Source organism: Hyperoodon ampullatus (assembly GCF_949752795.1).
Source record: "Hyperoodon ampullatus genome assembly, chromosome: 4".
NCBI classification, from domain to species: domain Eukaryota; kingdom Metazoa; phylum Chordata; class Mammalia; order Artiodactyla; family Ziphiidae; genus Hyperoodon; species Hyperoodon ampullatus.
Window position 1 is genome coordinate 66,577,115 of NC_136917.1, and position 144,179 is coordinate 66,721,293.

General features: G+C 40.1%; 2 protein-coding genes and 2 pseudogenes across 4 annotated transcripts; 3 read left to right on the forward strand and 1 right to left on the reverse strand.

Moving 5' to 3' along the window:
* Positions 1 to 23,658: 23,658 nt before the first annotated feature.
* LYRM7 (LYR motif containing 7) lies at positions 23,659 to 68,389 on the reverse strand (the record flags this gene model as incomplete). Its single annotated transcript, XM_079703517.1, has 5 exons — positions 68,338 to 68,389; positions 59,907 to 59,979; positions 58,538 to 58,608; positions 53,446 to 53,527; positions 23,659 to 23,729 (listed from the first exon to the last, which is right to left on the reverse strand). Exons 1-5 carry the CDS (start codon positions 68,353 to 68,355, stop codon positions 23,659 to 23,661), a joined length of 315 nt encoding a protein of 104 aa, XP_079559643.1. The 5' UTR covers positions 68,356 to 68,389.
* Positions 40,483 to 42,208, forward strand: LOC307052202 (tubulin polymerization-promoting protein-like; annotated as a pseudogene). The gene is made up of 2 exons: positions 40,483 to 40,525; positions 41,509 to 42,208. The product of its transcript is annotated as a tubulin polymerization-promoting protein-like (transcript).
* Positions 68,390 to 73,167: 4,778 nt separating the features above from the next.
* HINT1 (histidine triad nucleotide binding protein 1) lies at positions 73,168 to 78,182 on the forward strand. Its single transcript, XM_079704062.1, has 3 exons — positions 73,168 to 73,293; positions 75,765 to 75,869; positions 77,866 to 78,182. Exons 1-3 carry the CDS (start codon positions 73,183 to 73,185, stop codon positions 78,028 to 78,030), a joined length of 381 nt encoding a protein of 126 aa, XP_079560188.1. The 5' UTR covers positions 73,168 to 73,182; the 3' UTR covers positions 78,031 to 78,182.
* Positions 78,183 to 88,835: 10,653 nt separating this feature from the next.
* Positions 88,836 to 89,656, forward strand: LOC307052827 (phosphatidylinositol transfer protein alpha isoform-like; annotated as a pseudogene). Its single transcript has one exon. The product of its transcript is annotated as a phosphatidylinositol transfer protein alpha isoform-like (transcript).
* The last annotated feature ends 54,523 nt before the right edge of the window (positions 89,657 to 144,179 follow it).

Here is a 144,179-nt window from a genome sequence, read left to right on the forward strand (position 1 = left end):
GTCACCTTAATATTGAAGACTGAATTCCACTAGTTTGAAAGCTCTCACGTACATAACTGTAAAACCTTGGGCCTCTTTTGAGGTTTCTCTCTTACAGACCTATCTCTGGTGTTTTTGGAGGTTGTCGCATAGTGTCACAAAGCATGCATGGCCACTGTGCGTGGCACTGCTTTCACTTGGCTCTGGGCCACCACTCCATACTCCCAGCAGACTGCTGCTGGAGCTGGCACCACAGCCCTACTCTGAATTGCCACTCTGTGCTCCACCTAAGCCACTGTTGACTCAGGGGCTGCTACTTTACACTCTATGCCTGCCATCCCTGTCATAGCTGCTTCACCTGGACCCCCATTCCCTCTCCCTCAGGCTGCTGTTTATGCTGGCGCTGCTGCCCAAGGTAACTCTCTTGGCCTTTCCACATGGGCTGCTGCTGGCCCAGCTGCTGTCACTCTACCTGGATGCTACTTCTGGGTGCCTTGCTGCTCTGTCCTACTCCATTGCCAGACCTTCCGCTTTGCCTCCTGCTTCTGCTGTGGTCACCCTATCCTTTGCAGCCAGTCAACATCCTTCACTGTCATCACCAATCTGCCTTAGGCTGCTAGCATTCACCTTTTATAAAATGGGTAGAGAAACAGTTTCCTCTTCTCTGTGTTCTGTTCTCTTATAGAATTCCACCTCAGAGCTGCTTGGGGCCTGAGGTGTTACATAGTTTAAGGAGTCTTCAGTATTATCCACACATGCTCCTGTCCTCATAGGTTCATGTTGGCGATTAGGACAGCAGTAGAGCTTGTGGGGAAGTTGAGTCAGAGGCACTGCACTACACCCAGAAATCCTCTTGAAATCTCGGGTCTTATTACTGAGTTTAGTTTATTGTTCTAGGCTTCTTTCCTTGAGATTGTGCCAGGTTTCTTACAGGAGCTGCATAATCTACTTCTCTTTTACCCAGTTTTCTACTCAGTTTGAATTCCTATCATGAACACAGTTCAAATGCTTGTCTTAGAAGATGCCAGTGAATACAAACAGATCCAGTGGTGTGTGAGGGCCTCACTCCACACTAGAATATAAAGGATAGTCACTCTACTGTAGGATTTTAAAACTCTCATTTGGCTTTATCAGAGGGAAATAACTTCATTTCATACATGTATACGTGTGTATGTTTGTATGTACATGTATCAACAATTATTTGCAGATACATATATTGTGACAAATGCTCCAAGTATATCTATGAGCAAAACAAAGATCTTTGTCTTCAAAGCGCTTACATTTAGTGGGAAGACAGGAAAAAAATAACAAATACAATAAACAAATATAATATGTATTAGTAGCTGATAACTGCAGAAAAAAAACAGTAGAACAGGGTAAGGATAATCTGAAGTGTCAGTGGTCTGTGTGTGCACATGTGTGAGTGTGTGCCTGCATGCATGGGCACAGTTGTAGTAGTAAACCAGATGGTTAGGGCAAGTCTCATTGAGAAGGTTCCCTCACTGAGGGAAGACAAGAAGGAAGAGAGAAAGTTAGCTAAGGAGAAGAACATTTCAGGGAGAGGGCACAGCCAGGGCAAAGTCCTAACCCAAGAGTGTGCATGGTGTAATGGAGTAACAGCAAGGAAGCTGTTGAAGGGGAGTGAAGCTGAGTGAAAGGGAGAGTAGAAAGAGACAAGGTCAGAGAGATAATGGGATGCCAGGTTAAGTTGGACCTTGAACCTGTTGTAAAGGTTTTCACTTTTACTGACTAAAATGGGAAGTTTTTGGAGGACTTTGAGCAGACAAATGATACGACCTGTCTTACATTTTTTAAAGCTCTGGCTTCTAACTATGAGGTTTAGGTTAGAGGAAGAGGGATAGTGAAGAGGTTATGAGGTTAGTCCAAATGAGAGAGGATGGTGGCTCAGACCAAGGTAGTAACTGAAGGGGTGGTGAGTACTCAGATTCTGGTAATACTTGAAGGGAGAGTCACATAGGATTTCCCAAGAAATTGGATGTGAGAGAGAGAGAGGAGTCAAAGCTAACTCTAATATTTTTTACCTGAGCAGATGGAAGGAAGGAGCTGTTACGAACTTTCAAGATGCCAAGATAGGGAATGCTGCAGGTGGGCCAAGTTTAAAGAGTAAGGTCCGGAGTTCTGCTGGAGACCTGTAGAGTATGAGATGCCTATTAGACATTCAAGGAGATGTTGAATAGGCAGTTGGATATTCAACTCAGGACTCAAGAGGGAGAACTGGGCTGAAGAGAGACATTTGGGAGTTGTCAGATAAGAGGTTTACATTTACAGCCCAGAGACCAGATGAGATCATCCAAGGTAGTGAGTTTGGATAGAGAAGAAAGGGCCCAAGGCTGAGCCTGGGGCACTCCAACACTAAAAGGTTAGAGAGAAGACACCAAGTCAGTCAAACACTGAGAAGAAATAGCCAGGGAGGCAAGAGGAAAACTAAAAGAGTGTGGTATCCTGGAAGTCAAAAGAAAGTACATCAAAGAGGAGGGAGTGATCAGTGTCATAAAATGCTGCTGGTCAGGCAAGATGAGGACTGAAAATTGACCAATGGAATGATCACTGATGGCCTTGACAAGAACAATTTTGGTAGAGTAGTGTAGGCAAAAGCTTCACTGAATTTGGTTCAATAGAGGTGGAAAGGGAAAAATTAGAATCTACAAATGGCTATTAAGGAGTTTAACTGTAAAGAAATTGGACAGTAGGGGGAGGGAAAAGTAGGTCAAAAGGAGTTTTTTGTTCATTTTATTAAAGACAGTAAAAATAATAGCGCCCTTGTAGGAAATGATTTAGTGGAGAGTGAAAAGTTGATAACAGGGCCTAGGGAGCAGGAACTACTGGAGCAATGTCTTTTATTGGGTGAGAGGGAATAGGACCTCAGTGTCTAAGTTGAGGGACTGGCTTTAAACAGAGCACGAATAGCTCATCTATGGTAACAAGCCACTATGGGGGAGATTTTGCTTCATGTAGAAAATGGCAATTTTTAATCTGGTTTCTAATATTGGTCATAAGAGAGCAGAGGGTTTGTCAGATCAATGGAAAGTCAGCTTTCCAAGTTGGCAGCTGTGCCCCTACACATCCTCCCCCAGTACTCATCTGGCACACACATGCCCAATCCCAAGGGGTGGTCCAGGCCCCAGGCATATTTAGGCAAGGCCAAAGAAAGGGGTCTTTACGGTGGTCACTGACATTCAATTCTGGTTTGAAGACGCTCCTGATTTGATTAAAACATCAGGTGGGAATAGAGGAAAGAAACACTTATGTTTTACTGTCAATTGAGTTCCATTTAGGACTAGAAAGGAAGAAAAAAAAACCAGTTTTCTATTTTAAGTAAATAGATAGGGTGATGATGAGTCAATAAATTAGCTAAGAAACAGTGCTAGGAAGGAGAGAAAATAATCTGCTATTTTAAGAAAATGGATGGGGTGACAATGATTTCATTACATTAGCTAAGAAACCAGTCAGCGCTTATTGTACGTTTCAGGGGGAGAGGCCTGAAGACTTGAATCTTGGACAAATCTAGAAGCTTGGCAGCAAACAGAGTAAGAAGCCAAGACTGGATAAGCAGTAGGATGAAGGTAGAAAATGACATTGCAATATGGATTTGTCTTTCTGAGGGAACTGCTGAGAATGGTATGGAGAAGTTAACGGTACCATGTCCCACACTCATGTCCTCATCTGCGTCCACGCCAGTCACCTGTCACTCTGTTAAAGAAGCCTGCTGAAGTACAAGATCTGGACAAGAAGCAGAGTGTATCATCTGAGACCAAAACAGAATTGCAGGGTACTAGTCTACAACAAATAGTAGAAATGCAAATACAAGTGCAGTGATGTGTGAGTCTTCACCTGCATTCGTTTTGTTTAAAATTTCATTTAGCAGTAGCTCTGTTTTGATTCACTGTCGCTATCAAATAATGCCAATAATAGCTAACATATTAAGAACTTACAATGTGCCAGGCACTGTTCTAAGTAGTTAAAATGTATTTATTTAGGGACTCCCCTGGTGGTCCAGTGGCTAAGACTCCTCGCTCCCAATGCAGAGGGCCTGGGTTCAATCCCTGGTCAGGGAACTAGATCCCACATGCCACAACTAAGAGTTTGCATGTCGCAACTAAAGATCCCGCATGCTGCAACTAAGACCTGGTGCAGCCAAATAAATAAATAAATAAATATTTTTTAAAAACGTATTTAATTAATTTCAAGCAGGGACCATTATTCTCCCTTTACGGATGAGGAAGCTGACGCACAGAGAGGTTAGATAACCTGACTCTGCACACAAAGCTAGTGGCTAAGTTGGGAGACAATCCAGGCAGTCTAGTGACAAAAGCCAATGTTCCTACCTACTTTGGAATAGTCCCATCTCAGGACTTGGGGACTTCTGGATTGCTAAGAACTTCTTACTGACTTTGGGTGTTTGTGAAAAAATCTGTTTTATCTTTGCATTATGAGATTCTATTTCAATATTAAAATTTGATTGAGTGGAAATTTCTTGTCTTCACAGAGATTTTAAAGTAGAAAAACTTAGCTACTCTTTCTTATGAATCCAAACAATTTCTGGGAGCACTCATCCATGTGAGCATTATGTAATGGTGAGTCAGAGCTGTTTGAAAGGTTTGGGAAGTGATACATTATTTATACTGCTAATTATCACACTAAAATTATAAATTTGCACAATGTTTATTGTGAATATTCTTCAGGTGCAGTTTAGTTATTCAAATTAGTTCTGACTTTATGTATACATATGAATCAATGCTAACTTGCCATGTTCTTTTCAATACCCGTATTTACCAATTAATAAAATATTAAAATTTACACAATTCACCTATGGAAAACAGCTGATGGCAAGTGGGAAAAAAGAGGGCTTATAGAGAAAAAAATGAGAAAGAACAGTTCATTTTTGCAAGTAAGTAAAAACATTTTCCTCTTTATTTTATAAATTGTAGAAGTGGAAAAATGAAACAAAGAAGTATGTTAGGCATGAAGCTCTTCCACCCTGTAACAGAAGTAGCTCATGAAAGCTTCATCCTCTGGAGAAAGAGTGGGTATTCTGGGATTGCTTTTTGTTGTTGTTTTTCCCACAGATAGTGTGCTCACACAACAGAGTATTACATTGTAAATTCTGAAGGTATGGTCACATTTCTCACTTCCTGTATATTTTGCATAGTATCTGGTGCTTTGCATAGGAGAGGGTGTTATTAATAAATATTGTTTTGGCTGGGTATGATGATTAATTATATGTGTCAACCTGATTGGCTAAAGGATGCCCAGGGCTTCCCTGGTGGTGCAGTGGCTGAGAACCTGCCTGCCAATGCAGAGAACATGGGTTTGAGCCCTGGTCCGGGAAGATCCCACATGCCACGGAGCAACTAAGCCTGTGCGCCACAACTACTGAGCCTGTGCTCTAGAGCCCGCATGCCACAACTACTGAAGCCCGTGTGCCTAGAGCCCATGCTCCACAACAAGAGAAGCCTCTGCAATGAGAAACCCACGCACCGCAAAGAAAAGTAGCCCCCGCTCTCCACAACTAGAGAAAAGCCCGCACGCAGCAACGAAGACCCAACGCAGCCAAATATAAATAAATTAATAAATTAATTTTTTAAAAAACGATGCCCAGATGGTTGGTAAGACCTTATTTCTGGGTGTTTCTGTGAGGGTGTCTCCAGAAGAGGTTAGCATTTGAATCAGTAAAGAAGATCTTCCTTACCAATGTTGTGGGCATGAACAGAACAAAAAGTGGAGGAATGATGAATTTGCTCTGTTTGAGCTGAAACATCCATCTTCTCCTGCTCTCAGACATGGGCGCTTCTGGTCCTCAGGCTGTCAGACTCAGATCAGGACTGACACCACATGGCTCTGCCACTCCCACTCCTATTCTTAGGACTTTGGACTGGGACTGACTCCATATCACCAGCTTTCCTGGTTCTCCGGCTTGGAGATGGCAGATCGTGGGACTTGGCCTCCATAACTGGCATGAGCCAATTCCTATAAGTATAAAGATTTACAGATATTGGTCTGTTTCTCCAGAAAACCCTAACTAATTTACACAGAATAGATAAGCAAAACATTTAGTCTCAGGTGAGGTACTCCTGGAAACATTTCAACCTTGGAGACACACAAACAAGTGTGTATAACTTGGAGATTAAAGTCAAGTACACATAGGCACTGATAATGTAGAACTGTGCTCTAGCAATCAGGCGTAGCACACGTTTCACAAAATACCACTTCGAGAATGGCTTGTCCTGAGCAAAATATCAATAACAGTTCTGTCCTGATTTACTGCGTGATCTTAAATAATTTATTATCTTCTGTCATTCTACCTCATTTTCTACATGTATAATAAGATGTCCTATCAAGGTGCCATAAAGTCACATTACCTAATTGTGCTAAATGTGCAGATGAAGTGTTACATGCTGCTTGCTTGGAAATATTTTCTGAGAAAAAAGTCAAAAGTATTTTTTAAACAGGTTATTCCTAAAACAAATGACATAATTAAGTGCAAGTGTGTGCTCAGAGCATTATGTGCTGACAGACAACATTTATAGGAATTCAGTACTTTAAAGTAATTCCTGTACCAACCATTACTCAGCCACATTAATATAAAATGCAAAGAAATTAGAGTGATCATAAACAGAATTAATCAAGACCTTATTCCAATAGACACCTACAACACATTTGCTGTGGCCACCCACAACTTTTCTTTTCTGCATTGTGTGTGTATCAAAGCCACAACACGATGTGTTTGCAAATGACATTTATAGCAGCTCAAGTTCTGTATATAATAGTTAATGACCCATCTCCAAGAATTCTATTTTTCAGCCTTATTGGTTCACTATTGTAGAGGGAAGTAATAAAGCTCTACAGTTCCTGAAAAAAATGGTCAGACTTTTTATTTTTAGTGTAAAGGGTCAGAATTTCATTCTTCAGAAAGGGATACTGAGGTACATTCAGAATTAGCAACAAATATAAGCTGCTATCAATCAGGGAGCTTCCTGGTACCAGAACGAATTAAATGGTAATTGGATTATTTTAAAATCTTGAAGTATAACAGAATTATGAGCTTACCACTTACTGGTATAATGTATACCATTATTAATATCAACAATTTCTTTTATTTTTCAAATATATTGTGTTCAAGTCACTATGCCAAGATCACAGGGGCTAACAATGTAACATATATTGTATTTTTTTTTTAAATAAAAACTTTCATTGGCCAAGATGGTGGAGGAGGAAGACCCTGAGCTCACCTCCTCTCATGGGCACACCAAAATTACAACTATTCACAGAGCAACTATTGATGAGAAAGACTGGAATCTAGCAGAAAAGACCTTCTACATCTAAAGTTATAAAGAAGGAACCACAACAAGGTGGGGGGGTGGGGGTGGCGGGCAGAGATGCAGTATAGTCAAGACCCATTCCCTGAGTGGGCAACCAACAAATAGGAGGATAATTACAATTGCAGAGGTTTCCCTCAAGGATTGAGTGGTCCAAGAAACATAGGGCTCCCCAGCCCAGAGGTCCTGCACCAGGAAGACAGATCCCCAGAACGTTTGGCTTTGAAGGTCAGTGGGGCTTACATTCAGGACACCCAAGGGGCTGCAGGGATTAGAGACTGCACTCTTAAAGGATGCACACAAAATCTCACAAGCTCTGGGAGCCAGGGCAGAAGCAGTAATTCGAAAGGAGACTGGGTCAGGTTCACCTGCTGATCTTGGAGAGTCTCCTGGAGAGACAAGGAGGCAACTGGAGCTCACCCTGAGGTCACAGACACTGGTGGCAGCCCTTCTGGGGAGCTTGTTCTACCACGTGGACACTGGTGCTGGTGAGTGCCATTTTAGAATCTTTCCTCTAGCTTATTAGCTTCAGGACCTGGCCCTGCCCACCAGCCTCTGGAAACCATATGGGAACACCTCAGGCCAAGCAACTAGACACAGGCCCACCCACCATCAGGCAGGTTGCTTTAAGACTCCCTGAGCCCACAACAAGCCTGGGACACAGCCCTGTCCATCAGAGGGCCCATGACCTGGCCTTACACACCAGTGGACAGGCACAAGCCCCAGGAACCCCAGGGCCCTGAAGCCAGAGACCTTGGGGCCCAGCTCTGCCTACCAGTGAGGTGGCATTAGCCCTGGGACCCCTGGGCCTCGGCTCCAACCACCAGTGGGCCCTGAAGTCAGACAGCCTTGGACCCAGCTCCACCCACTACTGGCAGGCACCAGCCCCAGGATTTCCTGGACTCAGGCCCCATCCACCAGCAGGCAGATGCTAGCCCCAGGAACGCCACAGCCCCACAGCTTTCTGTGGCAGGACCCAGCCCACCCTCAAGGGGCCAACATCAGATCTGAGACACCTTGGGCCCCTCACCCAGCTGCCCCAAGATCTGGTCTCACTCACCAGCAGGTGACACAAACTTCAGGACAGGACACCCTGGACCCTGCAGCCAACTGTGTCAGGAACTTGCCCAGCCCACCAGTGGGCCAAAACCAGCTCCAGGACTCCCAGGACCCTGAAGCCAGAGATCCAGGGGCCTGGGTCCACCCACCACTAAGCCAGCACTAGCCCCAGAGCTCCATGGACCTTTTAGTGTCTCATGCATTTCTACCTGTTTATGTTTTGTGCAGTTCTAAAAGGGAAGTTTATAGTGACACAAGCCTACCTCAGGAAACAAGAAAAATCTCAAATAAACAACCTAACCTTATACCTAAAGGAACTAGAAGAAGAACAAACAAAACCCAAAGTTAGAGAAGGAAAAAGATAATAAAGATCAGAGCAGAAATAAATGAAAGAGACTAAAAAAAGAGACATAGAAAAGATCAATGAAACTAAAAGTTGGTTCTTTGAAAAGATAAAATTGATAAACTTTTAGCCAACCTCATCAGGAAAAAAAGAGGGCCCAAATCAACAGAATAAGAAATGTAAAAGGAAAAGTTACATTGATACCACAGAAATACAAAGGATCGTGAGAGATTAGTAAATAAATAAAATGGACAACCTAGGACAAATTCCTAGAAATGTACAATCTTGTAAGACTGAACCAGGAAGATATAGAAAATATGAACAGACCAATTACCAGTAATGATATTGAATCAGTAACTGCAAAATTCCCAACCAACAAAAGTTCAGAACCAGAAGCCTTCACAGGTGAATTCTACCAAACATTTAGTATTAACACCTATTCTTCTCAAACTATTCCAAAAAATTGCAGAGGAAGGAACAGTTCCAAACTCATTCTACAAGGCCAGCATCACCCTGATACCAAAACTAGACAAAGATATCACAAAAAGAAAATTACAAGCCATTGACTTCAGTCTATACTACAAAGCTACAGTAATCACAACAGTGTGGCACTGACTCAAAAACAGACACATAGATCAATGGTCAGAGTAGAGAGCTCAGAAATAAACCCATGTACTTATCGTCAATTAATCTACAGCAAAGGAGATAAGAATATACAATGAAGAAAATACAGTCACTTTAATAAGAAGTGCCGGGAAAACTGGACAGCTACATGTAGTATAATGAAATTAGGACATTTTCTCACACCATATACAAAAATAAACTCAAAATGGATTAAACACTTATATGTAAGACCAAAACCCATAAAACTCCTAGAAGAAAACATAGGTGGAACACTGACATAAATTGTAGCAATATGTTTTTGGATCTGTCTCCTAAGGAAAAAGAAATAAAAGCAAAAATAAACCAATGGGACCTAATTAAATTTAAAAGTTTTTGCAAAGGAAACCATCAACAAAACGAAAAGGCAACCTACTGAATGGGAGAAAATATTTGCAAATGATATGACCTATAAGGGATTAATATCCAAAATATAGAAACGGTTCATATAACTCAACAACAAAAAAACAACTGGAATAAAAAATGGGCAGAAGATCTGAATAGATTTTTTTCAAAGAAGACGTACAAATGGCCAACCGGCACATAAAAAGATGCTTGACATAATTAATCATCAGAGAAATGCAAATCAAAACCACATTGAGATATCACTTCACACCTGTCAGAATGTCTATCTTCAAGGGACTTCCCCGGTGGTCCAGCAGCTAACACTCCACACTCGCAATGCAGGGGGCCAGGGTTTGATCCCTGGTCAGGGAACTAGATCCCATGTGCCGCAACTAAAGATCCTGCATGCTGCAACTAAAGATCCAGCATGCCACAACTAAAACATCCCGTATGCCACAACTAAAGATCCCACATGCTGCAACAAAGATCCTGCAGGCAGCAACGGAGGTCCCGTGTGCCACAACTAAGAATCGGCACAGCCAAATAAATTTTTTTTAAAAAAAGAAAAAAATGGCTATCATCAAAAAGATGACAAATAACAAATGTTGAAATGGATGTAGAGAAAAGGGAACCCTTATACACTGTTGGTAGGATGTAAATTGGTGCAGCATCTATGAAAAATAGTATGGAGATTCCTCAAAAAACTAAAATCCAGGGATGATAAATGATTTGCTCAAAGACCCAATTTTCACTGACAGAGCTATGACTAGAACCCAGAACCCTGTTCCCTCTTTGGTAGGCTTATCTCCAGGTGACGTTAGACATTTATTGAATGAATAATGACCCCACACATTAACTCACTTTGAATTTCAACTCATAATTAGCTCTTTTCTAATGGACTTGCCATCTTGTTTTGGTCTGAATAGGTAACAAACTGTCCCTGGGGTACTTACTTCCCAGAAGAGAAACAACCAGTTTTACAATTCTGCCTCTCCTGCTCAAGCAGTTTGAGCTAATTACAGAAGAGCCTTATTTGGTGTAGTGGGTTCTGTGCAACTACCGAGACGTCCCCTTCAGAAGGAGGCATTAATTTCCTTAGCTCCTGGGACTGTGCACAGCTACTGTTCTTTCTAGGAGTTGTCACACTGAAGGAAGCTGCCTCACTAAGGTTTTATCTCTTCCCTGGGGTTGCCCCACCTTCAATGACTGTTGATACCAACGAACAAAAGCCCAGTCCCCTTCCCACAGTTCAGAATAATTCTGATAGCCAGTTCAGCTCCAGGCCTCCTCTGCAGCTGCATCACAGTTCAACAACTTCCTCTGCCCAATCTCACTTCTCACTCCCTCACAGAGGTTACTCCTGACTGCACTCCTGCATCCGTATCTCTGTCTCAAGGTCCATTTCTCTGGAAATCTTACCTAAAACAGTAGCCCTTACACTCTGTTGCCAGAGTAAAAGATAACAGGAGAGAAAAATGCTACAAAAGAAGTTTGTGGCAGAAAGCTTAAGGTTTCCCCAAACTTCTCCTGCCTCACAAAATCCCATTTTTTTATTCCAATTTATATATTTTAAATGATGTTAGGTATGAGTTATTTTATATGTTTACTTCTTTCAAGAGATTAAAAGCACATTACCTTATATATTTATATTTTACAAACCACTTTCTAATAAATTACTTTATATTCTTAAAACTCTAATTCCTGTGTAGCAGTAATTACACTATAATTGCCTACTTTCTGAGAGTCTTTCCTGCTAGACTGTCTTGTCTTTGATTCTCTAGCACCTATATCACAATCCACAACTCCATATGGGATCCTCAGTGAATTAACAATTGCCCTTCAAGATATACTTACAGTAAAAAACTACAGAACAGGGCTTCCCTGGTAGCTCAGTGGTTGAGAGTCCGCCTGCTGATGCAGGGGACACGGGTTAGTGCCCCGGTCCAGGAAGATCCCACGTGCCGCGGAGCAGCTGGGCCCGTGAGCCACGGCTGCTGAGCCTGCGCGTCCGGAGCCTGTGCTCTGCAACGGGAGAGGCCACAACAGTGAGAGGCCCGTGTACCGCAAAAAAGAAAACCAAAAACAAAAAACAAAAATTACAGAACATATGAGGAAAGACTATGTCATGAACAAATAGAATATTCTGAAAGAGTATAAAATTATCTTTAAATGATGAAAGATATAAAAGATATAAAGAACACATAACTGTGAAAAAGGAACAGAGAAAGAGAGAAAGAGAGAAAGAGAGAGAGAGACAGAGACAGAGAGAGAAAGAGAGAGAGAGAGAGAGGGAGAATATGGGTCTACCCCTCTACCCCTGAGCTCTCTCTGGTCAGTTGCTAACCATCCTTCAGTTCTTTCACCAATACTACACTTTAAAAAAATCATTATGGCTTTGTAGTATTTTTTAAACAGCTTTATTGAGTTATGATTGAACTATAGTAAACTATACACATTAAATATGTACATACACCCATGAAACCATCACCACAATCAGGATAATGAAAATATCCATCACCCTTTAAAATTTCCTCATGCACCTTTTCAGTCCCTCCCTCCACCCATCTCCCTGCTCTCATCCCCTGGCAACCACTGATCTGCTTTCAGTAACTATGAATTAATTTGTGTTTTCTAGAACTTTATAGAAAAGGAATCATAAAATATGTACTTGTTTTTGTATGGTTTCTTTCACTCAGGATAAGTACCTTGAGATGTATCTACGTTGTTGTTTGCAGCAATAGTTCATTTCTTTTTATTCATGAGAAGTATTCCATTGTACAGACATACCGATTTGGTTATTCCTTCATCTGCTGATGGATATTTGGGTTGTTTCCAGTTTGGGGCCATTACAAATAAGGCTGCTATAACTAAGTCTTTTTTTTTAAATTGAGATGTAACTGACATTCAATATTATACCAGTATCACGCACACAACATAATGATTTGATGTTTGTATATATTGCCAAATGATCACCACATTAAGTCTACACACAGCTGCAAATCTTTTTTTCTTGTGATGAGAACTTTTAAGATATATTCTCTTAGCAACTTTCAAATATATAATACAATATTATTAACTATAGTCACCATGCTGTACATTACAAACCCATGGTTTATTTATTTTACAACTGGAAGTTTGTACCTTTTGATTCCCTTCACCCATTTCTCCCACCCCTCAAACCCTGCCTTCAGCAAACACCCATTACTATGAGTTTGGGTTTTTTGTTTGTTTTGTTTTCTTCTTAGATTCCACATCTAAGTGAGAGCATCCATTATTTGTCTTTCTCTGTTTGACTTAGAAGACAAGGTCCACCTATGTTGTCATAAACGGCAAGATTTCCTTCTTTTTTTATGGCTGAATGATATTGCACTGTATTATATGCATACACACACATATACATATATACAGACACACACAACATTTTCCTTATCCAGTCATTCATTAAAAGACACTTAGGTTGCTTCCATGTCTTGGCTATGGTAAATAATGCTGCAACGAACATAGGGGTGCATATATTTTTTCCAGTTAGCATTTTCATTTCCTTCATATAAACACCCAGAAGGAGAATTGCTGGATGACATGTTAGGCCTATTTTTTTTAAATTATATACATTTCAACATTATACAGCATTATACTTCAATGCTGTATCTGTATACACTACAAAGTGAGCACTACCACAAATTTTGTTACTATCCATCACCATACAGTTGGCCTGTTCACCATTTCACCCACTGGCAACTCCTCACCCTCTGGCAACTACTAATCTAATCTCTGTATCTATGAGTTTGTTTTTGTTTTATTTTATTTTTTTAAGGTTCCACATGAATGAAATCGTGTTTTGTCTTTCTCCATCTGACTTAGTTCAATTAGCATAATACCTTCAAGGTCCATCCATGTTGTTCAAATGGCAGGATTTCATTCTTTTCAATGGCTAAGTAGTATTCCATTGTGTATATATGTCACATCTTTATCCATTTACCCACTGATAGACACTTAGGTTGTTTCCATATCTTGGCTATTATAAATAATGATGCAGTGAACATAGGGGTGCATATACCTTTTCAAATTAGTGTTCTCATGTTCTTCAGATAAATACCCAGAAGTGGAGTAGTTGGGTCACACAGTTGTACGATTTTTAATTTTTTGAGGATCCTCCATACTGTTTTCCATAGTGGCTCCACCAATTTACATTCCCACTAACAGTGAACAAGAGCTCCCTTTTCTCCATATGCTTGCCAACACTTGCTATTTCTTGTCTTTTTGCTAATAGCCATTCTAACAGGTGTGAGATGATAGCTCACTGTGGTTTTGATTTGCATTTCCCTGATGATTAGTGATGCTGAACGTCTTTTCGGTAATTCCCTGGCGGTCCAATGGTTAGGACCCCGTGCTTTCACAGCTGAGGGCTCGGGTTTGATCCCTGGTTGGGGAACTATGATCCCACAAGCTGTGTGGCGTGGCCAAAAAAAAAAAACCATCTTTTCATGTACCTGTTGGCCATCTGGATGTCTTCTTTGGGAAAATGTCTATTCAGATCCTCTGCCCATTTTAAAATTAGATTTTTTTTGCTATTCAGTTATATGAGTTCTTTATATAATTTGGATATTAGCTCCTTATCAGATATATTATTTGCAAATATTTTCTGTCTGGAAGTTGCCTTTTCATTTTGTTGATGATTTCTTTTGCTGTGTAATATAAACATGTAAGTCTTTGTGCTTTCACTTCCCTTAGGTAAATACCTAGGAGCGGGAAGTCAGGATTATAAAGGAAGTATATGTTTAACTTTGCAAGAAACGGCTGAATAGTTTTCCAAAGTTGTTGTGCCATTTTACATTTCTCTCAGTAATGAATGAGGATTTCAGTTCCTTTACATCCTTGCCAAGACTTGGTATGTTCAGTCATTCTAATTTTAGCTATCATAATAGGTATGTAGTAGTATCTCATTATGATTTTAATTTGTAATGACTAATGATGTTGAGATCTTTTTACATGCTTATTTTCCATTTGTACATATATAGTTTTTCCATTTATATATTTTTTGAAAAAGTATCTACTCAAATATTAAAAAATTGTTTTTTGTTTTCTTATGATTAAAAGTTCTTTATATTTTCTGGATAACAAGTTTTTTTTTTAATCAGTTTATGATTTTTATTATTTTCTCCCCATCTGTGGCTTATCTTCTCATTCTCTTAACAATTATCTTTTATAGAGCAAGGTTTTTAATTTTGACAAAGTCCAGTTTATTAATTTTTTCTTGTATGTATTGTGCTTTTGGTGTCATATCTTAGAAATCTTTGTCTAACCCAAAGTCACAAAGATTTTCTCCTGTTACTTCAAGAAGTTTTACAGTTTGAGGCTTTGTATTTAGATCTATGATTGATTTTGAGATAATTTTTGTATATGTGTCAAGCATGGACCAAAGTTCCATTTTTTTGCATATAGATATCTAATTTTATTCTTTTGTCATAGCTGATTTAGCTATTTAAGGACCTTTATTATTCCTCATAAATTTTTGAGTAAGTTTTATCAGTTCCTTATAAAAATCCTACTGCAATTTTAACTGTGATTACAACAAATTTAAAGATCCGGGAATAATCAACAAGAGTATGTTTCTCCAATTATTTCACTGAAACTGTCTTGCCAAAGTCACCAAAGTCAGCTCCATGTTGCCCTTCCTAGTGGAATTTTTAATTATGATCACAATGCAGTCACTCCCTCACAAAAAAACACTTTTTTTACCTGGGTTCTAAGACTCTACACACCAGGGGTCAACAAGCTTTTCCTGCAAGGGGGCCAGATAGCAATTTTGGGCTTTGTGGATCATACAGTTTGTTGAAATTACTCAACTATGCCACTGTAGTATGAAAGCAGCCATAGAGAATATGTAAATGAATAAGTGTGGTAGTGTTCCAATAAAAGTTTATTTACAAAAAAAGACAGTGGGTCAGATTTGGCCCCCGTGAGCCATAGTTTGCCAGCTTCTGTTCTACATTCTCCTTGTTTTCAGAAACTTCTTTGTCTCTTGTGCTTGTTGTTTCTTAACTCTTTAACCTTTAACATTGGAGTGCCACAAAAGACTCAATCATGGACTTTTCTTCTCTATGTCAATTTCTTAGTGATTTCATCCAATGTCATGACTGTAAGTATTTTATCTATATTAATGGCTCCCAAATTTATATCTCCAGCCCAGACCACTTCCTGAACTTCAGATCTTAGTCCAGTGTCTTATTAACATCTCCACTTGGATACCTTCTAGATATTTCAATTAATACATGCCCAAAACGAAATGCCTGATCTTTTTTCACAAATCTAGTCTGTTTTCACCATTACAATTGATGACAACAATATCCTTCCACCTGCACAGGCCAAAACCCTTGGGAATCATCCCTGACTCTTTTCTTTTCCTCTTACCTCAGATTCAATCCATCAGGAAACCCAGGAGCTGTATCAAAATATAGCCATAATTTTGCCACTTCTCACCACCATCACTGCTGCCACTCTGGTATAAGCCACTATCATCTCTTACCTAGAATAACGCAAGAAACTTCTAATTAGTATCCCTGAATTCATCCTTGCCACCATGGTCTATTCTCAACACAACAGCCAGAATGATGTCTTTAAAACTTAAAATCAGATCATATCACTCCTCTTCCCAAAACCATCTAATGGCTCTGCATTTTATTAAGAGTAAAAACCACAGTCCTTATAATAGCCTACGTAACCTGGCATCTACTCTCTGCCTCCTTCTACCATATCATTTCCATTACTTTTTAAAAATATATATTTATTTATTTGGTTGCACCAGGTCTTAGTTGCAGCAGGCGGGCTCCTTAGTTGCGGCATGCATGTGGGATCTAGTTCCCTGATCAGGGATCAAATCCAGGCCCCCTGCTTTGGGAGCGCAGAGCCTTATCCACTAAGCCACCAGGGAAATCCCTCATTTCTATGACTCCGTCTCCTACTACTATCCCCCTAAAATCACTTTGCTCCTGTCACTTGGTTCTCCTCAAACATAGCAGACAAGAACCTGTCTCAGGAACACTGCATTAGCAGTTTGCTCTGCTTGGAAAGCTCTTCCCTTAGATATGTGCATGGCTAGATCCCTCAGATCCTTCGTCTTTGCTCAACTATCACTTCCTTAGTGAGAGCTTCCCTAATCGCAGGACTTCAAATTGCAACATCCCGTTCTTCCTAGCTTTCCTATTTCCCTTTTCTACCTTATCTTTCTCTACATTACTTATCACCTTCTTATTTACTTTTTAATTTTGTTTATTATCTGTCTCTTACCTACAGAAAGTTAAGTTCCCCCAAGGCAGTGAATTAGTGAGAGTCTTAAAAGGAAATAGATGATGTACTTAAAATACATGTTTGAGGAAGATTTATTTATAAAGAGTCTATTTACAAAACTGTGCATGTAAAGGAACTCACATGCATAGTAGCAGATGAGATGTTGCTGTCCCAGATCTGAAGATGGGAGGGAAGCTCTTATCCAAACTGGAAGGAAAGAACTGTACAGAGGTCACCGTGAGAGATACTTTGAGGGGCAATGCCAGCATGAGGCAATCTCTCGGGGAAAGAGCCAGGAAAAAAAATACCTGCCTTCACTCTCTTCCCTCCTTCTGATCTCCGGCCAGGGTCCTCTGAACCAACCAAAAGTCAGAGGGTACAAGAGCCACTTGAGCTGATTCATATAGGTTAGTCTTCCCACAGAAGGCTGAGAGCAACATCAAGAAGGGCTGAGAGTGTATCTAAAGTCACAAGCAGAAGATGAGGCAGGCATTTTTGTTACTTTGGTTCATGGCTGTATCCTACTTGTAGTAGGTCTATAATAAACATGTGTCTAGGTCTTTGTTCAAAAAAGAGGGAATGACCAATTATGCAATTGCTACTGATAGGGTGAATAAAGTAAGAAATGAGAATTGACCTCTGGACTTACCAAGTAAAGGTCAATAGTAACTGGGACAAGAAGGGTTTTAGTGGAGTGGTTGGGATTAAATTCTGATTGGGGTCTGTATAAGAGAGAATGGGGACAGAAGTGGAGACAGTAAATATAGAAACCTCTTAGAACAAAGAAGAGCAGAAAAATGGTGCTGAAGCTCGAGAGGGGGAGCTGGGGTTCAAGAAAGGGTTTTTTTGTTTTTTTGCGGTACGCGGACCTCTCACTGTTGTGGCCTCTCCCGTTGTGGAGCACAGGCTCCGGACGTGCAGGCTCAGCGGCCATGGCTCATGGGCCCAGCCGTTCCACAGCATGTGGGATCTTCCCGGACCTGGGCACGAACCCACGTCCCCTGCATCGGCAGGCGGACTCTCAACCACTGCGCCACCAGGGAAGCCCGAAAGTTTTTTTTTTTGATGGGAGATATTTCAGAATGTTGAATGCTGTTGAGAACAATCCAGTGGAGAGAGGGAAAAAGGTATTTGGCAGAGGAGGGGGACAACTGTAGGAGCAAAGTCTTTGAATAGCTAAGAGGGTTAGACTGATTCCAATATATAGTAACTTGGGATATGATCAAAGTAGTTTTACATGTTATCAGGAAAAGGACGGACCATTCAATAAATGATGGTGAAGCAAACTGTTAACTCATTAAAAAAAATAAAATTAGATCCCTCTCTCATGTCATAAATAAAATAAATTCTAGATGACGTAAAGGCCCAAACATAAAAAGCAAAACTTCAACATTCAGAGGAAAATGTACTAGAATATCTTTATGATTTGGAGTAGAAAGAATTTCTTAAAAAGCTATAAAGGCAAAATTAATAAAGGAAAAGTTTTTTTAATGAATATGATAAAAATAAAGTCCCAAACTACAGGTTTATCATAAACAGAATTGAAAGACAAATCACATATTGGAAAAAAGGCAATTGTACCACATATAACCAACACAGGATTAATATCAAGAGTATATAAAGGATCAGTAAGAAAAAGCCAGACAACCCAATAGAGAAAAGTGAACAAAGTATATGAATACACATTCATAATGGAAAACTGTAATGACCATAAGCATGACAAGATGATCTACCTCAACAGTAATCCAGAAATGCAAATTAAAGCAATGTGATACCTTTTCATATCCATGAGTTTGAGAAGAGTTATACATAACAATAACAGTGAGGATATGGTGAAAAGGGACCTCTCACACAGGATTGATTGAGGTATAAATTGGTACAGTTACTTTAAAGAACAAGTAAAAAATTCCTGGAAAACTGGAATATGTACATACCCTATGCCTCAACAGTTCTGCTTCTTGGTATATACCTAGATAAACTTTTACATGGGTGCAAGAATCCATGTGCTAGTGTTTTCAGTAAATTCATTTGCAATATCAAAAAAATGAAACAGGGCTTCCCTGGTGGCGCAGTGGTTGGGAGTCCGCCTGCTAATGCAGGGGTCAAGGGTTCGATCCCCGGTCCGGGAAGATCCCACATGCCATGAAGCCTAGAAAAAAGCCCGCACGCAGCAATGAAGACCCAATGCAAGCGTAAAAAAAAAAAAAAAAAAAAAAAAAGAAACAATACTATTGTTTATCAAGAGACATGGATAAATAAACTAGCTTATTCTTACAATGGAACAAGACATAAAAGAGAAAGACCTAGATATTTATCCAACAGTATAGATAAACCTCAGAACCTCATGTGTGATGAAAAGTAAGTTGCAGAATATATGGAGCGTAACACCATTCACTTGCATTTTAAAGCCACAGAACAATACAATATATTGTTTTGAACACATACACGTTTGATAAAAGTATAAAAACAAGTACGGGAGTGATATCCACTGACTATAAAATAGTGATTATCCCTGAAATGAGACAAGAAAATAAAAAGGGAGGTAGGACTTCAGCTTTACAGGATTTTATGACTTAAAAGGAAGGAGATTTTTGTTAAACAAATATGGCAAAATGTAACATCTGTCAAATGTGGGAATTAGGTTTACGAGTGTCAGATATACCAGTTGCTGATATTTGAAACATTTTATAATTTAAAATTTTACATAAAAATCACTAGTAGCTTAGGTATTATTGTCCTTTAAAAATTATAAAACATTTAAACATTCAGGAGTTATCAGAATAAAAGTCCTCAAGTTACTAGTCCCCTTCCCCAAATCTCATTTTTCTCCCAGACTAATTATTAACATTTAGCATGCATTACTTCTATGTATTTATATACACATATGCATATATGTGTACAAAAATAGTTGTTTTGTATCTAAGTGGATTCAAAGAGAATATATATTCTGTGACGTGCTTCTTTCACTTGACATGTATATATATATACATATATATATATTCTACATCATACTTTTCAACTTCTGCATAATATCCCAGAGTATGAATAAGCCATATCTTATTTCATTGTTCCCCTAAATTTGGAAATTTAGGCTGTTTAAACAATGCTGTAGAAATTTCTGTACATATACCTGAGGTGTACATTTATTAGTATTCTTGTGAGCCACTGGGATACAGACTGAATAGTATGTTTATTTTAAATTTTGATGTCAATTTCCCTTTCAAAAAGGCCCTATAGGGCTTCCCTGGTGGCACAGTGGTTGAGAGTACGCCTGCCGATGCAGGGGACATGGGTTTGTGCCCCGGTCTGGGAAGATCCCACATGCCGCGGAGCGGCTAGGCCCGTGAGCCATGGCCGCTGAGCCTGCGCGTCCGGAGCCTGTGCTCCGCAATGGGAGAGGCCACAACAGTGAGAGGCCCGCGTACCGCAAAAAAAAAAAAAAAAAAAAAAGGCCCTATAACTTACATTCCTTCCTGAAATATATGAGAGTGCCCATTTTCTCACATGCGTATCACCTTTACATATACTGGATATGACCAGTTTCTTTAACTTTTGCAACTTTAATGAAGAAAAATGTTTCCTTTGTTTTAACCTACATTTCTTTGACCACTAAATGGGTTAGTATTTCTTGTTTTATGAATTTCTTATTTATATCATTTGCTCATTTTTCCATTGAGTTATCTTTTGCTGAGTCATAGGAACATCTTATATCTTAACTATTTTAATTATTACATTGGTGGCAAATTTCTCTAAACTTGATTTATAGTAGCTTTCACAGAATACAGAAGTTTTATATTTTTATGTACACATATCTGTGAATCTGTTGGGATCTTGATAGATTACATTTTAAAGAACTGTCATCTCTACAATTTTCAACTGTCACATCTAGGAACACAGTATGTCTTTCATTTTTAAGTTTTACAGTTTTTTTAAAAAGTCGCTTCCTATTTTACAGTTTTGTTTGCTATTAAACACAGGATCTTTTTTCCATTTCATTTCTGATAGGTTACTCCTGATATATAGTAAAGTTACATTAATTTTGTATTTATCTACTTTCACTTTAGAAAATTCTCCTTAAGAACTGGAATTTTCACTTCTTTGTTGACCTATGGCTTTGTGTTTACAGTGAAATGATTGGTTTTGTCAATGAGTGTAGAAATTCTACCTATTCTTATTATTGTGTGCTTTTTGGACATTGTACTGATGTTAAAATATGCAACTGAAGGCAAAATGAGGACCAACTTAAACACAGTTATACTTGAATCTTAATTTCAATGTTCTGAATTAGATGTTATGCAAACTATCTCTCATATTTCCTTTAGCTTCAAATCTTTAGTGAAGGATTCTTCCCCACATATGCTTGCCAAATCTAAGTCTCCTGGCATATACCCTTTCTGACTTCTGCCAAAAGACTGTTTTACAAAGTCCTGCTGGGCCTCTGAGCCTAGATATCTGCAATTAGAATTTGCACCCACCCACTTTCACTGGGTTTCAATAGTCAAAGTGAAATGTTAGATGTGGGTAATTCCCTCTGGGAACATGGGAAGCTTTTTTTTAACTAACTAAAAAAGATTTAATTAAATCTGACATTGTACCACAGAGAAGTCAGGCACTTAGATAATCATCATTCTCAAAATTTACTCTCTAGAATACTGACAATTTTTGTTTCACAACAGGCCAAGAACTCATAAATTGTTTTAACTGATCTAATAAAACTATTAAATAATGTTAAAATTAATTTGAAATATAAATACATGCTCTTCAAGGACAGGGTGCCAAATCTCTCAAAATTTTATGACAGTGAAACCTATTGTTGATATCCTGGTGTATTACATAGGAACTGTACTGCATAGTCTTAAGGCACAAAATCGCTATATATATATTTTTATATATACACATATATAATACATATACATATATAGTATATATCTTAAAATGTCTAACATACTAGCTTCAATAAAATAAACATCTGAATGATTATTTTTTTATTTTATGTAACATGTTAGTTATTAATCTCTGTTGCTCCTAATGATAACTAGATTGTAAAAAGAAAAGAACTATTTTTTGATGAGATATTTAAATTAACATCAGTGAAGAATGGAACAAGGGAATTCAGGTTAAAGAAAAAAAACTAGAAACTTCTAAAAATGTTAAATAATATTAAAACAATTAAAATATATATTAAATTTAAACTATTTTAGCCAACCTTCCTCAAAAGACATAATATAGACACTTACTGAAATAATAGTAAGTCAGAGAATTTACCAGTGATTGTGTCATGACGACCTTTAGCATTTTCTTATAAGGGCAAATTTCAAATCTGAAACAACGTTTATGTAGGTATAATTTCCATACACACAATAAGAAAGAGGCGTGAGAGATAAAAAAAATTATGTAGCAAATCTTTTGACCTAAATAATCCATTTCACAGACTACTAATCTCCAAAGTATTAGGAGGCATTAAGGGTAGTCTCTGGTTTACTGTTAAGTGTAGTATGTCTAGGCAATTTTGATAATTTTTTTATCTACTAAAATTAAATTATTTTAAAACATGACATTTTATATTGAGCATAGCAATACCAAAATGTTTGCCAACAAACAAAGCTTGCATTGAGAATCTTGTAAAAAATTAAAAACCCTGTGTCATCATCAAATGGGAGAACTGACCAGTGAATAGAAGAGAACACACTGCTCACTGAGAAAACAGAATGGTAAAGACGCATAGATAAAAGAGAAACAAGGAGAATATTAAACACAGTTTTATGGTTCCTACAATTAGATGGTAGAATGCCAAGCTGTTCTGTGATACTGTCAATCTTGTCAGGGATGAAAAATGTTGGAGAAAAAAAAAAGCCATTTATACCTTATTGATTAAAATGTAGAGGATGCAGCCATATATTACATTTTCACAATAAGGTCTAGCTGTGGTCTAAGTACAGCTAATTCTACTAAGCCTATATTATATAGTTGGATCAAGGGACACTATTTCCTTAAAAAACTAGAATTTCTTTATTCCACAGTTATCTTATGTGATTTTGACATTTTATTCATCTATCTTCAGAAGACTGATTAAAAAGTTCTTTTAGGAACAGAGATACACTCTATCTCTAAAAGGAAACTGTATAATTATTTGTTAGCTACAGGAATAATTTCAGTGCTTTAGGAACAAAGGCTGCCTTCTGTGGAAAGTTGGCACACACTGTGATTTTTAGACCAATTCTTTTCAGGACTAAACATTAACTTAATCTAATAATTTAAATCTAATAGTTTCATTTCACATGGGAAGAAAACCCACCAACCTGTCAAAACACTTCATTCTCAAATAGCTGTGATAAAACCAAAATACTCATTAAGGTCAAACAGAAGTGAATATGATATACCTCCCTAAGCATTTATTTCACTTTATACAGTTTGATTTTGTGAAAATGAAATGTCTTCTTACCTAATGTTCTTTAGAAATACTTAACTATGTTCTGCAGTTTTCAGCAATGTTCTTTCAACGTGAAACTTCATTATGAAACTATACTTTAATGCACTCAATTTCAATATGCCATTTCAGAGAAAAATATTTGCATTTCTAGGAGTTTAGCCAGAGTTATATACTTTAAAATTAAAAATGATAAAGACTTAATTTTATTCGAGAAAAATTCATTGCTTCTGAGTTGGTGCATCACAATACGGCACATTTTCTATAAGAAGGTCTTTCCTAGGGACCAATTCTGAAAGAAAAACAAGAAGAATACTTAACATCATTAAAATTAAAATAAAATGCAAATACACTCATTTCCTCCTAAAATTTGTAACAGTAAATTATCTAGTTTTAAAATAAATCTTCCCAGTGATATTTTATTTCAGTTAACTTCTAAGGTGGCGTTCCTGATTTTAAATGGAGATAGTTAATAGGACTCTCATTTCAGATTACACAAAAACATACATGACCAACTTAACCATTTACCATGGATTTATTAAATATAACTAAATAACTGACTAGAATTCAGCTAAAGCATGCTGTCAGTAGCAGATTACAGATTAATGATAATTAAAACCATCAACTGGGGACTTCCCTGGTGGTGCAGTGGTTAAGAATCTGCCTGCCAATGCAGGGGACACGGGTTTGAGCCCTGGTCCAGGAAGATCCCACATGCCGCGGAGCAACTAAACCCGTGCACCGCAACTACTGAGCTTGTGCCCGCTCTAGAGCCCATGAGCCACAACTACTGAGCCCACACGCCTAGAGCCCGTGCTCTGCAACAAGAAAAGCCACTGCAGTGAGAAGCCTGTGCACTGCAACGAAGGGCAGCCCCCTTTCTCCGCAACTAGAGAAAGCCTGAGCACAGCAATGAAGACCCAACACAGCCAAAAATAAATAATTAATTAAAACCACCAACTGGAAAATTAATTCATGCTACCAACTATGTAAAAAGCAAGACGACTTTCCTAATTTAAAGATTTCAGTGACTTCCCTGGCGGTCCAGTGGTTAGGACTCCGCGCTTCCACTGCAGGGCGCCTGGGTTCGATCCCTGGTTGGGGAACTAAGATCCTGCATGCGATTTCAAATTTTACAGAACAGTGGTTCTCAACTGGAGGTGTTCTGGGTGGTCACACCAACTGAAGAATGCTACTGGAATTTAGAGAAGAGGAGCCAGGGATGTGTGGGATAGTCTGTGTAATGCAGAACTATCTGTTCAAAATGACAATAGGGCCCCACTGAGAAACACTGTTCAACAACAAGAAAAACAACAACAAATGCTGAGTCCTAGGGAAGACATCCTGCTGGAGTCAACTGAGGTAAAGCTCTTAAGATAGAAAGTTTTTAGAAGAGCTGAATCCAGGTGAACTGTCATGATCAAAAAATGCTCACACCAAATTCTATGAAATAACTTGCCTATATTCTTCAAAAAGAACAAGGTCATGAAAGACAAAGAAAGACTAAGGAACTGCTCCAGATTAAGGAAGACTAAAAACATACACATACTACTACATGTAATGGTAGATGGCTCATAGGGACCTGCTGTGTAGCTCAGGGAGCTCTTCTCAATACTCTATAATGACATGTATGGGAGGGGAATGTAAAGAAGAGTGGATATATGTGTATGTGTGGCCAATTCACTTTGCTGTACAGTAGAAACTAACACAACATTGTAGATGAACTATACTTCAATAAAAAGAAAAAAAAGAAGCCTGACTAATACAATGGCATATATAATCATCAATTCTAGAACTTGGAATTTCAGATCATTCTGATCTGAACCCAGTGTCTTTCCAAACTGAATATTGGCTGAGACTGGGCCATACTAATGAATAACACTTTCTCCTTATCTAGAAGTGAGTTGTAAGAACCACTGCAATTGTGCTGTTCCATTCACATGCATGCTTATCCCACAGTTCCTGCACAGTATTTTTTTTTCAAAAGACACGGAGAATGTTCGCATATTTATTCTTCTAACAGAAGAAATAAATAGAACATTCTCAAGTGACTGGTTTATTCATTTTAGGAGACAGTATGTATAATGAAATGCATTTTTGCTCAGAAATGAAAAGGGTCCTCTCTGCTACTGTCAAACTTGTTTTTATAAACTCCTATTTTATATTTTATTTTGGTATATCAATCTTGAGTGCTTTATTGTCAGGTCATCATTGGTAAACCCCTTCCCTATGACAGTACACTGTGTACTCAATTTTGGAGTGTGGAAAATACATGTACTTGTTTTGTACCTGTAGTTTGGATATATAGTTGACATCTTTTTTTTTTTTTTTAAAGAAGGTGCTGGGGGTAGGAGTTTTATTAATTAATTTATTTATTTTTGCTGTGTTGGGTCTTCACCTCTGTGCGAGGGCTTTTTCTACTTGTGGCAAGCGGGGGCCACTCTTCATCGCGGTGCGCGGGCCTCTCACTATGGCAGCCTCTCTTGTTGCAGAGCACAGGCTCCAGACGCGTGGGCTCAGTAGTTGTGGCTCACGGGCCTAGTTGCTCCGTGGCATATGGGATCCTCCCAGACCAGGGCTCGAACCCGTGTCCCCTGCATTAGCAGGCAGATTCTCAACCACTGCGCCACCAGGGAAGCCCCTATAGTTGACATCTTTGTGCTTTGGTGTTTCAAAAATTTTAAGGCTGTAATGAGGAGTCACATTTACAACCATCAGTATATTCTCTACAATGAATATGCTCCCTTAATTAAATCACGATGCTGGAAACACACACACACACACACACACACACACACAAACATGATGATTAAATGCGATCTGTGTGACCTTCAACTGGACCCTAGACCAGAAATCCAATCCATTTTTTTTTTCTTCTGCTATAAAGGGCACTCTTAGGACAAATGGAAAATTTGAATAACAGAACTGAATCAATGTTAATATACTGATTTTGATAATTATACTGTCGTTATATAAGAGAATGTCTTTGCAAATTTAGGAAATACACAATGTAGTATTTTTAAGAAATACACACTGAAGTATTTCTCCAGATCTAAACCCAAGGGGGCTGTTATGATCTGAAAAATGCTCGTTTAGGGGAAAAAGTACATTATGCCTGCATTTACCTTCAGAAAGGTCAAGAAAAAAATGAGGGAGAGATGATAAAGCAAATGTGGTAAAATGTTAGCATTTGTAGAATCTGGATAAAGGAAATTCGCATATTCTTCAACTTTCCTTGCACCTTTTCTGTAAATTTGAATCATTAAAAAATGTTTTAGAGATATTACTAAAATGAATTCAAGGGCTTCGCTGGTGGCGTAGTGGTTGAGAGTCCGCCTGCCGATGCAGGGGACGCGGGTTCGTGCCCTGGTCCGGGAAGATCCCACATGCCGCGGAGCGGCTGGGCGCGTGAGCCACGGCTGCTGAGCCTGCGCGTCCGGAGCCTGTGCTCTGCAACGGGAGAGGCCACAACAGTGAGAGGCCCGCGTACCGCAAAAAAAAAAAAACCAAACCCATAACAATTAAGAAAATAGTAATAGGAACATACATATCGATAATTACCTTAAATGTGAATGGATTAAATGCTCCAACCAAAAGACACAGGCTCACTGAATGGATACAAAAACAAGACCCATATATATGCTGTCTACAAGAAACCCACTTCACACCTAGGGACACATACACACTGAAAGTGAGTGGATGGAAAAAGATATTCCATGCAAATAGAAATCAAAAGAAAGCTGGAGTAGCAATACTCATATCAGATAAAATAGACTTTAAAATAAAGAATGTTACAAGAGACAAGGAAGGACACTACGTAGTGATAAAGGGAACAATCCAAGAAGATATAACCATTATAAATATATATGCACCCAACATGGGAGCACCTCAATACATAAGGCAACTGTTAACAGCTATAAAAGTGGAAATCAACAGTGACACAGTAATAGTGGGGGACTTTAACACTTCACACCAATGGACAGATCATCCTAGCAGAAAATTAGTAAGGAAACACAAGCTTTAAATGACACAATAGACCAGATAGATTTGATATTTATAGGACATTCCATCCAAAAACAGATTACACTTTCTTCTCAAGTGCACATGGAACATTCTCCAGGATAGATCACATCTTGGGTCACAAATCAAGCCTCAGTAAATTTAAGAAAATTGAAATCATACCGAGCATCTTTTCTGACCACAACACTATATCAGAAATCAATTACAGGGAAAAAAAATGTTAAAAACACAAACACATGGAGGCTAAACAATACGTTACTAAATAACCAAAAGCTCACTGAAGAAATCAAAGAGGAAATCAAAAAATACCTAGAGACAAATAACAATGAAAACACGAAAATCCAAAACCTATGGGATGCAGCAAAAGCAGTTCTAAGAGGGAAGTTTATAGCTACACAAGCCTACCTCAAGAAACAAGAAAAGGGGAGCCGGAGGAAGATGGCGGAAGAGTAAGACGCGGAGATCACCTTCCTCCCCACAGATACATCAGAAATTCATCTACACGTGGAACAACTCCAACAGAACACCTACTGAACGCTGACAGAAGACCTCAGACCCCCCAAAAGGCAAGAAACTCCCCACATACCTGGGTAGGTCAAAAGAAAAAAAGAATAAACAGAGACAATAGGATATGGACGGGACCTGCACCAGTGGGAGGGAGCCGTGAAGGAGGGAAGGTTTCTACACACTACAAGCCCCTTCGAGGGCGGAGACTGCAGGTGGCGGAGGGGGAAAGCTTCGGAGTAGCGGAGGAGAGCACAGCAACAGGGGTGTGGAGGGCAAAGCAGAGAGATTTTGGCACAGAGGATCGGTGCCCTCAGGCACACACCAGCCCGAGAGACTTGTCTGCTCGGCCGCCAGGGCGGGCGGGGCTGGGAGCTGAGGCTCGGGTATCGGCTTTCAGTCGGAGCGCAGGGAGAGGTCTGGGGCTGGCGGCAGGAAGAGACCCTGAAGGGGTTAGTGCTAGCCCGGAGGGAGTCCGGGGAAAGGGTTTGGAGCTACCGGAGAGGCAAGAGACTTTTTTCCCTTTTGTTGCCTGGTGCGCGAGGAGAGGGCATTCCCCTCCCTCCCCTCTGCCTGAGTGAGCCAGAGCCCCCGAATCAGCGGCTCCTTTAAACCCGTCCTGTCTGAGCGAAGAACGGACGCCCTCCGGCGACCTACGCGCAGAGGCGGGGCCAGGTCCAAGGCTGAGACCCGGGAGCTGTGAGAGCAGAGACAGGGAAATCTCTCTGTGCAGCCTCCGAGGCAGCGGATTAAAGCTCCACGGTCCATTTGATGTGCCCTGCGTCTGTGGAGTGCATGAATGGACAGCGAATCATCCCAAATTGAGGAAGTGGACCTTGAGAACAAGATTTAAGACTTTCCCCCCCCTTTTTTTCCCTCTTTTTACAACGAATTATCTCAAATTAAGGAGGTGGACTTAGCAAGATTTCAGACTTTTCGCCCTTTTCCTCTTTTTACAACGAATTATCCCAAATCGAGGAGGTGGACTTGGAGAGCAAGATTTTTGATTTTTCCCCCTGCTCTCTTTTTGTGAATGTGTATGTGTAATCTTCTGTGTAAGATTCTCTCTGTATAGCTTTGCTTCCACCATATGTCCCAGGGTTCTTTCGGTCCGTGTTTTTTTTCAATAATTGCTTTTTAATTTTAATAACGCTACTATATTTCATACTTTATTCTATTTTACTTTACCTGCTCTTTCTTTTTTTCCTCCCTTCCCTTCCTCCCTCCCTCCCTCCGCTCCTCCTTTCCTTCTTTCTTTTTCTTTCCTCCATCCCTCCCTCCCTCCCACCCTTCTTCTTTCCACTTTCTTTTTCTTTCCTTCCTTCCTCCCTCCCTCCCTGTCTTTCTTTCTTTCCTTCCTCCCTCCGTCCCTCTCTTCTTCCATTCACTCTTCCTTTTGCTTTCATTCCTCCCTCCCTCCCTCCTTTCTTTCCTTTCTTTCCATCCTTCCTCCCTCCCTCCTTTCTTTCTTTCTTCCTTCCTTCCTTCCTTACTTCCCTTCTTCCTTTCTTTCAATCTCTCTTTCTTTCTTCTACTAATTATTTCTTTCTACTTTTTCTCACTGTTATTCTGAGCCGGGTGGATGAAAGGCTCTTGGTGCTGCAGCCAGGAGTTAGTGCTGTGCCTCTGAAGTGGGAGAGCCAACTTCAGGACACGGGTCCACAAGAGACCTCCCAGCTCCACATAATATCAAGCAGCGAAAATCTCCCAGGGATCTCCATCTCAACACCAGCACCCAGCTTCAGTCAACGACCAGCAAGCTACAGTGCTGGTCACCCTATGCCAAGCAACTAGCAAGGCAGGAACACAACCCCACCCATTAGCAGAGAGGCTACCTAAAAACATAATAAGGCCACAGGCACCCCAAAACACACCACCAGACGTGGACCTGTCCACCAGAAAGACAAGATCGAGCTTCAACCACCAGAACACAGGCATTAGTCCCCCCCACCAGGAAGCCTACACAACCTACTGAAACAACCTTAGCCACGGGGGACAGACACCAAAAACAACGGGAACTACGAATCTGCAGCCTGCAAAAAGGAGACCCCAAACACAGTAACATAAGCAAAATGAGAAAGCAGAAAAACACACAGCAGGTGAAGGAGCAAGATAAAAACCTACCAGACCTAACAAATGAAGAGGTAATAGGCAGTCTACCTGAAAAAGAATTCAGAATAATGATAGTAAAGCTGATCCAAGATTCTATTTCCCAGATCCAAAATCTTGGAAATAGAATAGACAATATGCAAGAAACAGTTAACAAGGACCTAGAAGAACTAAAGATGAATCAAGCATCGATTAAAAACACAATAAATGAAATGAAAAATACTCTAGATGGGATCAATAGCAGAATAACTGAGGCAGAAGAACGGATAAGTGAGGTGGAAGATAAAATAGTGGAAATAACTGATGCAGAGAAAAATAAAGAAAAAAGAATGAAAAGAACAGAGGACAGTCTCAGAGACCTCTGGGACAACATTAAACGCACCAACATTCGAATTATAGGGGTTCCAGAAGAAGAAGAGAAAAAGAAAGGGACTGAGAAAATATTTGAAGAGATTATAGTTGAAAACTTCCCTAATATGGGAAAGGAAATAGTTAATCAAGTCCAGGAGGCACAGAGAGTCCCATACAGAATAAATCCAAGAAGAAATACGCCAAGACACATATTAATCAAAATGTCAAAAATTAAACACAAAGAAATCATATTAAAAGCAGCAAGGGAAAAACAACAAATAACACACAAGGGAATCCCCATCAGGTTAACAGCTGACCTCTCAGCAGAAACTCTACAAGCCAGAAGGGAGTGGCAGGACATAATTAAAGTGATGAAGGAGAGAAACCTGCAACCAAGATTACTCTACCCAGCAAGGATCTCATTCAGATTTGATGGAGAAATTAAAACGTTTACAGACAAGCAAAAGCTGAGAGAGTTCAGCACCACCAAACCAGCTTTACAACAAATGCTAAAGGAACTTCTCTAGGCAAGAAACACAACAGAAGGACTATACCTACAATAACGAACCCAAAGCCATTAAGGAAATGGGAATAGGAACATACATATCAATAATTACCTTAAATGTAAATGGACTAAATGCTCCCACCAAAAGACACAGAGTGGCTGAATGGATACAAAAACAAGACCCATATATATGCTGTCTACAAGAGACCCACTTCAGACCTAGAGACACATACAGATTGAAAGTAAGGGGATGGAAAAAGATATTCCATGCAAATGGAAATCAAAAGAAAGCTGGAGTAGCAATTCTTATATCAGACAAAATAGACTTTAAAATAAAGACTATTAGAAGAGACAAAGAAGGACACTACATAACGATACAGGGATCGATCCAAGAAGAAGATATAACAATTGTAAATATTTATGCACCCAACATAGGAGCACCTCAGTACATAAGGCAAATACTAACAGCCATAAAAGGGGAAATCGACAGTAACACAATCATAGTAGGGGACTTTAACACCCCACTTTCACCAATGGACAGATCATCCAAAATGAAAATAAATAAGGAAACACAAGCTTTAAATGATACATTAAACAAGATGGACTTAATTGATATTTATAGGACATTCCACCCAAAAACAACAGAATACACATTTTTCTCAAGTGCTCATGGAACATTCTCCAGGATAGATCATATCTTGGGTCACAAATCAAGCCTTGGTAAATTTAAGAAAATTGAAATTGTATCAAGTATCTTTTCCGACCACAATGCTATGAGACTAGACATCAATTACAGGAAAAGATCTGTAAAAAATACAAACACATGGAGGCTAAACAATACACTACTCAATAATGAAGTGATCACTGAAGAAATCAAAGAGGAAATTAAGAAATACTTAGAAACAAATGACAATGGAGACACGACGACCCAAAACCTATGGGACGCAGCAAAAGCAGTTCTAAGGGGGAAGTTTATAGCAATACAATCCCACCTTAAGAAACAGGAAACATTTCGAGTAAACAACCTGACCCTGCACCTAAAGCAATTAGAGAAAGAAGAACAAAAAACCCCCAAAGTTAGCAGAAGGAAAGAAATCATAAAGATCAGATCAGAAATAAATGAAAAAGAAATGAAGGAAACGATAGCAAAGATCAACCAAACTAAAAGCTGGTTCTTTGAGAAGATAAACAAAATTGACAAACCATTAGCCAGACTCATCAAGAAAAGAAGGGAGAAGACTCAAATCAGTAGAATTAGAAATGAAAAAGGAGAAGTAACAACTGACACTGCAGAAATACAAAAGATCATGAGAGATTACTATAAGCAACTCTATGCCAATAAAATGGACAACCTGGAAGAAATGGACAAATTCTTAGAAATGCACAACCTACCAAGACTGACTCAGGAAGAAATAGAAAATATGAATAGACCAATCACAAGCACTGAAATTGAAACTGTGATTAAAAATCTTCCATCAAACAAAAGCCCAGGACCAGATGGCTTCACAGGCGAATTCTATCAAACATTTAGAGAAGAGCTAACACCCATCCTTCTCAAACTCTTCCAAACAATATCAGAGGAAGGAACACTCCCAAACTCATTCTACGAGGCCACCATCACCTTGATACCAAAACCAGGCAAGGATGTCACAAAGAAAGAAAACTACAGGCCAATATCACTGATGAACATAGATGCAAAAATCCTCAACAAAATACTAGCAAACAGAATCCAACAGCACATTAAAAGGATCATACACCATGATCAAGTGGGGTTTATTCCAGGAATGCAAGGATTCTTCAATATACGCAAATCAATCAATGTGATACACCATATTAACAAGTTGAAGGAGAAAAACCATATGATCATCTCAATAGATGCAGAGAAAGCTTTCGACAAAATTCAACACCCATTTATGATAAAAACCCTGCAGAAAGTAGGCATAGAGGGAACTTTCCTCAACATAATAAAGGCCATATATGACAAACCCACAGCCAACATTGTCCTCAATGGTGAAAAACTGAAACCATTTCCACTAAGATCAGGAACAAGACAAGGCTGCCCACTCTCACCACTCTTATTCAACATAGTTTTGGAAGTTCTAGCCACAGCAATCAGAGAAGAAAAGGAAATAAAAGGAATCCAAATTGGAAAAGAAAAAGTAAAGCTGTCACTGTTTGCAGATGACATGATACTATACATAGAGAATCCTAAAGATGCTACCGAAAAACTACTAGAGCTAATCAATGAATTTGGTAAAGTAGCAGGATACAAAATTAATGCACAGAAATCTCTGGCATTCCTGTACACTAATGATGAAAAATCTGAAAATGAAATCAAGAAAACACTCCCATTTACCATTGCAACAAAAAGAATAAAATATCTAGGAATAAACCTACCTAAGGAGACAAAAGACCTGTATGCAGAAAATTATAAGACACTGATGAAAGAAATTAAAGATGATACAAATAGATGGAGAGATATACCATGCTCCTGGATTGGAAGAATCAATATTGTGAAAATGACTCTACTACCCAAAGCAATCTACAGATTCAATGCAATCCCTATCAAACTACCACTGGCATTTTTCACAGAAGTAGAACAAAAAATTTCAAAATTTGTTTGGAAAAACAAAAGACCCCGAATAGCCAAAGCAATCTTGAGAACGAAAAACGGAGCTGGAGGAATCAGGCTGCCTGACTTCAGACTATACTACAAAGCTACAGTAATTAAGACAGTGTGGTACTGGCATAAAAACAGAAAGATAGATCAGTGGATCAGGATAGAAAGCCCAGAGATAAACCCACGCACATATGGCCAACTTATCTTTGATAAAGGAGGCAGGAATGTACAGTGGAGAAAGGACAGCCTCTTCAATAAGTGGTGCTGGGAAAACTGGACAGGGACATGTAAAAGTATGAGATTAGATCATTCCCTAACACCATACACAAAAATAAGCTCAAAATGGATTAAAGACCTAAATGTAAGGCCAGAAACTATCAAACTCTTAGAGGAAAACATAGGTAGAACACTCTATGACATAAATCACAGCAAGATCCTTTTGGACACACCTCCTAGAGAAATGGAAATAAAAACAAAGATAAACAAATGGGACCTAATGAAACTTCAAAGCTTTTGCACAGCAAAGGAAACCATAAACAAGACCAAAAGACAACCCTCAGAATGGGAGAAAATATTTGCAAATGAAGCAACTGACAAAGGATTAATCTCCAAAATTTATAAACAGCTCATGCAGCTCAATAGCAAAAAAACAAACAACCCAATCCAAAAATGGGCAGAAGACTTAAATAGGCATTTCTCCAAAGAAGATATACAGACTGCCAACAAACACATGAAAGAATGCTCAACATCATTAATCATTAGAGAAATGCAAATCAAAACTACAATGAGATATCATCTCACACCAGTCAGAATGGCCATCATCAAGAAATCTAGAAACAATAAATGCTGGAGAGGGTGTGGAGAAAAGGGAACACTCTTGCACTGCTGGTGGGAATGTGAATTGGTACAGCCACTATGGAGAACAGTATGGAGGTTCCTTAAAAAACTAAAAATAGAACTACCATATGACCCAGCAATCCCACTACTAGGCATATACCCTGAGAAAACCATAATTCAAAAAGAGACATGTACCAAAATGTTCATTGCAGCTCTATTCACAATAGCCCGGAGCTGGAAACAACCTAAGTGTCCATCATCGGATGAATGGATAAAGAAGATGTGGCACATATATACAATGGAATATTACTCAGCCATAAAAAGAAACGAAACTGAGCTATTTGTAATGAGGTGGATAGACCTAGAGTCTGTCATACAGAGTGAAGTAAGTCAGAAAGAGAAAGACAAATACCGTATGCTAACACATATATATGGAATTAAAAAAAAAAAAAAATGTCATGAAGAACCTAGGGGTAAAACGGGAATAAAGACACAGACCTACTTGAGAATGGACTTGAGGATATGGGGAAGGGGAAGGGTAAGCTGTGACAAAGGGAAAGAGAGGCATGGACATATATACACTACCAAACGTAAGGTAGATAGATAGTGGGAAGCAGCCGCAGAGCACAGGGAGATCAGCTCGGTGCTTTGTGACCGCCTGGAGGGGTGGGATGGGGAGGGTGGGAGGGAGGGAGATGCATGAGGGAGGGGATGTGGGAACAGATGTATATGTATGACTGATTCACTTTGTTATAAAGCAGAAACTAATAAAAAAAAAAAATGAAAAAAAAAAAAAAAAAAAAAAAAGAAACAAGAAAAATCTCAAATAAACAATCTAACCTTACACCTAAAGGAACTAGAGAAAGAAAACAAACAAAACCCACAGTTAGTAGAAGGAAAGAAATCATAAAGTTCAGAGCAGAAATAAATGAAATAGAAACAAAGAAAACAATAGCAAAGATCAATAAAACTAAAAACTGGTTCTGAGAAGATAAGCAAAGTTGATAAACCATTAGCCAGACTCATCAAGAAAAAGAGGGAGAGGACTCAAATAAATAAAATTAGAAATGAAAAAGGAGAAGTTACAACAGACACCACAGAAATACAAAGCATCCTAAGAGACTACTACAAGCAACTCTATGCCAATAAAATGGACAACCTGGAAGAAGTGGACAAATTCTTAGAAAGGTATAACCTTCCAAGACTGAACCAGGAAGAAATAGAAATATAAACAGACCAATCACAAGTAATGAAATTGAAACTGTGATTAAAAATCTTCCAACAGGCTTCCCTGGTGGCGCAGTGGTTGAGAGCCCGCCTGCCAATGCAGGGGACATGGGTTTGTGTCCCGGTCCAGGAAGATCCCACATGCCGCGGAGCGGCTGGGCCCGTGAGCCGTGGCCGCTGAGCCTGCGCGTCCGGAGCCTGTGCTCTGCAACGGGAGAGGCCACAACAGTGAGAGGCCTGCGTACCGCAAAAAAAAAAAAAAAAAATCTTCCAACAAACAAAAGTCTGGGACCAGATGGCTTCACAGGTGAATTCTATCAAACATTTAGAGAAGAGCTAACACCCATCCTTCTCAAACTCCCCCAAAAAATTGCAGAGGAAAGAACACTCCCAAACTCATTCTATGAGGCTACCATCACCCCGACACCAAAACCAGACAAAGATACTACAAAAAAAAGAAAATTACCGACCAATATCACTGATGAATATAGACACAAAAATCCTCAACACAATACTGGCAAACAGAATCCAACAACAAATTAAAAGGATCAAATATATATATATATATATATATATATATATATATAAATATAGAATCATTATATTGTATACTTGAATCTAGTATAGTGTTATATGTCAACTATACCTCAATTAAAAAAAAAAAGTCTCCTCAGCTTCAAACAGTTCACAAGCTAGTGGAAAAGTCCAACAAATAGTGGTTTAAGTAAGAGATTTAACTTTCTCACATGTCAAGAAATATAGATTAAGGCAACCTTAGGCTACTGCAGGTCCTTAGTACCACCAAGGACCCAGGCTCTTCTTTTTTTTCCTGTTCTGCTCCTCTTCATGTATGGTTTCTGTCTTCACTGTAGCTGTCACATCGCATCTGCATTCCAGGCAGGAAGAGGGGAAAAGGGCGAAAAGGAGAGTGCTAGCTCGGCCTCTGCCTTTTAACAGGAAAACAGTAGCTTTACTGGAAGCAACATTCAGTAGACAGCTGCTTACACTGACCAGAAAGGTCACATGGTCTGAGATATCACTTTTTTTCCTCCCTGTCACACCGTACTCTGAACACAATTTTTCAGTTAGTGAGAAAGAAAAGATATTGAGAGGCAACAACCCATCCACCCTTTTAGCTACACAACATGAATATGCACCCTTCTTCCGATATATAGAAAACTACATCCGTTTACTACTTGACCCCTAAGATCTCATCCATGTTCAAATCAAGGATCTCTAGCAGATGTGCTAGCCTTTCCATTAGGTCCAGCTGTGGCTCACATGGTAGATACCTACTGGACCATAGTAAAGAATAAACAGGATACAGCAATAAAAACCTGGAATGGAAAACACATGGCAGTACTGCTCCACAGCAAATCCTAAATCCTAAGTCCTTCTGGACAGAGGAGCAAAAGCTCCTTGCTTTTGGCAGAGCAATAAACTCTAGTCAGCCAAATTGGCAACACCTAATCCTGTTTTCTGGGAGACCCAAAGACCCTCTATTGTCCACTGTCCTTCAAGGCTTCTGGTCTGTCCTCTGGGGGATCCAGATGGGGATATTACAAAAAAATGCCCTTCTTTGAGGCTCTGAAGCTTTCATAATCCACTTCCTGTTGATATGAGTTAAGGGACCCAGGGATGGCCTTAAGAGTGGAAGAGAGCTAACCAAACTTGGGGTTTCTTGGCAATACAATTTATTCAAAAACTGTATAACTTCCAATCTATTTTTTTCCAGTCATTGCCATGTGCAAGTAACCACAGGCAAACATCTTGACACAGTTACTAAGCATGAAGATTTTCATTCTCTGGTTGTGGTCTCTATGCTGTCCCATCTCCTTAACTCTTAGCTTAATGGACACTTCTTAACACAATGAAAAACTATAGGCTCCAGTGAGTAAATGCATCATATATCTGATCTTTGTCTGGCAAATGAGAAAGCTTGGGGCACTGATCTTATATTAGAGCTAAGAGACCCCCTGCTTGTATTGGCTTTAGTTTTAGTGGATAGGAGCAACTGGCATTTTTAGGCCTGCAAGGCTCTAAATTATACGACCCTCAATCAGATTCCAGGTTGTAGCAAGAAGTGTCCCTTTGCAAAGCAGTCCTTCTTTCCATCTTTGCTTTGAAGACTGACTAGCTTAACCTGCATTAATCCTCTTTTTCAATATTTTGCTGAAAGCAGGAAGAAATGACGAGCACACACTGACATTCTGATTATATCCCTTATTGCTGTAGCTGTACTCCCAAAAGACAGTAAGTGGCACTAACCTTACGTTCACTACTACGTAACAAGGGCCACCAGCTTAAGGCCTGTAATGGTCAGGTCCATGTTAACAACACTCCCCTCTATCCCTGTCTTCCATTCAACTAATTTCACATCTTAGGTTGTGTAATTTTCAGTATCTCACTTCTGGCAACAACTTCTGTTGTTCTTAGTTATAAGTAACAGAAGCTGACTGTGGCTAATGAGGCAGAAAAGGTATTCATTAACAGTTTATTGCTCTAACTCAAGGAATTACTGTGAAGGCTTAAGAATCAGGCAGGCTTGAGGCTAAGCTTCCAGGAACAATGTCCAAAGACATACCATAGAACTGGCCTGATGACGAAAACTGCTGCTGCCTATGGAGCACTAGAAATAACTACCACTATTTCTACCCTTATGGAGCACAACATGCTATACTTCGGATGTTGCCAGAAACTCAACTTTACTACATCTGTTCCTGCTACCACAACAATGACACTTCTGGATCAGTAACTTGACTCTGTAACCACTGATGCTAACTCTTGCCAGCAAAATGAGTTCTGTGCCAAGCCTCTTTTCTCAAGCTCACTTCTGAATACAGTACAGGTAGTGTGCTGCACCTATGTTAAATATATGTGCCTGAGGTGCAAAGGAAACTGAGGAAATGAATATTCTAGATCCTATCCTGGGAATTTAGAACTCATAGAGATGGAAATTCCTGAAGTAAGACAAGGACATTCAAAAAGTGGTAAATAACCAGAAAAACTGTCAGATATTCATTACTCTATCCCTTCACACAATTTATCTTATTGTGCAATCTTTGAAATCAAATGGCATCCTACAATTGAATTTTTCTATATTCATTAATTGCTAATACTTTAATTAGGCCAAACATATTACAGGTATATTTACATGCAGTATACTATTTTTCACTGTGATTATTTTATTGATTATAAAATTCCTAACCTTGCTCTCTATATTAGATATCAAAGTACCAAAACAACATTAGCTTAGGAAGTTGTCAGATCTCAACAAGGAACCACACTAAGATCGTGATTATTTCCTGTATTTTAGGCCCCTGAAAAAGCTTCTCTCTTATGGTCATATTAAATGTATCATTTAAAAATTAATTTATTAAAATAAACATGTTTTAACTCAATTATGGCCCCAAATCAAAATTTAGGTCAAGATTTAAAAAAAATAATAAAAGAATAGAAGAGGAAGGTACACGTCCAAACTCATTTTATGAGTCCAGCATTAGCCTAATACTAAAACCAAACAAGCACACTATTAAGAAAATTATAGGCCAATGTCCCAGTTGAACATAGATGTAAAAACCCTCAACAAAATGGTAGCAAACTGAATTCAACAATACATTAAAAGGATCATATACCATGATCAAGTGGTATTTATTCCAGAGATGCAAGGATTTTTCAATATCAGTAAATAAATGTGAGACACCACATCAATAAAATGAAGGATAAAAATCATATAATCATGTAATAAATGCCAAAAAAGCAATTGACAAAATTCAACATCTGTTTATGAAAAATACCTCTCAACAAAGTGAGTACAGAGGGAATATACCTCAACATAGTGAAGACCATATATGAGAAGCCTACAGCTAACATCATACTCAATGGTGAAAACCTGAAAGCTTTCCCTCTAAGATCAGGAACAAGACAAGGATGCCTACCCACTACTTTCATTCAACACAATTTTGCAAGTCCTAGCCAGAGCAACCGGGCAAGAAAAAGAAATACAGGAATCCAAATTGGAAAGAAGTAAAACTGTCACTGTTTGAACATGACATGACATTATATAAAGAAAATCCTAAAGATTCCACCAAGAAACTGTTAGAACTAATAAATTCGGTAAAGTTGTAGGATACAAAAGCAATACAAAAATATCTGTTGCATTTCTATACACTAATAATGAATAGAATAAACATCAGAAAGAGATATTAAGAAAAAAATCCTACTAACAACTGCATACAAATGAATAAAATATCTAGGAATATATTTAACCAAGGAGGGAGAGACTGGGACCCTGAAAACTATAAGACACTGATGAAAGAAACTGAAAACACAAATAAATGGAAAGATATTGTGTCCTCATGGATTGGAAGAATTAATATTATCATTAAAATGTCCATACTACCAAAGGCAATCTACACATTCAATGTAATTTTTTTTTTTTTTTTTTTTTTTTTTTTGCGGTACACGGGCCTCTCACTGTTGTGGCCTCTCCCGTTGCGGAGCACAGGCTCCGGACACGCAGGCTCAGTGGCCATGGCTCACGGGCCCAGCCGCTCCGCGGCATGTGGGATCTTCCCAGACCGGGGCATGAACCCGTATCCCCTGCATTGGCAGGCGGACTCTCAACCACTGCACCACCAGGGAAGCCCTCAATGCAATTCTTATCAACATTTCAATGGCATTTTTCACAGAAACAGAACAATCCTAAACTTTGTAACATGAAAGAACCTGAATAGCCAAAACAATCTTGAAAAAGAAGAACAAGGCTGGCAACATCACACTTCCTCATTTCAAACTATACTACAAATCTATAACAATCAAAACAGTATGGTATTGGCATAAAAGAAAAACAGCACACAACAACCACCAAAAATGGAACACATAGACACAGAGAAAAGATCTGTGGTTGTCAGAGGTAGGATTGGGGTGTGTGTGTGAAACGGCTGAGGCTGGTCAAAAAGTACAAACTTCCAGTTATAAGACAGATAAGCTCTGGTGATGCAATGTACAGCATGGTAACTATAGTTAAAAATACTGTATTGTACACTACAAAGCTACAGTAATCAAAACAGTGTGGTATTGGCACAAAAACAAACATGGATCAATGGAACAGAATAGAGAGCCCAGAAATAAACCCATATACCTATGGTCAAATCTTTGACAAAAGAAGCAAGAATATATAATGGAAAACAGTCTCTTCAGCAAGTGGTGCTGGGAAAGTTGGACAGGTGCATGTAAAACAATGAAGTTAGAACACACCCTCACACCACACACAAAAAATAAACTTCAAATGCCTTAAAGACTTAGACATAAGACATGACACCATAAAACTCCTAGAAGAGAACAGAGGCAAAGCATTCTCTGACATAGATCATATCAATGTTTTCTTAGGTCAGTCTCCTAAGGCAATAGAAATAAAAGCAAAAATAAACAAATGGGATCTAATCAAAGTTACAAGCTTTTGTACAGCAAAGGAAACCATAAACAAAATGAAAAGACAACCTACAGACTGGGAGAAAATATCTGCAAATGATATGACTGACAAGGGCTTAATTTCCAAAATATACCAACAGTTGATAAAACTCAACAATAAAAAAAAACCCAATTGAAAAATGGGCAAAAGACCTAAATAGACATTTCTCCAAAGAAGACATACAGATGACCAATAGGCACATGAAAATCTTCTCAACATCACTAATTATTAGAGAAATGCAAATCAAAACTACAGTGAGGTACCACCTCACACCAGTCAGAAGGGCCATCAGGAAAAAATTTACAAATAACAAATGCTGGAGAGGGTGTGGAAAAAAGCGTACCCTCCTACTTGTTGGTAGGAATGTAAATTGGTGCAGCCACTACGGAAAACAGTATGAAGGTGCCTCAAAAAACTAAAAATAGACTGGGTCGATCGCCTGCGAGTCACGGAGGCACCTGCTGCAGTCGCCGCATCTCTGAGCGTGGCTGACAGCAAGCCCAAGCCCCCCAAGTCCCTAGGGGACCCCACGAAGGACAAGGCAGCCAAGAGGCTGTCACTAGAGTCGGAGGACGCCAGCAAAGGGGCAGCCACCACGGCCCGGAGCCCAGCGCCCTGGAGGAGGCCTTCTGGAGGTTTACAGTGCACTGGTACACCAGGGCCACCTGTAAGGAGATGCATGGCAAGAACTGGTCCAAGCTGTGCAGGGACTGCCAGGCGATGGATGGCAGGAACATGACCGTCACCGACGTGGACATCGTCTTCAGCAAGATCAAGGGCAAGTCCTGCAGGACCATCACATTTCAGCAGTTCAAGGAAGCTCTGGAGGAGCCGGCCAAGAAGAGATTCAAAGACAAAAGCGGTGAGGAGGCCACCCGAGAGGTGCACAGGCTCACTGAGGGCAAAGCCCCCATCATCTCGGGGGTGACGGAAGCCATCTCCTCGCTCACCGTGTCGCGGCTCACGGACACCACCAAGTTCATGGGCTCCCACAAGGAGCACTTCGACCCATCTGGAAGGGGCAAGGGCAGGGCGGGCCGCGTGGACCTGGTGGACGAGTCGGGCTACATGCCGGGCTACAAGCACGCGGGCACCTACGACCAGAAGGTGCAGGGGGACAAGTAGCCGGCGGGGCCTTCTCCTGTCGCCCGGTCCCCCCCGCCGCCTCACACTTCATTATATTCCTGTGCTTGCAGGCAGAACTCGGACCCAGGGCTGGACGGCCGCGGAGGCACCAGGCCTCCCTCCCCCGCGGGCCCGCACTCCCCTCGACCCCAGCTTTGGCCCTGACTCACCTTTCCTAACACAACTGCCTCGTCCCTGCCAGGAAGTGGGCAGATGATCCTTTCCAAAGTGTCTCCCAGGGCCAGACCACACCGGCCACTGGTTTGCAGCAAAGGGGGTGTTTTAAAGGAGCTGGTGGGCAGACGCTGTCTGGGGGTGCTGACCCGCAAGCGCCAAGGCACCAACCGGCAGCACCGATAAAGCAGACGGAGCCCCAGACAGGGCGCCGCAGTGCCTGGAGAGTACCACGCAGGTATGGGAGGCAGGGCACACCGTGCACGCTTGCACACCCATGCATACATGCACGCACCTATGCACACGCACACTAAGCACCCACAACGCACGCACACACGCACGCACACGCATGCACCCACACGCACTCAGGCACACAAACCGAGGACCAGGTCTGCACTGATGGCGGGCGCCGAGCTGAGGGCTGCAGTGCAAAGGAAGAAGCCTCCTCTGTCGACCAAAGTGACTCGAAGTGTGATGTCACAAGATTTCAAAATGGAAACTAAGGGCAATTCATTTCGCTTCTCTGAGAAGAAATAGGAAACAATGATGCATGTTTATTCTCAGAATGGCTCAGGGAAGACTCAGAATATTCTGTCTCTGTGACTCCCTCCCAGCAGCCCCTGTCTCCCGGCCCCGAGCGGGGAAGACCCCCAGGGGTCGGGCCCTGGACTAGAGGCTGCGGGTGGCCCACCGGATCTCTCCTTGCTCCTCCGGCCGCTGTGGTTCCTCTGGCCTCTCTGGAACCTCCGTGAGCGGCCTTCCCTGTCCTCCCCGCCCTGGAGTGCAGAAACCTCAGGGCAGGGCCAGGCCAGGGGAGGGCCAGAGGCCGGCAGCATCTGTGGGGTTTGGTTTCTCTGAGAGGCCAGAGGTGGGACCTCCTGCTGTCACAGTGGGCCCTTGGCAATGTGTCCCTTTGCATGGACATGGCCACAGCCTGGCGGGTAACGCTCTGGGCCCTGTGGTCCTGGTTTTGGTCCTGGGGGAAGCCCATGGCAGCCCCTGGGGAATGCTTCCCAGGAATCCAACAGCCCTGCCGCTATCTGTCCTGTATCCAGGGCAGCAGGCCAGTTAGGGGCACCCCTCCATGGACACACGGCCTGGCCCACGGCACAGGTGGCCGTGAGTGCCACAGCACTGCCATGGCAGGCACGTTGGTCATGGCTGGACCTGGGAGACCCCACCCACCCACACAGAGGGGCTCAGACCAGCGCTCCCAGCCGACACGGCCACTCGCACGGGGCTCCCCCTGGGATGTTGGTGGCCTCTGCAGACAGCTTCGTCCTGAGGCCCTGGCACCTCACCGCACTATCAACCAGGAAGTGATGGAGCACAGGCGTCCGGGGTCACTGTGAGGATGTGAATCGCTGCCATCTAGAAAGTTTCTAAAACTTGGGGATCCGAAGCTGCCCGGCCAGGCCCCCAATCCACCACCAGGAAACTGAGGCCCGAGGGCTGGGGGAAAGCAGGCAGGACACCGACCCCCACCCTGGGCTCCTCTCCTCCCTCCAGAGGCAAGAGTCACCTGGGGAATCACGTCTGCAGAGAACTCTGAACCTGCAGAGAACTCTGAACGTGCAGAGAGTTTCTGAGCACTAAGTTGATCACAGATGGGAAAGCCCGTGTTCCAGGGCCGGCCGGTTCCTCTCCGTGGACTCGGGACAGGACTCCTCCCCAGACCCATGCTCTACCCAGACGCTGCGGGTCTCTGCCTTCCCGACAGCCCGGCGCCCACCCCCCCCACCAGCCCTCCCAGCCGGTCAGGGGCTGGCCTGCCCGGGAGCACACGGGAGGTGTTCTGAGCAGAAGAAACCACGCCAGTGGCGTCCTGGTACGCTTCGTCACGCTGCCCCCCACCCCGGGGCCGGCCTGCGAGGCCGACACCACCCCGCTGCAGGAAACCATCTTCCCGATGGTTACAGCAGCACCTCCTCCTTGGGTTAAGGAAAGTCAACTGCACACAGCTGCCCCCGTGGCCATCCCTGCCTCAGCCCCGCACTTGCGGGCTCCCGAACTGCTGAGGCCGAGGTGTCTGGGTGGGTCTCAGGTGTCCCCAGCCCGCCTGAGGCTTCTTTCCCAACGTGTGGCTCTGGAAGCACATCTCCCGCTCAGGGCAGGAGGAAGCGGTGGCCCCCTCCCCGTCGGCTCTATCACGGCATCTGTGTGTAGCCCCAACACAGCACGTCGCTCGGGCTCCAAGCTCTGCACAGACACACGTGCCTCCCTCAGGCTCTGGACGCTGTGGACACACAGGCAGGTGTGCATCTTTGCTGCATGTTCTATGCAATACCCATTCGCTTCTACTAACTGCGGTTAACTAGAAACTACATGTCTCTCTGTGAACGAAGGAAACTGCACAGCAAGCCCGCCAGGAAGCAGGGACCCATGGTCAGGGCGAACCGTGCTGACTGCGCCGAGTGCCGGGACAGCAGAGCAAGCGTTTGAGAACACTGATCGCGCCACAGTACTTATTTATTTCTATTTAATGCTCTAGGATAAGCAACTAGGCAGTGGTCAGTTCACCGAAATTGAAGTTCAAATTACGTAAGTTTAAAATATTATAGGAAGAGATCTATATTTATACTGGAGTATTTTTTTTTTAAAGAAGATGTTGGGGGTAGGAGTTTATTAATTAATTAATTTATTTTTGCTGTGTTGGGTCTTCGTTTCTGTGCGAGGGCTTTCTCTAGGTGTGGCAAGCGGGGGCCACTCTTCATGGCGGTGCACGGGCCTCTCACTATCGCGGCCTCTCTTGTTGTGGAGCACAGGCTCCAGACGCGAGGCTCAGTAGTTGTGGCTCACGGGCCTAGTTGCTCCGCGGCACGTGGGATCCTCCCAGACCAGGGCTTGAACCCGTGTCCCCTGCACTGGCAGGCAGATTCTCAACCACTTCGCCACCAGGGAATCCTCCCATACTGGAGTATTTTTACACCTCGAATATCCTCAGTCTTAAGGTTTGAGGCCGATGAAAATTACAGTCAGGAAGAGGCATGCGGAGCCCCAGTGGCATCGCCTCCTGTCTAAGCTGCTCTATGTCCACGCCCCAGTGGCTGAGAGCTCAGGGCAGGCCGCGGTGTCCCTCTGAAGCACCAAGTGGACAGAGGCTCACACACCCGAAGCCTGGGCCTGGCTCAGCCACTGGCTGTCATGAATCAAATTTTAACGGCACACAGCCCCACCATGCACCGCGCAACGCCTGTGGCTGCTTCTGTGGCTACGCCGGCAGGGAGAAGATAAGTCACAGATGCCATGGCCCACAAAACCTACAGCAGTCACTGCCTTTAGGGGAGGCTGCTGGTGCTGCCTCCACCCCTGAGGACCCAGCAGGCTCCTTCCTCTGGGAGTGTTCCCACACAAGCTGGCACACCCCGTCCCACAGTGCACGCAGGTGGGGACACCGTAGTCACCTGTCCATACGCTCAGGTTGACAATTCAGCTGTACTGTGAAGTCACCACAAGGCTAGAATGTCCTTAGAACTCTGACCCTGAGTAGCTTCCTTCCACTGACTGACTACTGAGCACTCTGTGAAGTCCCGTGGCTTGGGCGTGTGGAGAGCGTGGCTGGTGGTGGCCCCGGGCAGTACCGGGAGGTGGTCGCCCGGCACTTTGAGATGCTTTGGTTAACTCTCTCTCTTCCCCAAACCAAGCCAAACAACAAAGGAAACGCACATAACTCAAACTTGAAAGGGAGCATATGCTACTAGTTTGAACTAAGTTTTTTTCAGGAAAGGGAAATAAATGTATATATAGATGGGGGGGAGCTAAAAATAGAGTTGCCATATGATCCAGCAATCCTACTCCTGGGCATATATTTGGAACTATAATATGAAAAGATACATGCACCCCTATGTTTACAGCAACACTATTCACAATAACCAAGACACAGAAGCAACCTAAATGTTCATCAACAGATGAATGCATAAAGAAGATGTGGTATAAATACACAGTGGAATACTACTCAAACACAAAAAAGAATAAAATAATGCCATTTGCAGCAACATAGATGGATCTAGAGATTATCATACTAAGTGAAGTAAGTCAGAAACAGAAAGACAAATACCATATGATATCACTTACATGTGGAATCTAAAATATGACATAAATAAACTTATCTAGAAACAGAAACAGACTCAGGACATAGAGAACAGACTTGTGATTGCCAAAGGGGAGGGCCGGTATGGGAGGGATGGACTGGGAGTTTGGGATTAGCAGATGCAAACCACTATAAATAGAATGGATAAACAACAAAGTCCTACTGTATAGCACAGGGAACTATATTCAATATCCTGTAATAAACCATAATGGAAAAGAATATGAAAAAGAATGTATATATGTATAACTGAATCACTTTGCTGTACAGCAGAAATTAACATAACATTGTAAATCAACTACTTCAATAAAATAAATTTTAAAAATACTGTATTGTGTATTTGAAAGACACTAACAGTAAATCTTAAAAGTTCTCATCACAAGAAAAAAATTTGTCACTGTGTATGTCATGGATATTAACTAAAAACTTATTGTGGTAATCATTTCACTATATACACATATATGTTGTATACATAGTGAAATGATTATATATAACCATTATGTTGTACACCTAAAACTAATACAATGTTGTATGTTAACTATTTGTCAATTTAAAAAATCTTTCAATGGCATGGTTTGTAAGAGTGTGAAAATCATAAAGGCATTTAGGATATAAATAATTTATAGGACATTAAAATATTTAACTGCAGTTATAAAAAGTCTCTAAATATATAAAACACAAAAATACAAATGAGTTTAAATAGAGAACTTGCATACAAAATTTTCTTTTTTTTATAATTAATTTTTTATTGGAATATAGTTGCTTTACAATGTTGTTAGTTTCTACTGTACAGCAAAGTGAAACAGCTATACGTATACATATATATCCCTCCTTTTGGATTTCCTTCCCATTTAGGTCACCACAGAGCATTGAGTAGAGTTCCCTGAGCTATAAAGCAGGTTCTCATTAGTTATCTATTTTATACATAGTATCAATAGTGTATATATGTCAATCCCAATCTCCCAATTCATCCCACCCTCCCCCGTCTGCCGTTGGTGTCCATACATTTGTTCTCTATGTCTGTGTCTCTACTTCTGTTTTGCAAAAAGATGATCTATACCGTTTTTTCTAGATTCCACATATATGTGTTAATATGCGATATTTGTTTTTCTCTTTCTGACTTACTTCACTCTGTATGACAGTCTCTAGGTCCATCCACATCTCTACAAATGACCCAATTTCGTTCCTTTTTATGGTTGAGTAATATTCCGTTGTATGTAAGTATCACATTCTTCTTTATCCATTCCTCTGTTGATGGACATTTAGGTTGCTCAAAATTGTTTTCTTTAAGAACCTCTTCCTGACCCACCAAGTTTGGGATTTGGAGCTCTGCCTATGTGCCTGAACAGTCCCTCTACCTCTCCTGATATGGCAGCCAAAGGACAGTGACTGAACACTATTGTTTATCTTCTAATATGGTGATCTAAGTTCCATAAGGACTGACCACTGTTCTATTCTTAGTGCCTAGCACAACAGGTATTGAATAAATGGTTGTTGAATCACATTAACCTACCTTAGAATACAAACTATAAAGATAGTTTAGGGCAAAGACGAATATAACACCAAAGGACAGAAGTATAAAAACACATCTGAAATGAAGAATAGCTTCCTAGAGCTTTTTTTTTTCTCTTTCAGTACTGTTCTCTATTATTTTCCAATTAAAACAAAAACAAAAAACACCTTATTTTACAATCACTTAGGTAACACAATGCAAAGAATATATTTAACCTTTTTTTCTTCAGCAATATCCACTCCGTGAAATATGGAGAAGACTCACGATATAGGCCTCTGATCTCAAAGAGCTCAAATTCTGGGGACCCTGTTAAATATGCAGATATCCTCTGCTTTTCTGCACAAGCACACTAGCCAGAAAATATGTCTTCTTAAAGCCTCTGACCTTGAAGCACATATCTCAAAAAACTTCTTCCATCCATAGGCAGAAATGTTTATCCATCATCCTCCATCTTTACTAGTTCATCATTCATCTCACCCATGTTTGTTTTAATTCTCAGCAATATAATATTGCTCTCTGGTGACTTTGAGATCCTTTGTAGGTGGCATGAATGCTAAAATGGTTGCATTGTGGTACATCAAATCCATGGTATGAGATTATTCATCCATTTAAAACAAACAAACAAAAAACAGCATGCTACGTGTTCTCTAAACCCTATCTAAATGGTGTGCTGCATAAAATCTTGTAAAAGGATAAGAGAAAAGGAAGAAAAGCAACTGTCCAAAGGTCCAAAGTATATTGAACCACTAGGGAGAAAAATGATGATGGAACAATAAAGGTAAACTCTGGATCAGAAAGGGTATTTTTTCCTACAATTAACGAATATTCATGAATAACTATAGATAAAATAATGAGTGAGACAGTTCCTGCCCTCAGGGAGTCTAATATCTAGCACCAGAGAGAGAAATAAAGCACATACACACATCACAAAGATAATACCCAATGGCAAGCTGGGTTAAATACTCTGAAGGGAGATTACAAGGTACCATGAGAGCATATGAAAGGGTATATACTGTTTTTAAAAAAATGTATCACACATGTTCAGAATCATGCTCCTATTTTGTTTGTCTTACATATATGCCAGAGAGGAAGTTAAAAAAACATGGATAGGGACTTCCCTGGTGGCGCAGTGGTTGAGAGTCAGCCTGCCGATGCAGGGGACACGGGTTCGTGCCCCGGGCCGGGAGGATCCCACATGCCGCGGAGTGGCTGGGCCCGTGAGCCATGGCCGCTGGGCCTGCGTGTCTGGAGCCTGTGCTCTGCAACGGGAGAGGCCACGGCAGTGAGAGGCCCGCGTACCACACACACACACAAAAAAACATGGATAATGCTACTCAGAAACTAAGTAAATATGTAGCCCTAAAGTCTTGAGTTTTCTTGGTACCATCTATAACCATACATTTGGTTACTGTCTATGGAATATATGTTTGATAAAGGCCAACACTGAAACCGGTTGACCAATATCCATATTAGAAAGAGGGCTTTGAAAATGTCAATAGTCAATGACAAAGCAAGTATAGAAAAATACTGAAATTAACTCATTGTTCTAAGTCATAGTTAGTTTTTACTTTTCTACAGAAAACCTAGGAAGGCTAGAATGGACCAATGATGAGACTGATATGAATTAAAAATTATGATTAATCCAAATTCATGTACCTGTGATCATACCAAAAATAAAAATACAAAAAAAGTAGGGAATACTTGGAAAGAAAATCATTTTCCCAATTTTTTTTTTTTTTTTTTTTTTTGCAGTGCGTGGGCCTCTCACTGCTGTGGCCTCTCCCGTTGCGGAGCACAGGCTCCGGACGCGCAGGTTCAGAGGCCATGGCTCATGGACCCAGCCGCTCCGCGGCATGCGGGATCTTCCCGGACCAGGGCACGAACCCACGTCCCCTGCATCGGCAGGCGGACTCTCAACCACTGCGCCACCAGGGAAGCCCTCCCAATATTTTTTAGATTTTAAAAATAAGGAGTTTTTCTCAAATGATGAAATTATTATATCTATAATAAAGAATAGTGAAATTGTCTTCAAGGATAAGGAAAGCAGTCTTTTTTAAAAGGAAAAAATGAGAAATTATTTAGGATAAAGAGTTCTTTCTGCTAGTCAGTATTTAATTTCCACTGTAGATATTATTTAGAAGGGAGAAAAAAAGAGATGGATTGAGAATTTACACATACAGGTAATTACTTTTGCAGATGAAGTTTCATTTCATTATTTTCAGTTTCTATTATTTTTCATGTTGGGACTTTATCTGATCTTTTTTAGAGATACACAGTCACAACTCTATTTTCTAGCCAAGAAGAATTTTAATTCCTCTCATTCTGTATGTCAGTAAAGACATTGCTAAAATATGTGGAGGAATTTTACTTAAAGTAACTTCTTAAAACAGAGATTAAAGACTCAAATTTGTTCTATCTTAAACCCATAGGAATAAAGTAGGAAAAAGAGACCCATATATAACTTAACAGAAAGAATGAGGCCTTTATTAAGGCAATATAGCATTAAATACTAATAATCATGTAAGAGTCAAAATTTTCAATCTTGTGGGAAAATTAAACTATACAGAAAACCAAAAGAAAAAAAGAAACTTAAAACAATATTATCATATTTAAAACCAGGCTTCTGAAATGTAGCTATCAAATTTAGTTATCTGAAATAACCTAAATTTTTATTCATATAATAAAGATAATATTTTGCTGTAATTACCCATATAAAATTTTGGCTATAGTACACAGAAGCTCTAAAGATTATTATTAAGATTAAAGACAATGACTACAAATTTTCAATTTAGGATTAACCATGTTTATTGCCCTTAGAAATATAACTGGATCTGATAATTTCTGATAAATACTCATGAACTAAAAATAACTTTAAAAGCCCTATAGGACATGTACTACTAGATATTAAGATTTACTGTAAGGCTGTAGTAATCAAGACATTATGGTTTGTGATGCAAGGACAGAAAAACAAACTAATTGAAGAGATTATAAAGTCCAGAAACAGATGCACACATATATAGTTATTTGATTTTATGATAAAGGTGGCCCTACAGTGCAGTGGGGAAAGAGTGGTCTTTTCAATAAATGATGCTGGATCAACTGAATATTCAGATGTAAAAAAATAAATCTTGACGCCTATCTCATACCATATACAAAAATCAACTCTAGTTGATATAAACAACCAAATGAAAAAGACCAAACAATAAAGCTTTTGGAAGAATCATAGGATAATCTCTTCATGACCTTGCTTGAGACAGGAAAAGATTTCTTAAATAAGACTCAGAAAAATATTAACCATAAAGGAAAAAAGGGATAAACTGGACTACATTAAAATTAAGACTTTCTCATCAAAAGATAAAAACAGCAAAACGAAAAAGCAAGACAAAAAGCAGAAGATTCTTATAATATAAGAATAATATAATATATAATATAATAATATAATATAATATAAGAATATAAGAATTCTTATAATATAAGATTCTTATAATATAAATCCAACAAAGGATTTATATTCAGAACATACAAAGAATTTCTTCAAATCAATAATAAAAAGGCAGATAACCTCTTAGAAAAATGGGCAACGACTTGAACAGCCACTTCATAAAAGAGAATATCCAAATGGCCATTAAACAACTGAAAAGTCCTTCATTAATTACCAGAGAAATGCAAATTAAAATCACAATGTGATACCATTACATAACCACCAGAAACTCTAAAATTAAGAGATGCACAGTATCAAAGAGCTGGTGAGGATATAAAGCAACTGGAATTCTCAGATACCACTGCTGCAAGTGTAACTTAGTCTAACTACTTTGGAAAGCTGGTTAGCAGTACCTATTAAAGCTGAATGAACACATACCATATGACACGGAAGTTTCACTCATATAATATTCACAGAAATGTTGCTACACACAATGATAAAGATGAATCTCACAAATATAATATTGAGAGAAAGAAGCCAGACAAAACAGAAATCTTATATGATTCCATTTACATAAAGTTCAAACACTTTATTATATTAGGTTAAAATTGATAGTGTTAAAAGGACAGTAGTTATACTTATGGGGAGGGGCTGACGGGGAGGGACATCAGGGCATGAGGGGGCTTTTGGGAAAGTGGTAACATTACATAACTTGATGTGGATGTTGGTTACATGATATTTCACTTGGTGAAAATTCACTGGGCTATACTATTATAAATTGTGTACTTTTCTGTTTGTATGTTGTTTGTATCTTTGCTGTTGTTTCTGTCCCCCAAAATACTTCAGGGAATGAAAACCAAATATTATGTGAAATGAGAGTCTGCTGAAGCCCCACCAGGAGTTTGGAGGTATAATGGAGGATTCTCAACTATATTACCATTTTGTATAATCCCAATTCTTCTGAATTAAAATAGTAGAATCATAGGAGAAAAGATAAAGAAATAGACATAGTCTAGGTAGGTGAAAAATTATACTAGGAAAATTAAGAATGCCAGATAAATTTTATAAAACAGTCACACAGGCAAAGTTCCGAGATATTGCAGGTTCGGTTCCAGACCACTACAATAAAGTATCTCAATAAAGCAAATCACACCAATTTTGGGTTTCCTAGAGCATATAAGAGTTATGTTTACACTATACTATAGTCTATTAAATGTTTAATAGCATTATGTCTAAAAAAACAATGTACATACATTAATTTAAAAATACTTTATTGCTATAATATGCTAACCATTATCTGAGCCTTCAGCAAGTCGTAGCAGTAACATCAAAGACCACTAACCACAGATCACTATAACAGATAGAGTAATAATGAAAAAGTTTGAAATACTCCAAGAATTACCAAAATGTTACACCGAGACACCAAGTGAGCAAATGCTGTTAGAAAAATGGCACCGATAGTCTTGCTTGACGCAGGGTTTTGCCCACAAACCTTCAGTTTGTGAAAAATGCATTATCTGGGAAGTGCAATAAATCGTGGTATGCATATACTGCCTTTGTAACTGTAGTTTTGCAGTATAACCAGTGGTTAAGATTAAAAAGAAAGAATAAATAAAAGAAAAAAAAGTCTGGTAAAACAAAGTTTTAATAATTCAGCATTTTTAAATACAGCCTTATAAATGTGTACAATATATACCACATTGTCTGGCAAAATCAAGTTGTTTTAGTAATCAGCATTAAAAGCACTGTAATTGCTCAATAGTTTAAAATACATTGCAAGCAACATTTTTCTTTAATATTACTTACTCACGGGCCTCCCTGGTGGCGCAGTGGTTGAGAGTCCGCCTGCCGATGCAGGGGATACGGGTTCGTGCCCCGGTCTGGGAGGATCCCATATGCCGCGGAGCGGCTGGGCCCGTGAGCCATGGCTGCTGAGCCTGCGCATCCGGAGCCTGTGCTCCGCAACGGGAAAGGCCACAACAGTGAGAGGCCCGCATACCACAAAAAAAAAAAAAAAAAAAAAAAAAAAAAATATTACTTACTCAGCGTATTGTGGTCTGTGTGAATACCTTGTAGAACAGATGTTCTGAGTATCAACTCAACATCAGTACCTATCTTTATTAGCTGTTAAGAAAACAAACAAAAAAAATAGACTAAATCCTCTGTGTTTTTTCAATGGTTCACATGAATGTACCGTTTTTGAAAACTAAAGGTTTACTACAATTCTTTTTAGGTGATACTTGCCTTTAACTTTTTTTTCCCTAAAGAATATATTTATTTATTTCTTTATTTATTGGCTGCATTGGGTCTTCGTTGCTGCACGCAGGCTTTCTCTAGTTGCGGCAAGCACACAGGCTTATTGCAGTGGCTTCTCTTGTTGTGGAGGCCGGGCTCTAGAAGTGCGGGCTTCAGTAGTTGTGGCTGGCAGGCTCTAGAGTGCAGGCTCAGTAGTTGTGGTGCACGGGCTTAGTTGCTCCGTGGCATGTGGGACCTTCCTGGACCAGGGCTCGAACCCGTGACTCCTGCATTGGCAGGCGGATTCTTAACCACCGTGCCACCAGGGAAGCCCCTTGCCTTTAACTTTTTGTAACCATTCCAAGCATACAGAAAGCTCAGACATGCGTATACTTTTACCTTTTATCTATCCATTCCATATTTTGTTCCAAAACAGATTTGGAGTATTTTTTGTTGTAATATATATTTTACAATGTGTTTAAAATGTGCATTTTGTTTTTTTGAGAGGGGCTGAATCTTTCTTTTACTGTAGAGTTGGATGTTCTGAACACTAGAAAGAGTACTGGATCAGGAGGCAGAATACTTGGGACTCCCAACTCTGGCTCTGTCATCAAGTGTATGGCCTTGGGTTAATTAATACCTACTCACTAAGTTTCAGAACTCATCATTGCAAAATGAAGAACTGAACTAACAGTGAGTCTCAAAGCTGTGGACCTTGAGACCCTTTCAGGGGACCCATAAAGTCAAAATTATTTTCATAATACTAGAGCTGTCTGCATTGTTTGAGTTGTGAGCACAAGTAGAGTTTTCTCTTTGGAATACCATTTTTACTTTTATAGACAAACTCTGTTTATTCAGATTTGGGTAACTGGCAGATAGGTGAAATGAGTATGCCACTTTAAGAAAACAACTGACAGTATTTAATGGCAATGATAAAATTCAAGCTTTCAAGCAAAAATCAGAATTCTGGAGAAGCTGTATCTGTCACTGTAAGTATTGACAGCTTCCCAATACTTAAAGATTTTTCTGATGAGATGGATATTAAGATGTAATTTTAAAATATTACATATTCAACTATGTCAACATTTGGAAGATCTGCATTACTTGGTGAACCTACATTTTCCAAATCATCAGTGCATGATGTTACAAAACATGCATGACTAAAAGATCCATTCAAAGGGAAAGATAGATTAAAATCTGTTGGTCTACTAAATGACCAACAGATTTATATGTTATACCTATCAATATTTACCATATCAGAGAAGGGCATATTGGAGAAGGATATCCTAGGAAGAAGCAACAGCATAAATGGCCTGAGATAGGAAAGTTCTTGGTAAACTGAAGCACCCTCAAAGAAGGCACTGAGATTGGAAGAGTGAGAAGTATGTGGTGAATTGAGGCAGGAAGTTAACAGGGGTCAGATGATACAGTGTTATAGGTCATGGTAGGTAGAGACTTTAGATTTTAATTTGAATGGGATGAGGAGCCATGGGGATTGTGAGCAGAGGATTGATGGGATGTGCCTTTTTTTAAAAGGCTCACTGCCTTTATAAGTATTGAGAATAGGCTGCAGGGAGTTAGTGCAGAAGCAACAAGACCCACTAGGAGGCTGCTGTAACAACCCAGTGAGAAATAATGATGGCTTGAACCAGGAAATAATAATAGGGCAAATAAGAAGTGCTTGAATTCTGGGTATATTTTGAAGGTTAAGTCAACAGGATTTGCTGCCAGATTGGATGTAAATGTGAGAGAAGGAAAGCAGTCGAAAATGAGAGCACCGAGGGTTTTGGTCTGAGCATCAAAAGGAGGGAGCTGCCATTAATTGAAATGGAGAAGGCTGTAAGAGAGCAAAGCCTCACCTCCCTACAGAGCTGAGAAGGGGCTTAGAAGGGGAGAGAAAGAAAAACAATGTGCCTCCTCACCCACTGGAGGTGCATAAACTGAGCTGAGTCTTAGGTTTAAGGCTGGAAACAAGGCTAGATGAGAAACAAGGGATTATGGGAGATCAAAGGGGATGAGCAGGATGTGGTATGTATAAGTCCTAGGAACCACCCCAGCAAAGGATAAATACACACACCCACACACATCCATTGGTCTAACAGATAACAGAGTTCCGCATTGCATCTAACCTTTAAAGAAATTTACCACTTGTTGAGGTCTGATATCAAAGAATATTCACAATTATTTGAAAAGTGTAATATATACACCTACCCTCTTCCAACTACATATCTGCATAAGGCTGAATTTTCTTCATATAATTCAATCTAAAAAAACATACAGTTGGGCTTCCCTGGTGGCACAGTGGTTGAGAGTCCACCTGCCGATGCAGGGGACACGGGTTCGTGCCCCAGTCCGGGAAGGTCCCACATGCCGCGGAGCGGCTGGGCCCGTGAGCCATGGCCGCTGAGCCTGCTAGTCCAGAGCCTGTGCTCCGCAACGGGAGAGGCCACAACAGTGAGAGGCCCGCGTACCGCAAAAAAAAAACAAAAAAAACAAACAAACATACAGTGCCAGATTGAATGAGGAAGCAGGTATGAGAATTTAGCTGACTCCTATTAAGTCAGACATTAAAGAGATTTGCAAAAATATAAAATAATGCCTTTCTTCTTACTAAATTTTCCGGAAAATATAGTTATTTTTCATAAATATTGTATTTAATAGGTAATGAGCTTATTATTTTAAAATTATTTAATCTACATATATTTTAAAAATTTCTCTGTTTTAAATCCTAATATGGTAAATATTGATAGGTATAACATATAAATAGCACTTTTTGGGGTCTTCAGTTTTTCGGAAGGTAAAGTGGTCTTGAAACCAAAAAGTTTGAGAACTGCTGGTCAAGAGGATGCCTACGATTCCTTTTGGTGCCAAGACTTCATGACAATACATGACAATGTAATTATCTAAAAACTACTAAGTATTTAATATATGCAGAGTTACAGAAAGTATAAAATATACACTTGTATATAACAAATATCTAATTTCAAGAGTGCTTAATGTGGGCTTCCCTGGTGGTGCAGTGGTTAAGAATCTGCCTGCCAATGCAGGGGACATGGGTTTGAGCTCTGATCCATGAAGATCCCACATGCCGTGGAGCAACTAAGCCTGTGCACCACAACTACTGAGCCTGTGCTCTAGAGCCCACGAGCCACAACTACTGAAGCCTGCGTGCCTACAGCTCATGCTCCACAACAAGAGAAGCCACCACAATGAGAAGCCGGCACACCACAATGAAGAGTAGCCCCCGCTCGCCACAACTAGAGAAAGCCTGTGCACAACCAAAAATAAATAAATAAAATAAATAAATTTATATATATATAAAAAAGGAGTGCTTAATGTTAGTGTTCTACAGGTGAAATTAATTTGGGAGATGGTAGTTCATTTTTCCAGTTTAGTTAATATAAACAGACCTCAATTAAAAAATTTTTAAATCATGACTTCAAAATTTAAAAACACTTACAGGCATACCTCAGAGATATCGTGGGTTCAGTTCCAGACCACCACAATAAAACAAATATCATAATAAAGTGAGTCATATGAATTTTTTGGTTTCCAACTGCATATAAAAGTTATGTTTACAATATACAGTGGTCTATTAAGTGTGCAACAGCATTATGTCTAAAAAAACAATGTGCGTACCTTAATTAAAAACACCTTATTACTAAAAAATGCTAACCAGCATCTGACAATGCAGGGTTGCCCCAAACCTTCAATTTGTAAAAAAACACAGATTCTGTGAAGTGCAATAAAGCGAAGCACAATAAAACGAGGTATACCTGTACCATATTGTTATTAATCAGTCTACCAAATAGCAAAATAGTACAAATTTCAGTATATTACATTTTAACTTCTCTTCAAGTCATGACCTGGTTAGAATGTCATTTTAACTTCTTTCATGAGTAAAAATTACATAGTCCCTGTTTGCCCTATCATACACTTAAGTGAAATCTCCTCCTTTTTTCTTTATGTTATAGGGAAAGAAATCCTTAGGCTATCTCATTTTGTCACATTAGTTTATCATAGATATTTACTATTTCAAAAATAGCATTTTCTCTACTAAGTAGAAAAGTATTTGTATAAAAAAATTTTTTTTCACTATGTGGAAATTCTCTTAAACATGGAAGAATTTCTCTAATTTGTACCTTCCTCTTTACCAAACCAATTCTTGGAATCTTAATTATCCCAGCAAATAATGTGTCATTTTTCATTTTCTTCCTAATGGTCCTTTCCCTACATTTATACAAAGTTAGATACAGGAACACCTAGGAAGCAGTGTTCCTTCCTAAGACAGAGACAATGTATATATGCATATGATTTTATACAGGAAAAGAATCATTGTGCACTTTTTCAATGAACATGTACTGGGAATACTAGGGAGCTCACCGACTAGTGTTAGTAGATTGTCTTCAACTGTGGCAAGTGACTAAAATGCAAATACAGAAGGCAAAGCAAGAATAGTTCATAAACTCTGGCTGGTTAACTTCCACAGCCAAGATATGAATTAAAAAAAAAAATTCTGTCTAGTTGAGCTAAATGAGTAGACGTTCCATCTGTGTAACTCTGAGTGAGTTACCACAACACTCACTCTCCTTAGTTTCAGTCACTTGACTTAGATGAAGACAGCATTTCTGTGAACTTCTGGATTGGTTCAGCTGCTCTTGCTTTGATCATGGCTACACTCATGTTCTTTTCACCAGGCAACTTGCTATCTTAAGGGTGTAGGCAGATGACCCTGAGAAGGTGAGCCAAACCAAACAAGTGAAGGTTATCTATAGTTGTGATGGCTTGCTTTAACTATCAAGTAATGATTTTTATTTCGTATAATCCCTCTATTTTTATCATTTCCTCTAGTTGCTAAAATTTGAGTTTTATTATAATTGAAAAACTTAATTACTGTACCTCTTCTATCTTCTTAGGAGAAGTTTCACTTTTCTTACATTTGAATTCTTCATTTATCTTTATTCTGGCCGCTAGAAAAAGAAAAAATATGTATATAGTTATTTGCTTTTCTTTCTTTTTTCTTTTTAAATATTTATTTATTTATTTTGGCAGCACCAGGTCTTAGTTGTGGCACGCAGGATCTTCACTGTGGTATGTGAGATCCTTTGTTGCGGCGTGTGGGATCTTTAGCTGTGGCATGTGGAATTCTTAGTTGCGGCATACGGACTCTTAGTTGTGGCATTCATGCGGGATCTAGTTCCCCCGACTAGGGATCAAACTGGGGCCCCCTGCATTGGGAGCATGGAGTCTTACCCACTGGACAACCAGGGAAGTCCCTGCTTTTCTAATTTATAATTCCTGTCCCAATAATTTACATATTATTCATTATACTATGATACTATATGCTATATACATATATCTACTACTTCTCTAGTAGAAAAAATAATTTTGCCCCGTGTAAAACAAAGTATAAAAATAAGAAATTTGGGCTTCCCTGGTGGCGCAGTGGTTGACAGTCCGCCTGCTGATGCAGGGGACACGGGTTCGTGCCCCAGACCAGGAGGATCCCACATGCCATGGAGCAGCTGGGCCCGTGAGCTATGGCCGCTGGGCCTGCGCATCCGGAGACTGTGCTCCGCAATGGGAGAGGCCACGTCAGTGAGAGGCCCGCGTACCGCAGGAAAAAAAAAAAAAAAAAAAGAGTTCCCTGTGCTATACAGTAGGTCCTTATTAGTTATCTATTTTATATATAGTGGTGTGTATATGTCAATCCCAATCTCCCAATTTATCCCTCCCCCCCTCCCCCAAGGTGCCCTCTTAAAGAGGTTTAGAAACTGAGTATGACCAACACAGAACCTAAGCTTTAGAGCTCTGAGTTCCGGATAAGACAGAAACCACTTTAAACAGTGAAATACTGAATTTGGAATCATTTGTGATAGTTTCTCTTTCATAGCTCCTGTCACTTCTAGAAAGACACAAGGCATTAACAATATGGTAGTATCTGGTCCTAGAGGATGTGAAAATTTGATTATATAATAGACAAATGAGTTTCATGGCTTGAACATAAGGCAAGTAATGGAGCACACTGAAATTCTGACCTTTTTTTTTTCCTGATTTTTTATGAAAACTTGATCTTTAAAATTTTTTCTTTGTAGATACTTCTCAAAGAAGGGTAAGGTAAACTCATCTTTATTTAAAAAAAACATTAGGGGAGAGATCGTGAAGGTCATTCCCCAAGATAGGTCTTGACCACCATACATGGCCTCTTGTATTATTAGCAGTCACCTAAAGAATGGACTTGCTCCAAAGGGGCAAAATATAAACTTACCTTCTAATGCCCTAGCATCATTTTTAAAGACTTGTTGTCTGGTCCTGTGTAGTGTTTTAAAGAGCTGTAAAACCTATAAAGAAAATTAGAATTCAGACCTCAAAAGAAAAAATTTCACATTTTACATAATTACATGGATTAAACAGTATTTATTTTCTGTTTGTTTTTTAGACTATTTTTTGAAATAGCTGGTGAAAATAAGGGTTGGCCAAAATAACCTTCCCTTGATTATTTATCTTTAAATTAAAAAAAAATTTGCCTTATGTATTTACAAAAACAATACAAAATTCTTTGAAACAAAACAATACGAGAATGGTTAAAAAGTTAATGATTCCCCCTGCCAAAACTAGTTTGCTAAGTTAACCAACTTTACCAGTCTGGTATTTGTTCTTATTTTGCTTAACCTGAGAACTTCATCTGCTCTTAACGTCATACACACATGCACACAAACTCGTGAATATACTACATCTTAGAAGAGCCCAGAGGAAGATGTTTCAGATAATTTAGGCAGGTTTAATTGTGCTTTCTCAAAAAAGAAGTGGAATGCTGAGACTTCTCAATTTTCTAAGACTGTGCTAAAAAAAAAACAAACAAAAAGGTATTCAACATTGTCCCCCCAATATTGCTCTCTCTTCTGTCTTCTCAATTTCAGTTTGGAAAACAATGGATTTCTCAAGCCAGAAATCCCTAGGTCATTCTTTAAATCTACCTTATTCCTCATGTAGAAACTGTAGGGATGTTTCTCTAATCTTTTCTTTATTCTCCATCACCCAAAACAATTTAAGTTCAGACCTCTCCCTATCTCTTGCTTAGACTACTGACAAAGATTTGTCACTCTGCACCATTCCCTCCTTTCCCCAAGTCCATTCACCAGATAACAATACCTAAACTTTACTAAGTGTATCCTGTGCGCTAGGCACTATTCTAAGTATTTTACATATAATAGAAAACCTAAAACATCAAAGGCAGATACCAAAACGGAAACAGAAAACAGGGAGCAGAAAACATAAAAATAAAACAAAGACTGACCAACCACAAAGAACCTTCTCAGAAACATAAATTATTGCAAACATGGAGTAACAACAAAAAGAACTTAGAGTAAATTTAAAAAGGAACATTCAGAAAATGCCCCCAAACTCTTGGATATCAAAAGAGTGATAGCAAAGATTAAGTTGAGAAAAACTACTCCAAAAGTTGAATTAGAATTCAGAGGTACAAAATAAGGAGAGAAAGGATAAGAAAATTAAAGGAGTAGTCTAGATGGACCAACAGTTGTATTCACAGATCTCCAACAAGACAGAACAAAGAAAACAGCCTCCATCAAGTGCTGAACACAAAACCTATGAATAATCTTGGAGGGAAAAAAACAGTTAACGTATAAAAAGTAGAAAATCAGAATGGTATCTGATTTCTAAATAGCATCACTGTGAGAAGACAATGGTATAAAATCTTCAACTTTTGTATAAAATGTCCAGCTTAAAACACCATACATATCCAAACTATCACCTAACTGCAATGGCAAATAAACATGTTTAGAAATGCAAAGTCTCTTATTTGCCATACGCCCTTTCTTGGAAAGCTATAGAAGATTGTGCTCCACCAAAATAAGGAGATGAATCACAAAAGAAAAAAAATGGGAATGACGGACACAAGTGATCCAACATAGGAGAGGCAGAGATGATGGTGAAGGACAAATATAGGTCAGCATTTGTGCAGCCAGCATAGAAAGCAACTAGTCTGGACTATAGCAAAAGGCTATATTGCTCTACAAAAGATGCTGCTAGGAAAAAACGATACTAGTAGACATCAGTTTTGCTCAGAGTTCAGAAATAGCTATGTAGGAAAATGATGATAAAAACAAGACAGTTATTAACTTCAAGAAAAACTGGGACTTCCCTGGTGGTCCAGTGGTTAAGACTCCATGCTCCCAATGCAGGGGGCCTGGGTTCAATCCCTGGCCGGGCGGGGAACTAGATCCCGCATACCGCAACTAAGAGCCCGCATGATGAAACCAAGACTTGGTGCAGCTAAATAAATACATATTAAAAGAAAGAAAGAGAGAAAGAAAGAAAAACTAAGACTTAGAAAAGAAAGGCAACGTAATCATATATTTATATTAGAGGGCTCAGCTGTGGACAAGTTCTATATAGTCATATTAATATCAAAGATGAAAAACTGCTTCACCAAAATCTGTATATTGAGAGGAATAGGGTATAAGGGGGAACTTAGTCCTCAACTTTCATAGACAAAGGTCAATAAATATCCCCAAAGAGAAAAAAAAATCAATATTAGTTTAAACGTGTTATTTAGAAACATGGAGGTAAATATCAGAAAAAATAAGTAAAATGATTAGAAGTGCTTATATATGGGAAGCAGGAATTGGGAGTATGTAGAAGGAAGTAGACACCTACTGGTTTCTGTGTAACACTATTTGACTTCTTAAATTTTACACATTTATCCCCTTTATAAAAACTAAAAAAATTATTTTAAAAAGATAAAGGGAAAGGACACTATCAAGAAAGAGAAAAGACAACCCACAGAAGGAAAGAAAATATTTATAAATCATATACCTGATAATGGGCTAGTATCTAGAATGTATAAAGAACTTCTACAATTCAAATAAAAAACTAATTTAAAAATAGGCAAAGGGGGCTTCCCTGGTGGTGCAGTGGTTGAGAATCTGCCTGCCAATGCAGGGGACATGGGTTCGAGCCCTGGTCTGGGAAGATCCCACATGCCACGGAGCAACTAAGCCCGTGCGCCACAGCTACTGAGCCTGCGAGTCTGGAGCCTGTGCTCCGCAACAAGAGAGGCCGCGACAGTGAGAGACCCGCGCACTGCGATGAGGAGTGGCCCCTGCTCGCCATAACTAGAGAAAGCCCTCACACAGAAACGAAGACCCAACACAGCCAAAAATAAATAAATTAATTAATAAAAAAAAAAAAAAAATAGGCAAAGGATTTGAATAGACATTTGTCAAAAGAAGACACACAAATGGCTATTAAGGCCATGAAAAGATGCTCAACATAATTAGCCATCTGGGAAATACAAATCTAAATTTCAGTGAGGTACCACTTCATCCCAATAGGATGGCTACAGTCAAAAAAAAAAGACAGTCAATAACATGTGTAAGATGTGGAAAAATTGAAACTCTTATACATTGTTGGTGGGAATGTAAAATCCTGCAGCTGCTTTGGAAAAGTTTAGCAGTTGTTCAAAAAATTAAACAGAGTTATCTATCATATGACCCAGCAATTCCATGCCTACATATACAACCAAGATGAAAACATATGTTCATATAAAAACTTGTACATGAATGTGCATACTAGCATTATACAAAACAGTCAAAAAGTAGAAATAACCCAAATGTCTACCAACTCAGGAATGGATAAATAAAACGTGGTGTATCGGGGCTTCCCTGGTGGCGCAGTGGTTGGGAGTCCGCCTGCCGATGCAGCGGACACGGGTTCGTGCCCCGGTCCGGGAGGATCCCACATGCCGCGGAGCGGCTGGGCCCGTGAGCCATGGCCGCTGGGCCTGCGTGTCCGGAGCCTGTGCTCCGCAACGGGAGAGACCACAACAGTGAGAGGCCCCCGTACCGCAAAAAAAAAAAAAAAGAAAAAGAAAAAAACGTGGTGTATCTATATTGTTATGGCTTGAATTGTGTGTCCCCTCAAAAGACATGCTTAAGTCCTAATCCTCAGTACATGTAAATGTGACCTAGTTTGGAAGTAGGGTCTTCACAGCTGTAACTGAGTTAAAATGAATCATTAGACTAGGCCCTAATCCAATATGACTAGTATCCTTAAAAGAAGAGGATAATGCCAGGTGAAGAAAGAAACACAAAGGTGTAAGACCACCATGTGAAGATGAAGGCAGAGATTGGAGTGATGCAACAGCAAGTCAAGGAACACTAAGGATTGATGGCCACCATCAGAATTTAGGAAGAAGTAAAGATTCTGCCCAGAGTTTCAGAGGGAGTATGGCTCTGTTGTCACCTTAATTTCAGACTTCGAGGCTCCAGAACTGTGAGACAATAAATTTCTGTTGTTTTAAGCCACCCAATTTGTGGTAATTTGTTAGAGCAGCCATAGGAAACTAACACAGATTTTACTACTGGGAAGCGGGATGCTGCTGTAACAAACATCTAAAAATGTGAAATTGGCTTTGGAATTGAGTAATGTGTAGAGACTGGAAAAATTTTGAGACGTTTGATAGTAAAAGCCAAGACTGTCTTGAAAAGATTGTTGGTAGAAATAGGGACATTAAAGGTGGCAGGGGACTTCCTTGGTGGTCCAGTGGTTAAGACTCTGTTCTCCCAATGCAGGGGGAACGGGTTCGATCCCTGGTTGGGGAGCTAAGATCCCACATGCCTGCTGCGGCCAAGAAAAAAAAAAAAACTGTGGAAGGGCTTCCCTGGTGGCGCAGTGGTTGAGAGTCCGCCTGCCGATGCAGGGGACACGGGTTCGTGCCCCGGTCCGGGAAGATCCCACATGCCGCGGAGCGGCTGGGCCCGTGAGCCATGGCCGCTGAGCCTGCGCGTCTGGAGCCTGTGCTCCGCAACGGGAGAGGCCACAACAGTGAGAGGCCTGTGTACTGAAAAAAAAAAAAAAAAAAAAAAAAAAAGGTGGCAGAACATCATAGAAACCCAGGGAGTTTAATATTACAAGAGTAGTTGAAGAGGTTGCATGAGATTAAGAAAAAAGTGAGAAGTAAGCCTAATAGTTTTACATGCTATTCAGGGAAAAAAAGTGATTCCATTAGTACAACAACCAGTATCCCTACTTTAAGAATTAGTATTAAGAAAAAGAAAATTAGTATTAAGAAATGCCTTAGGGCTTCCCTGGTGGCGCAGTGGTTGAGAGTCTGCCTGCCGATGCAGGGGACACGGGTTCGTGCCCCGGTCCGGGAAGATCCCACATGCCGCAGAGCGGCTGGGCCCGTGAGCCATGGCCACTGAGCCTGCGCGTCCGGCGCCTGTGCTCCGCAACGGGAGAGGCCACAACAGTGAGAGGCCCGCGTACAGAAAAAAAAAAAAAAAAAAAAAAAAAAAAAACGTAGACAGCTAGGTCATAGACTGTCTTCTCTTCCTAATTTTCTTATATTGATTGGACAAATTCTGGCAGTATATATGGAAAGTCAAATTACTTAGCATTTTTGCCTCAATTTTCTTGAATAATGGGCTAATTTTAAGGGTGGATGATATAATTTCTGTACTAGGTTTCACTTTAGCTGGTTAGTACTTTTCTGTCTCTTCTAAGTCTGGGTTATATGCTCCTCTTGAGTGCATCCACACAGTGGGCACTTACTACAATTACTTGCTGTGTCCCCTACTTCCTGAAAGGCTTCTCGGTCATCTTTGTATCTTCCACATGGCACAGGTGTCTTCTACACATGGCAGTTCTCACCAAAAGTGTTTTTGGAATGAATTCTATTTAATTTCATTTGTATTCAAGTTTTCCAAGCAACTTCCCACTTCAAGGATGGTCCATATGATATTTCTTCTTCATAGAATACTCTTTTCTCTATTCTCCTAGCTAGTTTCTAACAAAACTTCAGGTCTCAACTCATACTTTTATCAGGGATTTTTTTTTTTTTTTGCATCCCTCCACACAGGTTAAATCTGAGTTATGTGCTCACAAAACACACTGTATTTTCAAGAGAAATATACATCAGGGAACTCCCCTGGTGGTGCAGTGGTTAAGAATCCACCTGCCAATGCAGCGGACACAAGTTCAAGCCCTGGTCCAGGAAGATCCCACATGCCACGGAGCAACTATACCCGCAGGCAACAACTACTGAAGCCGGTGCGCTCTAGAGCCTGTGCTCCGCAACAAGAGAAGCCACTGCAATGAAAAGTCCGCGCACCACAACGAAGAGTAGCCCCCGCTCGCCACAACTAGAGAAACCCTGTGTGCAGCAACGAAGACCCAACGCAGCGAAAAATAAAGAAACTAAAAGATAAATAAAAAATTAAAAATAAATATAGATCAATGGAACAGGATAGAAAGCCCAGAGATAAACCCACGTACTTATGGTCAATTAATGTATGACAAAAGAGGCAAGGATATACAATGCAGAAAAGACAGTCTCTTCAATAAGTGGTGCTGGGAAAACTGGACAGCTACATGTAAAAGAATGTAATTAGAAAACTACCTAACACCATACACAAAAATAAACTCAAAATGGATTAAAGACCTAAATGTAAGACCGGACACTATAAAACTCTTAGACCTAAATGTAAGACTGGACACTATAAAACTCTTAGAGGAAAACATAGGAAGAACACTCTTTGACATAAATCACAGCAAGATCTTTTTTGACCCACCTCCTAGTGTAATGGAAATAAAAACAAAACAAAAATAAACAAATGGGACCTAATGAAACTTAAAAGCTTTTGCACAGCAAAGGAAACTATAAACAAGACAAAAAGACAACCCTCAGAATGGGAGAAAATATTTGCAAATGAATCAACGGACAAAGGATTAATCTCCAAAATATGTAAACAGCTCATGCAGCTCAATATTAAAAAAACAAACAATCCAATCAATAAATGGGCAGAAGACCTAAATAGACATTTCTCCATAGAAGACATACAGATGGCCAAGGAGCACATGAAAAGCTGCCCAACATCACTAATTATTAGAGAAATGCAAATCAAAACTACCACGAGGTATCACCTCACACCAGTTAGAATGGGCATCATCAGAAAATCTACAAACTACAAATGCTGGAGAGGGTGTGGAGAAAAGGGAACCGTCTTGCACTGTTGGTGGGAATGTAAATTGATATAGCCACTGTGGAGAACAGTATGGAGGTTCCTTAAAAAACTAAAAATAGAACTACCATACGCCCCAGCAATCCCACTACTGGGCATATACCCAGAGAAAACCGTAATTCAAAAAGACACATGCACCCCAGTGTTCATTCCAGCACTATTTACAATAGCCAGGACTAAGCCAACCTAATAGCCAACCTAAGTGTCCACTGACAGATGAATGTATAAAGAAGATGTGGTACATATGTACAATGGAATATTACTCGACCATAAAAAGGAACAAAATTGGGTCATTTGTAGAGACAGAGATGGACCTAGAGACTGTCTTACAGAGTGAAGTAAGTCAGAAAAACAAATATCGTATATTAACGCATATATGTGGAATCTAGAAAAATGGTACAGATGAACCGGTTTGCAGGGCAGAAATAGAGACACAGATGTAGGGAACAAACGTATGGACACCAAGGGGGGAAAGCAGGGGGTGGGGGGGATGAACTGGGAGATTGGGATTGACATGTACACACTAATATGTATAAAATAGATAACCAAAAAGAACCTGCTGTAAAAAAAAAAAACAAAAAAAACAAAAAAAAAACAACTGTATTTTCAATTCAAAGCACTTACTATACTTGTAATTAAGTAATTGTTTAAACTCTCCCTACCTGCCAGATTTCTGTATGAAGTTATTGTTGCTTCCACTATGCCTAGACAGTATAGGCTAAATGCTGGCTGTTAGGTGCTACTAATAACTATTATGGACACTCAGTAAGTTTTTTGAATGAATAACTGTTTACAATTCTGTTTCTCTTGGTCCTGTGACATATATCGAAATGTACTAAGAACAGAGTTCAGTAGTACACGAGGCACTCTTGGTGGCTCCCTGTTATTGACCAACCATTATAAGCACTGCTTTTCCTTACTATACTATAGCAGGCCGTTTCCCCTTTTCCATATCTCAACCAGTGACAGGGGCTGGTCTCAACAGGCCATGCTGATAATACTTAAAGTTAGGGATGGCTGCTCCCAGAGAATTGTACACTGGCCAGGAATGCGCATCAGTTTGACAAGAAATGAATCCGACACCAGGTCCTCGGGGATGTGACCCCCGACTCCGGCGGGGCCATCACTTCCCAGGCTCGTTCAGAACACTCAGGAATCACAAGTTTCTGCTCTGTCTCGCTAAGTGCTACTTTTGGCAAACGGTTTTGCCGGGAATCGGTTTCCTTGGTTCCTAGACGTCTGTGCACCTTCTGGTTATCTGACGAAACCTTTCACCTCATAGGATGGTTTCAGCGCAGGACTGACTTTGGGGTCTCGTACAATTCCCAAGGATGTGAAATGGGCCCCTCACACAAACGCTCGGTGTGAAGATGGCAAGGGGGCAGAACTCAAGTCGCCGGCATGCAGCACGGACAAACATTCCGTACCCGGTAGACGAAGAAGCAGGACCACCTGTGTCGCCCTCTCTCCTCCGCACCTGCACAAACCTTCGACTGCCCTGCAGGGTCGGTCACCGGCTCCTCAGCTGTAAAGGCCACATACTCCGTGGAGGGTCCTGAACTCCAGCTACAAAGATTCCAGACTACGTTCGCAAGGCCGCGCTCTTACCCACCCCGCCGGCATCGCACCCAACCCCTCCCCGGACCCAGTCACCTTGGCCGCCTGACTCATGGCTCTCCTCACAGCTTCGGCTACTTCTCCAGCGGTCGAGTCGCCCCGCCTCTCGGCAACCAGTCACCGCCTGGTGTGGACGGTCCAACACCCCGTAGCCACGTTCTTAACGAGCCGCAACCAATCACCACGCAGCATCTCCTTCGTAGCCCCGCCCCCCGTGGAGGGACAGGCGAGAGGTGTTTGCTAAGCCGGTACCCGCCGGGAAAACCGCGAGCCGCCGCTGAGCTCAATTACAGCCGAGAGGGGAACGGAAATCATCTGGACGCCATGTTAGTTAGGGGCAGCGGCACTTCCGGCCATTTCTGAGGGAACCGCCGGTGGCGGAGTGTGGATTGACACTTAGTCGATGGCTTCGGCACCTTTAGGTACTTACCTCCTGTTTGGGGGTTGGGGTTATCTATTAAGGAACCATTATTTTAACGTTTCCAGTTGCAAATGTGTCCTTGCAAAAGTGCATAAATAAGAGCCAAGCCCTAACAACTATAGTTGGCGTTGACTGGAACGCTGACTCCCAAAAGCGCTATTGGTACATTATCCCAATTCATTCCTCTAGAAGGTGAGGCTGAGTTACTTGCTCAAGTCCACACGATTAGCAAATGGAGGCCTGCGATACAAATGCCTATGATTAACCTGAAAGCTGAGTCTTACCCTCTACTCATCCTGCCTACTCAACTCGCCCTACTCCTTGGTTTTGCTGGTCAAGAGGTTGGAAACATAGTTTATTAGCAGCATCATGATCATAAACAATCATAAAGCATTTAAGTACATTTAACTTATGACCTTGCAAGCATCAACAAAAAAATCTCAACCTTGCTCCCATTGCATAATCATTGTTTGTCTTCCCTACCCACCCCCCAGGTTAACTTTTAGGTAAAATTGACTTTTTATTAGGAAAGATTTAGACCAATGGATATCCAAGACCCTTTTCCTTCTCTGTGATTTATGTCATTTTAAAGAACATTGCAAGTCATCATGAGAATAGCAAGATAATAGTCGACTTTTTAAAAATTAAAATGCACTGGATTTGCAGAAGTGTTTAACATAAGCAATTAAACCAAATATACTGGCTACTGTCTTTTATCCAGGAAACAATAAATTAGATGATCTTGTGACATTGTATAGTAGTGCCTTTTGATTGCTAATGAATGATTCAAAGATGCCAATTTTCATTTTCAGTTTAGAATCACAGCCCAATCTCCTGAACATTCATAATTTATTTTTATAATTTCTGGCTAACTAGGGTCCTGTATTCAGTTAACTAAAGCCGCTTATCTGCCAATATTTGAAAGTATAGTTTCCATAGTGCCCAAAAATCAATTCAGTCCTGAAGCTTCTCTTCTCTTAGGTAAATCTGTATGGTTCCTTGAGCTGTTCCATAAAAGAGGTGACTATTCTGGTTGTTCTGGGAATGTGTCTTGGTTTGTTGGCATCTCAAAGTGTGGGACCCAGAACTGAACAGGAAATTCCTACATGTTCATCATGTAAGGTCATGGAGTATGTGGTAGGCAGACTAATGGCTTCCAAAACATGTCCCTATTTAAATCCTAGGAACTTCTGAATATATTATTACCATTTATGACAAAAGGGGCTTTGCAGATGTGATTAAATTAAGGATTTTAAGATGGGAAGATTATCCTGGGTTGTCTGATGGGCGCAATGTAAACACAGGATCTTTTTTTTTAAAGGTTTATTTATTATTTATGTATTTATTTATATTTATTTTTGGCTGTGTCGGGTCTTAGTTGTGGCACCCGGGGTCTTCACTGAGGCATGCGGGATCTTTCATTACAGTACACAGGCTTCTCTCTAGTTGTGGCGTGCTGTTTTCCTCTTCTCTAGTTGTGGCACGCAGGCTCCAGGGCAGGTGGGCTCTGTAGTTGTGGCGCGCAGAATCCAGAACAAGTGGGCTCTGTAGTTTGCGGCATGTGGGCTCTCTAGTTGAGGCGCTTGAGCTCAGTAGTTGTGGCACGCGGGCCTAGCTGCCCCGTGGCATGTGGGATCCTAGTTCCCCAATCAGGGATCGAACCCACATCCCCTGCGTGGGGTGGTGGATTCTTTACCACTGGACCACCAGGGAAGTCCCAACACAAGGACCTTTATAAGTGGAAGAAGGAAGGAGAGTCAGGGAGAGGTTTGCAGATGCTCTTCTGTGGTCTTTGAAGATGGAGGAAGGGCCAGAAGCCCAGGGACACAGGTGGCCTCTAGAAGACAGAAAAGGCAAGGGAACCGTTCTCCCCTAGAGCCTTTAGAAGGAATGCAGCCCTGCTGACACCATGATTTTAGCCCAGTGAAACCCAATTTGGACTTCTGACTTCTAGAATGTCATCTGCTTGTGGCCCCTTCCATCTTCTAAGTCAACAGTGGAGCACCTTCAATCTTTGACTCTCACCCCTGCTTCCATCATCATATCTCCTTGTCTGAGTCTCACTGTCCCATATCCCTCTTTCACTTAAAGGGGTCCATGTGATTACACTGCGCCCACCTGGATAATTGAGGAATCTCCCCACCTGAAGACCCTTAACTTAATCATATCTGCACATCTCCTTTACCATGTAAAATAACATATTCACAGGCTCCAGGGATTAGGACATGGAAATCTTCTGCCTCTCATACCCACTTTGGGTGAAGCTGGTCAATAAGGATGAAATGGAAGGAAATGAAGTAGGAGAAGCAGCCATGGGCCTGATCACTTAAGAGCTTATAAGCCAAGTTTAGGATTTTATATTTAATTCTATGATGAAATGCCTTACCATCAGGAGAGTGACATCATGATTTATATTTTATACAAATCATCTTGGCTACTGTATAGCAAATGGACTAGAGTAGAAGCAGATAGGCAAACTAGGAGGCTCTTGAAGTACTCCAGGCAAGATATGATAGACACTTGGATTAGGGTGGTGAGAAGGTAGAGGAGGTGAGAAGTGATTAGATTCATATGTGTTGAAAATCCACAAAGAAGAGTTGATGATTTCAAGGCTTTTGGCTTGCACAACTTGGTGAATGGTATCATAGTAGATGTAAAATGCCGCAGGAAGAGGTTTTTAGATTGTTTGTTGTGAGGGAGTAAAAATAAATTTGAAGTGCCTGGTAGACATCCTACCGAAGGTGGTGAGTAGGCAGAAATATGTATCATACACCAATCTGGAATTAAGGGGTCGGGAGATAAATACTGGAGTCATCACTCTGTAGATAGCAAAGCCTCTTAGTGAAAGATGACTATATTATTTACTACCCAACCCAGTATATATTCATTTTTTAATTTTGACAATTTCAGTCTTACAGAAAAGTTGCAAGAATGATAGATAAAATTTGCAAATACCTTCCCCTACTGTTAACATTTTACTACAGTTGCTTTATCCTTTTCTTTTTTGGGGATCTCTTTACTGTTTGAAAGTGAGTTGCAGACACAATACCACTATACTCCTAAACACTTCAGTAGGTTTTTCTCCTATAAAAAAGACATCCTCTTACATCAGTGGTTCTCAAAGTGTAGTTCCCAGGCTAGCAGCAACTGCATCACCTGGAAACTGTTAGAAACCTAAATTACAGGGCCCCACCCCAGATCAACTGATTTTGATAATTTTGCTGTATGTATGTGGGGAAATTAACAAGACTTTCAAAACTATTTCCTAATTTGTATGCATTATTTAGATTTCATCAACTGTCTCAGGAATGTCTTTAATACCAAAGTACCAAATGGGGCACTTTTGTGATTAAAGGGGACCACTATCAATAATTTTGCCAAGGCAAAGTGGTAAAAGTATAATTTTTCATAACAAGGACACTTGGAGATTAAGTGTTAGCTAGAGAAGAGGGCGAAGAATGGAATGCATTGAAAGACCTGGAACAGAAGGCTCACTATGAAGGAGAAATAGCATCCAGAGAGGTAGGAGAGTGAAGGCTTTTGCTGAAAAGAGGGCATGGTCAACAGTGGCAAATGTTGCCAAGGGGTCAAGTATAATTGGAATTGCCTATAGGATTTTGTAAGTGGAGGTCCTCAGTGACCTTGACAAGAGGCAAATGGTTTCAAAAAAGAAAGATAAAGTGGACACAAATATAGAAAACTCTTTTAAAAAGGAGCAAAGACATGGAGGGGTATGTGGGGTTAGGAAAGGTGCTGTTCTTTTAAGGTGTTGCATCTTACATTATGCTGATTAATGCTGGGAATAATTCTTTGCAGAACAGTCTAGGGAGGTTTACAAACTACTGATGCCTGGGTCTCTCACCCCCAGAGAGTCTGATTTAACTGACCTGGGGTGTGGCCAAGTTCCCGGGGACTTGTTACATGCTCCCCCAAGTGATTTTAACGTGCAGTCAAGATTGCGAACCATTGCTAGACTGAGGGAAAAAAACGGATGCAGGAGGGCTTACTTGCTGGAGCTAAGACCTATGTAGCTGACAAATGAAGTTATCATGGTGTCTCTGCCAGCAAAAACGGCCAGTACTGCTTAGGTTATCAAATCTTTTCAGTTACAGTATCCGATTTTTCCTACAAGCGTCCATAAGTTAAGCAAAGGGCTCACTGCAGTAACACCGCTCCCCGAGAGACAAGAAAGGAAGAAAAACGACCTTGGTGCGGAACCCTGGGGCCTCCAATCAGGAACCGCCCTCCGGCTTAGTCGCGCCCAGCGATTCCCCTAGAGCTGCCGCGCGCCCGCAGCAGCCCAGCGCACCTCGTCAGTGCGCACGCGCACGAGCTGCCGCGGCAAGAGAGCAGCGGTCCCCCAGCAGGCTTGGCCGCCAGCTCCCGCCCTCTGCCAGCTCCCACGGCTCCTCCCTCCTCCCGACCTTCTCCCCGGCCAGCCGCGCGGGAGGGAGGCAGAGATGGCAGATGAGATCGCTAAGGCTCAGGCCGCCCGGCCTGGTGGCGACACGATCTTCGGGAAGATCATTCGCAAGGAAATCCCAGCCAAAATCATTTATGAGGATGACCAGGTAGGCAGCGGGCGCCGCCTCGCTCGCGGGCTGAGGCGGGGCGGCCGCCTGTGGACACGCGGGTTTCCCGTAGTGGGAAGGGAAGGGAAGAGTCGGGGTGGGGGTGCGCCGCGGGGAAGGGAAGGCAGCGGGCCGCCTCGCGCGGCCTCTGCCTCGGGCCCGCAGCCAGCGGGCTGGGCCGCGGCTGCTCCGAGGCGGCCGGCCGGCGCGTGCCTGCGCTCCGGTTACGCGTTATCAGCCCGGACCGCTGGCCAGGCCGCCGGGCGCCCGCGGGCCCGCGCTGCGGGGTCTGGGTGCTTGCTGTGGGCGCGGCGGGTCCTCGGCGTGAGCGCCCGCCTGCTCCCCGACTGCCTCGGACCTCTCCTGTGTCAGGAATCTGACAATCTCGCCCGCGCTCTGCCTGACAGGCAGAAACCCGATCGCACCCTGACTCGGGCCCAATCTCCGCAATCTCCCGCGCACAGCCGGCCTGCCCGGGAGCTCCCGGGCGCCTCTCCCCGCCGCCTTGCGCTAGAGGGCCGGGGGCGAACGGCCTGGGGGCGGCACAGACGCGCTGGGCCTGGGCGAGGGCCGCTAGCCAACGCCACCTGGACCCACCCCCGCCGCCCATTCTCAGGCCTAGGACTCCTGAGATGAGAGTGGGCCTGCATCTGGGATTTGCTTTCCTTTGGCCCCTCCCGGGAAGAATGGTTCCTTTTATATTTTCAGGAAGCAATTTTATGCCAAGGGATTAAGAATGTCGTTTTTGTTGACTTCACTCTAGGTGAAACTGTTTTAGAGAGGCCAAGTTCATTTGACTCCGAGACATCTTGCATAAAATATTTAGTGGGCGGTTATATTTATGGATCTCAGATAAAGCTGGACAGGTTGGCTGATTTAGATACAAGGTTTGTGAACTTTAATAAATCAGCTTTATGAAATATGGAATATAAGGAAACATTTTATGCTACTAGTAGCGTTCTTAGATTCAGAACACGTAAGATTTAATTCCTCGAGGTGAATTTATTTAAATATCTTTATTTGTCCGTTAGGGGAGTTCTTTTGTTGTAGGTAATGTGTATTTCTTTAAAATTATTTTGTTTCTTTTAATAAATGATCGTTGAAATACTGACTTTTGATCCATCAAAGTTCCAAGGTGTAACAGCATGAAGCAATCTACATGATACAGCATTTTTGTACAGAGTACCAAATAGAATAACTCCTGAGACAGTTAAACTGGGATAGGTTCTATTAAACAGCTTCCACCTTCAGTAGAGAACAAGAGATTCAAAACCATTCAAGTGGTATGTAATTTGTCTAAATGTTACTTATGCTCTTCATTTCTACAAAAGAGAATAGATATATTTATTAAGTAATTGAGTAAAGTTGGAAGAAATCGGTGTTGGTCAAATATCAGCAAATTTCTCATTACAAAAGTGATCACCGCCATAAAGGAAAAAAACCAAATTGCACAACCAGGACTCCTGACCTAGGGAAGGTGGGGACGTGAATCAAAAGATTTAAGTGGCGCTGGGAAGGTTGGATAGCTGCATATAAATCAATTAAGTTAGAAAACACCCTCACACCATGCACAAAAATAAACTCAAAATGGCTTAAATGGCTTCTGTTTAAAGACTTAAACATAAGACATGACACCATAAAACTCCTAGAAGAGAACACAGGCAAAACACTCACTGACATAAATTGTACCAATGTTTTCTTAGGTCAGTCTCCCAAGGCAATAGAAATAAAAGCAAAAATAAACAAATGGGACCTAATCAAATTTACAGGCTTCAGGCTTTTGCACAGCAAAGGAAACCATAAAAAAAAAAAAAAAAACAACGAAAACCGAAAAGACAACCTACAGAATGGGAGAAAATATTTGCAAATGATATGACCCACAAGGGCTTAATTTCCAAAATATACAAACAGCTCATACAACTCAACAACAAAAAAACAAACAACCCAATGGAAAATTGGGTAGAAGAGACATTTCTCCAAAGAAGACATACAGGTGGCCACAGGCACATGAAAAGATGCTCAGCATCACTAATTAGTAGAGAAATGCAAATCGAAACTACAATGAGGTACCACCTCACAACAGTCAGAATGGCCATCATCAAAAAGTCTACAGATAAATGCTGGAGAGGGTGTGGAGAAAAGGGAACCTCCAACACTGTTGGTGGGAATGTAAATTGGTGCAGCCACTATGGAGAACAGTATGGACGTTGCTCAGAAAACTAAAAATAGAGTTACCATATGATCCAGCAATCTCACTCCTGGGCATATACCCGGACAAAACTATAATTCAAAAAGGTACCATTAGACTGTAACTTCCATGAAAAGGACCAGAGGACCACATGTATTGTGTCCAATTCTGATTTCCTAGCATTTATTACAGTGTTTCCCATGGGGTTAGTGTGAAAGAATGCTAAGTTTAGGCTGTAAGATTATATATGAAAACCTTGATTTCCCCCCCCTCCTTATTCCAGTGTCTTGCTTTCCATGACGTTTCCCCTCAAGCACCAACACATTTTCTGGTGATACCCAAGAAACATATATCCCAGATTTCTGCAGCAGAAGATGACGATGAAAGTGTAAGTACATTTACTAACATCATTAATTTTCTTGCTTTTTAAATTGGGAGACTAAATTTTGACTTTAAAGTGCTGTCACATTTTCATTTTCCTGAGGGCATTACTGAGGAAAATCAGAAAATCATCAGGGGTTCAATGCAATGTATAAGTAGTTTGATTTTTTAATGAGATATAATTGGCATATAACATATTAGATTTAAGTATATAACATAATGATTTGATATATGTATATACTACAAAATGATCACAGTGGGACTTTCCTGGTGGTCCACTGGGTAAGACTCTGCACTCCCAATGCAGGGGGCCCGGGTTCAATCCCCAGTCAGGGAACTAGATCCCGCATGCCTCACCGAAGATCCCGAGTGCTGCAACCAAGACCTGGTGTAGCCAAATAAACAAATACTTTTTTTTTTTCAAAAAGAAAATGATCACAGTAAGTCTTGTTTACATCTATCATCACAAATTCTTTTTCTTTTTTTCTTTTTTTTTTTTTTGGATTTTAATTCCTTTATTCAGATGATCTCTGGGCTTAAGTTTACAAAACAATTTCATCTTTAGACTTTCATTTCTCCCTGAGAATTTGATAAAGAGAAAAGATGTATATGAATACATTAGATGTAGTTCCATATTTTTAGAGTTTTTATTATTAGAGAACCTTACTATTTTCATTCAGTCTTATGCAGAACCTCTGATATGCTATGTTGAGCAATGTAATTGGACATAGTTTGGCATGGAAAATAGGAAATTAATTTTCAGCCTTTGAAATGGAGTTTCTTTAGTGTTGACTGATTAGTGTATTTTCTTACTCATTTCCTAGCCTTCTGGGGTCAAAACTACACTCCCACCAACAATCCCAGAATGATGCCCAAAAGAAGTCATCACCACAAATTTTTAAACAAAAAAGGGTTCTAAGCAAGGATTAGTTGGTGAGACTCATTTTTCCTTAAGTAAGAAATAGTGTTATCGTACAGGAGAGGGTTCATTGGCTCTTCTGTTAAGGCCGTTAAAGAAAAATAATTATTTGATTTTGCTAGGAGGTACTGGCCTCAATTAAAATTTTTCCTGGGCTTCCCTGGTGGCACAGTGGTTGAGAGTCCGCCTGCCGATGCAGGGGACACGGGTTCGTGCCCCGGTCTGGGAAGATCCCACATGCTGCGGAGCTGCTGGGCCCGTGAGCCATGGCCGCTGAGCCTGCGCGTCCGGAGCCTGTGCTCCGCAACGGGAGAGGCCACAACAGTGAGAGGCCCGCGTACCGCAAAAAAAAAACAAAAAAAAAAACAAAAAAATAAAAAATAAAATTTTTCCTGGTGCTCTTTGTAGTAGATTATATAATTGTTCATAAATACTATTTTATTTAGGGGTACATTATATTTCTGACCTCACTGATGTTGGGCCTGGTCGTATGACTTAACGTGGCCAATGAGTACAAACAGAAGTGATACATGTCTTTTGAATAGAAACTTTAAGAGCTAGCACCTGGTTTGCCATGTTCTCTCTTGCCTCTGCCACTGTGATCATACAGAGACTGTTCCATCAGCATGGGTTTCAAAGTGAAAAAGATGTAGAATATAGAGCCTGGTCAACTTGTGATGAAGATGTAGTAAACACAAGAAATGTAGCTTGTTGTAAACCAGATTTGGGGATGGTTTGTTACCACAGCATAACCAATTCTATCCCGACTGATACACTCTCCCATAACAAGCAAGCAAGGTATCGTGCCTTATTAAGAAAACTTAAATACCACTTGGAATATGATTTAAAAATTGAGCAGATTTTTGTCTCTAATTTGTTTATTGAAATTAGTAATTAATAAATACCTAATCTTACTGGGTTTTTAATTGTAGATTATATTATTTTAGGATTAAAAGTGTTTCCAAATATTTGCCCAAAGTCTGTTTCAGTTTGGCAGTCTTTTAATATTTCAACTTGGTAGTTTATTACATGATGACAAGAAGTTGTAAATTACCATTGCTTAAGAAACTTTTTTTTTTTCCAGCTTCTTGGACATTTAATGATTGTTGGCAAGAAATGTGCTGCTGATCTGGGCCTGAAGAAGGGTTATCGAATGGTGGTGAATGAAGGTTCAGATGGGGGACAGTCTGTCTATCATGTTCATCTCCATGTTCTTGGAGGTCGGCAGATGAATTGGCCTCCTGGTTAAGTGTGTTGTAGGGATCATTTTCCCTTCTCTATGCAGTGATCAGGTCTGCAAGTTCCAATATGCAAAACAATACTTTTTTTTGCCTGTGTATGGAGAGATTGCAGAAATAATTTTAAAAACCCATACGTAATAAAAGACATTGTTGCATGGTCTGAATTCTGTATTTGACTTATTTTAAAAAACATATTTGTTGGAATGTTTGAAGGTGGAGTTCATAATCTGGGAGGTTTTTGTTTTTTCTCCCCATGGAGGACTCAGCATATGTACATGGCTATAATGGTGTGACTGATCTTTGAAGACAAATGTAAAAATTTCATAAAATTAGCTTTAGCTTTGAAATATCCTTTTAGGGTGAAATATTAGTCCAGGAGAAGATTTTCTAATCCAATTCTCTTATTTTCTAAGAACAAAGGAGTTTGTGATGTGATTGATCCAGAAAATGACAGTTGTGGGTCTAGCAAAAATGCTTTTTGTCCAGCTCACGTGTTTCTCCTGGACTACTGGGGTAGTGTGGAAGGGATGAAAGTAGATTTGTCACAGAATCTCTGATGACAATGTGAAGCCATACAATGATGTTTCCTTGTTACCTAATGCTATTTATTATAAAGACTTGAAAATATATTATTTAGAATTAACTCTCCAAATTGAAAACTCATTGTTGTGAATGTGTATGTGCACACTAGCAAAAATTTTTAAGTTATGCATGACTCTGGCTGTGTAGAGTTGGGGGGAAATCTCAGGGTTTGAGTTCTTATGTAGGCTGACAACAAAACTTTTTTTTGGTCTTGCCATGCACCCTAGCCTTTCTAAGTTTGTGCAGGGCAAACAGGTTTGCTTCTTTGCTTTCCTTCATGTAGGCACTTTCCAGCTTCTAAAATTTATTCAATACTTCTTGCCTGCTTTGTCTCTTCTCTCATTCTCTTTGTGTTTATGGGTTCCTTCCATTTTTTTTTTTTTTTTTTTTTTTTTTGTGGTACGCGGGCCTCTCACTGTTGTGGCCTCTCCCACTGCGGAGCACAGGCCCCGGATGCGCAGGCTCAGCGGCCATGGCTCACAGGCCCAATCGCTCCACGGCATGTGAGATCCTCCCCGACCAGGGCACGAACCCGCGTCCCCTGCATCAGCAGGCGGACTCTCAACCACTGCGCCACCAGGGAAGGCCCTTCCTTCCATTTTTAATCCCTAAGACCATTTTAGTAGATTTTGACACATTTTATTGCAAATTGTTTTTCTTCTAAATTTTTAATTTTATTAGTGACTTAAAAAACTTGGGGGGTGGATTAGGGAAATTGGCTGTATATGTCTTACAAGTGAGTTTTTTCCAACTGTCATTTTTTTACTTTGTTTATGGTGTTTAAAATATTTATATAGTTAATGTATCAATTTTTAATTTAGTTCATATTTTTAAGAGCTTTTCCCACCCTAGGAGGATTTATAAAATAAATTATTCCCCTAATACTTTATGGCTTTACGTATTTTTATGACTTTTTTATGAGGGAAGTTCTGGGGTGGGGGATGAGTTTTGGAGGGATTTGTGCCACTGTAAAAAATGTAATAATGAGAGAAGCATTTGTACTATATATAAGAGGGTTGAGTCTAGTTTCCTTAGGCATATTAACTTTCCCATTGATTTCGTCAAACTAGTGCTAATAAATCAGGTAGATAACCACTAAGTTGTCTTGCTGGTTGTGTCCGACCTTTCTGCCTAAAATCGTTCTGAGACTCAATTTTCAGTGTGTGCGGGGGTGGGGGTGTGTGTGTTGGCGGGGGGTGTGTGGGGTGAGTATCCCACACAGCATCTGCTAATTCTCCAGATACCAGCTGGGCATCCTACAGTTCAATTCAATTCTGACACTACCCAGAGATCACATCAGATTCCACAGGTTAAGGGTTCAGTCCTACACAACTGCCATCCCCCTATCCCTCCACCTTCAGATGCCATTCACAAGCTCAGGTTGTTATCTGTACTTCTGACCAGCTGGCTGTAAATCACACGTTCTCAAGACTCTTCCTCAACTTCAATTAATTTGCTAGAGTGGCTCACAGGGCTCAAACATTTTACTTACTAGATCAGTGATTTATTATAAAAGGATATAATTCAGAAGCAGCCAGATAAGAGATACACAGCACAAAGTATGGGGAAGGGCCAGGAGCTTCCATGCTTTCTTTCAGTACACCACTCTCCCCAAATCTCCATGTATTCACCAACCTGGAATCTCTGAAAAATGTTCTTTTGGGTTTTATGTAGGCTTCACTGCATAGGCACGATTGATTAAATCATTGGCCATTGGAAATGAATTCAACTTCCAGCCCTTTTCCCCCTCCCTGAGGTTGCTGGGTGGGGCTGAAAGTTCCAATCAAGGGGTTGATTCCCTTAGGTTACCTAAGGGTGGTCCAAAAGTCACCTCATTAACATAACAAAAGATACCTTTATCCCTTTTATCACTTAGGATAATTACAAGGGTTTTAGGAGCTCTGTGCCAGAAAGGGAGATGAAGACCAAATATATATTTCTTACCATAAATCACAGTATCAAACTGCCTGAAACAGACTTGTGTCAGATATTCAACAAACCTCAGGTGGTAGCCAATTTACAAGATAGCCCACAGACATCCCCTCCTAGCATCCACACCCTTGTGTAGTGGGTCACAAAGGGCTTGTGGCTTATATACCTTGTTCTCTTGGATTGCTCACTTTGGGGGAAGCCAGCTGCTATGGCCAAGGACACGCAGGCAGCCCAGTGGGAAAGCCTATGTTGGGAGGAACTGAGGCCTCCTGCCAGCAGCCAGCGTTAACATGTCAGCTATGAATAAACCACCCTGGAAGTAGATCCTCCAGCTCCAGTCAAGCCTTCAGATGACCGCAACCTCAAGAGAGACTCCAAGGCAGAACCACCCGACTAATCTCCCAAATCCCTACCCCACAGAAATTAAGAGATAACAAAGGATTGTTTTAAGCCACTAAGTTTGGGGATAATTTGTTACATAGCAATAGATAACAAACATCCCCTTTTCCTTAGCATATAGCTAAATTACATTTCCCTGCATCCCTTCAGCTATGTGGGGACATGTGCCTGTAGTCTGGTCAGTGAGATGTGTGAGGAACTGATGTATGCCATTTCAAGCCCCAGAAAAATCTCCCATGCTATCTATCCCCCATGCTTTCTCTTTTCCTTTGTCTTGGCAAAATGCAGAAAGGATCCAGCAGAGGACAATGAGCTGTTTGATGGAAGGAGCTTGAATCCCTGAATGAATGGGGCAGAGTCCTCATTATTCCTGACCCACATCAGAATTTGTTAAGCTGAAACAGGAGGGAAGGGGGCAGGGCACAACTTTCAAAAGAATGACATAGCCCGAGGACACGATATAAACTGATTAGAACCAACAGGTCCAAGAAGGCGGACAAGTCCACTAGACCTTAAGCCTCAGGATACGCTCATTGTAACACATCAGCAAGCTAAATGACACACTCACAGGTTCCATGACAGTTCCAAGGCTGACCATAAAGGTCAAAAAGTAGGTGCTGGCCTAATTTTTGGAATCCCCACCCCTTCTCCAAAATAGCTGGAATACTCCTCCCACTCATTAGCCTATGAAATTACCCACCCCTATAAAAACTGACAACCCCATACCCTGAGGGCCACTCTTGCCTTCTGAGATGGCCCACGCTCTGTCTGTGGAGTGTGTTTCTCTCTAAATAAATCCACTTCTTACCTATCACTTTGTCTCACTGAATTCTTTCTGTGACGAGACAACAAGAACCCAAGCTTTGGGCTTCCCTGGTGGCGCAGTGGATAAGAATCTGCCTGCCAATGCAGGGGAAACAGGTTCGATTCCTGGTCCAGGAAGATCCCACATGCTGCAGAGCAACTAAGCCCATGCGCCACAATTACTGAGCCTGCACTCTAGAGCCCGCGAGCCACAACTACTGAAGCCCACGTGCCTAGAGCCCATGCTCCTCAACAAGAGAAGCCACCGCAATGAGAAGCCCTTGCACCACAGCGAAGAGTAGCCCCTGCTCGCCGCAAGTAGAGAAAGCCCGTGTGCAGCAACGAAGACCCAGCGCAGCCCAAAATAAATAAATTAAAAAAAAAAAAAGAACCCGAGCTTCATTAAGTCCTGAGACCAGGTGTGTGATCTCAGTTAAAAGACCCTGGGTTTGAGTCCCAATCCGGTTTTTGGCTGGCTTCAAGTCCCGGCCCATGGGTTCAAGTCCCAATCTGGATTTTGGCTGGGTTCAAGTCCCAATCTGAGTTACACGGTTTCAAATCCACTGAGATTTCAGGGATTAAGTATCAGCAGCTAGGAATATTTACCATAATTAATACAAGGTCCATGATTCAGGAGTGGTGGAACTTACTTGTCTGCATAAGGTGGCTTGGGCTTTTAACAATCATAGCAGCCTATTTGATTGTTCTGCCCTTTGAATTACCTAGGAGGGTGAGACTGCCAGGGTAAGCAGGGTTAGAACTTGGAGTTAACAGTTGGGCTCATAAGCAGAGTGTAAGCCAGTTTCTGTAGCACAGCTTGATTGAACTGAACTGAGAGGGAGGCTAAATGGGAAATGACTCCTACCTTTAACATTAAATGTTGTAAGTTTAGACCGAAAGTGATAGATTCAGACCATTCAAGGGTTTTAGTTTATCACTGAGATAATTTGCTTGAGTAAGCTACTAAGAAAATCAAAGTGGCCTTTATCCTTCATTTTAAAAAATGTTATTTTTCTCAATCAATGTGATACACCGCATTAACAAATTAGGGAATGAAAACCATACGATCATTTCAATAGATGCAGAAAAAGCTTTTGACAAAATTCAACACCCATTTATGATAAAAACTCTCCAGAAAATGGGCACAGAGGGAACCTACCTTAACATAATAAAGGCCATATATGACAAACCCACAGAAAGCATCATACTCAATAGTGAAAAACTGAAAGCATTTCCACTAAGATCAGGAACAAGACAAGGATATTCACTCTCGCCACTCTTATTCAACATAGTTTTGGAAGTCCTAGCCACAGCAATCAGAGAAGAAAAAGAAATAAAAGGAATACAAATTGGAAAAGAAGAAGTAAAACTGTCACTATTTGCCAATGACATGATACTATACATAGAAAATCCTAAAAATGCTACCAGAAAAATACTAGAATGAATCAATGAATTTGGTAAGGTTGCAGGATACAAAATTAATGCACAGAAATCTCTGGCATTCCTATACACCAACAACAAAAAATCAGAAAGAGAACTTAAGGGAACACTCCCATTTACTACTGCAAAAAAAAGAATAAAATACCTAGGAATAAACCTGCCTAAGGAGGAGAAAGACTTGTACTCAGAAAACTATAAAACTCTGATGAAAGAAATCAAAGATGACATAAACAGATGGAGAAATATACTATGTTGTTGGATTGGTAGAATCAATATTGTGAAAATGACTATACTACCCAAAGCAATCTACAGATTCAATGCAATCCCTATCAAACTACCCATGGCATTTTTCACAGAATTAGAACAAAAAATCTTACAATTAGTATGGAAACACAAAAGACCCTGAATAGCCAAAGCAATCTTGAGAAAGAAAAACGGAGCTGGAGGAATCAGGCTCCCTGACTTCAAACTATACCATAAAGCTACAGTAATCAAGACAGTATGGTACTGGCACAAAAACAGAAATATAGAGCAATGGTACAGGATAGAATGCCCAGAGATAAACCCACACACATGTGGTCACCTTATCTTTGATAAAGGAGGCAAGAATATACAGTGGAGAAAACACAGCCTCTTCAATAAGTGCTGCTGGGAAAACTAGACAGCTACATGTAAAAGAATGAAATTAGAACACTCCCTAACACCATGCACAAAAATAAACTCCAAATGGATTAAGGACTTAAATGTAAGACCAGGCACTATAAAACTTTTAGAGGAAAACATAGGAAAAACACTCTTTGACATAAATCACAGCAAGGACTTTTTTGACCCACCTCCTAGAGTAACAGAAATAAAAACAAAAATAAACAAATGGGACTTAATTAAACTTAAAAGCTTTTGCACAGCAAAGGAAACCCTAAACAAGACAAAAAGACAACCCTCAGAATGGGAGAAAATATTTGCAAATGAAACAACAGACAAAGGATTAATCTCCTAAATATACAAACAGCTCATGCAGCTCAATATCAGAAAAACAAACAATCCAGTTAAAAAATGGGTGGAAGACTTAAATAGACATTTCACCAAGGAAGACATGCAGATGGCCAAGAGGCACATGAAGAGATGCTCAACATCACTAATTATTAAAGAAATGCAAGTCAAAACTACAATGAGGTATCACTTCACACCAGTCAGAATGGCTATCATCAAAAAATCTACAAACAGGGCTTCCCTGGTGGCGCAGTGGTTGAGAGTCTGCCTGCTGACGCTGGGGACACGAGTTTGTGCCCTGGTCCGGGAAGATCCCACATGCCGCGGAGTGGCTAGGCCTGTGAGCCATGGCCACTGAGCCTGTGCATCCGGAGACTGTGCTCCGCAATGGGAGAGGCCAGAACAGTGAGAGGCCCGCGTACCACAAAAAAAAAAATCTACAAACAGTAAATGCTAGAGAGGGTGTGGAGAAAAGGGAACCCTCCTACACTGTTGGTGGGAATGTAAATTGATACAGTCACTATGGAGAACAGTATGGAGGTTCCTTAAAAAACTAAAAATAGAACTACCATATGACCCAGCAATCCCAATACTGGGCATATACCCTGAGAAAACCATAATTCAAAAAGAGTCATTTACCACAATGTTCATTGCAGCATTATTCACAATAGCCAGGACATGGAAGTAACCTAAGTGTCCATCAACAGACGAATGGATAAAGAAGATGTGGTACATATATACAATGGAATATTACTTGGCCATAAATAAAAGAATAAAATAATGCCATTTGCAGCAACATGGATGGACCTAGAGATTGTCATACTGAGTGAAGTAAGTCAGACAGAGAAAGACAAATATCATATGACATTGCTTATATGTGGAATATAAAAAAAGGCTACAAATGAACTTATCTACAAAACAAAAATAGAGTTACAGATGTAAAAAATAAACTTATGGTTACTGGAGGGTAAGGAGGGGGAGGGATAAATTGGAAGATTGGGATCGACACATACACACTACTATATATAGAATAGATAACTAATAAGGACCTACTGTATAGCACAGGGAACTCTACCCAATACTCTGTAATGGCCTATATGGGAAAAGAAGCTAAAAAAGAGGGGATATATGTATATGTATAACTGATTCACTTTGCTGTACACCTGAAAGTAACACATTGTAAATCAATTATACTCCAATAAAAATTAAAAGAAAATAGTAGTGCGTGCAATTTTAATTCCAGGTAAAGCTCCTTTTTTTAATTTTTAAATTTTATTTTATTTATCTTTTTATACAGCAGGTTCTTATTAGTCATCAATTTTATCTCCATCAGTGTATATATGTCAAAGCTTCTTTCTTACTGCACTCACTTCTAGTGTCCTATTACACTGACGACAACATATCTTTTCTACTCATATTATGACTTACAAAATAATAAGTAACTAAAATTTAAAAATTATGGCATGAATTTTAGTTAAAAAGAACAAAAAGTGGGGAGAGTGGCCCAGATGGTGGAGTAGGAAGACCCTGAGCTCACCTCCTCCCACAGGCTCACCAAAATGACAGCTATTTACAGAGCAATTATTGATGAGAAAGACCTGGAGACTAGCAGAAAAGATCTTCTGCAACTAAAGATATAAAGAAGGAACCACAGTGAAATGGGTAGGAGGGGCAGAAATGCAGTATAGTCAAAACTCATACTCTTGGGTGGGCAACCCACAAATGGGAGCATAATTACAATTGCAGAGGTTCTCCCCAAGGAGCGAGAGGTCCACTCCACATTGGGCTACCCAGCTTCGGGCCTGGGGGTCTTTCACCAGGAAGATAAGGCTCCAGAACATTTGGCTTTGAAAGCCAGTGGTGCTTACTTTTGGAAGAGCCAAAGGGCTGTAGGAAATAGAGAGTCCACCCTTTAAGGGTACACACAAAATCTCACATGCTCCAAGACCCAGAGCAGAAGCAGTAATTTGAAAGGTGCCTGGGTCAAACCCACCTGCTGATCTTGGAGAGCCTCCCGGAGAGACGGGAAGCAACTGGAGCTCACTCTGGGGACACAGACACTGGTAGCAGCCATTGTGGGGAATGTGTTCTACCACGAGGACACTGGTGCTGACAGGTGACATTTTTTTTTTTTTTTTTTTTTTTTGCGGTATGCGGGCCTCTCACTGTTGTGGCCTCTCCTGTTGCGGAGCACAGGCTCCAGATGCGCAGGCTCAGTGGCCATGGCTCACGGCCCCAGCCGCTCCACGGCATGTGGGATCCTCCTGGACCAGGGCACGAACCCGCGTCCCCTGCATCGGCAGGCAGACTCTCAATTACTGTGCCAGCAGGGAAGCCCACAAGTGCCATTTGTGAGTCCTCCTAGCATATTAGTGCCGGGACCCAGCCCTGATCATCAGCATGTTGGCACAAGTACTAGGACGCCTGAGGCCAAGCAGTTAGCCAGGCAGGGGCACAGCCTCACCCACCATCAGATTGGCTGCCTTAGGAACCCCTGAGCCCCCAGCTGCCCTGGTACCTGACCCTGCCCACCAGAGGGCCCAGGATCTGGTCCCCCCCATCAGTGCACCAGAACTAGCCTCAGAACCCCAAGGCCCAACAGCTAGTTGTTGAGACATGGCTTTGCTCAACAGTGGGCATAACACCAACTCTGATACCCCCAGGGCCTTGCAGCCAGAGACCTTAGGACCCAACTCTACACACCAGTGGGCAGGCAATAGCTCCAGGACAGCCTGGGCCCAGACTCCACCTGCCAGAGGGTTGGCACCAACCCTGGGACCCCCCCAGGACCCTGCAGCCAGAGACCCCAGAACCTAGCCCTGCCCACTAACAGGCTATCAGCCCCAGGACCACTAAAGTATCACAATTTGCCATGTTAGAACCCAGCTACCCACCAACAGGCCAGCACCAGCTTCATGATCCCCAGGGCCCTATAGCCAGAGGCCTCAGGACCCAGCCCTTCCCACCCGTGGGTAGACACGAGCCCCAGGACCACTGCAGTCCTGCACCTTGCTGTGTCAGGACACAGCCCACCTACAAGCACCCAGAACCAGCCCTGAGACCCTTGGGTCCTGGCCCTACCCACCAGCAGGACAACTCTGAAACCCTGGGCCCCTGAACCAGCTGCTCAAGATCTGGCCCCAAAGACCAGTGGCTGACACCAGCTCTGGTCCCCCAGGGCTCTGCAGCCAGAAACCCTGGGAACTGGCTCCACCCACCAGTGGGCCAGCACTAGCCCTGGGGCCCCAAGGGCCCTGGCCCTGCCTTCCATCAGGTTTACACCACCAGCTCTGAGACACCTTGGACCCCTCAGCCAGCCACCCTTGGGATTGAGCCCCATTCATCAGCGGGCCAACGCCAGCTTTGGGACACCCAGGACCCTGCATGTCAGGAACCTGTCCTGCCTACCAGCAGGTGGACACTAGATCCAGGACCCCCAGCTGCACAACCACCCACTTTAAAGTGATGAAAGGAAAAACCTCCAATCAGGAATACTCTACCCAGCAAGGCTTTCATTCAGATTTGATGGAGAGATCAAAAGTTTTACAGACAAGCAAAAGCTAAAAGAGTTCAGCACCACCAAGCCAGCTTTAACAAGAAATGTTAAAGGGAACTCTCTAAGCAAAAAAAACAAAACAAAACAAAACAAAAAACAGGCCACAACTAGAACATGAAAATTACAGAGGAAAAATCTCATCGATAAAAGCAAATATACAATAAGGGTAGTAAATCAACCATGTATAAAGCTGGTAGGAAGGTCAAAAGACAGAAGTAGTAAAATCATCTATATTCTCAATAAGTAGTCAAGGGGTACACAAAACAAAAAGATGCAAAATATGATGTCAAAACCAGTAAAGTTGGGGAGAGTAAAAATGCAGGGTTGTTAAAATGTGTTCAGACTTAAGAGATCAGCAACTTAAAATAATTATACACTCACATATATTTCTATATATAAACCTTATGGTAAGTACAAACTAAAAATCTATATAGATACACAAAAAAGAAAGGATTCCAAACATAACACTAAAAATAGTAATCAAATCACAAGGGAAGAGAACAAAAGAAGAAGAAAGGAGCAAAAAAGAAGTACAAAAATAACCCCCAAACAATTAACAGAGTGGCAGTAAGTACAAAGTTATCAACAATTACTTTAAATGTAAAGGAACTAAGTGCTCCAATCAAAAGATTTAGAGTGGTTGAATGATACAAAAACAAGGCCCATATATATGCTCCTTACAAGAGACTCATTTCAGATCTAAAGACATACACAGACTGGAAGTGAGAGATTGGGAAAAGGCTTTCCACGTAAATGGAAATGAAAAGAAAGCTGGGGTAGTGATACTTATATCAGACAAAATAGACTTTAAGAGACTGTGACAAGAGACAAAGAAGGATACCACATAATGATCAAGTGTCAGTCCAAGAAGAAGATATAATAATTGTAGGCAGAACTGGAGCTCTGGGTAGCACCAGCAGTGGCATAGGAGGCAGCAAGACTGCGATGGCAGAAGCCAACCAGTGATTGCAGCAAGAGTGGCAGGGACAGAGCAGACCACAAGGAAGGTGCACAGGCAGCCAGACTGGGCCAGGCCATGGGGAGAGTGGCCACTGGGAAGCAGGCAAGAGGCTGGGTGGACAGTGGGCAGCTGCCTAGCTGTGAAGCGACATGGTGCTGCTCAAGGAGCATCGAGTCATCTTACCTGTGGCTGTGGAAGAGTATCAAGTGGGGTAGCTGTATTCTGTGGCTGAGGTCAACAAAAGTGAAACTGGTGGTGGTAAAGGCATAGAGGTCCTGGTGAATGAGCCCTATGAGAAGGACAGTGAGAAAGGCCAGTAAACACACAAGATCTACCACTTACAGAACAAAGTGCCCACGTTTGTTCAAATGCTGGCCCCAGAGGGAGCCATGAATATACATGAAAAAGCATGGAATGCCTACCCTCCTACCCTTATTGCTGAACTGTTATTACAAATGAGTACATGAAAGAAGACTTTCTGATTAAAACTGAAACCTGGCACAAACCATATCTTGGCACCCAGGAGAATGTGCATAAACTGGAACCTGAGGCATGGAAATATGTGGAAGCCATACATATAGACACTGCAGATCAAAACCAAGTACTTAGCAAGGATTTCAAGGTAGAGGAAGACCCAGCAAAATTTAAACCTATCAAAACAGGCCGAGAACCCTTGAGCCCCAACTGGAAGCAAGAACTTGTAAATCAGAAAGACTACCCATACATTCATACATACAAAATGGTTACTGTCAAGTTCAAGTGGTGGGGCCTGCAGAACAAAGTGGAAAACTTTATACATAAGTAAGAGAGGTGTCTGTTTACAAACTTCCACAGGCAGCTGTTCTGTTGGCTCAATAAGTGGGTTGACCTGACTATGGACAGCATTCAAAGGATGGAAGAAGAGATGAAGAGATAGCTGGATGAGACAAGGCAAAAGGACCCAGTGAAAGGAATGATGGCAGATGACTAAAGCCACCCCTCCTCCTTCTGCACTTTTTGCAAGACAGTGGTCAAAAGGAAGGCCCAGCAGCTTCACCCTCCCAAGTGACAGGTCATCTTCAGACGTAGCCTTTCTGTGCCCATTCTTCAGACAACTTTTTATCCCTTACTGTAGCTAATTCTAGATGCCCTCTAATATTGTGAACAAATAGACCATCTGGTATTATGAAGTCTATGTGTGCAGGAGGCTGTTCCTCTGAGATGTGTGGTGTGTAGGTTGCTGTATTTACAGCTCCTCCCTCTCCAACCATTGTGTTCTCAACCTATTTCTGTGTGCCCTCCCCCACTTTATTTCCAAGTGACAATTTTAGTCTTTCAAAAAAAGTTGTATATATATACGCACCCAACACCGGAGCACTTAAATACATAATGCAAATATTAACAGACATAAAGGGAGAAATTGACAGTAACACAATAATAGTAGGGAACTTTAACACCCCACTTACATGAATGGACAAATCATCTAGACAGAAAATCAATAAGGAAATACTGTCCTTAAATGACATATTAGATGAGATGAACTTAATGGATATATATAGAACATTCTGTCCAAAAGCAGCAGTATATGCATTCTTTTAAGGAATACATGGAACATTCTCCAGGACAGATCATATGCTAGGCCACAAAACAAGTCTCAGTAAACTTTAAGAAGGCTGAAATCATATCAAGCATATTTTCCATCCACAATGCAAATACAAGAAAAAAACTATAGGGAATTCCCTGGCAGTCAAATGGTTAGGACTCTGCGCTCTCACTGCTGAGGGCCTGGGTTTGATCCCTGGTTGGGGAACTAAGATCCCACAAGCTGCGCAGCCAAAAAAAAAAGAAAAGAAAAGAAAGAAAACACACTAACATGTGGAGACTAAATGATATGCTACTAAACAACCAATAGATTACTGAAAAAAATCAAAGAAGAAGTAAACAAATACCTGGAGATAAATGAAAATGAAAACACAATGATCCAAATCTATGGGATGCAGCAAGAGCAGTTCTAACAGAGAAGTTTATAGTGATACAAGTCTACCTCAGGAAACAAGAGAAATCTCAAATAAACAACCTAACCCTACACTTAAAGGAACTACAGTAAGTCCCCTACACACGCACAAGTTCTGTTCTGAGAGTGCGTTCATGAGTCTAATTTGTTTGTAAGTCCAACAAAATTAGCCTAGGTACCCAACTAACACAATAGGCTATATAGTACTGTACTGTATATACAGCATATACAGTATATACTGTATATACAGGTTTATAATACTTTTCACACAAATAACACATAACAAACGAACTCAAAAAAAAATTTAATCTTACAGTACAGTACCATGAAAAGTACAGTACAGTACCAGCTACATCATCGCTGTTTTTACTCTTGCTTCCAGATATCCTGGGCTTGAAATAAAGATACTGTACTACTGTACTCTATAAAGTACTGTACTGTACAGTACAGTACTGTACAAAAGCACAACCACTTGTAGAGGATGCATGCATGTGACAATGTACACCAGACACATGAACTAACTTACGTGATTGGACATGTGAACGCATGTTTGCATCTTTGAAAGTCTGCAACTTGAAGGTTCGTATGTAGGGGACTTACTGTAGAAAAAAAATTAAATAAAACCCAAAGTTAGTACAAGGAAAGAAATCATAAATAAAATCATAAATGAAATAGAGATGTAAAAAACCATAGAAACACCTAGAGGGGTGGGACAGGGAGGGTGGGAGGGAGATGTAAAAGGGAGGAGATATGGGGATATATGTATATGTATAGCTGATTCACTTTGTTATAAAGCAGAAACTAACACACCATTGTAAAGCAATTATACTCCAATAAAGATATTAAAAAAAAAAAAACATAGAGCTGGTCCTTTGAAAAGATAAACAAAATTGACAACCTTCAGCCAGACTCATCGGAAAAAAAAAAAAAAAAGGAAAGAAAGAGGGCCTGAATCAATAAAATAAGAAATGAAAAAGGAAAAGTTACAACCAATATCACAGAAATACAAAGGATTATAAGAGATTTTTATGAACAATTATACACCAATAAAATGGACAACCTAGAAGAAATGGACAAATTCCTAGAAATGTATAATCTTTTAAGACTGAACCGGAAGAAACAGAATACCTGAACAGACCAACTAGCAATAATGAAATTGAATCGGTAATAAAAATACTCCCAACAAACAAAAGTGTAGAATTAGATGGCTTAACAGGTGAATTCTATCAAATATTTTGAGAAGAGTTAATGCTTATCCTTCTCAAAATATTCCAAAAAATTGCAGAGGAAGAAATGCTTTTGAACTCATTTTATGAGGCCAGCATCACCCTGATACCAATACCATGGAAAGACATCACCAAATTACAGGACAATATCACTAGTGAACATAAATGCAAAAATCCTTAACAAAGTAATTGCAAAACAAATTCAACAATACATTAAAAGGATAGATCATGCACCATGATCAAGTAGGATTTTCCAAGGGATGCAAGGATAATTCAACACCCACAAATTGATCAATGTGATACACCACATTAACAAGTGGAAGAATAAAAATCATATAATCATCTCAATAGATACAGAAAAACTTTTTGACAGATTTCAAGATCTATTTATGATAAAGACTCTCAACAAAGTGGTTATGGAGGGAATGTTTCTCGACATAACACCGGCCATATATGACAAACCCCCAGCTAATGTCATATTGAATAGTGAAAATCTGAAAGCTTTTCCTCTAAGATTAGGAACAAGACAAGGATATCCACTCTTGCCACTTTTACAACATACTATTGGAAGTCCTAGCCATAGCAATCATACAAGAAAAAAAAATAAAAGGAATCTAAATTTGAAAGGAAAAAGTTAAAGTGTCATTTTTTGCAGAAAAGATGATACTATACACAGGAAATCCTAAAGATGCCACCAAAAACTACTACAACTCATGAATGAATTTGGTAATGTTGCAGGATACAAAATTAATACACAGAAATCTGTTGGGTTTCCATATACTAACAATGAACTATCACAAAGAAAATTAAGAAAACAATCCCACTGTATCAAAAAGAATAAAATACCTAGGAGTAAATCTAACTAAAGAGGTAAAAGATCTCTACTTGGAAACTATAAGGCACTGATGAAAGAAATTGAAGATGACACAAACAAATGGAAAGATATACCGTGTTCACGAATTGGAAGAATTAATATTATTAAAATGACCATACTACTCAAGGCAATCTACAGATTCAATGCAATCTCTTTCAAAATATCAATGACATTTTTCACAGAACAAGAACAAATAATTCTAAAATGTTTTGGAAACAGAAAAGACCTTGAATAGTCAAAGCAACCTTGAGAAAGAAGAACAAAGCTTCAGAGGTCTCATGCTCCCTGATTTCACACTATACTACAAAGCTACAGTAATCAGAACAGTATGGTACCAGCACAAAAACAGACACATAGATCAATGGAACAGAATAGAGAGCCCAGAAATGAATTCACACTTTTATGGGCAACTAATCTATGACAAAGAAGGCAAGAATATACAATGAAGAAAAGACAGCTTCTTCAATAAATGGTCACTTCAATTTTTCCAATTGGACATCTTCAAGCAAAAGAATCAAACTGAACTACTCTCTCACACCATGCTCAAAAATAAACTCAAAATGGATTAAAGACTTAACGGTAAAACCTGAAATCATAAAAATTCTAGAAGAAAACATAGGCACTAAGTTCTTTGACACTGGTCTTAGTAACATTTTGGGGGATCTGTCTCCTCAGGCAAGGGAAACAGAAGCAAAAATAAACAAATGTGAATACATCCAACAAAAAGCTTTTTCACAGCAAAGGAAATTATTAACAAAATGAAAAGGCTGCCTACTGACCAGAGGAAGAGATTTGCAAGCCATATATTTGACAAGGGGTTAATATCCAAAATATACAAAGAACTCATACAACTCAACATCAAACAAACACACAAACTATCTGATTAAAAAATGGGCAGAGGACCTGAGTAGACATCTTCCCAAAGAAGACACAGAGATGGTCAACAGGCACATGAAAAGATGCTCAACATCACTAATGATCAGGAAAAAGCAAACCAAAACTACAACGAAGTATCACCTCATACCTGTCAGAATGGATATTATAAAAAAATACAACAAATAATAAGTGTTGGTGCGCATGTACAGAAAAGAGATCCCTGGTCCTCTAATGGTGGAAATGTAAATTGGTGCAGCAACTGTGGAGAACAGTATGGACAGTCCTCAAAAAATTTAAAGTAGGGGACTTCCCTGAGGGTCCAGTGTGCTTCCACTGCAGGGGGCATAGGTTCAATCCCTGATTGGGGAACTAAGATCCCACATGCCATGCAGCATGGCCAAAAAAAAAAAAAAAAAAAAAAAAAAATCAGAAGTAGAACTACCATAGGATCCAGCAATTCCACTTCTGGGTATTTATCTGAAGAAAACAAAAACACTAATTTGAAAAGATATAGGTACCCCTATGTTCACTGTAGCATTGCTTAAAATAGACAAGATATGGAAGCAACCTAAGTGCTCACTGATAAATGAATGGATAAAGAAGATGTGGTATATATACACACAATGGAATATTTCTCAGCCATAAAAAAGAATAATATCTTGCCAGTTGTGACATCATGGTGTACCTAGAGTATATTATGCTAAGTGATTAAGACAGAGAAAGACAAATAATATCTGATTTCACTTATATGTGGACTCTAGAAAAACCACAAATGAACAAACAACACAGAAACAGAATTAGAGATACATTCAAGTGGTTGCCAGAGGGGATGAGGGTGGTGGGAGGAAAGAAATAGGTGAGGGAGATAAGAAGTACAGATTTCCAGTTGTAAAATAAATGCATCAGGGGTATGAAATGTACAGGGTGAGTAATATAGCCAATAACTATGTAGTATCTTTCTATGTTGACAGATCGTGACTAGACTTATTGTGATCATTTTGAAATGTACAGAAGTATTGAATCATTATGTTGTGTAACAGGAAGTAACAAAGTGTTACAGGTCAATTATACTTCAAAAACAAACAAACTCATGGAAAAAGCAATCAGATTTGTGGTTAGCAGAAGTGGGATGTTGGGGGAGGGAGAACTGGATGAAGGCAATCAAAGGTACAAACTTCCAGGTACAAGACAAATAAATACTAGGGATGTGATATACAACATGATAAATCAACACTGCTTTATGTTATATATGAAAGTTGTTGAGGGTAAATCTTATGATCACAAGAAAAATTTTTTTTTCTATTTCTCTAATTTTATATCTATATAATATGATGGATGTTCACTAAACTTATTGCAGTAATCATTTCATGATGCGTGTAAGTCAAATCACTATGCTGTACACCTTAAACATATAGTGGGTACATCAATTATATTTCAATAAAACTGTAAGGAAAAAGAACAAAAAGTGATTAAGGCTTTTTCAAATATGTACTGCAAGTATGCCAAGAGTTGACAGCAGTTCTCTGTATATCAATCCTTTCATCCATCTATGAAGCAAACTATTTAAAAGCACCAGCTGACGATAGTAATTGCTCCTTGCTTTGCCTTCTATGATATACAGGATCATTTAATAAAGAGATTTTTGCCTATAATAGCTCATTAAGTTTTCTTCCTGAGCATATTTATTATAATGATATCCAGTTCTATAAGCTTCTCTGAAGTAGTGTGACTTGTACATGCATTTGTTTATTCAGAGTAAATTCTGATGTTTTTATAGCCTGATTTCTTCTCTTTGTTCCATACTGAAGAGTATTTGCATTTGTCCTAGAAAAATGCAGTTGGTTTAACATGGATTTATTGTACTCTGTTTAAAAATGACCTGAAAGCTTGGATGGCTTCACGTTACTTTTTTAAAAGTCAAGATTATTGATTTATAATTTAAATACCGTAAACTCTACCTTTTTAAAAGTGTGCAGCTTGATGACTTTTGACAAATGTACATCATGTATCCATCACCACAATCAAGATATAGAATATATATATATATATATACATATTATTTATTTATTTATTTATTTATTTTGCGGTACGCGGGCCTCTCACTGTTGTGGCCTCTCCCGTTGCGGAGCACAGGCTCCGGACACGCAGGCTCAGCGGCCATGGCCCACGGGCCCAGCCGCTCCGCGGCATGTGGGATCTTCCCAGACCGGGGCACGAACCTGTGTCCCCTGCATCGGCAGGCGGACTCTCAACCACTGCGCCACCAGGGAAGCCCAAGATATAGAATATTTTAATCACTCCAAAAAGACTTGTCAGGAGATCATTTTATAATCCATGCAAGAGATGACTGTAACTTGGTCCCGTATGATAGTGATGGAGCTGATGAGAAGTGATCAGATTCAGCATGCATTTTGAAGGTAAAGCTGGCAGCATTTGCCCATGGGTAAACTGCATAAGAAAGTGCAGTCAGGATTTATTATTTCTCAAGATTCTATGGACCAACTTGGCAGTCTGCTGCTTTTTGCCTAGTCATGTCGCTGTGCTTTGTTTAATGTTGGAAGGTACAAGATGATCCCACTCAGATGCCTCACAGTAGGTGCTGGCAGTCAGCTGGGGTCCTTTGAGTCTCCTCTATACGGCCCCTTATTCTCCTGTAGGCTAGACCAGCTTACATGGTGGTCACATGGTAATAAACAACCTCAAACTTGGCTTAAAACAAGTACAATTTATTATTCATCATGATTTTTTGTGTTGGTTGGGCTGTTCTGCTGATCTTACCTGGGCTTGCTCATGTAGGTTGGATGGAATGGATTCAGCTGGGAAAACTGGAATGGCTTGGCCTTTTTCCATGTTGTCTTTCACCCCAAGTTTCTTCACAGCATAATGTTCTCAAGGCAGCATTTCAAGAGGGCGATACAGATGCTGCAAGGCCCCTTGAGGCTTAGGCTTCAGAACTCAAATAACATCACTTCCCCCACAACCCATAGGTCAAAACAAGTTAAAAGGCCAGCCTAGATTCAAGGATTTGGAGAAACATACCTCACTTATACAAGGGAGAAGCAGAAAAGTCACATTGCAAAGGTGGGTACATACTAGTATGGGAGGAAGATACAAAGCCATTAATCAATTTACTCCACTGCCGTTATGTTGACTCGCCTACTTTCTCTCCTCCTGCCATTAAGACCAATTGCTTCTGTATCTCTTTGTGACTTGAGTTCATACTTCCTAAGAGAAGACAAGGACTCCTAAGGCATAAACTTGGGGCCAGATCCCCTCATAAGCTGCAAAATAGCCTATAAATGGCTTATCAGCTTTCACTGTGGTGAGCCAATCTGGTATCCATGGTAGCCAGTGTGTAAAGAATTCAAAGCATCTTATAAAAAGGGCAAAGGGCCAGTGGGTGTGGCAGGTCCTCTGAAGTTTTCCTGAAGGGGTCAATACAGGCATCTTGCTTGACTGGTACAGAGCACCTGGGAAAAGATGTAGTGTGTACAAATAACAGCTTAAAATGCAGCATGCAAAAATATACCTCCTTCTGACCTTCTATAACAATTTACTTTCTCTTTTGAGTCTCTGATCCATCATGATGAAAAATTCATATTTTTAGTCAGTTTAGAGTTTGTCTCTTCCATCCCTTGGTCACACCTAATTTCTGGAGGGTCTTATATAGTGTCACAGCATCAGGAGGGCCTATCTAGGCTTCTTTGTCATTGGTCTCTACAGTGTTCTCAAGACTTTAGCTATCTCATTTAATCCTTATTCATTGATCCCTGTAGCCTAATATTTTTTAATAATGATGACCATGATTATGATAGTAATTATGACAGTTTTATGATAGTATTAACAGCAATTTCTTCTGCTATGAGAGGCAGGCAGTATGCTGCTGTATATATTAAATATACTATTGATAAAAACCAAACAACTGGGGCTTCCCTGGTGGTGCAGTGGTTGGGAGTCCGCCTGCCGGTGCAGGGGACGTGGGTTCGTGCCCCGGTCCGGGAGGATCCCACATGCCGTGGAGCGGCTGGGCCCGTGAGCCGTGGCCGCTGAGCCTGCGTGTCCGGGGCCTGTGCTCCGCAACGGGAGAGGCCACGGCAGTGAGAGGCCCGCATACCGCAAAACAAAAAAACAAAAAAAACCAAACAACTCTGTGTACATCTATTACATCCTACAGCATTTACTGAGAAATTATATGTATAATGAACACTAGTAATTACTGATGTCCACCATTTGAAACCCCCTTGAATTTAAGGGATTCCTTGTCCCCAAAAGAGAAGTTGAAATGAAAAGACATCTAGTATTCTAGCTCCTCTGATAGCTGGGATGTAAGCCCTTGACTTAGGCTTTGCCAATCAGATGGACTCATCTGGGATTTTGAATTTGAAACTAATGACACAAAGAAAAAAGGACAGTGGAGATTGCTTTTTGATGTCAGTGGCAGCAGCATCCAGTTGGCAGGCACAACAGTGTCTGTGCTGCCAACTGCTGGATCCAGTATTAAATACCAGGGATGACAACAGTGCAAGCTGCAGTTAGTTCCTTTGTTCAGTGGCAGCAGTAGTGGTGCCCCAATAGACTAGCTTTTTGGTTTTATTTTTGGCTGTGGTATTATCTGCATAGGTTCTCTTGATTCTTGCCTGTTTTACCAGTTAAATCTGTGATGTAGCCATTAAATATTGTTACAAGAAATTAAATTTTGGAGAAATTTTTACCAGGGATGATTGTAGGCAACGGATCCTCAGGGAAGGGTGGGGTGGGTGGGGAGACCGAAGATTAGTTACTTGGTCTGGTTTAAGATGAAGACAAGGAGAATCCAGCTAACATTAAGAAACTGGATTTTCACAGCCCATGGTAAATAGTACCAAAATAGCTAAATCATTCCATGGATCACTTGTACTAAATATGCCAATTGAAGGCAAGACTGTACTTTCAAGTGCTACTGCCACAGGATGATATGAAGGGTAAGCAGAATTCCAGGACTATGGAGGTGTTGTGATTGCTTCTAATATTGCTGAACATCTGAGAAAGAAAGAATGACATTCTATGAGGCCACCATTACCTTGATACCAAAACCGGACAAAGAAACCACACACACACAAAAAAATTACAGGCCAATATCACTGATGAACACAGGCACAAAAATACTCAACAAAATACTAGCAAACTGAATCCAACAATACATTAAAGGATCATACACCAGGATCTAGTGGGATTTATCCCAGGGATGCAAGGATTCTTCAATATCCACAAATCAATTAGTGTGATACACCAAATTAACTGAAGAATAAAAACCATATGATCTCATTGCAGCACTATTTACAATAGCCAAGACATGGAAGCAACCTAAATGTCCATCCACAGAGGAATGGATAAAGAGGTTGTGGTACATATATACAATGGAATATTACTCGGCCATGAAAAAGAATGAAATAATGTCATTTGCAGCAACATGCTTGGACTTAGAGATTATCATACTAAGTGAAATAAGTCAGACAGAGAAAGACAAATATCATATGATATCACTCATATGTGGAATCTAATTTTAAAAAATGATACAAATGAACTCATTTACAAAGCAGAAACAGACTTACAGATATCAAATACAAACTTATGGTTACCAAAGGGGAAATGTGGTGGGGAGGGATAAATCAGGAGGTTGGGATGAACATACATACACTACTACATATAAGATAGATAAACAAGGACCTACTGTGTAGCACAGGGAACTCTACTCAATATTCTGTGATAACCTATATAAGAAAAGAATCTAAAAAACAATGAATATATGTGTATGTATAACTGAATAACTTTGCTGTACGCCTGAAACTAACACAACATTGTAAATCAACTATGCTCCAATAAAATTAAATTTAAATAAAAGAGACATTGTCACTATTCTTTCTCTTATTTCCTCTTTATATGATCTGTCTGTCCTGCTGTGAACAGCATCAGCAGCTCCTAAAAATAAAACAGTCCAAAGGCTATCACCAGCTGTGAGATTGATAAGAATCTTACTCTTGAGAGCAACAGTGTATCCTTTTAAAATTGTATTTTGTTACATCACATTATATTTGGCCACACAGTACAGGCCAGATTCAGGAGAGCATTTGGTAGACTGCATTTTGTCATTCAATAAAACTTTTATGGAGCATATTTTTGTTATTAAAGAAAATAAATTACGTTCCACTTCAGAATGTCTTTCTTGGCACTTTTGTTAATGCCGTGAATTTTTTTTTTTTTTGATAACTTGTGAGATGTTGCATTTGTTTTTTTAGGTGTGCCCTAACCTAAGTGCCACAAACTGGGTGGCCTAAAACAACAGAAATTTATTCTCTTGCAGTTCTGGAGGCCAGAAATCAAGGTGTCAGCAGGGCTGGTTCCTTCTGGAGGTTCTGAGGGAGAATCCACTCCACGCCTCTCTCCTGACTTCTGGTAGCTGTTGGCATCCCTTGGTGTTCCTTGGCTTGTAGCTGCATCACTCCAGTCTCTGCCTCCATCTTTACATGGCCCTCCCCTCTGTCCCTTTTTTTAAAAAAATATTTATTTATTTAATTTATTTATTTTCTTTATTTTTTTGGCTGCATTGGGTCTTAGTTGTGGCATGTGGGATCTTTCATTGCGGCATAGGCTCTTCGTTGTGGCGCGCCAGGGTTCTCTCTAGTTGTGGTGTGCGGATTTTCTCTCTCTAGTTGTGGCACGGGGGCTCCAGGGAGTGTGGGCTCCAGAGTGCATGGGCTCTGTAGTTGCGGCATGCAGGCTCTCTAGTTGAGGCACACAAGCTCAGTAGTTGTGGCACATAGGCTTAGTTGCCCCGCGGCATGTGGGAACTTAGTTCCCCAACCAGGGATAGAACCTGTGTCCCCTGCATTGGAAGGAGAATTCTTTTTTCTCTTTAAATCAACTATTCATTACTTTTTAAAAAAATTTATTTTATTTATTTATTTTTGGCTGCATTGGGTCTTCATTGCTGCGCAGGCTTTCTCTAGTTGCGGTGAGCGGGGGCTACTCTTTGTTGCAGTGCGCGGGCCTCCCATTGCAGTGACTTCTCTTGTTGCAGAGCACAGGCTCTAGGTGTGCAGGCTTCAGTAGTTGTGGTGCGTGGGCTCAGTAGTTGTGACGCACGGGCTTAGTTGCTCCGCAGCATGTGGGATCTTCCCAGACCAGGGCTGGAATGTCCCCTGCATTGGCAGGTGGACTCTTAACCACTGCACCACCAGGGAAGCCCTGGAAGGTGGATTCTTTACCACTGGACCACCAGGGAAGTCCCCGCTCTGTGTTTCTTTCTCACATCTTCCTCCACCTTCCTCTTCTAAGAATCCCTGTCATTGAATTTAGGGCTTGCCCTAAACCCAGGATGATCTCATCTCTAGAACCTTAACTTAACTACATCTGCAAACACCCTTTTTCCTAACAAGGTCACATTCACTTAGTTCAGAGGATTAAGACTTGTTTTGGGGGACTACTGTTTTGGTTTTTTTTTTAACATCTTTATTGGAGTATAACTGCTGTACAATGGTGTGTAATGCCATGAATTAAAAAAAAATCTGCTATATTAAAAAGGAATTGCATTGATTTTCTTTTCTAAAGTTCAGGAAATGTCTCATTCAAATATTTGCTTGCTATTAACTATGGTTAGGCAGAAGACAAAGGAATGAATTTTCCTCCTGCTGGAAATAATTAAGCAAGTTCTGCATGTAGTATATATTTTGCCATTTATGTTACTTTTATTCCATCAAATATGGTTATAAATGTTTTAGAGAAAGAAGATGGCTATCAGAGAAAGCTCATGTTTGCTAAGTGGAGGATATAATCCTTCTTAACATCAAGACATTGTTTGTCAAGATTCAGCTATAAGGTGTATTTAGGATTCTATAATAGTTTTTGTTATTTATTCTTTTGAAATCCTAATGTAGCATTTCTCTTTGGAAGATATGAAACATCTTTCATTGGGGTTCCCAAGAGGACCCCAAATAAATAACACCCCTCTTCCTTGCCTGAGTTTTGGACAAATTGAGAAAATAAAACAAAGAGTAAATATAGAGGCCAACATTTTGATTACATCTTCATTATTGTTAGAGATGAGGTTGGAGGATATGGCTCTATGTCTGTAACCATGTGTCCTTGCTAATACTTAACCTACAATTAAGTAGATTTAACCTTGGATGGGTAAAGGGATTGGGTGGGTTAGCAGGGGAAGTGAGCCTCTTGAGGGCTTCTAAGAGGAAGAAGAGCAGAGCTGAGAATTTGCATTAGTGGTTATTCTTTACAGATTTACCAATCAGAGAAGTCACTCCACCTACCTTGGGATGCAAAAAATGAGAAGAGCATACTTAGGAAAAAGCCCTCCTCTTGGAAGCAGGAGTAGAAGAAAGGAATTCTATTCCTACATTCCTTGGCTTTTTGTTCTTCTAATCCATTGATTTAGTAATTAAGCCTAAGGTCAACCATAGGCTGTTTTCAGTTTTGTCCCTGTTTCATAAGACTGCTCCTCCCAAACCAACCACTTCTTTTGGGCATCATTCTGGGATTGCTGGTGGGAGTGTAGTTTTGACCCCAGAAGGCTAGGAAATGGGTAAGAAAATATACTAATCAGTCAACACTAAAGATACTCCATTTCAAATGCTGAAAATTAATTTCCTATTTTCCATGCCAAACTATGTCCAATAACATTGCTCAACATAGCATATCAGAGGTTCTGCATAAGACTGAATGAAAATAGTAAGGTTCTCTAATAATAAAAACTCTAAAAATATGGAACTACATCTAATGTATTCATATACATCTTTTCTCTTCATCAAATTCTCAGGGAGAAATGAAAGTCTAATGATGAAATTTGTTTTGTAAGTTTAAGCCCAAATTTGAATAAAGGAATTAAAATCCAAAATCAAAACCTCTTGTTCTTGTGACTTAAAAGTCCAAAGCCTAAAATTCTTCAAGTCCAAAATCCATTCCCTCAAATTTCTTTTCCTACTTGGTTTTAGTGAGGAACTAAATGCTTGAGTGGGACTGGGGTTCCTTCTATAACTATGGTTTCAGCTGACTCTCATGGACAGGGTACGCTTTCTTCAGAATTCCAGAAATAATACCTGTTTAGAGGCAAGTTTCTCCTGACTCTCCCATTTTAAAAAGTTCAAAGTGTCCACAGGCCCCATCATAGCCAAAATTTAGAAAAAAAAGATGTCTCTACCCTGAGAGCAGGAAATGGGAGAAAGCCAGACACCACTCCGCTTCAGCTCCAATGAACTCAGGACCTGGGAGTGGATGAGCCCTAGGGTATAGAGTTCCAAGCAGGAGAAAACCCACTGTCAAGAAAACCCACAATCAGTCACCCCTTACCTCTCAAAACAACGCTGCCGGGCTTCCCTGGTAGTGCAGTGGTTGAGAGTCCGCCTGCCGATGCAGGGGACATGGGTTCGAGCCCCGGTCCAGGAAGATCCCACATGCCACGGAGCAGCTGGGCCCGTGAGCCATGGCCGCTGAGCCTGCGTGTCCGGAGCCTGTGCTCTGCAACGGGAGAGGCCACAACAGTGAGAGGCCTGCGTACCGCAAAAAAAAAAAAGAAAAACCAAAAAAAAACAATGCTGCTGGTCTGGTCTTTCTCCATTGCCTCTATATTAATCAGAGTTCTCCAGAGAAACAGAGCCAATAGAACATACGTAGATATCTAGATAGATAGACAGATGATAGATGAGATTTATTAAAAGAATTGGCTCACCGAGGTTATGGAGGCCAAGAAGTCCCAGGATCTATCATCTGCAAGCCAGAGAACAAGAGAAGTAGGCTGTATAATTCAGTCTGAGTGCAAAGGCCTGAGAACCACGGGGCGACTGAGGTAAATCCCAATGTTCAAGGCTGGAGAACTAGGAGCTCTGATATCCTAAGACCCAAAGTCAGGAAAAGACAGAAATCCCAGCTCCAGTAGAGGGAGAGGGGAGAGGTAGAGGAAAAGGGAGAGAGAGGGAGAGAGGAAGAGAGAGAATTCTCCCTTCTTCCATCTTTTTGTTATATTTTCAGGCCCTGAAAAACGGATTAGCTGATAGCCGCCCTCATTCCAGAGCAAGGATCTTCTTTCCTAAGTCTACTGATTCAAATGCTAATCTTCTGGAAACACCCTCACAGTGCGCCCCGAAATAATGTTTTTCAGCTCTCTGGGTATCCCTTAGCTCAGTCAAGTTGACACATAGAATTAACTATCACAGCTTCCTTGGGAGAAACAGCAGAAGAGGGCATTCCTTGGTTGTAATTCCCCAACTCTGAAGTTTCTAAGCAACTGCTTGAGGTCAGTTAGTCCCCACTTATTTGTCTCATACCCTCACAAGTGCAAGACTTCACTGTTAAACTAATTTTAATCCTGAGCACACCTGGACCACAGGCCGCTGGTAAAGGCTTAACAACCAGCTGGGGGTTGTTGGCGGGAAGCCCTGATTAGTAGGGTTTGTCGATTTTCATGGTATAAAACCAGGGCTGATTTCAAGTTGCCAACTGAAAGTGGAGTTGAGAGATGTGCAGTAGCACAATATTATATAGGGTTTCCACCTTACAAGTACAATAGATACAGATAATCTCAAGAATACAGATAATTGCAAATTGTAGTATAATTAGGAAGAGATGACTTTTGAGTATTTATTGTTCAAAAAAACCTTTTTAATTTTAAAATATAGACTCATAATAAGTTGCAAAATAGCACAGGGAGGTTCTGGGTACCCATCACTCATTTCCCCCAGTAGTAATATCTTACGTAATTATCAAATATTATGAAAACCAGGAAATTGAGATTTTATTGCCTTTGCTTTTTTTAAAAAAAATAATTTTTAAACTTTTAATTGGGGTAAAATACACACTACATAAAACTTACTATCTTAACCATTTTTAGGTGTATAGTTCAGTAATTGCTATGTTTATGCACATTGCTGTGCAACCAACCTCCAGAATTTTTCCCTTGCAAAACTGAAACTCTATACCCATTAAACAACTCCCCATTCCTCTCACCCCCTTACCCCTGGCAAACCACCATTCTACTTCGGTGGTTTTTTGACGACTCTATGTACCTCATTTAAGTAGAATCATGCAGTGTCTGTCTTTCTGTGTCTGGCTTATTTCACTTGGCATAATGTCCTCAAGGTTCATTCATGTTGTAGGATGTGTCAGCATTTCCTTCCTTTTTAAGCCTGAATACTATTCCATTATGTATATATACCACATTTTCTTTATCCATAATCTGTTGATAGACACTTGGATTGCTTCTACCTTTTGGCTATTGTAAATAATGCTGCTATAAACATGAGTGTTGCCTTTGTTTTTAATATAACTTAATTGTAAGTTTATATAATTTAATTTTTAATAATGGCTGTATTTAAAAACTGGCTTGCAAAATTCCTGACAAGTTAACAATCAGCTATTGAGAGCCGCTATACCAGTTCCAGCACATCAGTGGATCTGAGTCACTTCACGCATGGGAATGGGCAGTATTTGTTCCAAGACAGCAGCAGAGGAGAAATAGAACCAGAGTGCCAATATTTCCCTTTTTGGGCTGCCTCCTGTTTGGGGCTAAAGCCACCATACCCTGCACAAACCAGTTCAAAGCACTTCCCCTATCGAGGATTTCTCACAGTTTTCCTTCTCTACATGCTTGGCGTTGATCTTGAGAGAGGGAACCAGTGTCCCTAACAGTTCAGCATCTTGTCCTTCTATGTTATCTCTACATTTTTGCAATGATGTTTTCGATAGTGAACAACAGAATGTCTGTCTCCTTCTACAGGAGGATGATTTGTAAATGCTGTGCTCCATGCTTACTGGAGCTCTTATCTTGGAGGAGAGGATGTGTCTGTGCCTTGAGACACAGGCAAGGCATCTTTCTTGTCATATCAATGGCATTCCAGAGGATAGACGTCTTTTCACTTGTCAACAGTGATTTTCCCCTTCTAGACAACTGCCAGTCTCTAGACGGTGGGAATCATCCCTGGAGGCTTTGTGAACTGCTTTAGTTCCCCTGAATGACTAATGAGGTTAGAGAATTTCTGCTTCCATTCCAAATTGGGAGTCTGGGGCTTAGCAAGTAATAAAGATATAAATCAAGTAGAGCAAAGAAGGCTTTATTTTATTCATGTTTTGTAGCAGAGTGTTAATTTTCCAGAAGTGTATTTTTTTTTTCCAAGTGCAGCATACAGTTAGAAGCTCTAGTAGGCCACTCACATGGAACAACTATACTTTTGGTGAGTGCTTTTCATAAACCTTAGTCATGTACTTTGGGGACTCATTAAATTTCATTTAGGTGACATTAAAAAATTCATAGATCTGATAGGGAGCTGTAATTAATCTCTATTTTTCTTCAGGGAAGAGGCTAGAAATGTAGTATTTTGTGGGGTACAGATGATAGACTAAATAGAGGGGGAAACCTCAGGAAGGCAGGTGTGCAGGACTAGCTGCTCACCTGGGTGACCCACAACGTCCGGGAGATAATGCAGCACACCCAGGCTGGGGGGGGGCTCACCTGAGGCTGCCCACCCAGCCAGTTGGTCTCCTTCACTTTCTTCTTCCTCTTCTTTAGGGGCTATGTGGCAGATTTGGAACAAGAGGACTTCTCTCCCCCTGTGTATTGCTTATCACTTTAGCCAATCATTTTAATAAGATTTACAAGTGTGTGTTTTCCTGTGCTTCTTTTGCTGATTACACAGCACACACACCCCAGTGACATTTGACCATTTGGGCAGTCTTTTCACTAGTGAGTTTCAAGAGTTCTTTATATATTCTGGATACAAGTCCCTCATCAGATACATGGTTTACAAATATTTTTTTCCCATCCTGTGTGAGGTATTTTCACTCCAACATTACATTTTATCAATCTTTTAATTACTGCCAATCTGATAGGCAGAAAAGGTGTCTCACTGACTGATTTGTTTTGCGTTTTCCCCAGGTTGAACACGTTTTTATATAATTACTTGGTATTATTAGTGCTTCTTTTTTTTGCTTTGTTTTGTTTTTTGGCTGCATTGGGTCTTTGCTGCTGCGTGAGGGCTTCCTCTAGTTACGGTGAGCAGGGGCTACTCTTCCTTGTGGTGCGTGGGCTTCTCATTGCAGTGGCTTCTCTTGTTGTGGAGCACGGGCTCTAGGCACACGGGCTTCAGTAGTTGCAGCAAGTGGGCTCAGTAGTTGTGGCTCACAGGCTCCAGAGCCCAGGCTCAGTAGTTGTGGGTGTGCACTTAGTTGCCCCGCATCATGTGGGATCTTCCCGGGCCAGGGATCGAACCCATGTTCCCTGCATTGGCAGGCGGATTCTTAACCACTGGACCACCAGGGAAGTCCTTATTATTAGTGCTTCTAATATGTGTTGCCTGGTTCTGTATTTTGCCAAGTTTTGTCGGTTTTCTCCTTTTGTTTTAAAAAATCTAGCCAATAAACATTTGAATAAAATATTATTTTCTGGACTCCCTCCTGGCTGATACACCTTCATAAAGACCTGGAAGGCTAAGTTCAATTTCCTAGAACGTGACACTGCAGGGAGGGCTGGTCCCCAGCTCAGTTCCAGGTCCACGGGTTACCTATTTCTTTCGTTTTTTCCCTGAGGCAGTGCACACGGTGCCTATACCCTGGCTCTTGTAACCATACTCCTTCCATCTCCCTACAAAGGACCCCTCCACCCCCAACCCCAGTGAACTGGGAGCCCAGGTACTAGTAGAAGGTGACAGAGTCTGGGTGGCCTCATCCTTGTGGTCCTGTGGACACCCTGCTCCATGCCCCACGCAGAGAGGTGAGCCAAATGAAGGTTCAGAGCTCGCATGGAGGCCCTCCTTGCAGACGTCTTGCAGGGATCCAGTGATTAATAAGTTTGTGACAAAAAATGCTATGCTAGGTCTTCCCTGGTGGCACAGTGGTTAAAAATCCGCCTGCCAATGCAGGGGACACGGGTTCGAGCCCTGGTCTGGGAAGATCCCACATGCCGCGGAGCAACTAAGCCCGTGTGCCACAACTACTGAGCCTGCGCTCTAGAGCCTGCGAGCCACAGCTACTGAAGCCCATGTGCCTAGAGCCCGTGCTCCACAGCAAGAGAAGCCACCGCAATAAGAAGCCTGCGTGCTGCAACGAAGAGTAGCCCTCACTCACTGCAACTAGAGAAAGCCCGCACACAACAACAAAGGCCCAACACAGCCAAAAATAACTAAATAAAATAAATTTTAAAAAAATGCTGTGCTAAAAATAAATGCTTTTAGTATTAACATTTAGATTGGAAAACCCATCACAATTTCCATCTGGTTAACTTGCAGATAAACCTTTGTAACCCAGTTATAAGTTTGGAACCCTGTTCTGTCAAGTCCATGTTAATTTGATCCAGCCCTTGCATTTGTTAATTTGCAGCTGTTGTTGTAAACTGTCATATGAGCACAGTCAGTCTGAAAATACATAAAATATCTTGATCTTGAGAAGCTTGCTGGTGAAATCAAGCTAAATTTAGAATGCAGTTTTCAAATATAATTTACCACAAGATTGAAGGTTTATAAATCTAAATGATGGTCATTGTTCGCCCCAAAGCAACAAAACCCCAAACTGAAACAAAACAACAAAACAAAAACATAAACAAAACCCAAAAAACAGGCTGGAAGTGGATAGCTGGTTAGGACCAAACCATATTAGCCCCTGGGGAAGTCTCACGTCTAGATTTTAGGAACAGGATTTAGGTAAGTAGGTCAGATCAATGGGGGAAAAAACTTTGGGAAAGTTCAAGTTCATTTTTGCCTTCATATGGGACTTAATGCTAATTAACTTACCTGAAACCAAGCCTGCTTAATAAATAATAGAATAAATAATTAAGCCTTACTGTTTTCATAATTTAGTCAGCATAATTTTTCTGACAGTGTTAAAAATTAAAAATAGTACAGAGAAAACATGTAATTGTCAGATGCAGTCATAATACTTTTTGTTTATTCCGTTTTGATAGGTGTTTCTTAATCAGGATTAGTCTGGTAAATGGTTTTTCTTTAGGGCTGTAAATCACACATCTTTGTGTAAATGAAATAAAAGCTGCTCTGGGAGCTAGGGTACTTGGACTTGGACTCTGAATCTCACAATAGGTTTGGGTTCTACCTACTCACCTCAGGGTCTTCAAGGTGTCTTGTGTACCATGAAGTTCCCCGTTTCCCTTGGAAGCACTGTGTAAGGAGCAACAGAAAACACTTACATGAAGCACTTTGAAAAGTACAAAGAGCTAGTACTCATCTCATGGGTTTGTTGTGAAAATTAAACAAATTAATATTTATGTGGTGCCAGATATATAGTAATTGCTCAGTTAATGTTAATTATTATTATTGTCCCTACTTTTTATATTTAAACCCATACCATGTTTTGTACACCATCAAACAACATTTCACCTTGGGAAAATTAGAAGATAAGTTGAACATTAAATTCAACTTCTCAAGTGGATGAGTTAAAAACCATCTGACATTTGCAAATCACTTTTCCTCTAAGTCATTTATATTTTATCTTTTTGCATCCAGTAACACTATACTCAGAAAATATGAATATTTAGTGTGGATTTCTGATTAAAAGAGAAGCCTCTGTTTTTTCCTTTGTGTTCTGCTTATCTCTCTGACTAAAGGCATTTATTTTCGCTGATTCCAAGTTCTGAGCACTGTCCCCTCATGCACTTCTCAGCATTCCCACAGCAGGGCAGAGCAGGACCATAAAATGAACACTAGTCAGCCTGAGCCGTTAGAACGCATGTCTGCTGGCCTTCGCCTTATTTGATTCTGCAGTCTAATATGAGACCCTGTGAGTGCTTTGTCTGAAGTTGTGCGTATTAAATTCACAGGTCCTTCTGAAGAATTTTCATACCCTCTGAGCATTTTGTGTGTGTATATGTTCAATATATATCAGAAGGACAACAACTTAATGTTTACTCTGTAAAACTGCTTTTCATTTTGTCCGATGCATTCCTCAATGTAAGGGAACAGAAACCTAGCCTCGTGTTTGGGAGAGCCACTGTCTTTGCTGTTGTGAATGAGAGGATCCCTTTGAGAAACCATCAACTTGCTACTTCTAGAGTAATCTGTAGGTAGGACTCTGTGGAGACACTGGTAAATTAAAAAATAAAAAATAAATATAGTAAATGAGCGTATACGGGCAAAAGTTTCCAATGACAAGTTGTAAACCCAATCATTTACTATTAACATTGTTTTTTCAATCTTGGCAATCCTTTCAGAAAAGTTCACATGAAAAATAGCATTTCCTTTGCTACCTTGATCTCCATGAAGTCTAGGACCTTCACTGACACCAACAATATTTTACTATAGTTTAATTAATACCCACCCCCAAAGACTTTCTAATCCCTATTTTGAGCAAGTTGTAGTGTGTGTATTGCATATGTATATGTATGCATGTGTGTGTGTGTGTGTGTGTGTGTGTGTGTGTGTGTGTTTATATGTTTAGGGCTTGTCTGGCAGACTTGCATACAAGTCAACAAGTGTTTGTTAAATACCATGTATTGAATACACTGCCAATACAGGGGTTTTCAAACAAGCAAAGAATATAGACTTTACAAACGTCCAGTTTGGATTTGAGAGGTAAGACACAGGAGATAAGACTTGTTAAACAATTACTAGAATTCTAAATTTTTACCATTGAAAGTGGATAAGCACTAAGATTTTCCCAGTTCTAAAATTTTGATTCTATAATTTAGAGGACAAATAAAAAGAATATATAAGCAGGTCCAAAGTTTTATGGCATAGAACTAGTACTGCCTTAGAAGATTAACAGTAACAATAAAAATTCAAGGTTGAATTTTTTGGTCCCCAAATCTCTTACTAATGATAAATTAATGTATAAAAGGAAGAATTCTCATATTTTTAATTCCTTTTGGAAAAAAAAACAGAGTTTTTCTAATTTTTGTGGGCTTTTTACTAAATTCTCAGCAAAAAGTACTTAGGATAAAAACTGAGCACTGTAAACCCTTCCCAATGCCTTTTAAACCCATGCCCCTATGGTCAACTCATCTAGGACAAAGGAGGCAAGGACATACAATGGAGAAAAGACAGTCTCTTTAATAAGTGGTGCTGGGAAAACTGGACAGCTACATGTAAAAGAATGAAATTAGAACACTCCCTAACACCATACACAAAAATAGACTCAAAATGGATTAGAGACCTAAATGTAAGACCAGACACTATAAAACTCTTGGAGGAAAACACAGGAAGAACACTCTTTAACATAAATCACAGCAAGATCTTTTTTGATCCACCTCCTAGAGAAATGGAAATAAAAACAAATATAAACGAATGGGACCTAATGAAACTTCAAAGCTTTTGCACAGCAAAGGAAACCATAAACAAGACGAAAAGACAACCCGCAGAATGGTAGAAAATATTTGCAAACGAATCAACGGACAAAGGATTAATTGCCGAAATATATAAACAGCTTATGCAGCTCAATATTAAAAAAAGAAACAACCCAAACCAAAAATGGGCAGAAGACCTAAATAGACATTTCTCCAAAGAAAATATACAGATGGCCAAGACGCACATGAAAAGCTACTCAACATCACTAATTATTAGAGAAATGCAAATCAAAACTGCAATGAGGTATGACCTCACACCAGTTAGAACGGGCATCATCAGAAAATCTACAAACTACAAATGCTGGAGAGGGTGTGGAGAAAAGGGAACCGTCTTGCACTGTTGGTGGGAATGTAAATTGATATAGCCACTGTGGAGAACAGTATGGAGATTCCTTATAAAGGTAAAAATAGAACTACCATACGACCCAGCAATCCCACTACTGGGCATATACCCAGAGAAAACCATAATTCAAAAAGACACACACACCCCAATGTTCCTTGCAGCACTATTTACAATAGCCAGGTCATGGAAGCAACCTAAATGCCCATCAACAGATGAATGGATAAAGAAGAAGTGGTACATATATACAATGGAATGTTACTCAGCCATAAAAAGGAACAAATTTGGGTCATTTGTTGAAGCGTGGATGGACCTAGAGACTGTCATACAGAGTGAAGTAAGTCAGAAAGAGAAAAACAAATCTCGTATATTAACGCATGTATGTGGAACCTAGAAAAATGGTACAGATGAACAGGTTTGCAGGACAGAAATTGAGACACAGATGTAGAGAACAAACATATGGACACCGGCATACGTGTCCATATGGGGGGGAAAGCGGCAGGGGGCGGGTTGGGGGTGTGATGAATTGGGCGATTGGGATTGACATGTATACACTGATGTGTATAAAATTGATGACTAATAAGAACCTGCTGTATAAAAAAATATATAAAATTAAATTAAAAAAAGGTATATTAACTATCTTAAAAGCTAGCTTTTATTTTAACTTAATCAACAAGGTTTTTTGGGGCCACATACTGTGTGCAAGGCACAGGGAATGCGAAGACAAATAATAGGCCTTACTATTCTATATTATATGTACTGACTTTATTATATTTATTGTGATTTCTAATGCAAAGTACTAATTGTGGAGTATACTCTGCCTACTCTTCTCTCTCGGGATAACAAAAACATAGGGAATAATTTTCTTGTGTGTCCACATAAGAGAGCCACAATATCTGTGGCTTCTCAGAAGTCAGTGGCTATTCTCAGACCATAATTTCAATACTGGCAGAATCCTCTACTCAAATGACTTCCAAATCCACATCCCTAGCTTTGAACACTTCTGGATTCCAGTCATAAAATCCAGCCACTTAGTGGAAATGCACTGGGATATCCTGAACTTAACTATAAGTATCATCATCATCTACCCTCAACCCCACCCCTCCCAACAGACTTCTCTAATGGTGAATACCACCACAGTTGTGTTCACCTAGGGTTGAAACTTCGGAGTTATCTTAGACTCCTTCTTCCTTATATCTCATGACCTGTCATTAAAGACGGTCAATTCTTACTTCACAACTCCTCTCATATTAGACTCCTTCTTTTCACTTCTGAAGTTACCACTCTAGGTTTAAGCCCTTACCACCTGTCTTATCTCCTCACTTCCAGGCTCTGCCCTCTAATTTAGCCAGCCACCCATTTTCGTATCAGTCTTCTGAGAGCACTACTTAGACTTCTAAACGCATTTCTAGTTCAAAGATATTATAATTCCTTTATTCAAGAACACTTAGAATTTCCCTGTTATTTAGAAGATTAAGCCCAAATTGGCATTCAAGGATTTCCAGTCTGGTTGAAACACACATTTCCAATAATGTCCTCTGTTATGCCCACATCAGAACCCTCTGCAGCAGGTCTGACAGTGCATTCACGCCTTAGCACTCTTCTGCACCTTGTTTATCTGTTGTTTCTTCTCTGCATTCACGTGTTAATCACCTGTCCAAGTGGGTCCCTGGTACCATTTTTTTTTTCAATTGAATCTTCCTTTACTGCTCTATTTGCAGTCATCTCTCCCCATTGGTGGAATCAATAGCAATGTCTGTACTTATATATGGCCTTGTTGTGTGTATGACGTTTATAATTCTCCCATTAAATGGAGGCTGTCCATCACTCACTATATCCTCTATTGCAGATAAAGCAGCTCTCAGCATGTATTTGTTGATCAGCCAACTGAATGAATGATTTAGTAAATGGAGAATGAATGAAGACCTAGGCCAAACTAACTTGAAGTCAAAGTCTTGCATATGATTTTGACCACTTAAAACATCAAGAATGGCATTATGTTCTTCCCAAATGCTTTGACTGGACTGTAGTCAAGTCAGGAAGAAGATATCATCTGTTCTTCTGAAGGAAATTATAGGTTTGGGAAGCCAGTCAGGAAATTTCTGCTGGAGTGCCCAAAGGGCACTTGTAGTCATACATCCGTCTGAGCCTCAAGTCTCTGAATATTCAACAAAGAATATAGAACATTCAAAGAGAGATAAGAGTTCAAGACTTGCCTTTGCCCTGCCCAGAATAAATTGAAAACCAAAAGTTTAATACCCCTGATCTTCTTCCCAGGCTTCTGGGAAATGCCTCTACCATGAAGGCACCAAGCATCCCTCTGCATTGGGTCAAGAGGTTCCGACAAAAATCCACTGACCTGTGTTGGATATTCATTATTAGGGCTGTCAGCTTCAGTATGGAATGCCTTGTCCTTAGGGCATGGCAGGTCCAAGGGCATGGCATGATCAGAATTACCTTGGATTCAAGGCTAAGAGTTAGCTGCCCAGATTAGCACACCTACCAGTCCACAGAGTACATAAGGGTCTATTGAATAGCTTCATAAGGGTAATGGGATTGAGAAGGAAATTGATTAACTAACTCTGTATCCTCTTTATTGACATTATTATATATCATTTAGGCTTATACATTTGTATGGCATAAGCATGATGAAATATTAAAAAGTTATTTTATTCTGTTTCATTTTTAGATTGTTTTCTTGTGCTGTGGTTCCAAAAGTGAAATGACAAATTTGACTGAAACTTGACTTCATTCTATTACTAATCAGTTATCTGTGTACATGGTTAATATATTTCCCCTTGGCCCACTTTCCATGAGCATCACGGCTTTGATCTGTGAGGCTGTTGACCAAATAAATTGACTTGTAGAAGTTCTAATTATGCCACCTTTCTATGATTGGTTTTCTACACAACAGGAGAAAGGGGACTTCCTCTCCCCTTCCACATTCTTGTTGTTTGGGAAGGAAAAGAGCCCTTTACTGACACTTTGATAATGCTCTAGTGTGAGGCTGGGCTTTCACAATAGTCAAAGAATACATACATGATTTCCATGTTCTCAACAGCAGGTATTCTGATCCTGCAAATTTTCCTTGATTTTTCCTTTTCTTAGGAAATTCACTGAAGGTCATTGTGTCTGAGCCTCTGCTTTTGCTGCTTCTTTAGAGCCCAAGCAAGAGCATTGTGTTTGCTCAGTCTCTTCCTCCAAAAAACTCCCTGAAGAACTGTACTACATTTCCTAGTCTTGAAGGACTTCTAGGGTGCTATGATTTCTAGTGAGTCTTTGTCAGTTTGAAACAGATGACTGCTTAATATCAGCACCATCATGGTGACAGAAGCACATGAAGAAATTAGTAATATTAATAAATGATTGAAACACAGTATGGGGTTCTGAAGATGATTATTTTGACAAGGAACCATTCATTCATTCACTCAACAAATAATTCCTTACCACCTACTTTGTGCCAAGCACCAGTACAGTAACTGGGGATACAATGGTGAATAAAATAAGAAAATTCCTCACCTTCATGGATCTATGTTGTACTATGCAAGGCAGATTATAGGCAGGCAGACAAGTGAATAAATAACATAACTTTACACTGTATTATGTGTTATTAAGGAAATAACTCAGCATTGCAATTGGGTGGTCATGGAAGACTTCTCTGAGGAACTGACACTTATGCTGAGACTTGATGGCTATAAAGAAGCTAGACACATGAAAAGTCAAGGAAAAGATTCCCAAAAAGATGGAACAGTAAGTGTAAGACTTTAAGGGAAAAAGTAAAACTGGATAAGTTGGAGAGTGGGTAGAATCCAAATTATGTTTACTGAACCTTGAAGGACAAGGTACGGAGATTATTCATTATGGAACTCAAGGTAAAAATGGGAAGACCCTAAGGGTTTTAATCGGGGTTATGGTAGGAGGTGAATTTTATTTTGAAAGATCATTCTGGTTACTGTGAAGAGGTGGGAAAGGGGGAAGGTTAGAAGCAGGCAATTAGGACATATATGCTCTGAACATCTACTGTTTGTTCCTACAGATCTACCTTATAATCTGTCCTATGTGGCTAAACAGAGTATGAATTACTTCAACAGAGCTCCCAAGCCCTCTGGCTTCAGCAGCACTTGATCAACACTCACTGTGGAGATCAGAGAATGAGATTGAGGCTAATTATTCACCTGGATTCTTTCCTGCAAGGGCTATGTTCCTCAACTAAGGTCCTTGCTCCTCTTGAGATGGCCTACTCTTTATGATTCTTTCTCCTTTTGGGTTCCGGTAACCTTTCCCTCTCCTCATCCTTTGATAACAGCTCTGATGCTGTTAGCCTGAGTTCTTGCAATCCTTTGTTTCCTTAACCCTGCATGTTTGTTTGAAGAACTAGATCACCAGGGTTGGACAAATTCTTTCAGGCTAAATCATTCCTTGGGATTTCTTCTTTCACTTTGTTTCTGCCTTTTGTAGATTCCTTATTTTCTTGCCATCTCAACAACTCATTTAACATGGTGACCATTAAGTATTCAATATTATTTAGCATTTGTAGTCATTTCATTGGAAAAGTCCTTCCAATATCTAATCAACAAACTTGCCTTCCATTTATCCCTGTAACAGACCCAGAGTATCCTGACCATGGGATGGACACATGACACAGGCTGAGATAATCTTAGTCTCCAATCTTTCTGAGCATGTGTCCCAAGTGGAGACAATCCACTCCTGAGGCCTTCCCCTGTAGTCTTCTAACCCCAGTCAAGGGGAAGAGAATTTTTTCCTCTCCTTGGATTTGAGCTGTGAGGATGTGATACCAGAGTTTCTGGCACTCATTTTCTCCTCCTGACATGAGGCAAAAGCCTGTTTGCTATGGGAGAGGTTGAAGCCAAGCAAAGATCAGCAAAAATGAGAAATAGGCTGAGGAAGTGATAGACATAAAAAGAGAACACTTTGGAGGTATCAGGTTATCAGTTCCAATTGCTGAGATTCTTGGAGTTGCATGAATTCCTGCAGCTCTTCCTTTCATTCTGTGACAAATCCCAATATCTTTCCAATAAATTTCTTAAGCTATTATGGGTGAGAATCCTCTGGGACCTCAGGGCCCCAGTACTGTGGGATACTTAGGAGACAGCCCTAGAGCCACACTTTTACCAGTATGACTCTGTTGCAGACTGGCAGCTTGTGAAAATAACCATGGGTTATCCCCTCTAATCTCAAAGTTAGACTACCCAACAACATGGCTCTCAGGCTAAGGATTTAGGATCAGAGACACTAGGTATGAGCACCGCACAGGGTTCCCAATTTGGAAGCCAAATCAAAGGCAGCTGAGGTGACACAGTCTTTACCGTGTCTTCAAAGACAATATTAAAGCTGCAGGCCACAAATGTGTCAGTTCAGAGCCTTCACCAGCATTGTATTTATTCAAACCAACATTTAGGAGAAATTAGCTTTCTTATATTTTCTGTTGCATTTCCAGCTGTTGCCAAAGTTTTGGCAAAGTAAGATATCTTGACGCATAATTGAATATTTAACATATTTTTGAAAGTGAATATAAAGAATTTCAAGATTAATTTTTTTTGCTTTTAGAAAAAAATAACTAACACCAGATTTTACAAAACCTTTTAAATTTTCTCAAAAAGAAATGAGAAGCACATTACATCAGTATTCATGCTCCTTTTACTTTTAAAGCTTGTCAGATTTCAGGTTTTAAACAGTTGGTAAACTGAGTCACAGTGCAATAATCAAGTTATTGACCTGACTCACTCTTGATGTCAGGGGTTTCTCTCGTGCAGTTAGCTTCACCTGAAATGGAGTCAATAGGTGGGGATGGAGGTATGCAGCTCTCTGTTCTCCTTGACTAACAAGCTCAATTACCTAACAGCTTCTGAGAGACTCAGTAAACTCTCAAGACCAGTCAAAATTCTAGTCCGTTCACTTCACCATTAGGAACAGTGGAGTTCCTACACTCTAACCAGGCAAAGCACATCATGTGACCTACAAGCATATGAGAAAAGTGCCTCTACTCTCAACCACTCTTTCAAAGATCAGTAGGATCAAGTGAATGACAAAGCCAGCACTCAGTCTGGGACATCATCAAAGGGGCTAGATATGCAAACAGTACCTCATGGTGTCTCTCTCCCTTTCTCTTCCTCCTTTCTTCATTCTCCCAACTACTATCCTTCCCCAACTGTATTGGTTTCCTATATAAACTACCACAAACTTAGTGGCTAAAAGCGACACGAATGTATCATCTTACAGGTCAGAAGTCAAAAAATGGGCCTTGCTGGACAAAAACCAACATGTTGGCAAGGCTGCGTTCCTTCTGGAGGCTCTAGGGGCGAATATCTTTCCTCATCTTTTTCAGCTTCTACAGGTCACCTGCATTCCTCGGCTCCTGGCCTCTCCAGCCATCTTCAAATCAGCAACTGCAACATTCTGACCTCTGCATCTGTCATTACATCTCCTTCTGTGACTTTGCCAAAGAGTCTTCTGATTCTCTTTTTCACTTTTAAGGACATTCATGATTACACTGGGACCATAAAGATAATCTGGGGTAATCTCCCCATCTCAAGGTTAGCTGATTAGCAACCTTAATTCCACCTGCAATCTTTTTTTATTTTTATTTTTTATATTTTGGCTGCATTGGGTCTTCGTTGCTGTGTGCAGGCTTTCTCTAGTTGCGGTGAGCGGCGGCTACTCTTCCTTGCGGTGCATGGGTTTCTCATTGCGGTGGCTTGTCTTTATTGCTGAGCACGGGTTCTAGGCGCACGGGCTTCAGCAGTTGTGGCTCGCAGGCTCTGGAGCACAGGCTCAGTAGTTGTGGCGCATGGGCTTAGTTGCTCCGCGGCATGTGGGATCTTCCAGGACCAGGGCTCAAACCCATGTCCCCTGCATTGGCAGGCAGATTCTTAACCACTGCCCCACCAGGGAAGTCCCTCCACCTGCAATCTTAATCTCCCTTTTCCATGTAACCTAACACCTTCACAGGCTCTGGGGACTAGGACATAGACACTTGGGGTGGGGTGCATTATTCTGTCTACAACACTATCTTCTTCTTAAGCCACTGCAAAGCAAAAGTACTTTTTTGAGGTCAAAAAGAAGTCTAGGATGATGTAAATGTTATGAAACTAAACAGAGGGTTGCACAACTTTGTGAATATGCTAGAAAACTACTGAATTGTACACTTTAAAATTGTGCATTTTACACCATATAGATTATATCATGATAAAAAATATGTATACAAAAATGTCTAAGTTGACTATATGGTTTCTATCCACTAAGCTGTTTTATCTGTTGCTTTACTTATATATAAACAGGAAATATCACTCACAGTCACTCCTTTACCAACTTAACCCAATTCAGTTTTCTCCTGAGTGGGAACAGGGTTAATGAATCCAGACATATCAATTTCAAGAACGATTACAGAAGAGACAGATATGCTATAAAACAGGGTGTACTGGCACTTCAAGAACATGTTTTAGATAACTGAGCCTTTCAGCCCCAGACCAACCTCAGTCATACTCTAGCAGATCTTCTTATTGGGCTCTACATAATTTGGAATAATCCCCAAGTAATTGAAATATGCACATGAAAATGTCCTAGGAGGATTTATGCAGAAGTTTGAATGGTACGTGCTAGTAAATATTCTGAAGTGAAGAGAGACAATTACGAATCAGCTGCAGATGCATCCCAAAGTAAGCAAGTAAAAGTCCCATGTAGCCAGGGAGACTCTCAGTTGGGTTTCAATGACACTAAATCATGAAGAATATAAAAGAAGAAGGGAGCTCTAGGGGTCCTCCATCTGATACCACAGGCTTAAATCACAGACAGTCAACTAGTAAGCCTCATTCTATCTGACAACAGAGCCTCAGTAGAGATGAGAATGTTGATGCAAGGATCCCAGGCCACAGAGATAACCATTATGTGCACCAGAGGTTTGCAAAACTTCTCTATGCTACACACCTCAAAAACCTACGTATAGAATATATGTGGATGTTTGCAGCAAGCATTCCCAGCTTCACTTCTCAAGCATCAACTTGGTTAGAAGGGAGAAGGAGTTAGAAACAGGGAGTGTGGAGATGAAGAAGGTACAATGCCAGTTAATACTGAAAACTGAACCCTTGAACTGCCATTTGTGTTGGAGTATATACTACAATAAAACAACCAACTAGTTATCCTGGCTGTCTCCTTTATCTCTCTATTCACCTTGGGGGAAATTCAAAACTTATGTTGATGAAAATGGGATTTGTATCTATTAAAAGTACTTTTTATTCACTCTGAAAAGTGTCTTTATTCTTCAGGAAGTCTCATAACATTTATTAATCCTTCCACACTGCTGTCATAAATGACAAATCTGAGATGAACTTCCTTTTTTTGATTTGAGTTTGCATTTAAAAGAGTATGATCCTGAAAGAGAGGTTTTAAGAATTCACAATGAACTCACTGAGTTATTTACTGCCTAACTTTTCCTTCATTCTCACCAAGGGAGCATATTTATTATATTTTCTCCCTCGTGCATTTACATTTCTGAGAAGTTTCCAAAAATGGAAGGAAGTGGGGAATTGGTATACTTATTCTGCAGCCAGGGAGACTCTTCATTTTTTAATAACTCATAATACCAATGGGATAGTTAAATCAAATAGATTTTTTGGCTAGAGATTTTGTTGGTCTAGCTTGATTGTTTCAAACTGTGATCAATCCATTTCCACATTGCTTCTACAGCTGGATGTAGTTTATATTTCAAAGTCTCTGAAAACATAGGTTACAAATTTTCCAGTTTTAGATGGGGTGGGAAAACGCTTTGATGTTTTTGAGGTGAAAATTACCCATCAAAGAAGTGGAGTTAAGCACTGCGCCAGAAAAAAATTATATCCCATTTCCATACTTGGAATAAAAAGAAGAAAAACAAAATCCAAAGCCCCTGCAATTGAAAGAATACATTTTATTAATTTCAACCTTCCATAGTAATTTTATCCCAATCTCTCATGGGCCCTAGGAAATGCTAAGACAACCAAACCAAAATTATCAGTAGGTTTATCATCCAAGCCATGACTTATCCACAACGAATTGTGAAACCTCAAACTGCTTCTGCATGCAGTATTTTTGCACTATTTTCCACCAAACATCACACACACACACACACACACATATCGATTGGTTAGTCTTATGGATTGCAACAAAGCTTAATGGAGTAAAATCCTCCTATGGGATACCTTGCTCTCCCACAGATTTGGACAGCATAAAATATATAATTCATTTCTTTCCCAAGCTTAAGTAGTTGGGTGCCAATCTAGAGTAATTGAAATTTTGGGTTCTTGTTTAGGATCATTAACTCTACTCTTCATTTTCTCTATGAATGGGAAGAGTAGTCTCTTGCAAAGTAGTTTAAATAAAATATAGACATTTATGCAAAATGAGTTCCTAGACTTATCAAAGCCTTATTCCTCAGCCAACGGCAATTTCATGGGACAAACACCTATACTGATGGTCAAATTGCTTCACTCACAAATTGTTCAGGGCTCTTTTCTTTTTTCCACCTTATACATCCTGATGATCAAAGAAGCCTTTCTCCCTGTTGGTGCCACTGAGAACCCTGGGCACCCCTTGCAAATCACACCTCCTACTACTTCCTGGGCCAATACTGTCCTGCTTGCCTTACCGTTTGGGGCTTCCAGTCACTCTCAATTCAGCATTATTCACATTTTCTTGGTAGATACTTCTTCAGTAAAAGGCCTCTTAGACATATACCATGTTTCAGTTTAGAGTTTTATTTTGGTTGCCTGGGGACTTGTAAAAAAATTCTGTCTTTATCATCCCAGTCACACACACACACACACACACACACACACACATATATACCCTGAGATTACAAAAAGAAGTTTTTAGTCTCAAGTCTCCTGAACATTTTTTAAAAAATTATTTTTTAAATTTAATTTTATTTATTTTTTTATACAGCAGGTTCTTATTAGTCATCCATTTTATACACATCAGTGTATACATGTCAACTCCATCACCCAATTCAGCACACCACCATCCCCACCCTGCCGTGGCTTTCCCCCCTTGGTGTCCATACGTTTGTTCTCTACATCTGTGTCTCAATTTCTGTCCTGCAAACCTGTTCATCTGTACCATTTTTCTAGGTTCCACATACTTGCGTTAATATACAATATTTGTTTTCCTTTCTGACTTACCTCACTCTGTATGACAGTCTCTGGATACATCCACATCTCTACAAATGACCCAATTTCATTCCTTTTTATGGCTGAGTAATATTCCATTGTATATATGTACAACTTCTTCTTTATCCATTCGTCTGTCGATGGGCATTTAGGTTGCTTCCATGACCTGGCTATTGTAAATAGTGCTGCAAGGAACATTGGGGTGCATGTGTCTTTTTGAATTATGGTTTTCTCTGGGTATATGCCCAGTAGTGGGATTGCTGGGGCGTATGGTAGTTCTATTTTTAGTTTTTTAAGGAACCTCCATACTGTTCTCCATAGTGGCTGTATCAATTTACATTCCCACCAACAGAGCAAGGTGGTTCCCTTTTCTCCACACCCTCTCTAGCATTTGTTGTTTGTAGATTTTCTGATGATGCCCATTCTAACTCATGGGAGGTGATACCTCATTGTAGTTTTGATTTGCATTTCTCTAATAATTAGTGATGTTCAGCAGCTTTTCATGTGCTTCTTGGCCATCTGTATGTCTTCTTTGGAGAAATGTCTATTTAGGTCTTCTGCCCATTTTTGGATTGGGTTGTTTGTTTTTTAATATTGAGCTGCATGAGCTGTTTATATATTTTGGTGATTAATCCTTTGTCCGTTGATTCATTTGCAAATATTTTCTCCCATTCTGAGGGTTGTCTTTTCGTCTTGCTTATGGTGTCCTTTGCTGTGCAAAAGCTTTTAAGCTTCATTAGGTACCATTTGTTTATATTTGTTTTTATTTCCATTTCTCTAGGAGGTGGATCAAACAAGATCTTCCCGTGATTTATGTCAAAGAGTGTTCTTCCTATGTTTTCCTCCAAGAGTTTTATAGTGTCCAGTCTTACATTTAGGTTTCTAATCCGTTTTGAGTTTATTTATTTATTTATTTATTTTTTCCTTCTGCTTCATGTTTTTGATTCCAGCCAGAGAAAGTTCTGTGCTTTTAAGAGCTCATGTGATTAGATTTTACACATAAAATAATCCATGATTTTTTTTTTTTTTTTTTTTTTTTTTGCGGTACGTGGGCCTCTCATTGCTGTGGCCTCTCCCGCTGCGGAGCACAGGCTCCGGACATGCAGGCTCAGCGGCCATGGCTCATGGGCCCAGCTGCTCCGCAGCATGTGGGATCCTCCCGGACTGGGGCCCGAACCCGTGTCCCCTGCATCAGCAGGCGGACTCTCAACCACTGTGCCACCAGGGAAGCCCGAGTTTATTTTTGTGTATGGTGTTAGGGAGTGTTCTAATTTCATTCTTTTACATGTAGCTGTCCAGTTTTCCCAGCACCACTTATTGAAGAGACAGGCTTTTCTCCATTGTACATCCTTGCCTCCTTTGTCCTAGATTATTTGACCATAGGTGTGTGGGTTTATCTCTGGGATTTCTATCTTGTTCCATTGATCTATGTTTCTGTTTTTGTGCTAGTACCATATAGTCTTGATTACTGTAGCTTTGTAGTAGAGTCTGAAGTCAGGGAGTCTGATTCCTCCAGCTCCGTTTTCTTCCCTCAAGATTGCATTGTCTATTCGGGGTCTTTTGTGTATCCATACAAGTTTTAAGATTTTTTGTTCTAGTTCTGTAAAAAAAATGCCATTGGTAATTTGATAGGGATTGCATTGAATCTGTAGATTGCTTTGGGTAGTATAGTCATTTTCATAATATTGATTCTTCCAATCCAATCCATCTGTTGGTATCATCTTTAATTTCTTTCATCAGTGTCTTATAGTTTTCTGCATACAGGTCTTTTGTTTCCCTAGGTAGGTTTATTCCTAGGTATTTTATTCTTTTTCTTGCAATGGTAAATGGGAGTGTGTACTTAATTTCTCTTTCAGATTTTTCATCATTAGTGTATAGGAATGCCAGAGATTTCTGTGCATTAATTTTGTATCCTGCAACTTTACCAAATTCATTGATTAGCTCTAGTAGTTTTCTGGTGGCATCTTTAGGATTCTCTATGTATAGTATCATGTCATCTGCAAACAGTGACAGTTTTACTTCTTCTTTTCCAATTTGGATTCCTTTTATTTCTTTTTCTTCTCTGATTGCCGTGGCAAGGACTTCCAAAACTATGTTGAATAATACTGGTGAGAGTGGACAACCTTGTCTTGTTCCTGATCTGAGAGGAAAGATTTCAGTTTTTCACCATTGAGAATGATGTTTGCTGTGGGTTGGTCATATATGGCCTTTATTATGTTGAGGTAGGTTCTCTCTATGCCCACTTTCTGGAGAGTTTTTATCACAAATGGGTGTTGAATTTTGTCAAAAACTTTTTCTGCATCTATTGAGATGATCATATGGTTTTTATTCTTCAGTTTGTTAATATGGTGTATCACATTGATTGATTTGCATATATTGAAGAATCCTTGCATCCCTTGGATAAATTCCATTTGATCATGGTGTATTATCCTTTTAATGTGTTGTTGGATTCTGTTTGCTAGTGTTTTGTTCCGGACTTTTTCATCTATATTCATCAGTGATATTGGTCTGTAATTTTCATTTTTGTAGTACCTTTGTCTGGTTTTGGTATCAGGGTGATGGTGGCCTCATAGAATGAGTTTGGACGTGTTCCTTCCTCTGCAATTTTTTGGAAGAGTTTGAGAAGGATGGGTATTAGCTCTTCTCTAAATGTTCGACAGAATTCACCTGTGAAGTCATCTGGTCCTGGACTTTCGTTTGCTGGAAGATTTTTAATCACACTTTCAGTTTCATTACTTGTGATTGGTCTGTTCATATTTTCTATTTCTTCCTGGTTCAGTCTTGGGAGGTTATAGGTTTCTAAGAATTTGTCCATTTCTTCCAGGTTGTCCATTTTATTGGCATAGAGTTGCTTGTAGTAGTCTCTTAGGATTTTTTGTATTTCTGCAGTGCCTGTTGTAACTTCTCCTTTTTCATTTCTAATTTTACTGATTTGAGTCCTCTCCCTCTTTTTCTTGATGAGTCTCGCTAATGGTTTATCAATTTTGTTTACCTTCTTAAAGAACCAGCTTTTAGTTTTATTGATCTTTGCTATTGTTTTCTTTGTTTCTATTTCATTTATTTCTGCTCTGATCTTTATGATTTCTTTCCTTCTGCTAACTTTGGGTTTTGCTTTTTCTTCTTTCTCTAGTTCCTTTAGGTGTAATGTTAGATTGTTTGAGATTTTTCTTGTTTCTTGAGGTAGGCTTATATAGCTATAAACTTCCCTCTTAGAACTGCTTTTGCTGCATCCCATAGGTTTTGGATCATCATGTTTTCATTGTCATTTGTCTTTATGTATTTTTTGATTTCCTCTTTGATTTCTTCAGTGACTGCTTGGTTATTTAGTAACGTATTGTTTAGCTTCCGTGTGTTTGTGACGTTTTTTTCCCTGTAACTGATTTCTAATCTCATAGTCTTGTGGTCAGAAAAGATGCTTGATATGATTTCAGTTTTCTTAAATTCACTGAGGCTTGATTTGTGACCCAAAATGTAATCTATCCTGGAGAATGTTCCGTGCACACTTGAGAAGAAAGTGTAATCTGCTGTTTTTGGATGGAAGATCCTATAAATATCAATTAAATCTATCTGGTCTATTGTGTCATTTAAAGCTTGTGTTTCCTTATTAATTTTCTGTTTGGATGATCTGTCCATTGGTGTAAGTGAGGTGTTAAAGTCCCCCACTATTACTGTGTCACTGTTGATTTCCTCTTTTATAGCTGTTAGCAGTTGCCTGATGTATTGAGGTGCTCCCATGTTGGGTGCATGTATATTTACAATTGTTATATCTTCTTCTTGGATTGATTCCTTGATCATTATGTAGTGTCCTTCCTTGTCTCTTGTAACATTCTTTATTTTAAAGTCTATTTTATCTGATATGAGTATTGCTACTCCAGCTTTCTTTTGATTTCCATTTACATGGAATATCTTTTTCCAACCCCTCACTTTCGGTCTGTATGTGTCCCTAGGTCTGAAGTGGGTCTCTTGTAGACAGCATATATATGGGTCTTTTTTTTGTATCCATTCAGCAAGCCTGTGTCTTTTGGTTGGAGTATTTAATCTATTCACATTTAAGGTAATTATCGATATGCATGTTCCTATTACCATTTTCTTAATCGTTTTGGGTTTGTTTTTGTAGTTCCTTTTCTTCTCTTGTGTTTCCCACTTAGAGAAGCTCCTTTAGCATTTGTTGAAGAGCTGGTTTGGTGGTGTTGAATTCTCTTAGCTTTTGCTTGTCTGTAAAACTTTTGATTTCTCCATTGAATCTGAATGAGATCCTTGCTGGGTATAGTAATCTTGGTTGTAGGTTTTTCCCTTTCATCACTTTAAGCATATCATGCCTCTCCCTCTGGCTTGTAGAGTTTCTGCTGAGAAATCAGCTGTTAACCCTATGGGATTTCCCTTGTACGTTATTTTTCATTTTTCCCTTGCTGCTTCAATAATTTTCTTTTTCTTTAACGTTTGCCAATTTGATTACTATGTATCTCGGCATGTTTCTCCTTGGGTTTATCCTGCCTGGGACTCTCTGCACTTCCTGGACTTGGGTGGCTATTTCCTTTCCCATGTCAGGGAAGTTTTCAACTATAATCTCTTCAAATATTTTCTCAGGTCCTTTCTCTCTCTCGTCTCCTTCTGGGACCCCTATAATGCGAATGCTGTTGCGTTTAATGTTGTCCCTGAGGTCTCTTAGGCTGTCTTCATTTCTTTTCATTCTTTTTCTTTATTCTGTTCTGCAGCAGTGAATTCCACCATTTTGTCTTCCAGGTCACTTCTCCGTTCTTCTGCCTCAGTTATTCTGCTATTGATTCCTTGTAGTGTATTTTTCATTTCAATTATTGTTTTGCTCATCTTTGTTTGTTTTTTAATTCTTCTAGGTCTTAGTTAAACATTTCTTGCACCTTCTCGATCTTTGCCTCCATTCTTTTTCTGAGGTCCTGGATCATCTTCACTATCATTATTCTGAATTCTTTTTCTGGAAGGTTGCCTATCTCCACTTCATTTAGTTGTTTTTCTGGGGTTTTATCTTGTTCTTCATCTGGTACATAGCCCTCTGCCTTTTCATCTTGTCTATCTTTCTATGAATGTGGTTTCTGTTCCACAGGCTACAGGATTATAGTTCCTCTTGCTTCTGCTGTCTGCCCTCTGGTGGATGAGGCTATCTAAGAGGCTTGTCCAAGTTTCCTGATAGGAGGGACTGGTGGTGGGTAGAGCTGGCTGTTGCTCTGGTGGGCAGCGCTCAGTAAAACTTTAATCCGCTTGTCTGCTGATCGGTGGGGTTGGGTCCCCTCCCTGTTGTTTGTTTGGCCTGAGGGGACCCAACACTGGAGCCTACCCTGGCTCTTTGGTGGGGCTAATGGCGGACTCTGGGAGGGCTCCCGCCAAGGAGTACTTCCCAGAACTTCTGCTGCCAGTGTCCTTGTCCTCACAGTGAGACAGAGCCAGCCCCGCCTCTGCAGGAGACCCTCCAACATTAGCAGGTAGGTCTGGTTCAGTCTCCTATGGGGCTCACTGCTCCTTCCCCTGGGTCCTGATGCACACACTACTTTGTGTGTGCCCTCCAAGAGTGGAGTCTCTGTTTACCCCAGTGCTGTTGAAGTCCTGCAGTCAAATCCCGCTAGCGTTCAAAGGCTGATTCTCTAGGAATTCCTCCTCCCATTGCCGGACCCCCAGCTTTGGAAGCCTGACGTGGGGCTCAGAACCTTCACTCCAGTGGGTAGACTTTTGTGGTATAAGTGTTCTCCAGTTTGTGGGTCTCCAACCCAGCAGTTATGGGATTTGATTTTATTGTGATTTCGACCCTCCTACCATCTCATTGTGGCTTCTCCTTTGTCTTTGGATGTGGGGTATTTTTTTTGGTGAGTTCCAGTGTCTTCCTGTCGATGATTGTTCAGCAGTTAGTTGTGATTCCAGTGTTCTCATAAGAGGGAGTGAGAGCATGTCCTTCTACTCTGCCATCTTGAACTAATCTCCTAAAAAAACCTTTAAATTATCCTTTTCTTCATCACCCCCCCAAGTTTTTTTTTAAATTTATTTATTTTTGGCTGCATTGTGTCTTCGTTGCTGCGTGGGCTTTCTCTAGTTGCAGCGAGCAGGGGCTACTCTTCGTTGCAGTGCATGGGCTTCTCATTGCGGTGGCTTGTCTCGTTGCAGAGCACGGGCTCTAGGTGCATGGGGTTCAGTAGTTGTGGCACGCAGGCTCAGTAGTTGTGGCTCGCGGGCTCTAGAGTGCAGGCTCAGTAGCTGTGGCTCACAGGCTTAGTTGCTCCGCGGCATTTGGGATCTTCCTGGACCATGGCTTGAACCCCGTCGCCTGCATTGGCAGGTGGATTCTTAACCACTGCACCACCAGGGAAGTCCTACCTCCCCCCAGTTTTATTGAGATATAATTGATATATAACAGTGTATTCATTTAAGGTATATACAACCTAAGGATTTGCTATGTGTATTTATTGCTAAATGATTACCACAATAGGTTTAGTTAACATCCATAACCTCACATAAATTTTTTTTCTTGTGATGAGAACTTTTAAGATCTACTCTCTTAGCAACTTTAAAAAAAAAAAAGATTATCACAACAAGTTTAGGTGACATCCATTATCTCCTATACATATAAAGGGAAGGAAAAGAAAGAAAAAAACTTTTTCCTTATGATGAGATCTCCTAGGATCTCTCAACAACTTTCATATATACCATACAGCAGTGTTAACTATAGTTATCATGTTGTATATTATATCCCTAGTACTGATTTATGTTGTAACTGGAAGTTTGTACCTTTTCACCACCTTCATCTAATTCCTTCTCTCCCCCACCTCCCTGCTTCTGGTAACCACAAATCTGATTGTTTTTTTCTATGAGTTTGGTGTTTTTTTAAAAAAATTCCACATATATGTGAGGCCATATGGTATATGTCTTTCTCTGACTTATTTCACTTAGCATAATGCCCTCAAGGTCCATCCACGTTGTTGCAAATGACAGGATTTCCTTCTTTGTTTTATGGCTGAATGATATTACTGTGTGTGTGTGTGTGTGTGTGTGTCATATTTTCTTTATCTATTCATCTGTTGATGGACACTTAGGTTATTTCCATGTATTGGCTATTGTAAATAATGCTGCAATGAGCATGGGGGTGCAGATATCTCTTTGAGATAGATATTTCATTTCCTTCATATACATATCCAGAAGTAGAAAGGCTGGATCATATGGTAATTCTATTTCTAACTTTTGTTTTTTGTTTTTTGTTTTTTTGTTTTGTTTTGTTTTTATTTCTAACTTTTTGAGGAACCTCCATACTTTTTTCCATAGTGGCTGCACCAATTTACATTCCCACCAATACTGCACAAGGGTTCCCTTTTTTCCACATTGTTATCTCTTGTCTTGTTGATGACAGCCATTCTAACAGGAATGAGGTAATATCTTACTGTGGATTTGATTTGCATCGCCTTGATGACTAGTAATGTTGAACACCTTTTCATGTACCTTTGGGCCATCTGTATATCTTCTTGGTAAAAATGTCTATTCAGTTCCTCTGTTCATTGTTAATTTTGCCCATTGGATTATTTATTTTTTGCTTTGAGTTGTATAACTTCTTTATTTATTTTAGATATTAGCCCCTTATCAGATATATGATTTGCAAATAATTTCCTCCCATTCTGTAGGTTAACTTTTTGTTTTATGATTGTTTCCTCTGCTGTTCAGAATTGGTGTCAAATCCAAACAATCATTGCCAAGACCAAAGTCAAGGAGCTCACTCCCTGTTTTCTTTTAGTTTTATGGTTTTAGGTCTTATGTTCAAGTGTTTAATTGAATCTGAGTTGATTTTTGTGTATGGTATAAGAAAGTGGTCCAGCTTCATTCTTTAACATGTGGCTCTCCAATTTCCCCAGCACCATTTATTGAGGAGACTAACATTTCCCCACTGTAAATTCTTGTCTCTTTTGTCACAAATTAACTGATCTTGTATGCACAGGTTTGTTTTGGGGCCCTCTATTCTATTCCACTGATCTATGTGTTTGTTTTTATGCCAATACTACACTGTTTTGACTACTATAGCTTTGTAGTGTAGTTTGAAATCAGGAAGTGTTATGCCTCCAGCTTTGTTCTTCTTTCTCAAGGTTGCTTTGGCTATTTGGGATCTTTTGCAGTTCCATAGAAATTTTAGGAATGTTTCTTCTATTTTTGTGACAAATGCCATTGAATTTTGATAGGAATTGCATTGAATCAGTACATTGCTTTGGGTAGCATGGACATTTAAAGAATATTAATTCTTCCAATCTATGAGAATTTAATATCTTTCCATTTATTTGTGTCTTCTTTAATTTCTTTCATCAATGTACAGTTTTCAGTGTACAAGTCTTTCACTTTCTTGGTTAAATTTATTCATAGGTATTTTATTCTTTTTGATGCAGTTTTAAATAGGATTGTTTCCTTGACTTTTCTTTCTGATAGTTTGTTATTAGTGTATAGAAATACAACTGATTTTTGTAGGTTAATATTTTATTCTGCAACTTTACTGAATTCATTTATTCTAATAGCTTTTGGTGGAGTCTTTAGGGTTTTCTATAAATAATATCATGTCATTTACAAGTAGAGACAGTTTTTGTTCTTCCTTTTCAATTTGGATGTCTTTTATTTCCTTTTATTCCCTAATTATTTTGATTTTGGATTTCCAATGCTATGTTGAATAAAAGTGGCAAGAGTGGACATCCTTGTCTTGTTCCTGACCTTAGAGGAAAAGCTGTCAGGTTTTTACTGTTGAGTATCATGTTAGCTGTGGACTTGTCATATATGGTCTTTATTATGCTGACGTACGTTCCTGCTATACCTACTTTGTTGAGAATTTTTATCATAAGTGGACGTTGAATTCTGTCAAAAGTTTTCCCTGCATCTATTGAGATAATCATATGATTTTTATCCTTCATTTTATTGATGTGGTGTATCACCACATTGATTGATTTGCAGACATAGAACCATCCTTGTATTCTTGAAATAAATCCCACTTGATCATGGTGTATGATCCTTTTAATGTGTTGTTGAATTCAGTTTGCTACCATTTTGTTGAGGATTTCTGTATCTGTGTTCATCAGGGATATTGGCCTGTAATTTTTTTCTTCTTCTGGGGTTCTTGTCTGGTTTTGGTATCAGGGTAATGCTGGCCTCATAAATGAATTTGGAAGTGTTCCCTCCTCTTCTATTTTTTTGGAAGAGTTTGAGAAGGATTGGTATTAACTCTTCTTTGAATGTTTGGTAGAATTCACCAGTGAAGCCATCTGGTCCTGGATTTTATTTGTTGAGAGTTTCGATTACTGATTCATCTTTACTATTACCTGGTCTATTCAAATTTTCTATTTTCTATTTCTTCATGATTCAGTCTTGGTATGTTTCTAGAAATTTATCATTTCTTCTAGGTTGTCTGATTTTTTGGCCTGTAATTGTTCATAGTAGTTTCTTACGATCCTTTGTATTTCTGTGGTATCAACTGTAATGTCTTCTTTCTTTTTTTTCTTTTAAAATACTTGCAATTTATACTAGCACTAAATTTGAATTCCTGTATAATGGATTTCTGTTTTCCCTCTTTCATCAGAATGGTGAATTTAATTCTGCATTATTACATCTAGTCAGAATCACCTGTAGCAATCAGCACATTATTAAGGACCTGGATTCAGTGCTTGCACTGGACTATGGAGACAAGCAGCTGAAACACCACAGAGAAGAGAAAAAGGAAGCAGGAAATGAGCCAGCTGGCACTACAGAAGAACTGAGGCTCAGAAATATGCTGTATACCCAGCATTGCCTAAAGGCTAGGGACCTGGAGGGTAAGCCTCTCTGCTTTTACACATGCCACTCTGTCTACTGCCTTTTGGTGGGCTTTCTTCTCCTCATTTTACCTTCATTGTTCCCATTCAGGATCACTTTAACCAGGTCTCACCTGTCTACAAATGAAGGTCAGGACAAGGTGTGTTCATAGCTCATGTGATAACGTCTGAGCTCCCAGAACTGGTCCCGTGACCTCTGGCCCAGCTCTCCCAGATGCTTCCACACCCAGCTCCAAGACCACACAGTGTCTTTACTTGTAGACTCTAAAGTAGACTCTGAAGGTGTGGTACATATATGCAATGGAATACTATGCAGCCATAAAAAAGAATGAAATAATGCTTGTTATAGCAATATGGGTGGACTTAGAGATTATTATAATAAGTGAAGTAAGTCAGAAAGAGAAAGACAAATACCATATGATGTCACTTATATGTGGAATCTAAAGTATAACACAAATGAACCTATGTACAAAACAGAAACAGGCTCACTGACAGAGAACAGGCATGTGGTTGACAAGGTGGGGTGGGTAGGGAAGGATGGATTGGGAGTTTGGGATTAGCAGATGCAAACTATTATGTATAGAATGGATAAACAACAAGGTCCTATGTATGGCACAGGGAACTATATTCAATATCCTGTGACAAACCATAATGGAAAAGAACATGAAAAAAGAATGTATACATATGTATAACTGAATAACTTTGCTGTACAGCAGAAACTAACACAACATTGTAAATCAACTATACGTCAGTTAAAAAAAAAAACAAAACTCTGAAATGTGGCATTTCAGCTGCTCCTTGCCCTGTACAGAAACTTAATTTTTACAAACCTTATGATAGTAGAGCCAAATTTTATGTGTATTCCTCCTTTGACAGCTGGCATGATGTTAGGCTATGCCAGTGGAGGGCACTGAAGTGACTCAGCTAGCATGCAGGACAACCAGCAGAGCTAACCTCCAGCAGATTTCAGGGGGCACTCAGGCAGGTATCTTTCCAGCAAGTTCCATGGGTGCACCAGATGACTTCTCTGCAAGCTCAGCAGCATTCTGCACACACACCTTCCCATGAGTTCTGTAGACACTCGAGCCAGATTCCCAGCAAGCACCCTGTTCCCCCTGGGTGAGTGACTTCCCAATGAGTCCCACTGATGACCAGTTAACTTCCCAGAAAATTCAACAGCAGCCCCTTTCTACAGGAAGCTTGCCAGTGAGTTTCTTCAGCATCCCAGCAGCCTATTTCCTGCTTTCCAATCTTGGCCCACAGCTTCTTAGTGAACTCCTTTGCCATCCAGAGGGTTATAGCTGCACCTTCCCCAAAGAGGTCTGACTATCAGCATTAGATGGGGAGAAGCAGAATATCCCAAATGTGTTCCTTCCTTGGGTACTCTGCCTCAGACCAAGGGGTAGTAGCTGTTCCTTATAGCTGCTATTGCTTTATTTTTAAGTTCTCTTTACCAAGGGGTAAATCTCCTGTTACTCCAATCTCCTGTTACTCCAATCTCCTGTTACAAGTTGATAATTCTTCCTATTAAATTTTTCCTATCTAATTACTAAATTACACTGTTTACTGACTAGGCCCTGACTGATAGAAATTCTATAATCATTTGGTTTTATAAGAACTCTGCCACTCTATTATTTTAGTTTCAAAAAGCAGGGTGCCAGTACAGACCAGGATAAACCAGTGACTCCCACATCCTCTGCTACCCCAAAAGGTTGTCACATTCCCATGCCATAATGCTACAGTAGTGTGGTCAGTCAGAACTCCATTTGAAAGAGACAATGGTCTTCAGAAAAAAAAAAAAAGCAGGGACTCTTGGTATTAGTGAAAACTTTGAGTGTCTGCAATATCATATATTCAGAGCAAAAATAAAAAAGGAGGACCTATATTAGAATGAGTTGGCTAAAAGTGTTAGAAATCCAACTGATGCTAAATTAAGCATAAAAAAGGAGTTTATAGGAAGGATATTTGGTTTTGTCACAGTATCAAAGGAAGGGCTGTAGGAACTCATGAAGTTCCAAGGATCTCAGGAATTGGAACTGAAAACCTAATACCTCCAAAACGCTCTTTCTTTCCCCTCTATCACTCTTTCTCAACTGATCTCTCATCTTTGCTGGTCTTTGCTTGGCTTTAACCACTTCCATAGCAAACAAGCTTTCATCTCATGGCAGGGGAAAAAATGAGTACCAAAGATGCTTGGTATCACATTCTCACAGCTCAAAACCAAAGAGAGGGAAAAAAATCCCTTTGCCCTTGGCTGGGATTAGAAAACTCCTGCGGAAGTTCTCTGATTGTCTTCACTTGGAGCACATGCTCAGCCTGGACCAATCAAGGGCCCAGAGAGACTGGAGACTAAGTCTCAGCCTCTGTTATGTGTCCATCCCATGATCAGGATATTCTGGGTCTGTTTACATGGACAAAAGGAAGGCAAGCTTGTTGATTAGCTATCCTAAGGACTTTCCCAATGAAATGACTGCAAAAGCTAAATAATACATAACAATCACTATGTTAAATGAGCTGCTGAGACGGCAAGAAATGAAAGAATCTACAGAAGCCAAAAAATAAAGTGAAAGAAGGAATCCTGGGGAGTGGTTTAGCCTGAAGGAATCTATTCAACCTTAGTGACTGAGAACTTTTAGTTTGATTGCTACAGCAAGTAGAAGAGACAAGGTATGTTTTTATTATAAGTTTTCCCTCAAAAAAAAGGGTGACTTAAAAATATGAGCAAGGAACAAGAGACCATAAAAATGATCTAATAGACTTGAACAAGAACCATATAGAACTTCATGTCAGAGACCGTCTGTCTAGATTTTGTTCCTTAAAGACATAAAGACAACCCTAAGCCATTACTCTGATGTGTCACTGATCTCTGGGGACTCTGAACTGAGGCTTTGGGCCCGTGACAAAACTGCCCTTCTGTGTTCTAAGTGATCCCTTTTCTGCTTTGTTTATTTACTCATTTTACAATTATGCCAGGCACCATGCTGTCTCTGCCCTTAAGAAGGTCACAGTGCAAGAAGAACTTGAGTTCACAATCAGATAATGACACTACTGGGTGACAACTGCTGTAGCAGAAGAGTAGATAAGGAGTGAGAGGAGTTCAGGAGGAAATTCCCAAGTCCACCTGAGTAATTAGGGCGGTTTTAAGTTGTGACTTGAAGGCAGACAATTGAGGTTGGGCATCTTGGGCGTGGGAAGAGCATGTGCAAGAGCACAGAGCTTAGGAAGGAGCTGGGTGCATCTGGAGAATTTCCAGAGACTCAGTATTACTGACTCACAGAGGGAGTGTGTCGAGGAGAGGGAGAAGAAGATACAGGGACAGCCAACAGGGACCAGGCCTAAAAGAGTTCGTCTACCATGCTTAAGAGCTGAGATTTTACCCTGTAGGGTGGGGGAGGGCATTAAAGGATTTAAATCTGGGCAGTGACATGATTGCGGCTGCAGGAAGGAGCACTCAGTAATGGTGTAGCAGCTGTTCAGACCAGGGATGATGACGGCCTAAACCAAGGCAGCGGGGGCAGGCGGATAAACCTGAGATACTTAGGAGGTTAAATTCCCATGACTGAATAAGGCCAGTAAAAGAGAGAGGCAAGGCAAGGATGACCCTTTCATTTCTAGTTTGTGTAACTAGGTGTAGATTAAAGTGTGAATAAAAGTTGACTTATGAAAGTGAAAGATAAATGATGGTTAGAAGAATGTAATTTTAAAACTACAGGGGACCTGGAGCAAAAAAATCCCAAAGAGGCAGAAAATAACCTAAACTGGTCAGTTGAGCACAAAGAAATGTTATTGGACAAAAGTGGAAAGGGCTGGCTTTCAGAAAGGCTCAGGGCTGGTAAAATGAGCCAAAGCAAGGAGGAAGAGGATTATCTTAGTTTCCTGGTGCCATTAAAAGCAACTGGGATGGATGCCCAGGATTCTATTTTAGCAGTTTTAGCCTCCCTTAGAGACAGAAATTTTGCTTCTTAATTCTCTAATGAGTTTTTGGTATTTTACAGAGAGTTATTTCTTCAAAGGAAGAGCAAAATCTGAGTTTATCCTGTCAGGCTTACAAATGCTCTAGTTAAGACACATTAGGGCAATCAAATATGCATAGGTTAATCTCACCTATGCTGTCTCCACTATCCGTTCTTCTAGGTGGCTTAGCTTCTTGCTAAGTCTAGAGTGTCCCTATGACATGTACACTCAAATACGTGGTTCTCTAAAGAGAAGGTGGGAAAAACAGTCAGCATCTGACTGTTGCTAGGCTTGTTTACTTGCTACTCTCCCACCTCTTTCTCTGTGTCTGGCTTGAGCCATGAACCATGAAGCTGAGTCATATCTTACCATTCTTCGTCTCTGCTACTGCTCATGCTTGCAAACCTGACTTGCCCCTCTTGACTTTTCTTCTTAACCCTTTCTCTTCATCATATCCTAGACCTTCCGTATGTACTTCCCTTATAACCTGAGTGAATCCAAAGGCTCCATGTTGCCAATCTCAGCACTGTCACATTCAAATAATTGATCAACCAGAAGTAATTAAAATTAATTCGAATCTTCACTTATGTCTCTTAAAGAACATTAGAGGAGACTCAATTCAAAATTCACAGGACTGCAACTTCCCTAGTTGCGCAGTGGTTAAGAATCCACCTGCCAATGCAGTGGACATGGGTTTAAGCCCTGGTCCAGGAAGATCCCACATGTCGCGGAGCAACTAAGCCTGTGTGCCACAACTACTGAGCCTGTGCTCTAGAGCCCGTGAGCCACAACTACGGAGCCCGTGTGCCGCAACTACTGAGCCTGCGCACCTAGAGCCTGTGCTCAGCAACAGGAGAAGCCATTGCCATGAGAAGCCCGCGCACCGCAACGAACAGTAGCCCCCACTTGACACAACTAGAGAAAGCCCATGCGCAGCAACGAATACCAAATGCAGCCAAATAAAATACATAAATAAATAAATGTATTAAAAAATAATTCACAGAACTACTTTTCAAACTAGCCACTTTCCCAGTCTTCTCATTCTCTATCTCCCTCACAGCTCTACGGATGCTTCCATGGATTAGTTTCCTGTCAGATTCCTTAGTCCTCTGCCCTTACTTATTATTTGCTTCTGTCTAACAGGGTTGGGGTGGCAGGGAGGGAAGGCACATGCCAGAAGTTCCTTAGAGGGCTGGGCTGAGAGAGTCTACTGATTTTGGTTACAATACCCTTGAACTTTTAACGCTTCATTGGAATTATTTATATGCTTATCTCTATCACCTAGATCAGCAATCCTCCACAGAAGTATCCTAGCCCACTAATGTGTTGGAACCAGGCTGGAGGAAGGGCTTGGGTTATAACTATTTTTCAGGGAACTGTGCTGAACTCTTAGTCTATGCAATTATCTGGAGTGAGTGACCATAAAAATCTGGATGTACTGAGAGAGGAAAATACTAGGCAGTAAAATCTAAAAGTGTAGGGATAGTCATCATACACATTTCTATTCTTTAGCTATAAAAGGAACAAATAAAAGCACTTTCATCATGTAGATTGGGATTTATTTTAATGTTTTAAGCTCCAGCGGTTGTAATGTCTTAATCACAAGTTAATTGCTTTCAACTTGAAGTTATTAACACAAATTTTATGATTCACATATTCCTAAAAGGAATAAATGGGGGAACAAGAGAGAAGGCAAAGATCAATTCTAAATTCATCTAATGGATGCAGATTTGGGGGATTTCTCATTTTTTTTCTCCCGGAAAAATAATGAGTTTTATATTATCAGTCCAGATCTCATGATGCAGGATTTGCTTGAAACTCAGCCTGATATCTGCTGCTAGAGTTTTCACATAAACTTTGTATTGATTCTGTACTAAAGGATATAGAAAACTGGTTTTAGGCAAATAGTGAATGTGTGCTGGACCAGTTTTATTTTTTTTAACTCTGCCTTGTTATATATTATTGCCAACCTCCTTGTGCTTATGTGCTCATATAATTTTGCTCTTCCGGGTAGCATTCCATCTGATTTATCACACCTGTGAAGCTGTCTCTTTGGTGTAGGGGAAGGTAGGAGATGTAGTTTGGGTGCCAGGATATGAAAAATCTGTTTCTGTTAATATACGTATAAAATCAGCAAATTATATTATATATATTATATATGTATACATTATATATATAGGTGGAGAGAGAGAGAGAAAAAAAGAGAGAGGGAGACTTTCTCTAAGCTCCAGCTCCTTTCCCCTAACATCCTTATTCATACAGCTTAGTGCCTAAAAAGCATCTTAAATGTAATTATGTGTACAACAGATTGTTAACTTATTCCCTTCCCAGGTTACCTTTTCACAGTCTGTTCCATCCTAATAAATGGCGGCACAGCCCACTCAATTGCAAGGACCAAAAGCTAGGAGCCATCCTTGTCCTCTCCATTTATCACCCTCTGCATCCATCAGCAAATCCTTTGGGGTCTACCTCCAAAATACCTCTTGAATTTGTCCATTTCTTTCTTTGTCCAAACTACCTTCGTAATCCATCCTATATCGTCTTATATCCAGACATCTATAATAGCTGTCTTGTTAAATAAGACAACATCACTAATGGACAATTACAGCTGAACATCTTCAATATGATAAATGTACTCTTGTTAGGTGTAAATAATATAAATAATCAGAATTTGATCAATTGCTTATTTACTTCAAAAATAATATTTTTTAATACTGCTGAAACTTATGTGACCCCTAAAATGATTTATTATGTAATCCCAAATAATGCTAATAACATAATAAAAAGTAAATGTTAGGCAAAAATGACAGTTTGTGGTGTGTGTGTGTGTGTGTGTGTGTGTGTGTGTGTGTGTGTGTGTAGGCAGTGCTGAGGGAAACATATGAGCTAACTTTATCATATATCTGAAATTTTAGAAAAAGGTCAGAAACTGTCCCTTTAAGATAGCATAACGATCATTAAAATATGGATGATATTTAACTCCCTTTTAAAAGAGCATAGCTAATTTAAACATGTATTTATAAGCACAATGCTGGTATAACTAGGGTGCTAAATACATCTCAGTAAGGAATTTTAGGAATATCCTGAAAATGGAGATGTCACATTCCAAATTAAGGTGGCTAACTGAACAAAGGTATCAAATTTTATTCCTCAAATGCGACTAAAAATACAGTAAGGGCTTAAAAATTTATTTATTACGTTTTTAAACTGCAAGGAATTTTAAAAAGGGATTTAAAAAATAAACTCAGAAAGACAGTGAGAACAAAAAAAGAGAAAACATACACAAAATTTTGGAAGCTGGAAAAGAGACAGATACACGATAAGCAACTTAGCAGAGTACAGAGCTGAATACTAAGCCAATAAGAGCAAAAACCGAGAAACAATCTGATTTTCACTGCAGAATATTCAAAGACTTGGAAACCGGCAGTACAAAATACCTCTGAAATGGAGTTCAAAGGGAATGCTAAATAATACTGATTTAATGAAAATTGAATGAAAAAGATATTTCTGAACGTACTCACCATTATATGTTTCTGGGCAACTGATTCCACTCTACCCATAATTCAGGACTGGAGAGAGTAAGCACAGGGCATCTAGCCTAGGGAACATAAGGCAAAGTTAAGGGCATTGGTGCAGTAACAAAAATAGATAGGTTAAGTGATCTTATGCAGATTGTTTACTGAGATCCCAATTTCCCTCACTCCCTAGAACTCTAATAGATAGTACTTTACCCTCCAAAGAGAAGATAGAAGCCTTATATTTAGGAAAACTGATTAGGCCAAGAGAAAATATCTAAAAATACTGTATACCAGAGTTTCTCAACAAACAACCTACCTGATCACTCTACCAAAGAAGGTTAAATTCAACAAGTTAACTCATTTGTTATAGGCTTTCAATCAGCTTTTTAAGCTTTCAGTGGAAGGACATATAAAAATAAGTCAACAAAAAGGAAAATAAAGGTAGTTTGTTGGAGACAGATGCTATGTAGTTTAAAAAAAAAAAAAAACCTACCAAAGACTTAGATGAATATACCAGGTGCATGAATTGAGAGATTCAATAATGAAAAACCTATAGATTCAGCATAATCTCAGTCAAAATCCAGGTAGGATATTTTTTGGGTAGAAATTAGTGAGCTCATTCTAAAATGTATATGGAAATGCAAAGGGCCAAAAATAACAAAGATAACCCCGAAGGAGAATAAAACTTGAGATATACTTCTAGACATCAAGACTTATTGCAAAGATACAATGAATCTGACATTCACTGTAAATACGAGTGTGATATTAAATAAGGATTGATAAATAGATCAATGGAACAGAGTAAGGAACTGAATAAAAAACTGAGATACAAACACATATAGAGTTATTCTACATGTTGTGTCACTCCAATGCAGTGAGAAAAGAATGTATTATCCCCAAACTTCAGGTATATAATTGACAAACAAATGAAAAAATAATAAACCTAGATTTCTCCAATCCATACCATATCTATTCCAGGAGTGTTCTTCTTTGGCATGTCAGAGTAAGCTCCCAACAGACCAACCCTCACAGAAATTTTAGCAATGGCATAGATGCCATCATGACTAGTCAATAAGAAATCTAGAGTTACTCATGCCAATAGGTTGCGAATGATTTGTTGTCCATCTAAAGAAGAGGTGGTATCATTAATAACTTCTGCCAGAGTTAGTGACAAGTTTCTTTCAGTCTTTTCTGTTGTAAGATGCTCACCACTGGGCACACTGCTCTGACTGCATCAACACTGAGTCAGTAGTTCTTCCAGGTAGAGTGCCAGAATAATCAGGGGTAACCACATTTTGTAGCTCATGTCTAAGCTGGAATTTTCATCCTTGGTGATTTATAGAATTAGATTTCTGAGTATTATTCCTAAAACACATGAGGTGCTAGTCTGAGGCAAACTGGACCAGACGTTTTGGCTGTAAAGGAAGTAGTTGCCAGTAGGAGCAGAGGAAAAAAGGAGTTGTTCAAAACATGAGATGAGAATTAGGGCCTTACCTTAGCTTAGTTACATATTTGAATCTCTATTAGTCTGTTCTAAGTGACAATTTCTTGGCCCATCATTCAATGAAGGTTGTTGAATCAGATTTAAAATTACCTCTAACTGATCAGTTGTAATAATTTGTCCTTTTTCTGAAAGGGTAGGTTTTTAAGGTCATTTGTTTATGTAGGTGCAAGTGGAAACGCTACTGGCTATCATTCCCTTTGTTCTCATTTGATGAGACTAGAATTGTGCAGAGGTTTTTTTTTGTCATGGGGGTCTGGTGACGGATGGCATATCCAGCAGTCGGTAAGATTAAAAGCAGTGGCTACCGTTTGGGATAATCTAAGGATGGCATTAGAATAAGTCTGTTCTGACCTAACAGTTATCAGAAAGAGGAAAGAAAAGAGAAATAGGGTAATTATGGATGGACAACAACAGGGGTCAAATGTAATTGAGAAGACAAAGGTATATCCAGAGCAGACACACTTGACTATGAAAAGAAGAGTCCTTTGGAGCCTCTAGAAATAGTCCCTTTGGTGTGCATTTAATGTGACAATTCCATTTGCAAAGCAAGCCTCTCTCTATTAGAAGATTGGTGTCACAACGCAGAAAGAAATATTTTTCAGTCATTGCGCAAGGACTGAGAAAAAGGGAAGGTCTGTGGGTTATTTAAAATATCCACCACCTGTGTGGTATGTTTACTCCAAGGAAGAGATTGAGCAAATGTGGCAGGATTTGATGTAGAAAGAGAAGTGCTGGTATCTACCAGGTACTGATGTAGTTGACCATTTATATTTATAGTTAATTCACCTTAAATGTTTAAGGTGAAGGCAGTATATTGGGAGCATTTTCCTTTCCCGGAGCATTCTCATTGATCTTAATTGAGGGATTTTTCTGTCTTGGTTTTCTTTTGTAAGATGGATCAATGTTTTTTATCTAGTGTTCTTTTTATTTACAATATCTACAATTGTCCTTGTTAATAGGTGGTCTGTTAGGAAGTGGGTCACCTACCTTTTTGATCTGGAAGGCCATAAGTTTATTTGGGGCCTGTCTTGTTTTATTCTCAAGGCCTTTCAAAATGTCATGCCAGTTGTAAACAGCACTATTTCCCATTATAATTTCTGTTGTCTAATTAGGTCTCAGATTTCAGGTTTAATTTCATTGACAAAAATAAGAAGAAAGGTCTGCTGTTACATTGGTGCCTTCTTGAAATCCCAAATGTTGTCAGCGACATTTTCTAGTCTATCCCACAAAAACTCCTATAGTTGCATATTTTATCTTCCTCCTGGAAAATCACAGTGCAATTAATGAAATCAAATCTCTAATAGGTTACTTGACAAAGAAATACTGTTATTACAGATAAAAGAAACATTTTGAAAAATATGTATTACATAAAACATTTTTAGAAAAATATATCATTAATTATGATTAACAAATCATTTTCTAAATTGAGGTCTCAAGAGTTTGGTCATGTGACTCATTTTCACAGAGCCTGAATACAACTGATATAACTGAACAGCTGAACATGCAAAGCTGAAGATCCAATTTTGAAACTTTAGTTTCCCAGTAAAGTACAGACACCCTGAAAATTCAATCACAGTTGCAGAACAAATGCAATGTGTGTTTCTCTCTCTTGACTACCTGTGCTATAATGCTGTCAGGTGGCATATAATTTTGAACTTAAATTATATATTTTCAACAAAAGAGTTTTAATGAAAAAATGTGCCTGAAGTCATTCCATTTTTGACTGACTATATCTAATTCAGCGTTTCTTCTACTTTTACTGGAGAGTAGAAATGAATTATAAATTGAACTGAGCTGAAGCAAAGATACTCCACTGTGCGGTATATGTTCCCCTGCTACTCTCTCTTGCATCATTCCACCTGCCCTGTCCCTTATCCTTTATATACTGCTGGTGTTAAACCATGAAGCGGATTTCCTGAGTCTGCCTCCAGGTTAAGCTTTAAACTCAAGAGTGAAAGGAAAAAATCAGGGCTTATAAATATATATGCCATTACAACTAGCCAAGGTAGGAGTCCAGGTATGTGATCAAATCCCTAGCTTTAACAGGACTTTCAGGGACCCAGGTGGGTGCTGGTGCTTATGAGGGAGCAGCATTCAGGGTTTCATAAATCCCAACTCCATCATCTCAGGAAAAAAGGAAGTACAAATATTTTTGACCAAATCACAAAGAATCCTGCTTGGATTGAAAAACAGCAATCCATCTGGTAATATGGAACCACAGGTAAATGAAAAACATTTTACCTGCACTGTGAGTCATATCCTTTATTTGAATTAAAAACGTTTATTGCCTGTAGTTTGCTAAATTTTAAACTCTAGACTTATGGGTCCAAAATAATTTTTTTTAAAGGAACCCAGGATTCCTTTATCTCCTGTCTCCCTCGACTTCTTTTTTTAAAAATTAATTAACTAATTAATTAATTTATTTATGGCTGTGTTGGGTCTTCTTTGCTGCACATGGGCATTCTCTAGCTGTGGCGAGCGGGGGCTACTCTTCATTGCGGTGCGCGGACTCCTCACTGCGGTGGCTTCTCTTGTTGCGGAGCACAGGCTCTAGGCGCGCGGGCTCAGTAGTTGTGGTGCACAGGCTCTGGAGCACAGGTCAGTAGTTGTGGCTCGCAGGCTCTAGAGCGTAGGCTCAGTAGTTATGGCACACGGGCTTAGTTACTCCATGGCATGTGGGATCTTCTCGGACCAAGCCTCAAACCCATGACCCCTGCATTGGCAGATGGATTCTTAACCACTGTGCCACCAGGGAAGCCCCAAAATAATTTTTATGTGTGATATAACATCTAAGGACATCTGAGGACAACCAAAAGGTCTTGTGGGTTTCATATAGTCAAAGCAAAAGTTGACAAAGTTAAGCAGGCAAAGGAAAATTTAAGAAGTTATTACCAATATGGAAAGGAGACCAAAAGCTGTCTGAACTCAACTCTACTGAAATCAAGGGCAGGAGGGTTTTTAAATGCTGGGATGAGCAGAAGAACACAGGCCAGCTGTGTTTGCTAACTGACTTTACTCAAAGGAAAAATAAACTTTCTCACATCTTTGTGACAGAAAGTAGTTTTATAACTTGTATCAAAGCCATCACCACTGGTAGGCTCCTACCCTCCCAAAGAAACTGGAAGATAGGGTCACTACCTTCATTGACAATTACATTTCAAAGGGATGGCTCCCAGTCCTTGAGAAAGACAGTTGTGGATTGTAAAACTGACAGGAGGCTTTTAGAAACTATTTATAACTTAAAGAAACAGAAAATAATTTAAAATTATTTAAATATAATTATATTTTATAACTTTAAATATATTTAAAATTTTCTGAAGTAAATGCTCTAAGGAAAGAGAGGTCAGAGACCTGGAGATAGAAAGAACCCTGTCTAAAGACTGGCCAAGCTGAGGGGAAGGTTAAGATCATTTGGGCAGTGCCCTCTTTTGCAATACAGAATCCTAATAAAGATCTGGGCAGAGTTTAGTTCTCAGTGATGCCAAGTCAGGAGAGTGGAAGAAAAACTGGAAACATTAGTTTGTAGACCTGGAGTCTGATATTGAAGGAAACTGCAAAAATTTTTAATTTGATAAGAACTGACAATTTGTGCAAAATGACAGGATTGAGTGTAATGTACAGGTAGGTAACAAAACTATTTTACCTACAGAGAGGTGAATAATAGATGGAAGACAATGAACAGGACTAGAATCTAATAACTCACAAGGGCGAGCTATAGTTTTCTACTGAAACATAAAATTTCTCTCTACAGTCTAGGCTCTTTCACTCAAAGATAAGCAAAGTAAGATTATCCTCAATCACAAAATAAGTCTGGGACTTCCTTGGCAGAGCAGTGGTTAAGAATCTGCCTGCTAATGCAGGGGACACGGGTTCGATCCCTAGTCCAGGAAGATCCCACATGCCACGGAGCAACTAAGCCCATGCGCCACAACTA

Coding starts and splice junctions, on each gene's coding strand:
- HINT1 (XM_079704062.1), top strand. CDS start 73,183: ATGGCAGATGAGATCGCTAAGGCTCAGGCCGCCCGGCCTGGTGGCGAC. Junction 73,294..75,764: donor TCATTTATGAGGATGACCAG/GTAGGCAGCGGG, acceptor TCCTTATTCCAG/TGTCTTGCTTTCCATGACGT. Junction 75,870..77,865: donor CAGAAGATGACGATGAAAGT/GTAAGTACATTT, acceptor TTTTTTTTCCAG/CTTCTTGGACATTTAATGAT.